At 40.3% G+C, this 133,700-nt stretch overlaps 6 protein-coding genes and 2 long non-coding RNA genes across 17 annotated transcripts; 1 reads left to right on the top strand and 7 right to left on the bottom strand.

Moving 5' to 3' along the window:
• Positions 1–4,597: 4,597 nt before the first annotated feature.
• Positions 4,598–23,650, bottom strand: LOC143887506 (uncharacterized). 10 transcript variants are annotated; one of them, XR_013254209.1, is made up of 6 exons: positions 23,304–23,648; positions 23,143–23,208; positions 23,000–23,042; positions 22,674–22,728; positions 5,350–5,555; positions 4,598–4,871 (listed from the first exon to the last, which is right to left on the bottom strand). XR_013254209.1 is itself a non-coding variant. In XM_077391580.1 (6 exons), exons 1-5 carry the CDS (start codon positions 23,442–23,444, stop codon positions 15,966–15,968), a joined length of 360 nt encoding a protein of 119 aa, XP_077247695.1. In that variant the 5' UTR covers positions 23,445–23,646; the 3' UTR covers positions 4,598–4,871; positions 15,953–15,965. The 10 variants fall into 10 exon arrangements, 7 of the variants coding, with proteins under 7 accessions (XP_077247695.1, XP_077247696.1, XP_077247691.1 ...); XR_013254210.1 differs by lacking the exon at positions 5,350–5,555 and adding an exon at positions 16,437–16,562 and having other exon boundaries at positions 23,304–23,642; XM_077391580.1 differs by lacking the exon at positions 5,350–5,555 and adding an exon at positions 15,953–16,020 and having other exon boundaries at positions 23,304–23,646.
• Positions 23,651–30,780: 7,130 nt separating this feature from the next.
• Positions 30,781–43,028, bottom strand: LOC143886999 (uncharacterized). Its single transcript, XR_013253973.1, has 2 exons — positions 42,899–43,028; positions 30,781–31,352 (listed from the first exon to the last, which is right to left on the bottom strand). It is a non-coding gene; the product is annotated as an uncharacterized LOC143886999 (long non-coding RNA).
• A 12,621-nt stretch (positions 43,029–55,649) lies between these two features.
• LOC143887505 (indole-3-acetaldehyde oxidase-like) lies at positions 55,650–88,087 on the bottom strand. The gene is made up of 12 exons (XM_077391574.1): positions 87,773–88,087; positions 84,032–85,864; positions 82,719–82,978; positions 82,104–82,313; positions 80,677–80,895; positions 78,461–79,426; positions 73,528–73,623; positions 73,370–73,457; positions 72,571–72,647; positions 72,335–72,433; positions 56,578–56,767; positions 55,650–56,014 (listed from the first exon to the last, which is right to left on the bottom strand). The coding sequence occupies exons 1-12, from the start codon at positions 87,909–87,911 to the stop codon at positions 55,797–55,799; spliced, it is 4,395 nt and encodes a 1,464-aa protein (XP_077247689.1). The 5' UTR covers positions 87,912–88,087; the 3' UTR covers positions 55,650–55,796.
• Positions 63,985–66,199, bottom strand: LOC143887215 (uncharacterized). Its single transcript, XM_077391323.1, has 3 exons — positions 65,221–66,199; positions 64,695–65,137; positions 63,985–64,605 (listed from the first exon to the last, which is right to left on the bottom strand). The coding sequence occupies exons 1-3, from the start codon at positions 66,197–66,199 to the stop codon at positions 64,141–64,143; spliced, it is 1,887 nt and encodes a 628-aa protein (XP_077247438.1). The 3' UTR covers positions 63,985–64,140.
• Positions 88,088–96,386: 8,299 nt separating the features above from the next.
• Positions 96,387–104,829, bottom strand: LOC143887502 (putative aldehyde oxidase 4). The gene is made up of 6 exons (XM_077391572.1): positions 104,505–104,829; positions 100,791–102,623; positions 99,478–99,737; positions 98,871–99,080; positions 97,444–97,662; positions 96,387–97,001 (listed from the first exon to the last, which is right to left on the bottom strand). The coding sequence occupies exons 1-6, from the start codon at positions 104,641–104,643 to the stop codon at positions 96,951–96,953; spliced, it is 2,712 nt and encodes a 903-aa protein (XP_077247687.1). The 5' UTR covers positions 104,644–104,829; the 3' UTR covers positions 96,387–96,950.
• A 7,766-nt stretch (positions 104,830–112,595) lies between these two features.
• LOC143887501 (C2 calcium/lipid-binding plant phosphoribosyltransferase family protein) lies at positions 112,596–115,932 on the top strand. Its single transcript, XM_077391571.1, has one exon. The coding sequence runs from the start codon at positions 112,778–112,780 to the stop codon at positions 115,901–115,903; it is 3,126 nt and encodes a 1,041-aa protein (XP_077247686.1). The 5' UTR covers positions 112,596–112,777; the 3' UTR covers positions 115,904–115,932.
• Positions 115,933–117,563: 1,631 nt separating this feature from the next.
• On the bottom strand, positions 117,564–122,564 carry LOC143887500 (uncharacterized). Its single transcript, XR_013254207.1, has 2 exons — positions 121,808–122,564; positions 117,564–117,925 (listed from the first exon to the last, which is right to left on the bottom strand). It is a non-coding gene; the product is annotated as an uncharacterized LOC143887500 (long non-coding RNA).
• Positions 122,565–124,705: 2,141 nt separating this feature from the next.
• On the bottom strand, positions 124,706–126,291 carry LOC143886997 (uncharacterized). The gene is made up of 2 exons (XM_077391129.1): positions 126,037–126,291; positions 124,706–125,475 (listed from the first exon to the last, which is right to left on the bottom strand). The coding sequence occupies exons 1-2, from the start codon at positions 126,143–126,145 to the stop codon at positions 124,799–124,801; spliced, it is 786 nt and encodes a 261-aa protein (XP_077247244.1). The 5' UTR covers positions 126,146–126,291; the 3' UTR covers positions 124,706–124,798.
• Positions 126,292–133,700: the final 7,409 nt, after the last annotated feature.

The following is a 133,700-nucleotide window of genomic DNA, read 5'->3' as shown; positions in this document are numbered from 1 at the left end:
CAGAAGAACCCATTGGAAAGTAAAAAGCAGCTGAATCAGTCGAACAAGCTCTTGGAGCCTGACGGAGTCCATATAGAGCACGTTTTAAGTGACAAACATCGTTGGGTCTAGATGGATCAAGAAAATCAGGAGGTTGTTCCATATAAACTGGTTCACTAAGTCAACCATGAAGAAATGCATTGTTCACATCGAGCTGGCGAATGTCCCAATGGTGTGCCAAAGCAAGTTATGGCCCACACCATAGGATTATCCAAACCGTCTATTGTGGACTGTGGAGACTATTTCAATGTTGAACCCGTCAGGTTCAGGTTGAACCTGACCCGCGTGGGAACATCCAAGTAACAACGATGGTTTCAAATTATATATAGTGCTAATGTCCTCACTACCATATTTTGTAATGGCACTACTAACCGTATTTTGATGATCGCACTCCTCACTTTATGAAAATGTACGGTATGGCCCGTACCATAGGATGATCCAAACCGTCCATTAGATGGGCCACTGCCTACATAGGTGGTGCCCGAAAAATAATTTTCATCGGTTGATCCGAACCCTCCGATCTATAGAGGGTATAGGTTGATCCAAACCGTCCATGTGATGGAACACAACATCAATTGGTTGTGCCCATAAAATCATTTTCATAGGTTGATCCTAGCCCTCCAATCGATAGAGGTTTCCATAATTGTTGTTCCTCTTAAGGTGGCCTGATTCCGTCAATATTTTGCAAGTGAGTAGCATGAATAATATCAGTGGTTCTTTCATCATTGTCATATGTCTCTACCTCTTCTTGGTACTTTATTTCCGTAATTGTCATAGACAGGTACCTTGTGTCGGTACTTTTCATATGTAGATTACGATTTTACCCTAAAGAAATTAGGTAATATCATAATGTCTTATTCAAGAGAATAGGCATAACACAAGTGGGATATAGATGGAATTTTTGGCAAAGGGTGGAAGAAAATGACGCAAGATTTTGCCTTTATATATGTAGATGTAGATTACGATTTTACCCTAATGAAAGTAGGTAATATCACAACGTCTTATTGAAGAGAATAGGCATAATACAACTGGGATATAGATGGACATTAACCCATCATTTTGCCTTTATATATAGTAGTTGAGAAAACGGTTCCTACACATATGTGTAGAGAGTTCTCTACACACTAGCTTAAAATACAGTGGGAGCCCACATTGTTTGGGTGATCCAAGCCATCCATTTTAAAGGCCCTCACATAGATAGGGTGTCTACAAAAAATCAGATCCATAGGATCATCCCAACCCTACGATTTGTGGAGGTAAAATGGATGTCTTTAAACCTTCACAAATTAGTCCATTTTTTGCCTCCACAGTTCGAATGGTTAGGATGATCCTATGGATCTGATTTTTTGTGGACACCCTATCTATGTGAGGGCCTTAAAAATGAATGGTTTGGATCACCCAAATAATGTGACCCCCACTGTATTTTAAGCTAGTGTGTAGATAACTTATCTACACATATGTGTAGGAACCGTTTTCTCATAGTAGTTAGATTTTATAACTTCTTTCATTGGGTGTTGGTAAAATACATAGAGGAGTGCCAATATTAAAACAAGGGAGTGAGGATTATCCGCTCCCTAATGAAAAATGTCTATAGTTTCAACTATGTCAAGTCAAAGCTTCAGTTCTTTATAATGTATGCCTACACATGCAAATGTTCTTAAAATTTTCTCGACTGCTGGAATACTAGAATCACTGGATAGATACTCCAATTTTGATTGCATATGCATTTATGATTACAGATTTGTTGGAGTTGCAACAGCTGCGTTTGCGCAGGCAATTCTTGGGGGAAGCACACAGCCTGGTGTTTGGTTTCCTGAGGAGGTAATTCAGTTGTTCGGGAAATTGAGATACCAAACAGTGAAAAATCTCGTCATTCAAAAAAAAAAAAAAAAAACAGTGAAAAATCTCTGGTCTGAACCCTGGTTTTTGCATTTACCACAGCCAGAAGGAATTGCAATTGAGGCAAGGGAAGTTCTTCTCAAACGTGCGGCACAAGGAACCATCAATTTTGTAATGAAGAAGTAAACTTCTAACTCAAAGTTCATATTTTACTTGGGGAAATGATATTGGCACAGCCATGCTTTAATAATTGCACAATTGCAGATTGTCTTTTCTCTTTTAATTGGTTTGTAAGAGCTTTTTGGGAACTCTAGTAACCCTTGACAGCTCTTTAAATAATAAAAGACAAGATGGATTAGTGCAATTATGAAAATATGGTTATGCTGATATCATTTCCTTTTACTTCTTCTTGTTTTCCCCGCTTCCAATCCATTGGATTTCTCTCTGATGGATGGTGGAGACTGATCCGAAAGAGTCTCAAGTACAGCTGAGTTTCTACTCTCGTGTCTGTTGTAATACAAGTGGTAAACCGTTGATTTTTCTGTCGAGGTTCCTTTGTTGAAGAGTGTTAGTGATTTTGGATTTTCAAAATCTTATATTTTGTCTGATTAAGTGTTTTTGGAAAATGTTTTTTTAATAGCGTTTCGGAAAAAGAAAATTTTTTCTTGGAAAGATTAGCTTTTTACAAAAGGATGTAGAAGTGTAGTTGAAAAGATAGTCCCGTACCGAATGAGAGAAAGGAAAGAGAAGGGCTTATAAAGCATTACACTTCTCTACTACTTGTTTGTTTGCACATTGGGTTGAACCCATGGTTGGACCCGCGGGACGGTGCAACGCGCGCGGCTTGGGCAATGTGCTTAGTGGCGCTTTATTGGCGCTTTAACGGTCGGCCAAGCGGGCCTAGTACTCCAACAGTCAAGAAGTGTGATCAAATGGGTTGTGTCCCTTCCCCCAACGGTCAAGAGCCAAGTAGGTGCGATCCGCACCATAGATAGTTGATCTAATGATGACGGGGTTGAAGAGAGGTTTTACTCAAACCAACAGTCACCTCTAAGAACGATCAGGACCGTTCAATATCAAATGGGTGCGATCTAACGGTCAGATTTCAGACATTCTGGAAAGGTGCCCTGTAGAGGTGTTTTTCACACAGAAAAGACACCAGGTGGTCTATGAAATGTGTAGAATTCGGTCATTTCAATGTAGAAAAAAGAATTGGCAATTCCATTGTGCAATTCTGACAAACTTTAAACACTCTTCTACATTCTTTCAAAATCCCCAAGGATTTCTTCTTACTGTTTTTCTTTTGTTTACTGTTCTAGATATTGTTCTTCTGCAGAAACAGTATCTGGAAATTTCTCTAAGGCTTGAAATTTCGGAAGGGCATTTCGGGTTTTATTCCGCTAATGCGAGGCGTCATCAAACATTAGTAGGACTTCCCTACTAGACTTCATTGTATCTTGGAGGCAATTCGCGGATCCCCTTTGCACACTACTGGTGGGGGCAAATCTTGTCTTAAGGAAAGTGATATCACACTTTGAAGCAACAAGTTTCTGTTTTCTATCACCAACAATATACCCTCAATTCTCCAACAAAGAGTAACTTTCTAGTATATATTTGAGTGTGAGATCAACACTTATTTTGATTAGTTGGATATTCATCTTTTCAGGTGTCGAAAGGAATGCGCAGATTGAAGGTTTAGACATTAACCATGTTCATTGGTTGTTCAGTTTGGATTGTAGAAAAACTGGGATATGGGTTATCTTGATTGGACAAGAATATCTTGTCCTACTCATGGATTATATCTAATTGTATTTGTAGCTGTATTGTATATCAATAAATCATTCATTTTTCAGCAACTGACCAATAAATCCATTGCCAGGTAACTCCCTGTGGAAAGTTGGTGAAATGCAACTGTTTAGAGTTGACAAATGCTGGAAAAGGCAATTTTCAGGGAATTTTTTTACCCTAGATCCAAAAAAACCTAAGTGAGCTTATAGGGAGAAGAGTTTACATATAATTTCACATATAAACAAGAACTTCCCTCACAGACCCACTCCATGCTACAGTAGACAGTGGTTGTTCTAGTGCTATTGGGTTTGTTTTCTTTTATTAAAGTTCGAGTAATACTAGACTGAAGGGAGCCCTTGCAAAAAATGAGCTGAAAGGGCTCTCCCATTGGCTGCACTTTACCAAAGTGCATTAACACTCGTTTACATTTTAGAGTGACGTGCAGCCAATGGGGAGCCCTTTCATCTCAATTTTGCAAGGGCTCCTTCAGTCTAGCATTCCTCTTAAAAATTTGATGTAGCTTTTGATTTATGATTTGTTTGCTTCTTTTGAAAGGTAAACTGGGATTGAACTAGGGAAAACAAATCAATGGGGCAGATTTTTTATTCGATTAAAAAATTCCATGGAAAATGAGTTGATAAATGCTGGAAAAGTCAATTCTCAGGGAATTTTTTTACCCAAGATCCAAAAACCCAAGCATGCTTCTAGGGAGAACAGTTTAAAGAGGATACAAACAAGAATTTCCCTCCAACAGACTGATTTTTCTTGGCATTGGCAATGAAAAACAAAAGGCAGAGCATGAACATGCAAATTTATTGTAATTCAATGATTTTGCATCTACTCAGGTTCTTGAATTCTCCCTATGGGCTGAAATACCAACTCGAATTCTTTGTGGGTTCTTTGTTTAGTCTATTCACCCAGTCCAGAAAAATTGACACAAGAATTTCTAACTATATTAAGCAATACAGAACTACAAGATCCTTTTACAAGCACACTTACCCAGATTAAAAATTGAATGAATTAACATATTACAACAGAATTCATTCCCCTGACTGATGCGGCTCTCTGGAGTATGCGATAGTCAAGGTTGTCTCAGAAGTGATGGCATATAGAAGCATGGCTGTGAGCCATTTCAATGCGATCACGAGGATCATTCATGGTTTCATCTCTTAATGCTTGAAGAATTGCCCCAAGTTGAAAGCTCCCTGTAAATCCAAATAAAATGAATCATTTTTTGTTTGTTTGAATGATTGGGTTTATTAATAAAAGAGAAACTACAGGCAAGATCTAGCTGGTCTCAAGGGAAAATACCAAAGTGAAACAACCAAACCATAAGAACACAGGAAAATAGGAATTTTGTAACGATCCAAAAACCCAAGTATGCTTCTAGGGAGAACAGTTCAAAGAGGATACAAACAAGAATTTCCCTCCAACAGACACTGATTTTTCTTGGCATTGGCAATGAAAAACAAAAGGCAGAGCATGAACATGCAAATTTCTTGTAATTCAATGATTTTGCATCTACCCAGGTTCTTGAATTCTCCCTATGGGCTGAAATACCAACTCGAATTCTTTGTGGGTTCTTTGTTTAGTCTATTCACGCAGTCCAGAAAAATTGACACAAGAATTTCTAACTATATTAAGCAATACAGAACTACAAGATCCTTTTACAAGCACACTTACTCAGATTAAAAATTGAATGAATTAACACATTACAACAGAATTCATTCCCCTGACTGATACTGCTCTCTGGAGTATGAGATAGTCAAGGTTGTCTCAGAAGTGATGGCATATAGAAAGCATGGCTGTGAGCCATTTCAATGCGCTCACGAGGATCATTCATGGTTTCATATCTTAATGCTTGAAGAATTGCCCCAGTTGAAAGCTCCCTGTAAATCCAAATCAAATGAATAATTTTTTGTTTGTTTGAATGATTGGGTTTATTAATAAAAGAGAAACTAGAGGCAAGATCTAGCTGTCTCAAGGGAAAATACCAAAGTGAAACAACCAAACCATAAGAACACAGGAAAATAGGAATTTTGTAACTGCTGGATCAAATGAATCAGGTTTAAAGTGTAGAAATCCAGTTAAACTGAAGGGTTTTCATTATACAATTAATACTACCGGTAAAAGTTGTCAGATAGATCTGATTAATCTGCTGTGTACTTGCAAACAGCAACAAATATCTCCAACTTTTTCAAAATATTGAGTTTTCTCGCGACATTTTGATGAACGACGAAATCCGGAAATAATCCCGAGATTGTAGAAAATACCACGATATTTTCATTTTTATCATTTACTGGGAAAAATGTCTCGATAATTTTATGGTTTTTTTTTTATGTTTTCTTTAATTATATATTTTAAAATATTCCATTTTCCAACTTTTTTCCAATATAAACCCAAAAGTAACAAAAAAGAATTTTAAATCTTCCAAGATATACACTTCCTGAGAAATTCCCAACGCAAATATTTATGACAATGATTGCAAGATAACTTATATCAGGCATACTAAGAGTTGAAACCATAGTTACAAAGTTCGAGTTCGGTAATTATTCAACGAGGCAAATGTTCAAAAACTTTGTAAAATGTTTGGGAACAGTAAAAATTTGGAAAAAAATGCATGTTTTTATTATTTACATCATGAATGCATATGCCCATTTTCATGATAAGAAACAGCAAGAAACATGGATGAATGGTGCAATGCATGTGTTTGCTAAATTAAGATGTGAATTCAATTTTCAATACAATGTCTTTTTCAATAATTTTGAATTTCTCACAAGATTTACACATAATATATGAGAAAGCGATGAATTATTGGTCAAATTCACATTTCATTAAGAAAATTTATGTTTAAATTGGAAAATCTGATTATGTAAGTAGAACAACCCGAATCAACCGACAGTGGTCATTCCTTTTGGTGTCCTATATATGATCATGTTCCTACACCCACATTTGTTATTTACACAATACATGGAATCTATGTTTGGTGTGGATTATGCCTATAGGGTCTGATGGTAGCCCACCAAATCAACAGCCGCAATCACCACACTTGTTACTGCACATCTTGTACAAATGGGTTGGTGAACCTCAACTCAATGATGCAAGATATGTAGATATGGGCATTTTGAAGCTCAACTTAGTGACGCAAGATAGGTAGATAACATGGATTTTCTTGTAATCAGCTGGTTAGGTTGTGATGATTTTTTGTTTCAAAATGAGATGGCAGACATAATTAACATCATGGGTTGTGAATGTCCCGTATATGGTCGTTGCCTAAATTGTTTGAACCTAATGAACTGGACTCTGTTGTGTTTGAACCTAAATTACCTTTAAAAAAACATTAAAATGAAATGCACATTAAATCAAACATGTCAAAAAGATAAAATGGGAATACCTTGCGCGCGATGACTATGATCTCCTTCCTGAAATCGTCAGAGGTTAGGGATAAGGAATGGGCGTTCCAGAGCCTCTTGCCTCAGTTAAGGAAAGAGGCGAAAGAGGCTTCGCCATCGGTGAGGGGTGAAAATGAGATCTCCGAAGTGTGGGAACCTGATGGGAATACAGAAATGGTGAAAATTGAGAGCACCATGATAGTTGATGTTGATTTCTCTTCAAGGTAGGCAACAAGAGCAGCAGTTTTTACTTCTTTTTTTTATGGGCAAGCTGGGGATTAGGCAGGACCCCCGACCATTTTTTTTCAAGGTTGTTAGGTGCAGCAGTTTTTATCGAGAAAGGGGGTGACAGTAGTTTTTACTGTTTTTTTTATGGGCAAGCTAGGGATTAGGCAGGACCCCCGACCATTTTTTTTCAAGGTTTTTAGGCGAAGCAGTGTTTACCGAGAAAGGGGGTGCGATTCATTTTTAGGGTTTTTTTCTTTTGTAAGGGCTTACAACAATAACGCCTTTGTACTATCTGATCCAACAAATGAACGGTTTAAGTCATCTTGTGGCCCAACTGTACTTTCTGAAAAATACTAGACTTTATGCACACGTAATGTGTAAATTGCCAATTTCTTATGGAGTTTTCTTTATCCATTTGGCCGAGTCTTGAGTGATAATTGCTCCCCTAGCAAGAACTTTTCCAAAAATTTTGCTCTGGCATTACTTGATTACCCATGAAAATAAGTAACTTGAACCATGGTAGTTCAAGTTTTATACAGAGATAGACCTTCATTTTATAATGATAGATTTTACATTGTGTGACCCTATGATCCAAACTGTCCATTTATTGGGCCACAATGTAAATAGGTTTTTCTAATAGCCCTAGGTTTTTTTTCTAATTCGTAGGCTGATAATGAAACAGCTATTTAACAACTTATTAGAAAAAAAAAGATGGGACTTAGAACCCAACCTAGGGCTGCAACAAGCAAAACCCTAGCCCCCCGCGCCCCGTGACTTGCAAAATTCCTTTAAAGCTGCATGGCTACAAATGCATGCTTAGGTGGTTTAGTGGCCATGGCACCCCCAATGACCAATGCAGGCAAGGGAAAATTAGTCTCCGTCCCCGGGCTCCACCTCTGACGTGCGGTCCCTTCATGGGAATGATTTCTTGAGCATAACCTATTTACATTGTGGCCCAACAAATGAACAGTTTGGATCATAGGGTCACACAATGTAAAATCTATCATTATAAAATGAAGGTCTATCTCTGTATAAAACTTAAACTGCCATGGTTCAAGTTACTTATTTTCATGGGTAATCAAGTAATGGCAGAGCAAAAATTTTGGACAAGTTCTTGCTAGGGGAGTAGTTATCACCCAAGACTTGGCCAAATGGATAAAGAAAACTCCATCAAAAATTGGTAATTTACACATTACGTGTGGATAAAGTATAGTATTTTTCAGAAAGTACAGTGGGGCCACAAGATGACTTAAACCGTTCATTTGTTGGATCAGATAGTACAAAGACGTTATTGTTGTAAGCCCCTACAAAAGAAAAAAACCCTAAAAATGAATCGCACCCCCTTTCTCGGTAAACACTGCTGCGCCTAAAAACCTTGAAAAAAAATGGTCGGGGGTCCTGCCTAATCCCTAGTTTGCCCATAAAAAAAAAAAGTAAAAACTGCTGTCACCCCCTTTCTCGGTAAAAACTGCTGCGCCTAAAAACCTTGAAAAAAATGGTCGGGGGTCCTGCCTAATCCCCAACTTGCCCATAAAAAAAAAAGTAAAAACTGTTGTCACCCCCTTTCTCGGTAAAAACTGCTGCGCCTAAAAACCTTGAAAAAAATGGTCGGGGGTCCTGCCTAATCCTCAGCTTGCCCATAAAAAAAAGAAGTAAAAACTGCTGCTCTTGTTGCCTACCTTGAAGAGATATCAACAGCAACTATCATAGTGCTCTCAATTTTCACCATCTCTGTATTCCCATCAGGTTCCCACACTTAGGAGATCTCCTTTTCACCCCTCACCGGTGGCGGAGCCTCTTTCGCCTCTTTCCTTAACTGAGGCAAGAGGCTCTGGAACGCCCATTCCTTATCCCTAACCTCTGGCGATTTCAGGAAGGAGATCATAGTCACCGCGCACAAGGTATTCCCATTAATTTTCCCATTTTATCTCTTTGACATGTTTGATATAATGTGCATTTCATTTTAATGTTTTTTTTAAAGGTAATTTAGGTTCAAACACAACAGAGTCCAGTTCATTAGGTTTAAACAATTTAGGCAACGACCATATACGGGACATTCACAACCCATGATGTTAATTATGTCTGCCATCTCATTTTGAAACAAAAAATCATCACAACCTAACCAGCTGATTACAAGAAAATCCATGTTATCTACCTATCTTGTGTCAGTAAGCTGAGTTTCAAAATGCCCATATCTACATATCTTGCATCATTGAGTTGAGGTTCACAAGCCCATTTGTACAAGATGTGCAGTAGCAAGTGTGGTGATTGCGATTGTTGATTTGGTGGGCTACCATCAGGCCCTATAGGCATAAGCCGCACCAAACAGAGATTCCATGTATTGTGTAAATAACAAATGTGGGTGTAGGAACATGATCATATATAGGACACCAAAAGGAATGACCACTGTCGGTTGATTCGGGTTGGTCTACTTACATAATCAGATATTCCCCAGCCCCGATGGAATCACACTATCCTGTTTGTTACCTATGCAACTTGGATATTACCAAATGGTGAATATATATTGTTATGTCTTTTGAGAAATGAAGCAAGCAGGGAGGCAAGTTTCCGGGTTGAGGAAAAGTAAGCAGGGAGGCAAGTTTGCTCGCAAGAACCAGTTCCCTTGGCAAGAGCAAAAAAACAAAAAAAAGAAAAGGATCGAGCGCATGGGGGAGAAGAGAAACCGTGAAAACCTTGGTGATTGGAAGTGTTGCCGTTGCGGTTTTCACAACTTCAGAAAACGAGTGGAGTGTTAGGGGTGTGGCAAAATTTGGTCTTCCAGGGATAAGAATTTTGAAAGATTGAGGGTGGAACCATCTGTAGAAAGTCAAAATATGCAAACGGATTCGAATCCTTTATCACAACTTATTGTTATGGGAGATCCTGATAGCCGGGATGTGGTGCCTCTCGCATCTATCAAAGGTGCTCTTGGAAGTTTGTGGGGAAAGATCAGAACGGGATGGTCAGGCGACATCCCAGCCCTAGAAGAGTGGCTTCGGAGAAGAAACGCTTCGGACGGTTTTGTTAAGGTCTTACAAAATAGATTTATTAGAAGTGATTATTGTCCAGGATCTGAAGGTGAATGTGGTTGAGTCTCAAATGGCTTGGGCTGCTGCGACTAATTCTCCGTTTGTGGAGATTTGTGCCTCGTCCAAGAAGTTCGCTTGTATGGAGTCAGAGGAATGGTGGAACATTTCAGGGATCCCTCCACAAGCCTGGTGTGTTGAAAACTTTACCAAGATTGGTCAGGTGGTATAGACTGATATGTCATGCAAGTCGGGTAGGGGCTACTCAAAGGCAAAGATCCAGATTGTCACTAGCGGAAACTGTCCGGTGGTAGTGGCTATCCCGGTGTGCATTGAGGGTGCAACTTTGTGGGCCAAGTGCGAGAAATGTGAATCCCCGACGGTTGGATCTCTTGGGGCTGGCCGGACGAATGATTCCATTAAATCGGAATCCTCGGAGGATGATCTGGTAGGCGATGGTTTCTCTGTGAGCACCGAGGGGCTTTCGAATCCGCAACTGGAGATGACGACCGTGCACGATAGAATTTTAGATGTTGGTGCATTTTTAGAGGCGCACGATAGAAACATGGTGCATGCTAGCAGCTTATTTGATTTTCAAATCCTCATTCACGTGTCGTCCAACCTATGGTGGAAGATGGGCGGTCTCTACCCTGCCAGCCAAGCGATTGTCATTTGGCCTTTCCCTCTTCTGACGCGTATGCTACCTCTTCAAATGACCGGTTATATCAAGCGGATGTTAATGCTATACCGACTATTCCCGGTAATGTAGATCCCTGTACCGATAGGCGTCAGTGGATAGGTTTTAGTGATTTCGATTGTGCGAGTAAATCTATGGATCAGGCCACTGGGCCGCTTGATGGGCTGAGGGGTCAGTTGCTTTATTTGGTCAATAACATTGTGGGCTTGATACAGAGGGCCTCTACTTTCCATGTTGGGCCCAACACCCCCACTTGCAATAATCAAAGGCGGCTTTCATAATCGGGTGCACACTCCTTCCTTTATCGAATTCTCTCCGTCTCTGAGGAGCGACACACTTCTGTTTGCCGAATAAGATTGCCACCAGGAATCAATAGTGCGGGTATTTCCCAACCAGATACCAAGTGAGGAGGTGGCTGAGATCCATGGATGCGATTTGGACTTAGCAAAAGGGGATGAGGCGGAAACACGAGAGCATGCCCAAGTGCAGGAGAACCTGTTTTACCCCATGGAGGCATCGATTTCCGAAAAGTGTCGATCTACTCGACAGTCAGAGAGCCCTGCCGAAATCATTTTTCAAAGATTAGGGGAATCATTATCTGGCTCTTCGTCAAAGACTTCTGGAATTCAGACCGGAAATAATCCTGGTGGGAGCCCCATATCAATGGTCAAGGAGCAGGTGTCTTTAATTCAACTTCTTATAAATCTCCAACTGGTTTGTATCATTCCTTTCCTGCTTTACAGGTTGCAGGTTGCAGGTTGCAGGTTGCAGATACTTCATACTTGTCTTCCAAATGATGAGCTACCCTCTATTACCCCCTCCATCGAGTTTCCAGATCCAGATCCTATGGTTTGTCAACACCAGAGCATTCGATATATTGACAGTTAGGGTGCAAATGGTCATTCTGAGAATGAATCCAGGGAGGAAGAGACAGAAATGCTGATGTCTGGTATCCAGAATAGGATGGAACTTGTTGTGCATGAGGCTGAAACAGTGGAGCCGTTAGTCAGTATTGGGGCATATGAAGATACTTTGGTGACTTTTGTTAGTCACGTCATGGAATCGAGCAAAGTATTGGGTTTATCATATTCGGGGTTAGTCTGCAGACTGGAAAATATGTTTCGGAAGGCCGAACTAAGAGAACTGACCATTCGTGATGCATGTGATTCGACTGCAAGGGAGGTGTCTAAGAAGGTAATGCGGGAACTTGCTAGGCTAAAATCTGATGTTAATTATGAAGCTTCTTCAAGGAGTGCTGCCAGGGGCAAGGGACATTGTGGAGACGGAAAGTGCTCTGTCAAGGGGTCAGGTAAAGGCCATTACCGTTCTCCATGAAGATTCTATCTTGGAACTGTAATGGGTTGGGCATGCATGATAAGCAGGCCCAAGTTAAAGAGCTACTAAAAAGCATAAACCTAACGTCCTTAGCATCCAAGAATCGAAATGGTCCAATGTTTGTAGAGCAGCCATCAAGGGGGATGGGGGTTCCGAGTCATTGGGACTTCATGTCTAGAGATGCAGTGGGGGCGTCAGGGGGGCTTATTGTTGCATGGGACGCAGCCCTCCTGGAGTTGGTTGACTCGTGGTGCGGGAGGTTTTCCATGTCTGTTGTTCTAATAGACTTGAATAAGAAGTTATGTTGGACTTTTTCCGGCATTTATGGACCGGTCTTATCGGCGGAGAAATATTTGTTATGAGAGGAATTGGAAGGGATAAGAGCAAAATGGTCCCACCCATGGTGCCTTGGTGGGGACTTTAATGAAACTAGTTTGGTGGAGGAAAGAAGGGGATGCACCAGATCCAGCCGTAATATGCGAGCCTTCGCGAATTTCATTGCTAGACATGAATTGATTGATATTCCATTGTTGGGGGCGCAATTCACATGGTCCAGAAACGAAAGCAAAAGCAGGTTAGATAGATTTCTTATATGCTCATCATGGATCAGTTGTTTTCCTAAAATATGACAGACTGCACTCCAACATACTACTTCTGATCATTGCCCGATTCTATTAGATCCAAGACTTGATTCTTGGGGTCCGTCACCTTTCAGATTTGAATTAGCTTGGTCGGAAAGTCCAAAGATGACAGACAAGATTGGTCAATGGTGGACTAAGCATGCGGTTTATGGTAAGGCAGACGTGGTGATCGGATCGAAACTCAGATACGTCAAGCAAAAACTCAAGGAGTGGAGTAAGGAGATGGACAAGGTGAAAAATGAAAGGAAAGTATGGTTATCATCCCGTATTCATGAGATTAAAGCTTCAGATGAGATGGGTCTGGCAAGTGAGGAGGAGATAGAAGAAAGTGGAAAGTTAAAGGAAGAACTCAATCAAATAATTTTGCAAGACGAAATTTCATGGCATAAAAAATCTAGAGTAAAATGGCTCAAAGAAGGGGACAAGAACACGTCATATTTCCATGCCATGGCTAACGTGAGAAGAAGAAGGAATCGTATTCAAATGCTCGAAGTTGATGGGGTGTTAACGGAAGATAAGGGTACTATCTCGAAAGAGATTGTGGATTTCTATAAAAATCTTTACTCTTCAGAAGCACCCCTGCATCCTCTTCCCGATGGAGTGTAGATTGGGCGCCTTGAACAACAGGATAGTGAAGCATTGGAGTCTCCTTTTTCTGAGGAAGAGATTCAGATGGGAGTTTTCTCTTTGGGCAAGGACAAAGCTCCAGGTCCCGATGGTTTTTGCCTCACTTTCTTTCAAAGATGCTGGGAGTATGTGGAGAGGTAATTGGTTTCTTTCATCAATTTTATGAAGGGATGGAGTTGGATAAAGGGACGGGGGCCACTTTCATTGCGCTCATTCCTAAAGTGAAGGGTGGGAATTGTGTGAAAGATTTCCGGCCTATTAGCTTGGTTGGTTGTTTGTACAAAGTATTAGCTAAAGTGTTGGCCGGTCGCATCAAGAAAGTTCTGCACAAGATCATTTCCCCTAACCAATGTGCTTTTGTTAGTGAGAGACAGATCCTCGATTGTTAACTTATTGCGAATGAGGCGATTGACTACTAAGGTAAAATGGGTTATAAGGGCATAGTATGCAAACTTGATATGGAAAAAGCATATGACCGGGTCGAATGGGATTGCCTAGACTACTTGCTCGGAAGAATGGGGTTTGGGGAGAAATGGCGCTCCTGGATTTCAAAATTCATTTCTTCTGCTTGGTTCTTTGTCCTCATCAATGGCTCTCCCTATGACTTCTTCAAATCCTTTAGGGGTCTATATCCGTATGCCCCAACCCACCCACCCACACTTAACATTTAAATAATGCTTGGGTTAAAAAACCCCACATTCTAAGTTCACTGTACTGTAACTCATGGCTCTTAGTCGCACAACCTGTGAAGCGTACACTTCCGACTTTAGTCATACTAAGGGGTACGCCTCAAAGCACCACGGTATGCATAGTGGCCTAAGGCATATGTATCAAAAGCATTTCACCTCTTCATCAAGGCCTTAGGGCATTTAGAGTGCACCTCGAGGCATGGGCCTCAAAAACCTTTGAAAACATTATCGGAGTCTTTCTTTCCAATGATGAGAAAATAAGGTGAAGTCCACTCACTTTCAGCCATCTCAATTCTGCTGATTTTCTCCCCTGCCCCTTGGCATCATACGACCATAAAAGAAAGGGTTCTTTTTCCTCACCCTACACAAACTCTTTGCCACTGTATTGACAAAGTCATAGGAGAAAATCAGCAGTGGACATTGTCTTTTACAAATCCTCCACAAACTCTTTGCCACCTGATAGACAAAGTCCACCTCCGATTTACACTAGAACAGCAGAAGCCATCTTCGACGGATACCCCCATTGACCCCTCCACACCATCTTGATCGCCTCAGCGAAGTACTTGAACTTAAGTCGTGATGGTGCAAATTTGACGACTATACACTGATGCAAATGATCTATCATCAAAGTTGTAGCCACAATGGGGAAAAACTGATGTTCTTGGCCATAATTTCCAAGGTCATAGGATGGGCATTAGAAAGCTACTATGGTCGAACGAGAACCTTCCCAAACCACCTCTGAAAATATTTACCCGAGGGTTGCATAGGAGATGGAAAGTCCGATTGAGGGGTAGTTAAAGCGTTTGGGGCCCCCATGATAGGGAACTCCAACCCAAGAAATTATGTCTTGAAAAACTACATCTTGCGAGTCGGGAAGAATTCACACAGAAACGGAGCTCGAATTCACGAACTAGTGAAACTCAATAACATTGACAATATCCGTGTTGAGGACATTCGGTCTATCGGACATTTGGTTTATCATTTGTATTTCTATCCATCTTCTATGGTATTCAAGTTATACACGAGTAGTTACTCAAGAAGATAAAGAGTCATTAGAAAATGGGAGGATAGCATCTGAGTTTATGTTAGGATCTTAATAAAAGCTAGAGCTAAGAAAGGCTCTTAAATGAAGTTAAGAGTCAGCCTCATGCCCACTTCTATTTGGTTGTATAAGTGGTTCCAAGTGGGTCAAGAAATTAGCTCTACTCCTATGTCTTACTGGTTAACAATTCAAGCATGGAAAGGGACAAAAAAGAAGGGAGCAATCCCCTCCATAGGGTTTGAAATAATCTAATTTTGCCACCAAGCCTTGGCACAGTTTTTTAGGCCCGAAATGGGGGAATTTACTAACAGTTTTAGAAAAAAAGATCACAGATCTTGAAACGCTGTTAAAAATGAGCAAGTATGGGGCCAAAATGGATACCTGGGCATCGACTTATGCCCTCCAGAAACATAAAAGCATTTTGGAAGGAAACCTCCATAATGAAACAAAAATGAGAGAAAGTTCTTGCGATTTATGATTTATCTGATTGGAATAAATGTGTACTCCCCTATCTCAGATTCCGTATAAAGAATATGAATAACATCCGAGTCCTTTTCCTTTAGAATTTTTCATTTCCGATAACAAAAAAATACAAGAAGAACCACCTACTCAGAATGAGCAACTAGACGTTGTCAATCCTTCCATGATGACCCAAAAACAGAGGCTGCAGGGATAGTCTACCAAAACAATTTCAATCATTAAACTAACATATCAAATAAAAAACAACAGATGTACAACACAATGAACCAAGGAAAATCAAGATCCAGGTATTTCCACATAGATATGATATAATGTTAAAAAAATTTAGTAACAGAAATAAGTACATAAACTATCACATAATATACGTCAACAATAGGATCATAGACACTGATAAAGGACAAGGAAAAGGAAAATCAGATCATACAAATATCTACAAAATTTGGAAATCAGATTTTCATGTCTAGGAATTTCAATACAGGTTCCATGTTACAAAAGTACATGGTGCAGTAATCAATAACATAACAAAACCTTGTTACTTCATAGCTACAAGCTGAATGTTGGGACCATTCAATATCTAGATCTAGCTAATGAAACTAGGGATGTTAACTCATACTTCACCCCCCTATGTTACATGGATTCTTCTGAATGGGCAAAGTACTCAAGGGCAACATATGTCTAACACTTGAAGTGTGATTGTAGGGAACTTCAAAGACCTGGGGAGTCATCTATATCCTCTGACCTACATGGAGACAGCATCACTGTGATTAAGATTACATTTAATCAAAATTTTCATGAGCTACACCAGACATTCTTATTAAGGGAACAAATGGCCATTTATTGAGCCACGGACACCAGTATAAGAGGAAGTGTTAGACAATGATGTATTATCCATATATATATTGGGGTAGTTTGTGTTTCTATACTTTGTGTACATACAATGTATCTGTACAGCAATTAGTGGTACAAACATCCCTTGTTCTCAATAAACATTTAAAGCAACTAAAATTTCAACAACCATCCCCAGTCGTCTTTAAAAATTTATACCAACAAATATTTCACATTTATTGAAGTTATATTTTTACACGGAATATGTGATTTAACCAATTTTTCAAAAACTTGTCCCAGCCTAACTCAAAAAACTGCACCAACTAGTTTTAAGTCGATTTTGAGCTTTAAAACACCGAAATGAAATGTGGATCCATTCCTGCATGAAAGTTGATGTTGTGATGCATGCATACAAATTTCAATTCCAAGAATCAAGCTAAGGTCCCGATAAAGCTGTTTGGGATATACTCAAATATAGATTGACAAAGAGAGCTGGTTGTACATGAGTTTCTTTATCTAATATGAAGGGAATAATTGGTTGCCTTGATCATGAAAGCCCTATTAGAGATAGTTTGAGTATCACTTGTCTTTATTTCCTTTTTGGATAGTTTCCACTAGATAGTTGGCTAATTAAGGGCACTTATGTAAATAAATAAATGACAAAGAAAACCTAATCTGGGGGAAAATAACTCATGATTCTTCTCCCCAACATGTTTACCGGCTTTTAACATGGTACCGAAGCGGGAAAGTTGAAACCCTAAATTTCTACAAGTTGTCCTTCTACTTCAATCTTATGTTAAGGTTCAATTGATCTCAAGAGCTTTTTCAAGGACTAAAATCAGATACTACTGGATCGAGGAGAGCCTCTGCAACGGCATCACCATACAGTCAACAGAGCCTACACTAGCAAGTCAGAAACACCATGATTTTCGCTTTTGGAAACGATAAAGTTGTACCCCTACAATAATACAGAAAAATTTCATCATTCTCGAACCCTTTCCTTTTGAATATTCCTGAGGAGTGTTTCACGTCAAATGTCATATAACGTTAGGTATATGCAATGGACAAAGCATGAGTCCAATATACATGTGTTCCCTTCTACAGCTTTGCAAAATCTGTTTATAGTTTGACTAATTACTAGTGACACCCTAAGCTGTGCACTTTTTCTCAGCTTCCTCAATCACCGTATCAAACCTTGTATAGGTACTCTGCATCTATCGTAGAATCTAATGTGTTTTATTAGCATATAATGCATTTTATTAGCATATATCCTGTATAGGCTCTGTACAGCCGCCTTATTTGAATATCTCACAGGGCTTGAAAATACCTTAATAAACTCTCTCCTGAAATTCCTTAAAACACCCCCAATGCCAACCATATTTGAATATTTCACACTGGCAGGGCTTGAAAATACCTTAATAAACTTTCTCCTGACATTCCTTAAAACAACCCCAATGCCAACTAATCCCGACTACCTCTAGGCCGTCCATCAAAGTTGAGCTTGATGTCTCCCACCAGTTGGAGGGGTTCACCGAGAAATGATTACTCTTTAATATATTCTTTTCCTATTAGCACTTGATAATTAAACTGTTTTTAGAAACAAAATCCTTATATGAAATTGACAAGTTTACATATGTTCTTCATTTGATGGCCATCGAGCCATAAAAAATATGTACAGCACAGAACTCCAAACTCTGTCCAGGGAAATTGACCAACTCTAACTACGCCCACCTCAACATTTAGAGACAGACTTGAAATCCCTTGCATTGTAGAAATTGAAATTGGTCCGTTAACTATGATCTTTGACTGCATTACAACAAAAAGACCTACGATATGCACTAGCATTAGATGAAATGGTGTAGAGACAGAATTTAGCAATAACTTGGCATAAAACCATAGCCAATGCCGACTTAGGTTAGGTTATCTATCTACAGTTATTTCTTAGAACATACGGTCAGGATAATACATAAGTGGTGTTCTTCCTTCTATATCCTTCCAACTAACCATTGGCTATAAGTGTAAATCGTGCTTCCAACATCTTTGTCAATTAGCAGATCGCTAATTAAAGAAACCTCATCAATTACCAAGAGAAATAATATCTCTTGTGTATAGGAGGTGGTACTCTACTCCAAGTCTGGCTTTTCACTATGTTGTCATGCATTGACTTAAAATATGTTGTTCTAAATAAAATGATTTGATGCCTAAGTTGTCAATTTCGTTCCGGTGACCATTTCATTTTGGTAACCGGGACGGTACATTTCGGTCATCTCAGTCATTCCATTCCAATTTCGTTTTAAACTTTCTGTTTCGCTAAAAACAATGGGAAATTTTTTTTCATAGTTAAAAATATGGAAAAACTCCAAAAGAAAAAAAAAAACAGAAATTGTTAGAAAAATATAAGAAAGAACTAAATGAACCAAATATGTAAAAGATCCAATATTTACTTAAAGAAAATCAATATTAGTCAGCAGAAATGACTGTGCTGACTGTTGACTAGTGTGTTCACGAGGCCTGACAAGACGAAAAAATTTTGGAGATCAAATTATGAGATTTTTTTACTTGACTTTTGGGATTTAATAATGTTTGGACATGCTAAAATTTATGAATTTTTCAAATCGGAAAAATACCCCACCGTTTGGAATTTAAGATTTTGACCCGACCCTTTTTCCGAATTTTGTAATAGAACTGGAAAGTTGACCTTTTATCGTTTTAGGTTTGGGTCTTGAAACTATTTAATTGACCCGATCCGTTATTTCCCAGTGAAGCGGCATATGATGTATCTGTACATCAATTAGTGGTACAAACATCACTAGTTCTCATTAAAAATTTAAAGCAACTAAAACTTCAACAAACGTCCCTAGTTGTCTTTAAAATTTTAAACCAACTAAAATTTCACATTATTGAAGTTATATTTTCCCACGGAATGTGTGATATAACCAATTTTTCAAAAACTTCTCCCAGCGTAACTCGAAAATCTGCACCAACTAGTTTTAAGTCAATTTCGAGTTTCAAAACACTGCCATTAAATATGTATTCATTCCCATTCCGGCATGAAAGTTGATGTTGTGATGCAAGAATCAAGCTAAGGCCCCTATAAAGTTGTTTGGGATATACACAAATCTAGATTGGGAAAGAGAGCTGGTACTACATGAGTTTCTTTACCTAATATAAAGGGAATAACCGGTTGGCTTGTTCATGACAGCTCTATTAGAGATGGTGTAAGTAGCATTTATCTTTACTTTCTTTTCCCATAGTTGCCACTTGATAGTTGGCTAATGTAAGTATCATCTGTGTTTAGTGTGTTCATATCCATTTCCCATAGTTGCCACTTGATAGTTGGCTAATTAAAGGCATTTATGTAAATTAATAATTCACGAAGAAAACCTAATCCTGAGAGTAAAATCATTCATGATTCTTCTCTCCGACATCTTTTCCGGCTTTTAACACCATACCAATGCAGGAAAGGTGAAACGCTAAATTCCTACAAGTTGACCTTCTACTTCGATCTTATCTTAATGTTCAATTGATCTCAAGAGCTTTTTCAAGGGCTAAAATAATATACGAGTGGACTCAGGAGTGAGGAGAGCCTCTGCAACACCATCATCCATACAGTTAGCAGAGCCTAGACTAGGCAGTCAGCAAACACCATAATTTTCGCCCTGGAAACGATAAAGTTTTTCCCCCACTTGAATACAGAAACATTTATCATTCTCGGACGCTTTTTTAATATTCCAGGAGAGTTTTTCACGTCCAATGTCTTATAACATTAGGCATATGCAATGGACAAAGCATGAGTCCAATATAGATGTGTTCTCTTCTGCAGTTTTACAAAATCTGTTTACAGTTTGACTAATGACTAGTGACAACCGAAGCTGTGCACTTTCTCTCAGCTTCCTCAATCACCATAGCAAACCTTGTAGAGATACTCTGCATCTATCTTAGAATCTAATGCGTTTTATTAGCATATAGTGCATTTTATAAGCATCTATCTTGTATAGGCTCTGTACAGCCGCCTTATTTGAAGCCTTATTTGAATATTTCACACTCACAGGGCTTGAAAATACTTAATAATCTCTCTCCAGCCATTCCTTAAGCACCACCAATGCCAACCAATCCCAGACTACCTCTAGACCTTCCATCAAAGCTAAGTTTGATGTCACCTGCCTGTTGGAGGGGTTCACCGAGAAATGATATCTCTTCAATATATTCTTTTCGTTTTAGCATCTAATGATTCAATTGTTTTTAGACACAGTTTAAATCGACCAACTCTAACTATGCCCACCTCATCATTTAGAGACAGACTTGAAATCCCTTACATTGTGGAAATTGAAATTGGTTCCCCAGTTTGATCTTTTACAGCGCTACAACACATAGACCTACAATATGCACTAACATTCGATGAAATGGCATAGAAACAGAATTTAGCAATGACTTGTGCGTAAAACCATAGCCAATGCCGCCTTTAGGTTAGGTTATCTAACTTCAGTTCTTTCATAGAAAATATGATCAGGATAGTACATAAAAAGTGTTCTTCCTTCTATATCCTTCCAACTAACCATTGGCCATAAGTGTAAATTGTAATTCCAACACCTATGTCTATGAATTAGTAGGTCTCTAACTAAAGAAATAATGTCTCTTTTTTGTAGGAAGTGGTACTCCAAGTCTGGCTTTTCACTATGTTGTCATACATTGACTTAAAATATGTTATTATAAATAAAATGATTTGACGCAGAAAGTACCAGATGAGCTCGAGATCCAAACCCTTTTGTCATCTCCCATCTTCCTTATATAGCAGGCTTCCAATAACTCAAATAACCTGGCTACCCTTTCTATCTGCCTTTCAAAGAAATTATGTCTAAATAGTATATTCCACGATATTCTCCCCTCTACCCATTCATAGCAATCTAATACAACCGCATTCTTGTCGACAGCCACCTTGTACGACTCTAAAAAAGGCCTCACTAAAGACAAAAACCCACACCATATCATGAAATAGTTTGGCAATGAACTTAGCAACCAATGTGAGCAAAACAACAATCAATGCTGCCCCTAGTTAAGGTTGTGTCTTCAATTGCTTTATACAACCAAGGATCATTTGTACGTCCAGGCAACACATTTGCAACACCTAGCAAAATCAAACTCAAAAGTACACTCTAGGTTATTGATATCACCTTTAATCCTGCATCCTATCATAATCTCCCTCGGCAAACTCATCTGTGCATTCTCTTTTCATTTGTTTTGTTTATATATGATTATGGATCTTGTTCTTCACTTCCTTGAGGATGTTAACACAATCAATCCCCTACATCTTTATCAGCTTAAACTTGGTGCAGTTTACTACCAAACATCTACCTGTTACAATGATTGGGTCCAACCTTACACCAATACCCTTCTAGCATATTTTGGTATTTCACCCAGAATCCATATCCTTGAGAAATATTTACATTGAAAGAAGGTTAAAAGAATGTTAATTGTAAAAAAAAAACACTAATATCCTATTCTAATTCCTTATAATGTTTAGCCCTTCTTAGTATAGTAGCCCTTTCGCGCCCTTCTTAGTATAGATTGTCGGGTGCGATGGTCAGCCATTCATAAAACTGAAAAGTAGATTGGATGCCCTTAGGACAATCTTGAGCTTCTAATATATCTGTTTAAGCTATTAAATGACTAATAAAGCAAAAATCTTGCAAAAGAGCATTGAACTAAGATTTGGCTTAGAAGGTAAGGTGGGATATTCACAGTGAACAATGACATCAGAAGGAACCAGTTAATAGTCTTAGAACATGTTGTTAGGACTTTTGACATATAATTTGATGACAATCTAATATCAATTTAAACATTATTTACCTATCATAAAAATGAAACGAATGGATTTCAGGATAAACTTGACAAATCATGGATGGCATCCAAACAAGGAAATAGATGTTAAGAGATTATATAGCAAACTATCACCCTATCTACTACTAATGGTGAGGACCAAAATTCGTCTTGTGATGGCTGTGGAAGTAAATACTATTTCACTTACTCAATCCCAATAGGTGCGCCCAAAACAATAGCTCCGAAGGCATTTAATAAAGCCCCTACAAGGTCCAAGTAGTATAAATTATGCAAGAAGACACTAAAAAAATAAACACCCAATACCGGAACCAAGCCTGAATTGTTTAAATTAGCTAAGACATTGAATCAGTGATGGACTTGGGCAATTTTTATTAAATTAGCGACTTTTTTGTAGAACTAATCCAAATTGAATTCAAAAATCAAACTCCCAATACACAAACTAGGCCTAAATTGTTTAAAATTCAAAACAAGAAGACACTAAAACTTCAAAAGATAAAAGAAATAGAGACCCACCTGCAAGAAGCCCTAATAATCCTCGTCCAACCGCCTTCAAATACTGTTAAAATGGATTCTATTAGAAACCTCATCAGTTTACAACAGAACAGAAAAGAAACAAAAAAATCAAAATAGAAAATTTAAACAGATTAAGGAATTACCGAGCAATGTTGGGGATTTTGTCGAACGAGACTAAAACCCAAAATTACTATAGGGCTTTGGATTACCTGCAGAAGAAAACGAGAATAAGATAAGGAATTAAAAAAAAAAAAAACAGAGGAAAATATGAGCTAGGGTTTGGAATTAGGGTTTAGGGTTTAACCCAAAGAAGACGGAGAGTCTGAACGGGATTAGATATGAGACTCGAAACATAGACTACGCGCGTAATCCAAAAGGCAACTGATAAACTGCACGCGCAGAGCAAATGCAAGGCAAAAGCTACGGAAGAGGAAACTTCAATCATCTCTCTACTATCAGATGGTCATGGGAAACTATGTGATAGGATCCTGATCCAAATGGAATCCAATCCTTGCTCAGATATGCACTAGCAATGCACCACTCGATGGCTAAGCAAGTTTTCATGGCAAAGAGCTTTATCAAACTTAGCTAAGAGTGCCCACCGTGCATGCACGGTTGGGGGCGCCGCACGGGTTATTCCGCTGCTCAATCATTAGGCTGTGACAAGGATGGTGTGTGTGAGTTTGATGTGTTATGTGCTCCATAAGAATTGTTTGGGACAAATCATGGGATATAGTGATTCATGGGCTTGATATCCAATAGTGTTTTTTTTTTACCCAAAAAGGCCCATCAAATGAATGGCTCAAAGGTGAGACCCACTATACTTCAGTGAATCGCACCCCTGACAAAGCAATCTTCATTGTCCGTAAAAACTTGTCCATAAAAAGCCTAAAGAGAAATGAACCTTACCCCCTCTTGATTTCTGAGCTGCTGCTCTTAGTTGTTTCCTAAAAACCCTGAAGAGAACTCACCAGCAACTCTAAAAAGACAAATAATGGTGCTCTCCATTTCCACTATCTCCGTATTCACATCGGGTTCCATCAGCCACACTTCAGAGATCTCATTTTCACCCCTCACCGGTGGCAGAGCCTCTTTCCTTAACGGAGGCAAGAGACTCTGGAACGCTCCTTCTGTATCCCTAACCTCTTGCGATTTTAGAAAGGAGACCATACACCCTTGCCCAATGTAGTCACCGCGCGCAAGGTATTCTCATTAATTTCCCCATTTTAGCTTAATGCACATTTTATTTTAATGTTTTTTTTGAAAGGTAACTATTTAATTTCATCTGTAAAATTTACATATTAACACACGGGAGAAGCTGTCCCCGTGGATGTACAAAAAGAAAATAAAGCATAATGGATCTATGTGATCCCCGAAGCGTTGTCAAAAGTTATCTCCATATTTGGTCGTCTTACACTCTCCTTTGCTAAGATATCTGCCATCGAGTTCGATGTTCGTCTTCTATGCCTTAAAGATGGGCGGATATCTCGTATAAGATCTCTAATCTCTTCAACTGAATTTGCTAGCCTTCAATTTCTAATTATGTACTTTCCTACTCACCCACGTTTCCCGTATCTATTGTAAGTCCCTACAATTACCTTAATCAGAAATTACATGGTGGATGAGGGTGCATGCACGTGCAACCCACACATTATTTTTGGATGGTACGAACCATTCAGTTCTTGGGCCCTGAAGTACATAGGGTGTACACAGAAAATCTTCTCAATTATGATCCTAACCCTCTGATTTGTGGAGGTTTAAACCTCGACAAATCGGAGGGTTAGGATCATCGTGCAGAGAAGATTTTTCTTGGCACAAGCTATCTACGTTAGGTCCCAAGAAATGAGCGGTTTGGAACACTTAAACAATGTTTGGACGCACCTCCATGAAAACATTGTGGCTAGAAACACTGGTTTATGACTTTGATACATCATCGAAATAAAAAAGAATTCGCAAAAATATTTCTTTTACTCTATTGCAGTATAACAAAAATTCAGCGTGATAGGATCACCCAATTCAGGTGGGTCATTGTGTTCGACTATCTGATGATCAACAGACCCAATCGCATCCTTGTGGCACAGGTTAGGCCCCAAAAAATTATCGTTAGGATAGGAATTTGCGTGCTGAACAGCCCTATTTGTCTTTCTTGAAAATGGTTTCATTTTCAGGAAAAGACAAACAAATGAATTGGAAATGCTGCTTAAAGGGTGGTGATACCTAATGGCTAATCTCATTAAATCTTATTAGGAGATTGTAAGTTATTTTGAAGGGGGGAGATCTTTGGATCTGAACCATCGGATTGAAATAAGGGAAATGATATATTAGCCTTTTTTTAAAAAAAAAATTGGACATCCCTATAGTGTAAAAAGTGTAGCGAGGATGTCCCATGAAAAAAAAGAAAAAGGGGGCAATATATCACTTACCCTGTTTGGATTGCAAGAAAAACATTTCTGATGGAAACAGTTTTCATGAGAAACTTTTTTCTTTTCTTTCCACGATTTAGGCCCTGTTCGTTTCAGATTGTCACAACAGATGGTGAGAGCCAATAATCGGCTATTGGCCCTCACCATCTGTTGTCACAATCTGAAACGAACAGGGCCTTAGAAGGAAATGATATGGTTATGGTAAATTTGGATGGATATTATTATAACTTGTAGTCCCTTTAAATAAAATTTGAATTGTCTTGGTTCCAATTATCTTTTTGATGTCTTCAAAAAGTAAGAAATTTTAGAAATATTTTTCCTTTCCAAACTTTACCACAAAATTATTGCCATCCAAAAATAAATTCCATTGTTTTATAGAATTAGCAAATGCAATTATTTCATGTAAGAGACAATTCAAAACATGACAATCTTCAATTGTTCGTCAAATTGAACATGAAAAAGTTATGGGAGATTGTATATATACAGAGAAACACCGCCAAATTCAAAGTAGAGGGTGTTTACATAACCAAACATGAGACAAGTTGACAGTGCACAGTTTTAGTATATCCTGACGGACAAAACAAATGGGATCATTAAAACAGCAAGATGGTACGAAGATTGGAAAGCGTAAATGTGGTACCAATAGAGAGCCTTTCTTTTGGGAATAGGAAGAAAGCTCCGGACAATGCATCAGACCACACTTGAAACAAGCATTTGAATTGTTTGGGGCGATTGTGATGATCTTCAACTTGATGTGTAGGGGCTGATTTTGTAGAATTTTTGTTGAAATATTTGGACCTTGACTTTGTACCTCCACCATGTGAAGATTCACCTTTAGAAGAAGGATAGAGACTACGAACATCCACATACTTTTTAGCACCACGACGAGAAAGCTTAGCCTCCACCTTCAAGGCTAGTTGATAAAGAAGAATGCTTTATCAGGGGTGCGATTCACTGAAGTATAGTGGGTCTAACCTTTGAGCAGTCAGGGGTGTGATTCACTGAAGTATAGTGGGTCTCACCTTTGAGCCATTCATTTGATTGGCCTTTTTGGGTAAAAAAAAAACACTATTGGATATCATACCCATGAATCACTATATCCCATGATTTCTCCCAAATAGTTCTTATGCAGCACATAACACATCAAACACACACACACACACACACCCATCCTAGTATCACGGGCCTAATGATTGAGCAGCGGAATAACCCGTGCGGCGCCCCAACATCCATGAATGCTAGGGCAGGCCTTCAATCACGCAAGGCTCTGAAGGCCCAACATGCCAACACCCCTTGATTCTTTGAATGCGCACACAGACTCTTGGGAGTAGATGTGCTGGACCTTGGAGGCTAGCAAATTCAGTTGAAGAGATTAGAGATCTTATACGAGATATCCGCCCATCATTAAGGCATAGAAGACGAACATCAAACTCGATGGCAGATATCTTAGCAAAGGAGAGTGTAAGACGACCAAATATGGAAATAACTTTTGACAACGCTTCGGGGATCACATAGATCCATTATGCTTTGTTTTCTTTTTGTACACCCACGGGGACAGCTTCTTCCGTGTGTTAATATGTAAATTTTACAGATGAAATTGAATAGTTACCTTTCAAAAAAAATATTAAAATGAAATGCGCATTAAGCTAAAATGGGGAAATTAATGGGAATACCTTGCGCGCGGTGACTACATTGGGCAAGGGTGCATGATCTCCTTTCTAAAATCGCAAGAGGTTAGGGATACAGAAGGAGCGTTCCAGAGCCTCTTGCCTTCGTTAAGGAAAGAGGCTCTGCCACCGGTGAGGGGTGAAAAGGAGATCTCTGAAGTGTGGCTGATGGAACCCCATGTGAATACGGAGATAGTGGAAATGGAGAGCACCATTATTTGTCTTTTTAGAGTTGCTGGTGAGTTCTCTTCAGGGTTTTTAGGAAACAACTAAGAACAGCAGCTCAGAAATCAAGAGGGGGTGCGATTCATTTCTCTTTAGGGTTTTTATGGACAAGTTTTTACGGACAAGGAAGATTGCTTTGTCAGGGGTGTGATTCACTGAAGTATAGTGGGTCTCACCTTTGAGCCATTCATTTGATGGGCCTTTTTGGGTAAAAAAAAACACTATTGGATATCAAGCCCATGAATCACTATATCCCATGATTTCTCCCAAATAGTTCTTATGGAGCACATAACACATCAAACTCACACACACACACACCCATCCTAGTGTCACGGGCCTAATGATTGAGCAGCGGAATAACCCGTGCGGCGCCCCAACCTGCACTAATGCTAAGGCAAGCCTTCATGTGTCTGAGTGTTGTAATCTATTTTAATTGAAGCATTTAGCCAAAAAAATTCCTCTGCTACCTGTTCCTTTCTTTTATTTACGAACCTCCATCGAAAAGCTTCTCTTCGCTCTCTACGAATCAATCTTTATAGTTTGTTCTTAGAGCCATAAAATGCATTTGGTGACTGTTGATTGTTTATTTAATTGAATATCCCTTTTTTAACTCATTTTGTATGTATGTAAACCTTCATTTTTATATATGTTGCATCCGTAAGTGTGTCTGTGTATCAAACATATGCCTCAATGATTTTTTTTTTTTTTTCAAATTTTAGTGTTCACTGCTCACTTCTGTTGAACTCTCAACTTCATTTCAGGTGTTGGGCAATGCAAAAGGTGCTGTGGCTGTTGTAATATCTGTATTCATCTTTCGAAATCCCGTTTCGTTTATTGGAATGGCGGGATATTCGATTACAGTTATCGAGGTTGTTATTTACGGCGAAACGAAAAGGCGGTGTAAGTGAGAAATTCAGGCACCTACTTGTTTGAAGATAGAGAGGATAATGCAAGAGTTATTGTCTCTGTTGTAGTAACACATAAAAAGATTCTGCTGATCATTAGAAAAGAGGAATTGATGGGTAATGAGAATGTATTGCACTGAAACTTCATTTATAGGAAAGTGATTTCCATGCTCCTACGCCCTGTTTGGATTGCAAGAAAAAAAAATTCTGATGGGGAAAATTTTCTTAGGAATTTTTTTTATTTCCACAATTTAGAGGGAACTGTTATGCTTATGGATAATTTGGACGGATATTATCTAAATAAAATTTGAATAGGGTTGGTTCAGATTATCTTTTTTGTGTGTTAAAAAAGTATGAAATTTTAGAAATATTTTTCCTTTCCAAACTTTTCCATAAAATTCTTGTCATCCGAAATAGAACAGTTCTCTGATTTGTCGCTAGTACCTTTTTGAGATTAATCGCATTAGTCTAAGGCCATGATTATCAACAATGAAAAATTATTCCAAGGAATATTGGTGTGCCCAATAGTCTGAGGGTCGGGTCTGCGGGCAAGGATGGTACTCTGGGATAGGCTTGAGTCTGAAGTAGGGGGTGTCAATGGATCCACTTCGGGTCGGATCCACCTATGTCATAGTCACGACCCATTCAAATTCCTTATCGGTCGGGTCGGAGTCAGATTGTTCTTTGGATCCTACTTTCCACGTCATGATCACGATCTATTTTAATTCAGACCGTTCATCGGAGTGTCCTATTATGTCCCACTAAGCTAAGTAAACAATTAATTTTTTAAAAAGAGATAGAATGGCAATCCACTATTAGTGTCTCTATGCATTTTCTTCAACTAAATTAAAAATTTATCTATGTTTAATCTATGTGTATAAATACCCTTCATAGAACGGTTAGCATTAACACAATTTAGAGGGTATTTTTGTAAACCGTTTCGGATCATGACTATCCAATGGGCATCTGTGGCGTGCCCATACACAATCCAAATTTTTTCAGATCCCAGATTTGATGATCCGAAATATGCCCATGGATCCTATTCATATGTTTAGATCCTATTCATTAACGTAAGGATTCGGACGATCCATCGGACCGTTTGGATCCATTGACACCCCTAGGCGGAAGTGGAGAGAGCATGAAAAATCCAGAAAAAAAATTACCTATTTAAAACTGGTTTTTGGTTTTCCTGGGAGTTGTGAGAACATCGTATCTCATAAAATGGTGAACAGGCACAAGCTCAAAACCGAACAACATCCAAAGCCGTATAAGATTGCATGGTTCAAGAAAGGATACGAGAGTAACTTTTTTCTTTCCAAGAATGAATTTGATCAAGAGATCAATGATAATGGTAAATTCGATGCTCTACTTCTTGTTGAAACTAACAAAGAGTACGAGGAACTTCAACGGCAATTCAATGAATTCATAACCAAAGAAATTGGATCTGATTGCATATTAGGTGAACCGATGGATATTGAATTGATGGGTGAATGAAAAAATATTACATTGATTTTTTCATCCAATTACATCGATCTATTTTTATTCGATCCTACATTGAAGCTCACAGTTGATATTTATATATTCAAACATGTTCAATATCTAGACAAATTATCACTTCTTCATGGAGATTATGAAGCGGAGTTTGATCTTGGGAAGTTTCAATTGATGATCATTCTTCGATACTTCAAGGTTCGAGGGCGAGTTTGCTTGAACCAAAGAAGTTTAGCAAATTTCAATATCATGTGGATGCCCCTTTTCAAGTGCTTAAGAAAATTGGGGATAATGCATTCAAGGTTGAGCTCCCTCCAAATATCAATAGTCACACAACTTCAATGTTAAAGACTTGACAACTTATCATGGAGAGCTTGATGAGAACTCGTGGGCGAGTTCTTTCTCACCCGGAGATAATGATACAGTGCCAACATGGCAGCCATGTCATGCCTAGGTGATTTTGGTGGAGTTCCAAGCTGTATTCCTATAGTAATGTTGCTGGCCCATTTTTGAACTTTTAAGTGGCAGAATTATGGAAAGTAGTAAACTACAAAGTTGTAAGTCTCTTTGAGATCTTTCCAACAAGTATTTGTGTTCGAAAATTGGACTAGAGGGGTAGAAAGTTATGGCAGTTTTTGTGGACAATGTCTGCGGGTTCCCAAAGCAGTCAAAGTTTGTGAGTTCACCACCAGTCTTTTATCTTCTTGTCCTACAACAGCAAGTATTGACAAAATGTAGCGAATAATTATATTTTTTATTAAAGAAATGCGATATGATGAGTACTAAAATTCAGACCATCTCGACGTTTCCATGGAAAAAAGTACCAGACTTCATTGAAGTATTGACAGCCACATCAATGAATAAGAAAAAAAATCTGGCAGCAAAGGACGGGCACGAAATGGCTTTCCGTGAAGGTGGCTAGCAAATCCCCAATAAAATATTACAACCCTCATAATATTTTCATGAATAATAGTATTGCTCGCATGTCTTGTTTTTAGAGCTGATGAATAATTCAGAGTAGGCCTTTTTCTTACATGCTTGCGATTAATTCATCAGTTTCTTATGCATAATTCACAGAACAAATTAAATAAGTTAGTTATGTAGACTTACAATTGCCTCACAGAAATATTCAAGAATCTAAAATTACATTATGATCAAAATACTACGTAGCAAACTAAGAATAGAGAAAGCTGATAATAATTAAATGGAATTCACTAACTCAAGTATGGAGCGACCCAAATGGGTGGCTCCGTAACCCAATGCAAAGTGTTTATAGGTGTTAAACTCCTATCCTCCAAGTTGAAGACGCCATTACCATAATTCCATTCTCGTCCATCATCTGTGAAGTAGATGCAGTTTCCCTTGCACTGGGGAAAGTCAAGAGCTGACAGAGACAATGAGCTACTGCATCCCAAGAACAATATTTGATCGCCTATGTTTTCAGTCTTGATCCACTTTCTTGTGTCTTCTTCCAATTCAAAAACATCGAACCACACTCTCCAAACAGGTTCAAATCGGTTTTCATCATCATCGTAGCCAAAAACAGGATACCACTCGTGTTGTCTTAAAACCTTCAACAACCTCCCGGAAGATTCCACTAGATACCTCTTATCAGCTCTTTCTCGACATGGATGTGTAATTACTGTAAACTTAGGAAAGTCATTGGAAGCTAAGTCACAAGTTACAACAGCATTGAAATTAGTGATTGCATAGAATTTGTCCTTGTAAAAAATGACATCTTCATAAGGCCCCCACCATTGATTCTCTAAAGTAGTCCATTTTTCATCCCCGGGTTTATAAAAGGACAATTTGTTTCTATTAGTGACAATGGTAACAAAGACATAGTCTGGTGTTGAAATGGGATTTGCAGATAAAAGAGTCTTCGTCATATACACAATTTCAGCTAATTAGTGAGTAGTGACAATGATAACAACAGTAGAGTATTGAAATAGAATTTGCCAATAAAAGAGTCTTGATGATGTATAGGTAGTTCCTTGTTTCTTCAGGATCGGTACTATTTTGGTCATCAGGAAATGTATCAAGCGACGGAAGCTGAATTTGGCCCCTAGTGAAGGGATTTAAGAGATGGATGTTAGAACTATCATCTACTGTGACCACCCATCCCTTGGAAGACCCACGACACCATTTTCCATGAAATTCTGGAAATTGAATATCGTAAAGCTTATTTTCAGTGATACTATAGAAGTTACGGGTTTCAGTACGCTCTTTGTTAGGGAGCATCATAAATGGAAGTTGGTCTTGAAAGTCCAACCAATGGCGATTTTCCTTGGTGACCTGATACCAGGATGGGCACACAGCACCAAACCGGATTTGATCGACGATGAGAGGTAGACGATTGAAGACCATCGCTAAGAGCTCATTTGGAACTTCGGACCACTCACCCATGTCACTGTTCATGTCTATCTTCTTACTACTGAACGGATTGGAAGCTAAAAAAGAGAAAATATAATTATGATGAGCAATCAGAGCAAATAATTAATATGCAAAGGAGAACCCCTTTTGATACTCCCTAAAATTTATTTCCTTATAATCAAATATGAATATAATCTAATAGTTCAACTATAATTCAAATAACTGATATAATAGTTGTATATCTATCACCAAATTATATGATTAATGTCTTCCAAGAGGATCTAATGTCCCATTTGCAAATAAGATTAACTTCCACTGATATCCAACTATGCTCATAGTCTCCTAATGTATAAATGCAATCCTATAAATAAATTAGTGATTAGTAAGAACTTATCCTAAATTAATCATATTTGCAAATGATTAATTAAGGTATCTTTTAGAGGTAGCCAAAGAGAAGAGAAAAATACAGCTACATAGTACATGTATGTCATAGTACTTGAATACACGCACACAATATATATATATAGGGGTTTGCTAGCGTCCATCGCAGAAGGCTTTTCGCGAATGGTTTGTTGCATGTGACAACAACCACCTCATGAATAAAGACAAAGTCTGCTGAAAAGTGAGCCTTCGTGGCTGCTGTCACATGCAACAGATCAAAAAGCCTTCTGCGATGGACGCTAGCAAATCCCATATATATATATATATATATGTTGTATTTATATATATGTTATATATATATGTTGTATTTATATATATGTTGTATTTATTTGGTCGACCTACCTGAAAGTTATCTGGTCTGCTGACCAAAAACTGAGTGGGGACCACATTGTTTGGTGATCCAAACCATTCATTTGATGGACCCTTACATATATAGGGTGTGCCCAAAAAATCATCTCCATAGGATCTTCCTAATGCTTCGATTTGTGGAGGTGCAAAATGGACAAATTTTATAGCCGTCCATTTTAAACCTCCACAAATCAAGGGTTAGGATGATACTATGGAGACAATTTTTTGGGCACACCCTATATATGTCAGGGCCCATCTCGACGAGATAAGTTACCTGGTCCGTCGACCATAAATAGAGCGGGGCCCACATTGTTTAGGTGATCCAAACCATTCATTTGATAGGCCCTTACATAGATAGGGTGTGCCCAAAAAATCATCCCGATCCTCCTAGCCCTTCGATTTATGGAGGTGCAAAATGGACAGATTTTACACCCTTTATGTCCATCCCTTCCTAAAATGGCTTGGTTTTGGAAAAACTAGAACAAAAGAGTTGTTTAATATAGCCATTTTTGAGAAACGAAAAATAGAAGTGATGAACATGCAGGGAAAGTGGTGAAAATGTCAGCTCACAAAAGCCTCTAAGTAGGCAAATAGCACAATAAAACTTACTACAAACTCTCTCTCAAAGATAAACAAGATATTCCAAAATCTAACACTTTGGATGAAGTCAATATCAAGGCACACGTGTTTTGGGAGAGGTTTGAAACCCAAAATGATAACCAAATAGATTTGAGGGTGTTAGGCTATTTCAAAATGTTTTCATCAAGTTAAAATGAAGCCTTTGAATGGATATAGCTGTTGGAGGGTAAAACCGTAAAAACTGGGTGCAAATTAAAGCTGTGCAAAAAACCAATGGCTACTTTTCCAGATAGGGGCGGTCGACCGGGGTGTCGCTGTCCCCCATGCCTCATCGGGTGCTCTTTGAAAAATTCAAATTCTTTATCGCCGCGGTCGACCGAGTCGATCGTGGTCGCCGGCGGACCATGTTCTGGTCAGATGTTAAAATGCCAATATATATATTGTGAAACTACCAGTTACTCCAAAAGTTTAAGCTGTTGGAAAAAGCGTTATCTAATCTTTCACACACACACACACAGATATATAAGTGGGATTATGAGTGGCCAGAATCAGAGCAGGTGTGTGAGTATAAGTGGCAATAGGAAGTAAAAATAAGTTCTTTATAAATCCAAGCATCTGATATTCAAAAGGTCTATGTCTGTGGATCCTAAGTAGAACTTAAGAACCATATGTAGAATTCACAATATTGAGGACAACACATTTAGGGTTTAGATGTGGTGTGATTAGAATCACATTCACCAATAAGCGATCACATCTATCTATTATAATATAGCATAATGGGGCTTTCACTGTTCACGCTGACGTGGAAAGTCCCCTATTGGGCTTTGAACCGATGTGGCACCTCCTTCAAAAAATGAAAAATTGTCACCTGGAAGATTCCCTCTTTCAACTATGTGTTTTCCCTACTCTTACCAGACTCTACTTGCTTTATTTTCGCCCCAGTAATCTCTTTCTCCTAAATCTCCTTGGTGGATCTCTCTCTCTCTCTCTCTTAACAACGATATGCTTTTCCATCTATCCCTTATAATCTCTAGTAAATTCGTCTAAAAATATCCATCTCTCTCTCAGCCAAAGATTTAGTTTTCTATCTTATCCCCTAAAATCTATCCAATCATGCTCATGTTCACCTGATTCTCCAACCCTAATTCAATTCCCTCTTTCTACTTCCACGATGTACCAGTTACCACAACCGACGGTGTCGGCGAGTTCTCATGTGTGGTGGGCCTACCGTTCGATTTATAGTGGTGTCATTGATGGAGAATGAGGTGTAGCATCTCCATATGTTGAAGTACTTCAACATATGGAGATGCTACACCTCAAAACCACTACAACTTGACAATCCTAATGTGAAATTACGGGTCGGGTTGTTTGAGTCCGGTCAGGTTCGTGTTGAAGGGCCGGGTTGACCCCACTCGCATAAAAACCCGACATTGTTAAATTTTTTTATAAAAACCTAAATGGGAAACCTGACCCAACCCGACCCAAATTGGGAAATCGGGTCGGGTTCAGGTCGGGTCGGGTCAGCTTTCATCGGGTTGAGAGTCGAGTCGGGTTCGGGTAAACGGTTTAGAGTTTTGGGCCAGGTTTGGGTTGGCTTCAACCCAACCCAAGTTGCACCCCATAGGTGGACTGCGTGTACACAACTTGGGGTGACCTGTTGGTTCCTCACAGATTTATAGATCAAAAGGCCGATGCATTTGAAACAATGGGTGTTTGAGAAGGTATCTCTATGGTCTCTAAGTAGTGGTGCATAGTTTTAATGCATAATTATAATTAGGGAAAAGTATCATCACATATTTGCCAGGCAAAAAAAAGGTGGGCGCAGAAACATACTTTTCAAGGTCTCGCAAGATATACAAGGTGTTTTGTGGTTTTTTTATTAGATTTTTGGAGTTTTTTTCCGGTCTAGACAATCCTTACTAAAATCCAACATTTACTTTAAAGTTACCGCATTTATTGTTCTTTCTCGGCTTTCTAAAATCTTTGAAAATCATCCCGTGCGATGGTTCTTATTTCTTATTAGATGATGAGTGTAAAACTCATATCATTGCTTGTTCTGTAACTATTTTTTATTTTTTCCAGATCTTAATTAGTTTCAAAACCGGGCATCGCACGGTTGATCCCGCTAGTGGACAAATAAATTTGAAGACAACCAAATGATTACTTAACTGAACTTGAAGACTTGAACACTCGAGATTATTTCCAATGGTAGATAGAAACTATCGGATTACCATACCAGCAATGCATTAATGTCCTTTAATAAGATGAAAGTACAAAATAGAAACCCAGACATTTTCCAGATAATGGTCACCCAGCTCCAATCGATTTCAACCAAATTGGAAGGAGATACAACTACAAAAGTAATCTTAAAATTCGGCAAGCTCCACAATTTAAATGCTACAATTATTGCATGCATATGCTATAAAAGAGTTTTAAGACCAACTTCGTCTGTTACCAAAATCATTAAATAAATGTGGGAAATATAACCTTGACTACTTAACCCCATGACCACTTGACTTTCTTGGAACTCACCACATGCATGGAGATTGCCATGCACCCATTGATGTTCCTACAATGGAACTCTACTACATTGGCAGCTTGCAACATTGACTTGACTACATTGGAGCTCACTCTTTTGAGAGTTAATGTTCTAGGGACTTAGTTTCTTATTTTAGAATTGTATTAGACATTTACTTTATTTTTTGTTAGTGTTAGTGGCAGCTTTGGGAAGCTAAATATAGTTAAGATATGTTAATCTCGGATTTGAAATGTAGCCTATGGTCCTGGTATCTTCTTTTTCTTTAGGCCATATTAATGAAATTTGAAGTATATCTTTGACTAGTGTAACAACTGTTAGTGATTTTGCATTTTCAAAATCATGTATATTACATGTTTTAGTGTTTTGGAAAATGTTTTATCAAAAGCGTTTGGAAAAAAGAAAATGTTTTCTTGGAAATATTTGCTTTTACAAAAGGATGTAGAAGTGTAGTTGAAAAGATAGTTCCACATCGGATGAGAGAAAAGAAAGAGAAGGGCTTATAAAGCACTACCTTTTCTAAATCTTGTTGATTGCACATTGGGTTGAACCCGCGGGACGGTGCAACGCACCGTTCGCACACGCGCACGCGCGCGCGCGGCGTGGGCAATGGGCGCATAGTGGCGCTTTATTGGCGCTTTTTTAGGCGCACTTTGCACTACGCAACGTCGCGAGGAGCGATTGGAGCCTTTAATTTTTCCAGATTTGATCTGCACCGTTGGATCAAGATGAAGGTGGACCGGTCAAATGGTTCGCAGGCCCATCAAGCAGAATGGTTCAGTTGGGTTGGGCATCGGTTCGGGCCTAACGGTCGGCCCAACGGGCCCATGACTCCAACGGTCAAAGGGTGTGATCAAATGGGTTGTGTCCCTTCCCCCAACGGTCATGTGCCAAGGGGGTGCGATCCACACCATAGATGGTTGATCTAACGATGACTGGGTTGGAGAGAGGTTTTACTCAAACCAACAGTCACCTCTAGAATCGATCAGGACCATTCAATATCAATGGGTGCGATCTAACGGTCAGATTTCAAACATTCTGGAAAGGTGTTTTTCACACTGAAAAGACACCAGATGGTCTATAAAATATGTGCAAACTTCAGTCATTTCATATAGAAATCGAATTGGCAATTCTGACTGATTTTACACTCTCTTCTACACTCCTACAAAAATCCCCAAGTATTTCTACATACTGTTTTTCTTTTGTTTACTGTTCTAGATACTGTTTTTCTGCAGAAGATTTCAAACATTCTGGAAAGGTGCCCTGTAGAGGTGTTTTTCATACTGAAAAGACACCAGATGGTCTATAAAATATGTGCAAACTTCAGTCATTTCATATAGAAATCGAATTGGCAATTCTGACTGATTTTACACTCTCTTCTACACTCCTACAAAAATCCCCAAGTATTTCTACATACTGTTTTTCTTTTGTTTACTGTTCTAGATACTGTTTTTCTGCAGAAACAGAATCTAGAGATTTCTCTAAGGCTTGAGATTTCGGAAGGGCATTTCGGGTTTGATTCCGCTAGTGCTACGCGTCATCAAACATTAGTAGGGCTTCCCTACTAGGCTTCATTGTATCTTGGAGGCAATTCGCGGATCCTCTTTGCACACTACTAGTGGGGGCGAATCTTGTCTTAAGGAAAGTGATATCACGCCTTGAAGCAACAAGTTTCTGTTTTCTATCATCAACAGTACCCTCAACAAATTTTCCAACACTTGGGCTTCACTGTGTGTCAGTGGCTTCAAAAGAAAGGACTGATATTTTCTTCTTTTTTGTAAGCCGATTAGTGAAAATTTAAGTCTCATTGACTAGTGTAACAACTTGGGCTTCAATCTTTGTGTGCGGCTTCAAGAGAACAATTTTCTCCCATTGAATCTCATCTTCTCCCTCCATCTAGTTGGTGTCATTCCATCAAAGTGGTATCAGAGCAACATTGAAGGTTAATCATGGCTTCCAACGAAATGTTGCAACCTCAACTTCCTCGATTCAACGACAAAAACTACAACCAATGGAGCATTCAAATGAAGGTGTATTATGGATCTCAAGATCTACGGGATATTGCTAAGATCTATAGGATATTGTTGGTAAGATTACAAACTCCTATGGCACTTTTGGCTACCATGAATTTATTTTCATGATAAATTAGCTTCTCTAAGTGGTGAGGGAGAGTAGGAGAGGAATAGATACAAGAGGGACTAAGTGATGGGAGGGAAAGAAAAGCCTCGAAAACCAAGAAGCAAAAAATCTCCCCCTAAAATATGATCGACTTTTTCCAAGTTTTTTAGCCACTTCCCACCCTCAACTCAGTCGTGCCCTCTCAATTATCTCCTTCTCCCAGCCGCACTACCCCTCTCACCACTTGGAGAAGCTAATTTATCATGGAAAAATTTCAAGGTTGCCAGACATGCCTTTAGATGTGAGTTTGATTTATTAAAGATCGCAGATTCAGAAACGGTTGAAGATTTTTTCAATCGGTTGTTTCCCTTGTGAATCAACCAAGAGTAAATGGTGAAGTTATTCAAGTTCAAAGGGTTGTAGAAAATATCCATAGAAGTTTGACTCAAAATTTTGAGTACATTGTTTGCAATTGAAGAATCTAAGAATTTGTCTTCTTTTTCCTTAAAAAGTTTGTTAGGACCACTCTCCAATCCCATGAACTTCGAATGTTGTTTGATTCTTCTCCTCTAGAATAAGCTTTTTGATTTGAGGAAGTTATTGCTGATTTAATAATATGGTATAGGTCAAGTGCAGGATTTCTATTTTAGGGTTAGTTTTGTCTAAGTTTTTAGGTTTTATTTAAGTTATTTTGGATGGATGGCTAATATTAGTTGCTTAGTTCTTAAGTTAACTTTTAGGGCTCCTTTTAACTTTAAATAGATGTTATAAGAGCATTGATAGGGACTTTTGATTAGTGTATGAAAATTTGCCTTCAGGCTTTTAAGTTCTTTGAGAACTTTTGAGAATTTTCTAGTTTCAAAAATTCGACTCTAAAAGGATCGAACCTAATCTCATCCCCTTAACGGTGATCGAAATATTATATTCCCTATGACGGTGATCAAGGCGTCCCTTGTTATTTTGTCTATTTTGCCTATGTTGTTACGTAACAAGGTAGTTCAGGGTTTTAGAACTGCATCAGTCGGTATCAGAGCAAATTCTTTCAAATTCTTTTCTTGGGTTAAAGAAGTTTGGTAGCGGCATTTGCATGGATTTGTGATGGCTATAGAGTACCTTCGATCACTTTAAAGGATAGTTGTTGAATGCCAAGACTAGGAGGTAACACCATACTTGAAATTATTTTATTATTACCTAGAGCAAGAAATCATAAATTGAGTGTCACCATCAACCTATGATGAATAGTCAGATGATGGAAATTAAATTATTACTAAAAGTTCAGATAATGGGTCCTTAGCTTTTGATGGTGACGAACTTATCAACTAATCACAACTTATTAACTAATCACTTGAAGGAATAATTGATATATGTTATGAAATAATGAATGGAGAACTAAAAGATTTTGGATTGGATAAAATATTAGGTGAACCAATAGAGATTGAAGAGATAGGTGAATGGGAAAAAATTAAATCAAATTTTCATCAATTTATATTGATCTGATTTTATTAAATCCTACATTGAAGAATACAGGCAATATTCATGACTTCAAGCATGTTCAAGAACATAATAGATTATCACTTCGTCTTGGAGATTATGACACAGGTTTGATCCTCAAGAGTTTCAGTTGATAACTATTCTTTGATTCTCTAAAACTTGAGGGCAAGTTTTTTTGAACCAGGGGAGTATGATGCGGACAAAAATCACCAAGAAAGTTCGGTTCTTGGCGTGAAAGAAGTCTCTTATTCTTTAACTTTTATTTTCGTCATTTTATTTGTAGACCCACTTCTCAGGGATCAAATCTTGTCCATTTGGCAAGATTTTGGTCTCATTAGAAAGGTTTTTCAATTACCTAGCAAATGAGACTAATATCACGCGATTTGGACATCATATGAGGAAGTTGTTTCCCATTTAATGACATGGTATGGGTCAATTACTGAATTTCTATTTTAGGGTTAGTTTTGTCCAAGTTTTAAGGTTTTATTTAAGTTATTTTAGATGGACGGATGATATTAGTTGCTTAGGTCTTAAGTTAGCTCTTAGCGTGTCCTAAATTAGCTTTTAGGGTTTCTTTTACTTATAAATAGATGTTATGAAAGCATTGTAAGGGACTTCTTTTGATTATTGAATGAAAATTTGCCTCTAAGCTTTTGAGAGACTTAGTTTCTTGTTTTGGAATTGTATTAGACATTTACTTTATATTTTAGTGTGATGGTGGTATCTCAGGGAAGCTAATTATAGTTAAGAAATGTTAATCTCGGATTTGAAATTTAGCCTATATATTGGGCATTGCATCTTCTTCTTTTGTAAGCCATTTAGTGAAATTTGAAGTCTTTTGACCAATGTAACAACTTGGGCTTCACTCTTTGTATGCTTGGCATCAAGAGAAGAATTTTCTTCTCTTGAATCTCATCTTCTCCCTCCATTAGGTTTCATTCCAACAATAAATCAATAAATTGGCATTTGAAGATTCAAAAGACAATACCAATTTGGAATTTTGCAGTTGCCCACACCCATGGGTAAAAATAGAAAATGTGACTAACAATACCAATTTGGAATTTTGCAGATGCCCCCACCCCAATGGGAAAAATAGAAAATTACAATTTCTCGAATTACGAAAACACGAAAATATGAAAGTACCAAATGAAAATGCGGTTATCTGTTCCAGATCTACTTTGCTGGCATCAAATCTAAAAAGCCAGTTCCAAAACAAAACAAAAAAAAAAACTCAACAGAAAAACAGAATTTGTACATAAAATCACAAAAAAGTTCATTCATCCCAAGAACGGAACTTCAACCAACAATATCAACTACCAAAATGATGATAAGAAAAAACAACACAGAACCAAAATAATGATAAGAAGAAAACAATATAGAGCACACAAACTGATATTGTTATACAAAGATCAGACTCATTACCATATATCTTCATGGAGTTTTAAGCAAATTTAACCAAAGCTTGAGAATACATCCTTTGAGATCTAAATTGGTCGGGCACAAAGGGAGGGGAGGGTTTCCATGATTACAAGCATGGCTCACAGGCTGACGGAGGGGTTTTCTTTTGTGCTCTTTTTTTTTGGTTTATCTCTTTTCCATAGACCTTGGTTTACAATTTCTCTTTTCAGGTAGAATCTTATGCAGTGATCTGTAGTCATCAACTAGTCCAAAAATATGATACTTGACCACGCTGTTAAAGTTTTCAATTCGTAAAATTCTTTAAAAGGGCCTTCTTTTCTTTATATAATAAGAAACCATGTACAGTTTATATTAGAAATATAACAATAAGCAAACTTTGTCCACCAAAATTATAATTTATACATATGGAACTAACATTAGGAATTATGTTGTTGTTTTATGAAAACATTATGGCTAGAAACAATGGTTTATGACTTTGCAGTCCACACCATAAACTATAGCTAGTGAAATCATCCAAATACTGTGCACAAGATCAACCAAGTGAAATAAAAGACACGCGTGAGAACGTCAAAGTAAACACTGAAACATAAAAAGACAACGGATTTTTCCTTTTATTTCTTTATGTCATAAAAATATTAAATAGGGTTGCAAGACGGGTCGGGTTTTCTAAAACCCTACACTACCCGGAAAATTATCTGGGGTCGGGTCTAATTTTTTATGGGAAAACCTATATTCATAAACTTGACCCTACCCGAGATAGTTTCCCGGGTCAGGTTGGGTCGGGTTTTTATTTTTTAGCAGAGAATAGTGACTAATTTCAAAGATTGTAGAAAACAGCAAGTCTTCACACCAAAAAATCTAGAACGTTATGTTGTCAAAACCATAAATTTAAGAAGGAAACTATATTTTCATATCACAAGCATTATCACCTCAATGAAAACAGTTATACTAACATAGTGGAAAATAATTCACCATGTTATTCAAGTGATATTTGAGAAAGTGATAGTACACCGATGAGTTGGTTCGGGTTTATTTCTTGAAACCCGACCCTGCCCAATAATGGGTCATGTTTTCCAACCTAAAACCCAACCCAACCCAGGACACAGGATTTCTAAACCCGAACCAGGCTATTTTCGGTTCAGGTTGATGCGGGTCAGGTAAAACCGGAACAAAGTTGCAACACTAATATTAAATAATAGCCGCAACCAGATTTATGGAAAAAAAATATACCCTCTAAAGAGAAAACAGAGATGGTAAAACACAACTAGGTTAACAGAGCATTATCGGAGATTACTAGCTTCTGCTCGCAACAATTCATTCATGTGAGAAATTTTTTTGAATCCATTAAGGCCCTGTTTGGATAGCTAAGGGAAAAACAAATTCATCAGAAAAAAAATTTCTTGTGAAATTTTTTTTTCTGGGCATGATTTAGAGGGGTATTATCATAAATTGAAGGTCCTTCTAAGTAAAAAATTCATGATTTAGTAGGGAATTTTATAAATATTTTTCCTTTCCAAAATTTTCTCAAAAAATTCATGCAATCCAAACAGGGCCTTAAAAAAAAGAAGAGAGTTTAACATATGCGAGAGTAACAGAGACTGAGAAGAGAGATTCTCGATAAACATCTACAAACAACCATTTTTACCTTTATTTCTTGTTTGATTGCTTTGATAATGGGGTTAAGCAAATAGGGTTAAGGTTTCAAGCAGGGCCTAAAAATAGAATAACAGAGCTTAATATACAGAGACTAACAAGAGAGATTTCTCAATAAGTATCTTCGAACAACCATATTTTTGTTCAACTGCTTTGGAAATAGAGTTGGGTTTCATGAGATATAAAATTAAATAGATAGCATTAAAACAAGAAGAAGAAACTGAACTCACCTTTGTCCAAGGAAGGAAGAAGAAGATAGAGAGCCACAGGAGTTGGTCAAAGATAGATGGTGATATAAGCTGTATCCCATCATCTTTCCTCTTTACTCCAATAATATATGCTGTGGATTTTAACTCGGACTTTCTAATTATGTACTTTCCTACTCAACCACGTTTCCCGTATCTATTGTAAGTCCCTACAAATCGGAGGGTTAGGATCATCCTATAGAGAAGATTTTTCTTGGCACAAGCTATCTACGTTAGGTCCCAAGAAATGCGCGGTTTGGAACACTTAAAACAATGTTGGCTCGTCCATGAAAACATTGTGGCTAGAAACACTGGTTTATGACTTTGATCCATCACCCAATTAAAAACAGAAGGGAAATGTTATCAGCACTACTGTATTTTGATGAGGGCACTCCTCACTTTATTAAAAGTACGGTATGACCCGCACCGTAGGATGATCCAAACCGTCCATGGGCCACAGTCTAAATAGGTTGTGCCTCAAAAATCATTTCCATAAGTTGAAAATGGTTTCATTTTCAAGAAAAGACAAACAAATGAATTGGAAATGCTGCTTAAAGGGTGGTGCTAATCTCATGTACATCTTATTAGGAGATTGTAAGTTGTTTTGAAGGGGGGAGATCTTTGGGTCTTAACCATCCGATTGCAATAAGGGAAATGATATATTAACTTTTTTTTTAAACTCTGGACATCCCTCTAGTGTAAAAAGGGTAGTCAGATGTCCCGAGAAAAAAAAAGGGGGGCAAAGATATCACTTCCCCTGTTTGGACTGCAACAAAAACATTTCTAGAAAAAGTTTTCTTGAGAAACTTTTTTTTCTTTCCACAATTTAAGCCCTGTTCGTTTCAGATTGTGACATCCGCTGGTGAGGCCCCAACCGATTATGGTGGCCAATAATCGCCAATAATCGGTTGGGGCCTCACCAGCGGATGTCACAATCTGAAACGAACAGGGCCTTCAAAGGAAATGATATGATTATGGTTAATTTAGACGGATATTATTATAGCTTGTAAGTCCCTCCAAATAAAAATTTGAATCGTGGTGGTTCCAACTGTCTTTTTCATGTGTTCAAAAAGTAGGAAATTTTAGAAATATTTTTCCTTTCAAAACATTACCACAAAATTATTTCCATCCAAAAATGAATTCCATTGCTTCAGAGAATTAGCAAATGCGATTATTTCATATAAGAGACAGTTAGTTACCAAGGGGTTTGAACAAAAAAGTACTGACTTTCTTGAGATTTTTGCATTAGTAGTCAAGTTAATTTGTATTCATCTTGTACTTGCACTAGCTGCTACGAATGATTTAGAGCTAGAGCAAATGGATGTGAAGATGACATTTTTTCACAACAATGTTGAGGAAGAGGTACGCAACAACCTCAAGGTTTTGTATCAAAAGGTAAGGATAACCTTGTGTGGAAACTTAGGCACAAGCAAACATCATCAAGTCAATGGTAGAAGAAGTTTGACTCTCATGAATACTAAATAAGTATGACAATTGTGTCTTTTGGATGGTACTACTTATTTTGATCTTAGTATTATATGCTGATGATGTGCTCTTGGTGGCCAAGGACAAGGCTAGAATTAATAAGCTTAAGGCACTTATAAGCAAGTATTTTGAGATATTGGACAGAATGTTAACCTTGGGATTGAATTTGAATGCGTAGGTGAAGTGGGACTTTGTCACTTTTGGAAAAGATAATAGTCGAGAAGTGTTAGACCGAGAATCGGTAACAGGTACGACAGTGACGTAAGAGCTGAGCTGGATGACCAGAGGAGCTGAGTCCTGAGGGACCGGAGTGAAGGGGAGCGAAGTGGCTGAGTCCTGCTATGAGGGCTGAGTCCTGCACAAAGGCAAGCGGCAACCCGGGTTTTACTCCGGACAGGCCCTTCGACACTCAAGTCAGTATGAGCAGGAGTGCAGAGCTAGTCTAAGAGTGAGGGTGGAGAGGGTTTTTCGTATTACCCGTTGGTTTGAGCTTTGAACCCCTATTTATAGGGGAAAACCTGGTGAGGTGTCCAGGACAGGTGGCGGTCTGTGAGAGGCTGGAGTTCACCTACTCTGGGACAGGTGGCGGCCTGTGAGAGGCTGGAGTTCACCTACCCCCAGGACAGGTGGCGGCCTGTGAGAGGCTGGAGTTCACCTACTCTGGGACAGGTGGCGGCCTGTGAGAGGCTGGAGTTCACCTACCCCCAGGACAGGTGGCGGCCTGTGAGAGGCCGGAGTTTTTACACCTCATCAGTTGCCCCCCAGTTTTCCAAGTCATTGAGTGATTTGGGAAAGTGTGGTTGATCGATTATCTGGACGGGCAGGCGCCGTGCGGAAGTGAATCGGAGGGTTCAGTCTGGAGGTCCAGTCCGGAGTCTGGCTGGCTTTGAGTCCGAAGGTCCAATCCGGAGTTGAGCCAGTCTGGCTGGAAACCAGTCTGGAAATCCAGTCCGGAGTTGAGCCAGTCCGGCTGGGGATGAGTGCGGAAATCCAGTCCGGAGTTGAGCCAGTCCGGCTGAAGATGAGTCCGGAGTTCGTCAGTCCGGCCTAGGCCGGACTGGCTTTTGTCGTTTAGCGAACGCGTCATATCCAGTCCGGCTTGGGCCGGACTGGTTTTTGTCGTTTTGTAGAAACGCGTTATATCCAGTCCGGCTTGGGCCGGACTGGTTTTTGTCGTCTTGCGTCCAGTCCGGCTTGGGCCGGACTTGTTTTTGTCGTCTTGCGTCCAGTCCGGCTTGGGCCGAACTGGTTTTTGTCGTTTTGTAGAAACACGGTTTTTGTCGTCTTGCGTCCAGTCTGGCTTGGGTCGGACTGGTTTTTGTCGTTTTGTAGAAACGCGTTATATCCAGTCCGGAGTGCGGAGATCCAGTCCGGAGTACGGACATCCAGTCCGGTTGTCCTTTGGAGATAGGCGAACATACGCGCGTATCCATACGCGCGTGCTCAATCACATCTTTGTCTGGGAGAATGTGTCCGTCATTAATAAGGGACACATGGCATCTTTTGAAGGCCCTCGAAACGCGTGCATCGCATTTAATGCCCCACCGCCTTCGAAAAGTTATAAAAGGAGGTTTTTACCTCTCATTCTTCACTTTTCACTTTTTATCTTCTCTCCTCCTCCTCTTCTCTTGCTCTGCGAGTTCGGCTTCGCAGTTCGACTTCGCAGTTCGTGGTTGGAGTTGCGTGTGGATCTAGGAGCTCTCTACTCATCGGTATTCTTCTCAGCCCCTCTTTTTTCTACATGTCTGATAGTAGTTCAAGTTCCGAGTCCGGTTCTGAGTCTTCCACCAGTAGTAGCTCAGAACTTAGGCCGCTTCAGAAGCCTGTAATGGCTAGTCCGGCCGTTAGAGTAGATATTATAGACAGCGACGACGGAGGGGACAAGGACGAAGTGATATTAGATCTGAACGCCACCCCACTCCCGACTGATAGTCTCCACCGAGTAGGGGGGAGTGGGGGTAGTGACGTTGCTGAGGCATCGACAACGTTCCTTCCTGGCTGGGCCGTGGAAGTCATCGCTAGAGCACGGATGGAGGCCAACCCTAAGTACAACATGCGGGCTCTAATTGAGGAAAATCACCTCACCGATTCCATGCTGAGGGACACTAGAGATAAATATTGTGTGCCCCCATCGTTCGAGCTGAGAGCGGCAATAGAGGGAGATAGGGCGTGTAACGAAAGCTCGGATCTCTACATTTATGAAGAGTCGTTGAGAGCAGGGCTTCGCTTTCCTTTGCACCCATTCTTTGTCGCGGTGCTCCGATATTATGGACTGGCTCCTGCCCAGGTGGCTCCGAACTCATGGAGGTTACTGACTGGGTTTTTGTACCTTGTTCATGGCCGGCTAGAGAGGGGCGTGTCCGTGCCTTTATTCCGTGCTTGTGCACATCTGAAGAGGCACAAGGAAGGGGGCTGGATTTATATTAGCCAGCGCCCTGATTTGAAAATCATTACTGGTATCCCTTCGTCGATACACTCGTGGAAGAATAGGTTCTTCTACGTCAAGGACACGGAGTCCAGCGAAGCCTGGCCAGTTCCTCTAGTGTGGGATACTCCGAATACTACCGGGCTGAGCTGCAAGCCGCTTCTTGAGGGCGACGATAGGAGGACGTTCGCCCTGATGCGGGAGGAGGTGGAGCGAACAGGTCACATTCACTGTTCGGACTTCTTAGGAGAAGATATTCTGGTCGGACTTGGTATAAGTACCGCGACTCCGACACGTATGTAGCTAGACTCTTAAAACTGCTGTTTTTCCTTTTATTTGCTTCTGACTGCTTGCTTACTTGCAGAAATGACGAAACAATCAACAGTCGAGAGGATAAGGCAAGGAGCCCAGCCAAGGGCGCAGGAAGGGGCTCAACAGGCAATCCAAGAGCGCCAAAAGAGAAAGGCGCATGAGCTGGCGAGTCCGGCCCCGTCACGAGACACTGCGCCACTCTGCTCCTTTGCTCAGGGAGGTGGTTCTTCTAAATCTGGTGGTACATCCACTGGAATTGGAGCTGGAGCCCGTCCTCCCGTGAGGTTGAGTGACAATGTTTTTCGGCCCAATTGGGCCGTTCAGAAGGACGATACTGCCCTGGGCGAGAGCCGAGTAGCAGCTGAGATCGTGAGCAAGTGTCTCCTTTGGAAGGACAAGCAACAGATCGTCCACGAGCCGCCGGCTACTGGCGAAGAGGCGGTGTTCTCTTCACTTTATCAGGTAATGAATTTGCTTACTTTCTGTCCATCTTTTGCTTTCTTCCTATACTGATACTTGTTTCTGTCTGTAGATTGGAATATACTTCAACGATCTCAAGGAGAAGAGCAAGAAGTTCTCCGAAGCCATCACCAAATCTGAAGAGGTGAGCGGGAAGCTGGCCACTGAGGTCAAGGAGCTCCAAACGAGCATCGGACGGGTGGAGGCTGAAAAGAAGCTGCTGGCGGAGGATTTGGCCCTCGAAAGGCAGAAGCTGGAAAAGGCTGCCGAAGCCATGAACGCCCAGAGGAAGAGAGCCAAAGAGAGGCAAAGGATCGCGGTGAAGGAGGCTGCAGAGAAGAAAGAGGCCGAACTCTTCAGTCTGTCCAGCGAGGCCTATAGTCTTGGGTATTATGATTGCCTTGAGCAACTCAAAGCATGCAACCCAAACTTGGTGATGACAGATATGACTCCTCCTGCCAGGCCGACAATTGTCGATGAGGATCTGGAGGTCCCTGCTGATACCACTGCTGATGCCACTGTCGATACTGCCTCTGTCCCAGATGTCTCTTAGTATTTTCTGTTTCTTTTTGTAATGGTCCTTGAGACCCCAGAATCTCCCTTTTTTTTTTTGACAGCCTTTTTAAGGCTAATTCTGTAATGGCCCTCGAGGCCCCCACATTTTGATCAATGAAATTATACTTGTCCATATCTGTGCTCCTCTGTCCTCCTCCGTTTCTGATAGGCTCTAGCTGAGTGACTTGCCCGGCTTGCCCCTAGTTTTAATAACCTGGGATTGTAGACGATTGATAGCACCCAAGTTTTTATGAACTGGGTTTTCAGAGAGTACCCAAGTTTTATGAACTGGGTTTCCAGAGAGTACCCAAGTTTTATGAACTGGGTTTCCAGAGAGTACCCAAGCTTTATGAACTGGGTTTCCAAAGAGTACCCAAGTTTTATGAACTGGGTTTTCAATTATAAGAGGAAAACTTGAATCTGCAAAAAGAATTATTTATTCATATTATCATAAACATAATTTACAAAGTCACCTCTCACACCGGACGATGTGCCTACTGATAATATTTCCTGAGGTTTTTGGAATTCCATGCGTGGGGTAATAGATGCTCCTCCAGTGTCTCTAGCTTGTAGTTACCTGGGCAGATAGCTTCTTTCACTCGATATGGCCCCTCCCAAGTCGGGGAGAGTTTCCCGACTTTCATTGGTTGGGAGACGGGTGCTCTCCTCAGGACTAAATCTTCTGTCCGGAATTCTCTGGGACGTATCTTGGAGTCATGATAGTTGGATACTCTCTGCTTGTAGGTGGCGACTCGGATTCGAGATTCTTCCCGGATCTCCTCTAGTAAGTCGAGATTGGCGCGGAGCCCGTCACTGTTAAGCTGCTCGTTGAACCTGGTGACCCTGGGAGACAGAGTGCCTATATCGACCGGTATCACAGCCTCTGTTCCAAAGGAGAGGTTGAATGGCGATTCACCAGTTGGCGTGCGAGGAGTAGTGCGGTATGCCCATAGAACGTGATAAAGCTCGTCTGCCCAGCGGCCAGCTTTTTCATCAAGTCTTTTCTTTATTCCCTGAAGCAGGATCCTATTAGTCACTTCTGTTTGCCCGTTGGTCTGGGGGTGAGCTACTGAAGTGAACCTCTGTTCAATCTTTAGATCAGAGCAGAACTTCCGAAAGTTCCGGCAATCGAACTGTTTGCCGTTGTCCGTTATCAAGGCACGAGGAATCCCAAATCTGCAAACTACTGATTTCCAGAAGAAGTTCTGCACATTTTGCTCTGTGATCTGCGCTAGAGGTTCTGCCTCCACCCACTTAGTAAAATAGTCGATCGCTACTACCACGAACATGCGCTTTCCGGAGGCCGGTGGGAAGGGGCCTAGGATGTCCATTCCCCATACTGCGAAGGGGAGTGGACTAATAATTGGAGCCATCGCCATGGCGGGCTGGTGGATGGTGGGAGAGAATTTCTGACACCTCTCACACCTTTTAACCAGATTCAGCGCATCCTGCCTTATGGTGGGCCAATACAGACCTCTGAGCAGCACTTTTATTGCCAGGGCTTTGCCCCCCAGATGTTCTCCACAAATTCCTTCGTGCGTCTCCTGGAGTGTTTATGCGGCGTCGTCCGGCCTAAGGCACTTCAGGTATGGGAGAGTATAGGATCTCTTATACAAGATGTCACTGCTGAGGGAGAATCGGGCAGCTCTCTGTATCACCTTGCGGGCTTCCTTTTTAACCTCAGGGAGTTTACCATCGCGCAGATAACTGATGATCTTGTCCATCCAGCACGGCTCATTCTCTACCTGCATTGTTTCCGCGGCTTTACTTTCGATGCTGGATCTTTGCAGGAACTCCATGCGTATGCTCCCAAGGGTGGTATATCCGGAGGCAGCCAGTTTTGAGAGCACATCTGCCTTGGCATTTTCTGTTCTAGGGACTCTGATGACCTCAAAACTTTCGAACTTGCTGGCGAGTTGGTGGACCTTGGCGAGGTACTTGATCATACGCTCGTCTCGAGCTTCGTAGACCCCCTCAATCTGGTTTGCAACCAGCTGAGAGTCACAGTATGCTTTTAAGTTTCGGGCGCCGGCTTGGATTGCGAGGCTCATTCCGGCGAGGAGAGCTTCATATTCTGCCTCGTTGTTGGATGCGCGGAATCCAAACCTCAGGGCATAATCTGCAGTGAAGTCATCAGGCCCGGTGAGGACGAGGCCGGCTCCACAGCCACTTTTATTCGAAGACCCGTCGACATGTACTTCCCAGATTAGTGAGCTGGTTGTGGAGTTCTGCTTGGCTAGCAGATGAACGATTTCTGTTTCAGCTCCCTCTGCTATACATTCTTTAGGAGCTGCTTTCTCCGCAACTGGGAGCTGCACAGCTTCAGAATCGACGAACTGCTGGGGGATGGTGCACTCAGCCACGAAGTCGGCCAGTACTTGAGCCTTGATGGCTGGCCTAGGTGCGTACTGGATATCGAACTCGCTTAGCTCCACGGCCCATTTCACAAGTCGTCCGGAGATATCTGGTCGATGGAGTACTTGCCGGAGTGGCTGATCAGTCAAGACTTTTATGGTGTGGGCTTGAAAGTACGGCCTTAACTTCCTGGCCGCCATTACCAGCACGTAAGCCAATTTCTCGACCTGCTGGTACCTTATTTCTGCGTCGTGAAAAACCTTGCTGACATAATAGATAGGTTTTTGCTGGCTGTGCTCTTCGCAGACGAGGACAGCTGCCAGAGCCATGGAGCTAATGGAGAGATACAGAAATAGCTCCTCGCCCGGCTCCGGCTTTGTTAATAGTGGTGGGGAGGACAGGTATTTCTTTAACTCCTCGAATGCGGTCTGGCATTCCTCCGTCCAGGGCGCAGCCTTTGCCTGCCCTTTGACCGCGCTAAAGAAGGGCAGGCACCTCTCCGCTGACTTCGAGATGAAGCGCCCCAGTGCGGCTAGCATTCCCGTGAGCCGCTGAACTTCTCTGATAGTTTTTGGAGCGGTGAGCTCCATCACAGCTTTAATCTTCTCCGGATTTGCTTCTATCCCGCGTTGGCTTACCATGAACCCTAAAAATTTCCCTGAACTGACACCAAAGGTGCACTTGGTGGAGTTAAGCTTCATGCTGTGCTTTTTCAGGACCTGTAATGTTTCTCTGAGATCAGACACATGATTCTGCGCACTCCGGCTCTTGACCAGCATATCGTCCACGTATACTTCCATGTTGCAACCGATCTGGTTCTGGAAAAGTCGGTTCACTAGCCTTTGGTAAGTAGCTCCGGCGTTTTTGAGGCCGAAGGGCATAACACGGTAGCAATAAGTCCCTTGATCTGTGACGAAAGAGGTCTTTGGTATATCTGATTCGTACATCCTGATCTGGTTGTATCCGGAGAAGGCGTCCATGAAGCTCAACAATTCATGACCCGCAGTGGCGTCGATAAGTTGACCGATCCTTGGGAGCGGATAACTGTCCTTAGGGCAAGCCTTATTCAGATCGGTGAAATCGACGCAAGTCCTCCATTTTCCATTTGTCTTTTTGACTAGGACTACGTTTGCCAACCAGTCCGGGTATCGAATCTCGCGAATGAAGTCAGCTTTCAGAAGCCTCTCCACTTCTTCTTTTATTGCCTGTCGCCTTTCAAAAGCGAAATGCCTCCTCTTCTGCTTAACCGGTCTACAGGTTGAATCAACACCAAGCCTGTGCGTACTGATCTCTGGATCAATGCCGGGCATATCAGCGGGAACCCATGCAAAGACATCTGCATTGTCTTGGAGAAACTCAGTGAGCTGGTGCTGAATGCTGCTGCTGAGAGAGGAACCGATCAGAGCGACTTTCTCACTATCTTCTGGGCATAGTGGGATGGAGATGAGGTCTTCAGCGGGTTGCGTCCCCCTGAGCTCGTCCCTTACATCGAGCAGTTCGATTGGCAGTGATTCCGCTGCATTTTTGCCTTTGAGTGCCATCGCATAGCACTCCCTGGATTGAGGTTGATCTCCTCGAACTTCCCCCACGCCATTGGGCGTTATGAACTTCATCTTTTGGTGGTAGGCCGAAGTCACTGCACGAATCAGGTTCTGGCCAGGCCGTCCCAGGATAGCATTATAGACCGAAGTGGCCCTTACTACCAGGAAGTTGACCATGTCGAACGCTTGGCAAGGTGGCTCTCCGACAAGGACTGGGAGCTCAATCTGCCCCTCTACTTTCACAACCTCTCCGGAGAAGCCAAACAGGTCTGAACTTGCCGGTTTCAGGCGGTCGTCACCTATCATCTTCTTCTGAAAGGCGTGATAGTATAAGATATCAGCCGAACTCCCATTGTCCACGAGGATTTTCTTTACTTCCCAGTTGGCGACCAGCATGGTTACCACCAGTGCATCGTCGTGAGGCAGTATGAGGTTGTCCAAATCTGCATTTGAGAAGGAGATCTCATTCTCTATTCTAGTCTTCTTGCTGGTCGTGTGCACGGCGTTGATCCGTCGTGCATACGCTTTGCGAGCAGCGGAGGACGTGCCCCCAGCGGCAGGTTCACCCATGATTGTACCAATGACCCCCCTTGGCTGAGATCGTGGTGCCTCTGGCTGCGTACTGGCCGGCTGAGGGGTTTTGTTCCGAGCAGGGGCCGGCTGTGATCTTCGAGGGCTGCGGCCTTGGGGGCTCTTTTCCTTGCGCTCTTGCTTGCGGCCGTCAGTTCGGATATACTTTTTCAAATAACCCCGGCCGATCAGCTGTTCAATTTCCTCTTTGAGCTGCCAACACTCATCTGTGTCGTGACCGTGGTCCTTATGGAACCGACAGTATTTTAATGGATCTCTCCTGTTTCCTTTGGAGATCATTCTAGCAGGCCACTTCACGAATTCCTCTTCGCTGATCGCAGCCAATATATGTTTTCTGGAGGTGTTGAGAGGTGTGAAGTTCTCTTCTCTTCTTTGCGGAAGTGGGGACTTCTCTCTTCTTGGAGGTTTATCCTCCTTGCGCTGCTTGGGGGGATTTTTCTCTTCAGAGGTTATCCTCCGATTTGAATTAAGAGCTGCCAGTGTTTCTTCCACCGTTATATACTCCTCTGCCCCGGCCATGAGGTCTGCCAGTGAGTGCGGATTTTGTCGAGCTACAGTCCGACGAAAATCATTAGACCTGGCACCCGCGATGAGCGCATTCATAGCTGCTGAGGGATCTAGATTTGGCACCTGAAGTGCCTCCCTGTTGAAGCGGCGGACGAATACTTTCAGGGGCTCATTGTGGTCCTGCCGCAAGGCCATCAGGGATGCTGTTGTTTTCCTCGGCCTGCGGCTACTCATGAAGTGACAGACCAGATCCTCTCCGAAATCATCGAAGTTACTGATAGAGTTCGGTTTGATTCTGGAGTACCAGTCTCTTGCCGCACCAGTTAGCGTCGTTGGAAATGCTCTGCAAATGAAGCCGTCGGAGGCGCCGTGGAGGAGCATCATTGTTCTGAATGTCTCCAAATGGTCCACGGGGTCAGTAGTCCCGTCGTACTGCGGGAAGGCGGGCATTTTAAACCCTCTGGGTGCTAAGGCACCCAGGACATCATCAGTGAACGACGTTCTGCTTGAGAACGCCCTGGAGGCGGGCCGGCTCTGATCCTTTGCCAATTCCTCTATTCGGTGGTCCATTTCCTCCATTCTCTGTAGATGCAGATCCGTTCTATGTTCCAAGGACCTGATTCTTCCCACAGATTGGCTCGCCGCGGAGCCGGACTGACTCTCCGGACTCCTACGACGAGGCCGGGACTTCACTGGTGGTGCACGATCTTCATGAGCTCGGCGCCTTTGTGCGGAGCGGGACCGCGACCTTTGACGGCGGTGAGGCTCTGTTTGGGCATGCCTCGCTGTGGGGTGATGGACTTGTCTGGTGGAGTGGTGAGTTCGATCCTCACCATGGCGCGATGACTCTCCCCTGTGGATGTCTGGCCTTTCTTGGACAGATCGCGGAGCTTCTGGAGGAGGTTATGGAGGTGTCTGAAGTAGTTGCTGGTACTTCCCAACGAGAGCTGTCATTTGTTGAAAAAGAGCTTGAACTTGCTCCGGAGTGGGCAGGGGATTCAGGTGTTCTGAGCGAGCAAGGCTCTGCTCGGCTGTAGCAGAAGCTGCTACTACCAGCGAGGCGATTCGCTCGCTCCGGGTCCTACGAGGCAGCACGGTTTGGGTAGTCCGTGCAGTAGGTATCCGCGCACTCTTGCGCCCTGCCATTTTTGTGAGATGTCTGAGAACGGCTTTTAGTTCTGAGGTCCCACGGATGGCGCCAATTTGTTAGACCGAGAATCGGTAACAGGTATGACAGTGACGTAAGAGCTGAGCTGGATGACCAGAGGAGCTGAGTCCTGAGGGACCGGAGTGAAGGGGAGCGAAGTGGCTGAGTCCTGCACAAAGGCAAGCGAGGTCAGAAGACCAACCCGGGTTTTACTCCGGACAGGCCCTTCGACACTCAAGTCAGTATGAGCAGGAGTGCAGAGCTAGTCTAAGAGTGAGGGTGGAGAGGGTTTTTCGTATTACCCGTTGGTTTGAGCTTTGAACCCCTATTTATAGGGGAAAATCTGGTGAGGTGTCCAGGATAGGTGGCGGCCTGTGAGAGGCTGGAGTTCACCTACTCTGGGACAGGTGGCGGCCTGTAAGAGGCTGGAGTTCACCTACCCCCAGGACAGGTGGCGGCCTGTGAGAGGCTGGAGTTCACCTACCCCCAGGACAGGTGGCGGCCTGTGAGAGGCCGGAGTTTTTACACCTCATCAAGAAGGTACTCACAAAGTTTGGCACGATGAATGCATAGGAAAAACTCCTCTAGCTCCTCAGACCAAGTTGTCTTCTGAACAATGTCCCAAGTCAAAAGAAGAAATAAGATGATGGCTTAGGTACCTTGTGCAAGTGTTGTGGAAGTTTGATGATAGTCATGGTATGCACTAATTCGGTTGGTGTTCTATGATGGTTTATGGAGAATCTGAAAAAGTTCATTGGAAGACAACTAGGTGTATGCTTCGATATTTGAAGGGAACATGGAGCAGTCAATCACATATGAAAAAAGTTCAAAACGCATTCATGGTTTTTTTTATGCAAATTTTGCATGTGACTTGGAAAAAGGAAGTCAACTACGAGTGATGTATATCATTTGGAAAATGGACTAATATCTTGGATGACAAGGCTTCCACCAATAGTAGAATTGTCGACGAACAAGGCCGAGTACCGGCGCAACAGAAGGAAGCAAAGAAAGCGCCTTGGCTTCGAGGCATTACGGGTGCGATCGGTATTGACTCTAAACCCATGTAAAATTATGACAACATGAGTACTAATTACTTGGTGAAAAATCTGGTTTATTACGGAAGGATTTGGAAGAGACGGTTCTTGGTGGATTTTCACCGAGTTATGTGAAGATATATGCTACTCCCTATATCGCATTTGTCATTTTGTGTAGTAGATTTCTCTTGTCGGATTTCCTGTGGATGTAGCTATAGTGAAGGTGAACCACATAAATCACTTATGGTGTGGTTTGTATGTTTTGTGCCTATTATTATTCTTCATATTTCTTCTATTACTTGCCCAACAGGATAGATGTCCAAAATAGCTGAAATGATCTCTACATGATTTGGTAACAAAACCATGTGTCATCGTATATTATTGACAAGCTTTCATTCTTCTCAAGCTTATGATAGTTCTTTATGAGGATTCAGTTTATACAATACGTGTATAAAGAGCCTAAAAGAAAATTTCATTGATGGGGAAGCAACTTTTCTAAGTACCTCTCCACATTGTCCAGCCCACATAGCTCTTTGATCACAGGCATGGTCGCAGGGACATCCATTTGGAATATTGGGGAAGACCCATCAAGGCCATTGCAAGAAAAATGCTCTTTTCTAGCTTCTTTAATAGCTTCTCTTGTTGCACAGTAAACTGAGACCGCTAGAAGCAATGGTGGCTCTCCAGAAGCTGCACAAGACAATCATAATACCATAAACAATGGAAGCTGAAAACTAAGTTCTGTCATAAAGCAGAGTGGACTTGCATCCGACCGTGGCTCCAACACATGTTCGCAATATTTTACCAACAGTTTTATGTACCATATCTTTGATGGTTAGTTTTCCATTAAAAAAAAAAAAATTATGGTTAGAAATTATTTACATAACAAAGAAGATCCACTGTTTAAGAAACAATCACAGCATGTACATGCTTCCAATGCCACTATGAATTTTGGTATCATTTATCGGGAAATTATAGGGTATGAAATGCCAATAGCTTAAGTTTGATGGTTTGAATCTTCAAGATCTGCCCATGATGGGAAGTATGCATCTTCTCGCTTTTCATACAGTCAAACTTACATGAACTAATAGTCACACGATATTATATCTCCCAGTATTATCATATGGAAAGACCTTGTGTCCATGTTTGACACCAACAAGTATCTATGAGGTATTGACTGTATGGTTATACCGTTATTTTATATGCAAACCAGAAAAGAAAGTAAGCATAAGAGGTGGAGAGGAAGACTATACCTTTGGATGAGAGAACACGTTTTTGGTGATGGCCACTGTTAAGAACCTCAACATTGAACTGTTTGGGGATGGTGTCAACAGTTGGGACCTTGTATGTCCATGTTCCTTCTGAAACCACCAATCCATCTGAGTTTGTTGCATACTCTTCTAGCATGAAAAATCCAAGTCCTTGGACAAAAGCTCCTTCAATCTTTAAGAAAGTAAACTCAAATGTGAGTTGTCTAGCCACACTAAGAAAATTCACAGATGAATTTCCATAAAGAAACTTTCCCATATAAAAGGAATCCGTGCATTAATAAATGACAAGAGTGTTAAAGTACACAAGATTAAATAACGCCGTTCTCCAAAAACTTAAGCTTTTGGAGTAACCGGTAGTTTTCACACAGTATAATTTATTTTCACAGTATAGTTTATTTGCATGACATACTAATCTATAACATATTTGATTAGTGATGGGGTGTGAAAACACCAGCCTCTCACAGGCTGCCACCTGTCCCAGAGTAGGTGAGACTCAGCCTCTCACAGGCTGCCACCTGTCCCAGAGTAGGTGAGACTCAGCCTCTCACAGACTGCCACCTGTTCAGAGTAGGTGAGATCCAGCCTCTCACAGGCTGCCACCTGTCCCAAAGTAGGTGAGACCCAGCCTCTCACAGGCTGCCACCTGTCCCAGAGTAGGTGAGACTCAGCCTCTCACAGGCTGCCACCTGTTCAGAGTAGGTGAGATCCAGCCTCTCACAGGCCGCCACCTGTCCTGGACACCTGTCCAGGACACCTCAACAGATTTTCCCTATAAATAGGGGACTAAAGCTCAGACTGATGGGTAATGCGAAAATCCCTTCTCTCCCTAAACTCTTAAGACATCTCCCCTTCACTCCTGCTCATACTGACTTGAGTGTCGAAGGGCCTGTCCGGAGTAAAACCCGGTCTGGTCTTCTGACCTCGCTTGCCTTGTGCAGGACTAAGCACTCACCGCAGGACTCATACTCAACCTCCCTCGTCGCTCGCTCTCAGCTCTTACGCCACTGCTGTACCTGTTACCGATTTTTGGTCTAACAGATTGGCGCCATCCGTGGGACCAAGAACTAAAAGCTGTTCTTACATCTCACTTACAAAATGGCAGGGCGCAAGAGTGCGCGATTAGCTTCTGCGCAGAACGACCAAGCCGCGCTACCTCGCAGGACCCGGAGTGGTCGAATCGCCTCGATGGTAGTGGCAGCTTCTGCCGACCAAAGCCTTTCTCGCTCGGAGCATCACAATCCCGTGCCCACCTCGGAGCAAGTCCAAGCCCTCTTCCAGCAGATGACGGCCCTTGTTGGTCAGTACCAACAACTACTTCAAGCACCCCCTCCACCTCTTCCAGAGGCCCCGCGATCTGCCCAAGGAGTCCACAGGGGAGAGTCATCACGTCACGGGGAGGGCAGAACTCATCACTCCGCTAGACAAGTTTATCGCCCCATAGTGAGGCACGCCCAGACAGAACCTCATCACCGCGAAAGATCGCGGTCTCGCTCCACGCAGAGGCGCCGGCCTCACGAAGATCGTTTGCCACCGGCAAAATCTCGACCTCGTCGTAGGAGTCCGGAAAGTCAGTCCGGTTCTGCGGCAAGCCCATTTGTGGGAAGAATCAGGTCCCCAGACCGCAGAACGGATCCGCTGCTACAGAGAATGGAGGAGATGAACCACCGGATAGAGGAATTGGCGAAGGATCAGAGCCGGCCCGCCTCTAGAGCGTTCTCAAGCAGAACGCCATTCACTAAGGATGTCCTGAGTGCTCCAGCACCCAGAGGATTTAAGATGCCTGCCGTCCCTCAGTACGACGGCACTACCGATCCCGTGGATCATCTAGAAACATTTAGAACAATGATGCTCCTCCACGGCGCCTCCGACGGCTTCATCTGCAGAGCCTTCCCAACGACGCTCACTGGCGCGGCAAGAGACTGGTACTCCAGGATCAAACCAAACTCCATCAACAATTTCGACGATTTTGGAGAGGACCTCGTCCGCCACTTCATGAGCAGCCGCAGGCCAAAGAAAACAACAGCCTCCCTGATGGCCTTGCGACAGGAAGACAATGAGCCCCTGAAGGTGTTCGTCCGCCGCTTCAACAGGGAGGCACTACAGGTGCCCAATTTAGATCCCTCAGCGGCTATGAACGCACTCCTCACCGGTGCAAGATCTGATGATTTCCGACGAGCGGTGGCTCGGCAAAATCCGCACTCACTGGCGGATCTCATGGCCGGGGCAGAAGAGTACATAACAGTGGAAGAAACACTGGCAGCTCTTAATTCAAACCGGAGGATAACCTCTGAAGAGAAGAATCTGCCTAAACAGCGTAGGGAGGATAAACCTCCCAGGAAAGAGAAGTCTCCACCCCCTCAGAGAAGAGAAGAGAACTTCACACCTCTCAATACCTCTAGAAAGCACATACTGGCAGCGATCAGTGAGGAGGAGTTTGTGAAGTGGCCGCCCAGAATGATCTCCAAAGGAAACAGAAGAGATCCTTCAAAGTACTGTCGGTTCCACAAGGACCACGGCCATGACACAGAGGATTGCTGGCAGCTCAAGGGAGAAATTGAGCAGCTGATCAGCCGGGGTTATTTGAAAAAATACATCCAGAATGACGGCCGCACCCAAGGGCGCAAAGGAAAGAGTCCCCAGGGCCGTAGCCCTCGAAGATCACCGCAGCCCCCTCCTCAGGATAAGACTTCTCAGGTCACCGACGCGCAGCCTGAGGCACCCCGATCTCAACCAAGGGGGGTTATCAATACAATCATGGGAGGACCAGCCGCCGGGGGCACCTCCTCTGCTGCTCGAAAAGCATATGCACGGCAAGTTAACGCCGTTCACACAACCAGCAAAAAGTCAAGAACGGAGAATGAGATCTCCTTCTCGGACGCAGATCTGGACAGCCTTATTTTGCCCCACGACGATGCATTGGTGTTAACCATGCTCGTTGCCAACTGGGAGGTAAAGAAAATTCTTGTGGACAACGGGAGCTCAGCGGATATTCTATACTACCATGCCTTCGAGAAAATGATGATAGGCGACGACCGTCTAAGGCCGGCGAACTCAGATTTGTTCGGCTTCTCTGGAGAGGTCGTGAAAGTAGTGGGGCAGATTGAGCTCCCCGTTCTTGTCGGAGACCCACCTCGTCAAGCATTCGCCATGGTTAACTTCCTGGTAGTGAAGGCCACCTCGGTCTATAATGCTATCTTGGGACGGCCTGGCCAGAATCTGATCCGAGCAGTCGCCTCAGCCTACCACCAAAAAATGAAATTCATAACCCCTAATGGTGTGGGGGAAGTTCGCGGAGATCAGCCTCAATCAAGGGAGTGCTATGCAATGGCACTGAAAGGTAAAAACGCAGTGGAATCACTGCCAATCGAACTGCTTGATGTAAGGGACGAACTCAGGGGTACTCAGCCCGCTAAGGACCTACTCTCCATCCCACTGTGCCCGGAGGACGGTGAGAAAGTCGCTCTGATCGGTCCCTCCCTTAGTAGTAGCATTCAACATCAACTCACCGAGTTTCTCCAGGGCAATGCAGATGTCTTTGCATGGGTTCCTGCCGATATGCCCGGCATCGATCCAGAGATCAGCACTCATAGGCTTGGTGTCGATTCAACCTGCAGACCGGTGAAACAGAAAAGGAGACACTTTGCTTTTGAAAGGCGACAGGCAATAAAAGAAGAAGTGGAGAGGCTTCTGAAGGCTGACTTCATTCGCGAGATTCGATATCCGGACTGGCTAGCAAATGTAGTCCTAGTCAAGAAGACTAATGGAAAGTGGAGAACCTGCGTCGATTTTACTGATCTGAATAAGGCTTGTCCCAAGGACAGTTATCCGCTCCCGAAGATCGATCAGCTCATCGACGCCACAGCGGGTCATGAACTGTTGAGCTTCATGGACGCCTTCTCCGGATATAACCAGATCAGGATGTACGAATCGGATATACCAAAGACCTCATTCGTCACAGATCAAGGGACTTACTGCTACCGAGTCATGCCCTTCGGCCTCAAAAACGCCGGAGCTACTTATCAAAGGCTGGTGAACAGACTTTTTCAGAACCAGATCGGCCGAAATATGGAAGTGTATGTGGATGATATGCTGGTCAAAAGTCGAAGCGCACAGGACCACGTGTCTGATCTCAGAGAAACATTTCAGGTCCTCAAGAAGCACAACATGAAACTCAACCCCACCAAGTGCACCTTTGGTGTCAGTTCGGGGAAGTTCTTGGGATTCATGGTGAGTCAGCGAGGGATAGAAGCAAATCCCGAGAAGATCAGAGCTGTGATAGAGCTTACCGCCCCAAGAACCATCAGAGAAGTTCAGCGGCTCACGGGAATGATAGCGGCGCTGGGTCGCTTCATCTCCAAATCGGCGGAGAGATGCCTGCCTTTTTTCAGTGCGGTTAAGGGCCTCAAAACTGCGCCCTGGACGGAAGAATGCCAGATTGCCTTCGACGAGCTGAAAAGGTATCTGTCCTCCCCGCCATTATTATCAAAGCCGGAGCCAGGTGAGGAGTTATTTCTATATCTCTCCGTTAGCTCCACGGCACTGGCAGCTGTCCTCGTCCGCGAGGAGCACCGCCAGCAAAAACCAATCTATTATGTCAGCAAGGTTCTTCACGACGCAGAAACAAGGTACCAGCGGGTCGAGAAATTGGCTTACGCGCTGGTAATGGCTGCAAGAAAATTAAGACCGTACTTTCAAGCTCATACTGTAAAGGTCTTGACTGACCAGCCGCTCCGGCAAGTACTCCATCGACCAGATATCTCCGGACGACTTGTGAAATGGGCCGTAGAGCTGAGCGAGTTCGACATCCAGTACGCTCCAAGGCCAGCCATCAAGGCCCAAGTACTGGCAGATTTCGTAGCGGAGTGCACCATCCCCCAGCAAGTCGCCGACCCTGAAACGGTACAACTCCCAGTTGCAGAGAAAGCGGTTCCTGACGAATGCATAGCAGAAACTCAGACAGAAATCTTGCAACCCCTGGCAGAGCAGGACTCCATGACCAGCACACCAACTTGGGAAGTATATGTCGACGGTTCTTCAAATAAAAACGGCTGTGGAGCAGGCCTCATCCTCACTGGGCCTGAGGAGTTCACTGCGGATTATGCTCTGAGATTCGGATTCCGTGCGTCCAACAATGAGGCAGAATATGAAGCCCTCCTTGCCGGAATGAACCTAGCAATTCAGACCGGCGCCCGGAAATTAAAAGCATACTGCGACTCACAGCTGGTAGCAAATCAGATCCAAGGGGTCTACGAAGCCCGAGATGAGCGTATGGTTAAGTATCTTGCTAAGGTTCATCAACTCTCCAGCCGGTTTGCCAGTTTCGAGGTCATCAGAATACCGCGGACAGAAAATGCCAAAGCAGATGTACTGTCGAAGCTGGCTGCTTCTGGATACACCACTCTTGGAAGCATACGTATGGAATTTCTACAAAGATCTAGCATCGAAAGGGAAGCCGCAGATATAATGCAGGTGGAGAACGAGCCGTGCTGGATGGATGAGATCATTCATTACTTACGGGACGCAAAACTTCCCGAAGATAAGAAGGAAGCCCGTAAGGTGATACAGAGAGCCGCCCGATTCTCCCTCAGCGGTGACATTTTGTATAAAAGGTCCTACACTCTCCCGTACCTGAAGTGTCTGGGACCAAGTAACGCCGCGTACGCATTGCAAGAGACTCATGAAGGAATCTGTGGAGAACATCTGGGGGGCAAAGCCCTGGCGATCAAGGTACTCCTCAGAGGATTGTATTGGCCCACCATACGACAAGACGCGCTGAATCTGGTTAAAAAGTGCGAGAGGTGCCAGAAATTCTCCCCCACCATCCACCAGCCTGCTGTGGCGATGGCCCCAATTATCAGTCCACTCCCTTTTGCAGTATGGGGGATGGACATTCTTGGTCCTTTTCCACCGGCTTCCGGAAAGCGCATATTCGTAGTAGTGGCAATCGACTACTTCACCAAGTGGGTGGAGGCAGAACCTCTAGCCCAGATCACTGAGCAGAATATACAGAATTTCTTCTGGAAGGCAGTGGTCTGCAGATTTGGGATTCCCCGTGCCTTAATCACAGATAACGGCAAACAGTTCGACTGCCGGAACTTTCGGAAGTTCTGCTCTGACCTAAAGATTGAACAGAGATTCACTTCGGTTGCTCACCCCCAGACCAATGGGCAAACGGAAGTAACCAATAGGATCTTGCTTCAAGGGATAAAGAAAAGGCTGGATGAAAAGGCTGGCCGATGGGCAGATGAGCTCTACCATGTTCTGTGGGCTTACCGCACCACTCCTCGCACGACGACTGGTGAATCACCATTCAACCTCTCTTTTGGAACTGAAGCCGTGATACCTGTTGATATAGGCACCCCATCTCCCAGAGTCATCAGTTTCCATGAGCAACTGAACAGCGACGGACTCCGCGCCAACCTCGACTTATTAGAAGAAATCCGGGAGGAATCTCGAATCCGGGTCGCCGCTTATAAGCAGAAGGTGTCGAATTATCACGACTCCAAAATCCGCCCCAGAGAATTCAGGACAGGGGATCTGGTCCTGAGAAAGGCAGCCGTCTCCCAGCCGACGAAAGTAGGGAAACTTTCCCCAACTTGGGAGGGACCCTATCGAGTGAAGGAAGTTATCCGGCCAGGAAGCTACAGGCTAGAGACACTGGAGGAGCACCTATTACCTCATGCATGGAACTCCAAAAACCTCAGGAAATATTATCAGTAGTCGAATTATCCGGCGTGAAAAGGTGATCTTGTAAATTTGTATATTTGTTGTTATGAATAAATAATCTTCTTGCAAATTCAGTGTCACTTTTATATCTGGAAACCCAGTTCTTAAACTTGGGTACGCACTGGAAACCCAGTTCACAAAACTTGGGTACTCACTGGAAACCCAGTTCTTAAACTCGGGTACGCACTGGAAACCCAGTTCACAAAACTTGGGTACGCACTGGAAACCCAGTTCACAAAACTTGGGTACTCACTGGAAACCCAGTTCTTAAACTCGGGTACGCACTGGAAACCCAGTTCTTAAACTCGGGTACGCACTGGAAACCCAGTTCTTAAACTTGGGTACGCACTGGAAACCCAGTTCTTAAACTTGGGTACGCACTGGAAACCCAGTTCACAAAACTTGGGTACGCACTGGAAACCCAGTTCTTAAACTCGGGTACGCACTGGAAACCCAGTTCTTAAACTCGGGTACGCACTGGAAACCCAGTTCTCAAACTCGGGTACGCACTGGAAACCCAGTTCTTAAACTTGGGTACGCACTGGAAACCCAGTTCACAAAACTTGGGTACTTGTTAAAAGACCAGTTTGTCGCAATTCGACCATCAACGGCCTCACTCACAGGTTATCAAAATAAAAGACAAAGTCAAGCAAATTACTCAGCTGAGAAGTATCAGAGACAGACAAATTTCATTGATCAGGATATGTGGGGCCTCGAGGGCCATTACAAAATTCACTTTAAACATGCTGGTAAGAGCTGTAGGGTCTCAAGGACCATTACAAAAAGAGGTCACAACAAAACAAAAAAGAAAAATAAAATCTAAGCATCTGGAAGAGAGGGGATGTCAGCAGGAGTATCAGCAGGAGTATCTGGCTCCTCATCAGTAATCTTCGGCCTGGCAGGGAGAGTCATGTTCTGCATCAACAGATTTGGATTGCAGGCCTGGAGCTCCTGGAGGCAGTCGTAGTATCCAAGACTGTAAGCCTCGCTCGACAGGCTGAAAAGTTCAGCCTCCTTTGCCTCTGTGGCCTCTTTTACTGCCTTCTCCTGTCTGTCAGTGGCCCTTCCTCTTTGAGCCTCCATGGCTTCAGCAGCCTTGGCCAGTTTCCTCTTCTCTGCGGCCAGATCTTCTTTTAACAACTTCCTCTCCTCCTCTATTCGCCCGATGCTCGTTTGAAGCTCCTGCACCTCAACGGCCAACTTTCCGTTCACCTCTTCAGATGAAGTAATGGCTTGAGAGAAGCTCTTACTCTTCTCCTTGAGGTCATTATAGTATAGCAAGATCTGAAGAAAGAACAGAAAGAAACAGGCATCAGTATGGTGAAAGAAAGAAATGAGCAGAAAGTTAGCAAATCGAAGCACTACTTCCTTACCTGGTAAGCGGAGGACAACACGGCCTCCTCTCCTGTAGCTGGCGGCTCGTAAAGGACCTGTTGCTTGTCCTTCTGCAGCAAACACTTGCTCATAAGCTCTGCTGCTACCCGGCTCTCGCCTAAGGCAGTGTCATCCTTCAGAACGGCCCAGTTGGGTCGAAAGACTCGCTCACTAATCCCCGCAGGAGGGCGAGCCCCAGAACCGGCTCCGGTAGAAGCACCACCGGACTTAGAAGAGCCACCGCCCTGAGCAAAGGGGCCTACTAGCTTCACCTTAGTCTTGGGCCTCTGGGATGGGGGAGGAATGTCCTGTGACGGGGCCGGACTCCCCAGCACAGTCGCTTTTCTCTTCTGGCGCTCCTGCTGCGCCTGTTGAGCACCTTCTTGTGCCCGCGGTTGAGCTCCCTGCCTGATTTTCTCGACGGTTGATTGTTTCTTCATCTCTGCAAGACAAATGAGCAGCCAACGGTCAGAAGCAAGTATATAAAAAAATAAACAGATTGCATAGACAAGTCTAGCTACATACGTTCTGGAGTCGCGGCACTCACGCCCAGCCCGACCAGAATCGCCTCTTCAGAAAACTCCTTACAACGGATGAGGCCCGATTGCTCAATCTCCTTCCGCATCAAGGCGAATGTTATACTGTCCTCACCTTCGAGGAGCGGCTTTCGACTCAGTTTTGAGGTATCTGGAGTGTCCCACACTAGAGGGACGGACCAGGGCTCACTGGCCTCCTGATCCACAACATAGAAGAATCTGTTCTTCCACGAGTGAATCGACGAAGGAATGCCAGTGATTATCTTTCGTTCAGGGCGCTGGCTAATGTAGATCCAGCCCCCTTCTTTATGCTTCTTCAGGTGTGCACAAGCACGGAACAGTGACAAAGTCACGCTCCTCTCTAACCGACCGTGGACGAGGTATAAAAACCCAACTAATAATCTCCATGAGTTCGGAGCTACCTGGGCCGGGGCTAGTCCGTAGTATCGCAGCACCGCTGAGAAAAAGGGGTGCAACGGAAATCGGAGTCCTGCCCTCAGTGACTCCTCATAAATACAGAGATCCTGGCTCTCGTTGCAGGCTCTGTCTCCCTCTATAGCTGCCCTCAGCTCAAATCTCGGGGGCACACAGTATTTATCCCTGATATCTCCCAGCATAGACCTGGTGAGGTAGTTCTCCTCGACTAGAGCTCGCAAGTTGTATTTTGGATCGGCATCCATCCGCGCTCTAGCGATCACCTCCACGGCCCGGCCAGGAAGGAATGTTGTGGACGCTTCAGCAACGTCGCTCTCAACACTCCCTCCTGCTCGCGGGAGACTGCCAGTCAAGGGTGGAGTGGCATTCAGATCTAAGATCACTTCATCCCTATCCCTTCCGTCGTCACTATCTACAAGGTCTATCCTATCAGACGGACTAGCCAAAAAAGGCTCCTGAGGCATCCTAAACTCCGAAATACTGCTAGTGGAGGACCCCGTACCGGACTCGGAATCGGAAGTACTATCAGACATAGTAAAAGGAAGGGCTGAGAGGAATACCGGTGAGTGGAGCTCTTAAAAGATCTTGGAACGCGACTGCGAGCTACGGGCTGCGAACTGCGATCTGCGATCTGCGATCTGCGGACTGCGAGCTGCGAACTGAGAAGTGGAAACTCCCAGAGCAAGAAGAGAAAAAAGATGAAAGGTAAAAAGTAAAAAATGAAGGGGGGTAAACCTCCTTATATAGTTTTTCAGAGGCGGTGGGGTAATAAATGCGATGCACGCATCTCGAGGCCATCCGGATCGCGCCACGTGTCCCACCATCAATACGATCAAGCACGCGCGTAAACATTCACGTCCCAAAGATGGATCTCCGCACTCCGCACTCCGCACTCCGCACTCGGCATTCAGTCCGGAAAAAACCGTACTGGATATAACGCGTTCTCACAAGACGACAAAAATCAGTCCGGTCCGCACCGAACTGGCCGCTAGAAGACAAAATTCAGTCCGGAAAAAACCGTACTGGATATAACGCGTTCTCACAAGACGACAAAAATCAGTCCGGTCCGCACCGAACTGGCCGCTAAAAGACAAAATTCAGTCCGGAAAAAACCGTACTGGATATAACGCGTTCTCACAAGACGACAAAAATCAGTCCGGTCCGCACCGAACTGGCCGCTAGAAGACAAAATTCAGTCCGGAAAAAACTGTACTGGATATAACGCGTTCTCACAAGACGACAAAAATCAGTCCGGTCCGCACCGAACTGGCCGCTAGAAGACAAAATTCAGTCCGGAAAAAACCGTACTGGATATAACGCGTTCTATGAAGCATTAGGAGCCAGTCCGGTTGAAGCCGTACTCCGGACTGCGAACTCCCAACTCCGGACTCCGGACTGCGAACTCCGGACTGGATATTTGACTCTGTGTTGCGCCAGGAGCCAGTCCGGTTGAAGCCGTACTCCGGACTGCGAACTCCCAACTCCGGACTCCGGACTGCGAACTCCGGACTGGATATTTGACTCTGTGAAGCATTAGGAGCCAGTCCGGTTGAAGCCGTACTCCGGACTGCGAACTCCCAACTCCGGACTCCGGACTGCGAACTCCGGACTGGATATTTGACTCTGTGATGCGCCAGAAGCCAGTCCGGTTGAAGCCGTACTCCGGACACCGGACTGCGAACTCCGGACTCCGTGCTAAATTCTTCGATTCACCCCCGAACAACGTCTCCCCATCCAGAAAAACGAGTGATCACACTTTCCCAAGTCCTTCAATGACTTGGAAAACTGGGGGGCAACTGATGGGGTGTGAAAACACCAGCCTCTCACAGGCTGCCACCTGTCCCAGAGTAGGTGAGACTCAGCCTCTCACAGGCTGCCACCTGTCCCAGAGTAGGTGAGACTCAGCCTCTCACAGACTGCCACCTGTTCAGAGTAGGTGAGATCCAGCCTCTCACAGGCTGCCACCTGTCCCAAAGTAGGTGAGACCCAGCCTCTCACAGGCTGCCACCTGTCCCAGAGTAGGTGAGACTCAGCCTCTCACAGGCTGCCACCTGTTCAGAGTAGGTGAGATCCAGCCTCTCACAGGCCGCCACCTGTCCTGGACACCTGTCCAGGACACCTCAACAGATTTTCCCTATAAATAGGGGACTAAAGCTCAGACTGATGGGTAATGCGAAAATCCCTTCTCTCCCTAAACTCTTAAGACATCTCCCCTTCACTCCTGCTCATACTGACTTGAGTGTCGAAGGGCCTGTCCGGAGTAAAACCCGGTCTGGTCTTCTGACCTCGCTTGCCTTGTGCAGGACTAAGCACTCACCGCAGGACTCATACTCAACCTCCCTCGTCGCTCGCTCTCAGCTCTTACGCCACTGCTGTACCTGTTACCGATTTTTGGTCTAACAATTAGCAACAATTTGGGTGCTTTTGTTCAACTCAACAGTTTGAAAAAACTCAACATGCCCGCTGTCAGTTTTCTTATGTAAGAAGAATTGATAACCCCGCAATTAATCAACCCACTTTCTCTTAACCCTCGACCTTGGAGAAAAATTTGTGGCAAAAGGGTGTGTCACTAGGTACATATAGAGACAATTGTGTCTTTTCAACATGGCCAAGTGACCATACGAAAATGTAATCATTATGTGGTCTTTACTTCCCAATTTAAGGTTCTATTGGAAACATTATAAACCCAAGACCTATTGGTTATTATAAAAGACATTAAAAAGAAATCATTGCTTTATATAAAATATTTTTCAAAACAACCTTATTCATTAACGACAAGCTAAGTTTCTTTTCTTCCTGAAGTTCGGAATATGTAATGCATTGTTGGTTACTTAGGCCCACTAGTGCATTATATTTTTGTGTGGTAATCTATCAAAGGAATCTTTATTTTCTAAAGAATTCCTAGCTACAGGAATGAGTTTCTTGAGAGTCTCCAACATACTATATTGTATATAAATCGAACTAATGAATTACACTATCTTATGAAAACCAAGAATCCTAAGGAAATGAGTATAAGTTTGCACTCATTATGCCGTCACCACAAGATGACTAAGTAAACATGGAAGGACCTCCTAACAATAAAGATAACAGGGTATTCTCTCCATGGATGAATCCTTCGGTTATCTAGGTGATCAGCGCCACACACAAACCCCCCCCCCCCCCCCACGCGCGCTCCTCCTCCTCCTCCTCTTTCCCTTTGAATAGCATCAAATTCATTGTGCACCATAGCAAGTACAAATCAAAATCTCATCCAGTTGATCAGGCCAAATACTAAAAATACAAACGTTAAAGCAAAGAAGCAACCAGCACAGGGACAAACCTAAACTAAACCAACAGAAGCCTATACTAGTCAGGCATATGATCACTAATGATATGCTATCACTAAGCACTCTTTCTGTCCTTCATTTGTTAACCTATTATCAGCCTCTGCGGTGGTTGTTCATCGCACATGACAGAAACGAATAAAATGACCCTCTTGTCTTTCTCATATCTCATAAAAAAAATCCACAGGTTTCCACGAGAAATCCCATCCCCTCTCTGCTCAATCTAATTACAATTTAGGAATCGCCTTCAATAAAAGATTCACAACTAAGAAATGGGATCAGCAGTCACCCACCGTGTCTTCGAGCCAAACCTTCCGCTTCGATAGAATTTTTTTCTCCCACCATGCCAATAAAGGTGAGTCCAACCACAATGTTGAGAAATCCAACAGACAAAATTCGATCCGATCGGGCGCAAAGAAACAGAACGGTAGAAATAAACAAACCAAAAGATGCACACATTGCGTTTTTACGTGGCTCGGCCAATATTCCTACATCCACAGGTGAGATCACGATCTCCACTATGAGAACAGAATATGAGGATTACAATGGATTAACCTGAAAACCCGCAAACCACAACCTTTTCCTTGTCCTCTCAACCAAGATATTACAAAGGAGCAACCCAAGAAAAACCAAGATGAAACTCTCTCTCTCTCTCTCTCTCTCTCTCTCTCTCTCTCTCTCTCTCTCTCTCTCTCTCTCTCTCTCTCTCCCCACACTTAGTCATGGATGAATATTGAGCCTTTTATTTCGTAGGTTCACAAAAACCTAAAGGTGCTTCCATTTATAATTTTGCCTTGACACCACAACTAGGTAACCTAATTATTTTTGGGAATAGATAGTGGGAATCAAGGCAACTATCCCAATAATCTCCACCTTGGATTGTTTCCCAGTCACTTGAAGATTTTCCATTGATGTCACTAGTCCATTGCCTCCGCAATCCACCATTGGCCTTCTGAAGTACCAGCTACACACCATTGAATCATCCTAATTCTAACTCCACTTGACTTTATCACCGTGGCCAATGCATAGGTGTAGCTGCCAACCAATTGACTCACCAATCAACCCTGAGTGGGGATCTCTATCCATCATCATCATCACAAGTACTACCATTACACCGTACCCTATCTACACCATGAAAACTATCAACATGAGCCTCTGCACTAGCTCAAAACGAGGTCCGACGCAGGTAATTGCCACCAGCATGTTGTATGCCCACCCAGCCAATACAATTCACAAACGATTGTCATAGCAAGGTTTTCCTATGGGTTTCAAGATGGGTTTCAAAGAGGGTTTCATTGGGAGGTTAGTGAAAAAGGGTTTGAGTTTAATCCAATTGGGGTTGCAAGGTGCTGTTGGAACTTTCAAAGTGCTGTTGGGAATAGCTTTTATGATATTGGGGTTAAATTTGGATTGAGAAGATGGGTTTTGAGCAAGGGATTAATGGAATATGGGGTATGAAATATTAACTGTGGGTGAGAAGTTAACAAAAATAAAGAGATATGGAAGGATTTTGGAAGAAAACCACTTACTTGAGGAAGAAGAAGGAGGTTGTAGATTGAAGTGGATGAAAGAGCCTCTCTTCCCTTTCCTTCTCTTTTCTCTTATCTCTTATTATTTTTTTTTTTGAAACTACTGTTGCCGTGTAATTTTTGGGCGTGAAAGCCTAAGCGATGGAGGTTTACCCTATTAGCTTGGAGGTTTCCTAATTAACTAGGTTTCTTTGCTAGTTCACTAGTGCCTAAGCAAACCCAAGAAAATATGTTCTTTTGATATTGGCACTCCATACAGGGCTCACCCATGGCTTGCGCACACTCCTATTCATAGGACGTGCGTACGGCCACAAAACTCTGGAAAGATTTTGTCTCCCTTTATTTTATGTAAATTTTTATTTTATTTCTTCTATTTGCATATTACTTAAATACCCCTTCTCACATTACTTCTATAGGGTTCTAATTGAAGTAGTTTCCAAGATGGTCTCAATCGGATATTGCCTGATTTATTTATCTATTTTTTTTTATTATAATACTTAAGATTATTAATGAAGACTCAAGGGTGGTCATTACATCTTCTATGCCTCAACTTGACCTACTTCCAATTCTCTCCCATCTGCCTTTCCTGCTTAGAGCTCATTTTTTCCTACTTGCTCCTCCTCCTCTCCTACTCAGTGTCCTCTTCTCTACCCTACCTCTCATCTCTCCAATGAATTGCATGCCAACCATCCAAGCAACAACAAAAAAAAAGAAAAAGAGGATGGATTTCATTTCAGCCCCTACAAGTGATCAATCCTTCTGGCAGTCGAGAAGCATACCTAAAAGAAAATTCTATCAAATATCACTTCCTATTAACAGATTAGGAAACCACCACCCTCAGTTACGCGATCATCAAAATCAATGCTCTGCTCCACAGAATATATCGGACCTTCAAGACTACAATCAGTCACAAACCTGAGAGGACTATTCCCTCACAAAATACAAGGTCGAAGGATTCTATCACCTCTATCGTTAGGGCAATTAACCTTACTCTACACGAGGTGATTCAGCTTATCATGCATTAACAAGAGTGAGAACAGTCCATCCATAAGGATGGTCCATCTTAGGATAAACTTAGCAAGTACAGAGTCACTCTCATTGATGTGCATAAAATATCCATGCATGTGCATACATGTCGATGCATTAGATATGAGTAATTAGTCATGGAACTATTTATTAAATAAACATAAATATAGTGGAGATGATTTCTTGTCAAACCATACTAGAACCATTTGTATTTTTATCATGCACACCAAAACAACTTACATTAATAGTACCTCCAAATGTGTTTGCATGCTTGTATGGGGGAATGCACACAGGCACATGTGCTGTAGATGAACTACTGTTTAAAAACTTCATATATGTCAATAATTGACACGAGTCGACTGGATTTGGCCGTATTGAGTGAGCCAAAAGATCCTTTGACTCACCCGAGTCAACTTAGTTTTACATAGGCGAGTTAGCATTTGTGTCAAACCTTTTAAGCACTGACATGAACTGTACGTGCATCTCCAAGCACGGATACATGTGAGGCCACATTTTTTGACACATCGTTGAGTACAAAAGCTTTTATCTTGTGCCCTTCACGGCTTCAACACACCATGATGGTCCAACCATTCACACCACCTCCAAATGAAGACATGCATGTATCCACTATAGAGGGATGGGCACGCACACAAACATATCACATTTATACTCTACAGTGCATAAACTCAAACAGAACATAGCTTAAGATGTTGCAGCTCAAAAATGAAACCCAGAGAATTAAACATAATATGTAGAAGGAATTTGTAAACAGTAGGTGAATTGAGTTGACCTGCCCCAAATCCACAGCAGGGTTTAGGCTTTGCCCGCAATCATACGTAATATCTGTTTGCAGAATTGTAGGAGCACCTGTAAGAAGATCTACCTCCACCTAGGACACCAATTAGGCTATACTTAGCATTTGAAACATGACTTCAAACATGTGAAGCTACTATTAGAGCCAGTATCTAAAAAGAAAGATTTTTCCTACAATGATTAGCATAGTACGCTGCAACTTGTCATACCCACCATATTGATTCTTGTCCATTGATTTGGTAAGCTACCATATGGATGGCCATGCCTCAAAATTGTCGTGATCAAACCATCTGAGACGTATGATGCCCAGATTGTACATGAACAGTTAAAATAGTTCTGCAAAAATAATGAGCAGCTATATACATTTGATGGAAAAAGTTATATCGGTCAGACAACTATAATCTTTTGCCCACTCCACTTTTGGGTTATGGCCCATCCATGCGGTGGTTCACTAGATCAATGGTCTCACATGCGCGCTACAGGCATTCAGTGGGGACGACAAGTCATGGTGCACTATAACTAACTTGAATCAAAATTTCGGTCAAAACGAGAACATAGAAAGAGAAAATAAACAAGTTGAGATTATGTATTACTTCAATGAAAAATTGAAAGAGATGGATCAGGTGCATTTGGAAGGTTGCATAGGTTACGATTTTGAAGAACTTGAACTTTTGCCTTTGATGACTTCAAGTGGATAACATTGAGGTTAGGGGTTTATTCTTCCCTTACCTATGGAAAAAAAATGAAGTAGACAAGTAAATCGTTTTATGATATTTTGGATAAATAGGGTTGATTGTCAAGCTCATGGAGACAGCAGTTCTGAAGGAAGATTTTAAATGGATACCCGAAAAAAAATTTAAAATTAAGAACAAATATTGAGTGTGAAGCCGAAAAGAATCTTTAATATTCCACCACTCATAACCTCTGCCAAGTTTATGAAAATCAGTAAGTTAATCGTTGACTTGTCAATATTATTATGAACTTGGCAAGTAAATTTTCTGTCTTGTCTTACCTTTTGCTTCTTTTAAACGCTTGTATTGGCTGTTTTGGGAGGAATGGTGCTCAGTGGTGCTCAGTGGTGCCCAGTGAAACAAATTAAACTGCCCAAGTACACTAGAGTAACTGAAAGATTTTAAATGTTGGTAAAAATGTGATGAGTCATGAACTTACCTCGCTTACTGCAGCACCAAAATTTAGATATTGCATGGAACTATAGTCAGGGACCCAGTAAGCACTTGCTGATAAGTTCACTGCTTGCAAATTTGCCTGCAAAATAGAAAGAGATGGGAGCGACAGAGTGAGGGAAAGAGAGGCGCAGTGAGAGAAAGTAGTGATTACAGGCAAGGTTTAAAATTTCAGGTTTCGGCCAAATTTTGGTAATAAAAAAATCGGCCCTGTTCCGAAATTTCAGAAATTTCGGCCAAGATCTGAGCCACCACCGAAGTAATGTACTTTCGGTGTCGGCGCTGGCCGAAATCCGAAATTTTGGCCTGAAATTTCAGAATACGGACAAAATTTTAAACCATGATTACAAGCAGCTGTATCATGTTCCAAAGAAAGATTGTAGTTAGGGTCAACAACTTAATTTAAATCATGGATAAGCAAGAAATGGGTTTTAAGTAATACAAATGAAAATTAGTAAAGCCCATAACTCTATTGGCATGTTAAGAAACACTAACATTTTATATCTAATGTTAACAATCTACACCAAACTAATAAAATCTTAATTTGGTTGGCTCTTGAGCCAATCCCAGACATCTTCGCCTTCTTGAGGGCATAACTTTGTGACCGAACATCCATTTAACACAATTTGTATCATATTTTTGAAGATATTCTCGAGATCTATGATGATTGTTTCTGTGAATTTTTTTGAGATGTCAATGGACCCAACCCAATTCATGACTCGTAGTTCAGTGTTGAGATTAAGAGAAGAATATGGTAAAAATATGGTATGTCAACAGATTGACACATGGTGGTTCCTCCGGTTAGACATTATATATGGCCAAATTTTTTGAATTATTATAATTACAGTATGTTTCTGGAATTTGAAGATAGATGGACTTCTAGAAATGGTCAAGTTCAAGCAAGTTTAGTTTAGAAAGCAATCATGTTTGGGTTTTAAATTCAGCATGTTTACTGATTTAGAAGGTTGCATTTGGGATGCAATTTTATCTAAAAATAGTAGGAATCTGAAGGCTTAGATTAGGGTTTTATTGACGTCACTGTTCGCTGTAGGAGTTTCTGTTTTTTTTTTTTTTTTTTTTTTTTTGCAGCTAAAGCCAATATGAACAGCTCCAGTGTTAATTTCATCAAAATTTCCCTAATTTCTATGTTTCCTTATTAAATTTATGATATTCACTATTGTGCTACATCAAATTTTATGAGAGCATCCCTTTGTGATTCAACCAATTTATCATGGCTGGTTATGGGAGAGGAGATAACCGAGGTGATCCAGTAAGGAATCACAATGAATAGTTGAAGATCTTGTTGGAGAGGAGACTAAAGGGAAATGGCGAGGATGCAATAATCAGCACACAACCACCTCAAAGTCAGCAACCAACTCAAATTCCTATTATGCAACCTAACAACCAAACTCAAGTTCCGTCTGAGTTGTGATCATAGGAGGGCCTAATTGGGTGCTGAATTTTCCCATTGTACAGCTTATAAACATAGATTGATTCCAATAAGAGCCCCATATATAGGAGGGTACATTTTTTTCCGAAAGGTAACAAAATTTATTCAATTCATATGAGGGTACAATTGTGGGCAGCATCATGAAGTTATTTTTTTAATAATTGTATCGTGGAGTCAATGTTGATCAACCCAACTAGTTTGGGACAAAGGCTTAGTTGAGTTGTATCGTATAGTCGATGTTGATCAACCCATATGCTAATATCTAGGCGTGAAAACGGATCGAATTCGAAGCGGATATGACTATATCCGAATTCGATTACAGTATACACTATCCGAATTCGGATTCGGATTTGAATTCTACAGATATTTAATATCTATTACCGAATTCGTATCCGTCGGATATTGTTCAAATTCGGATATTATCCGTATCCGTTTATCCGGTAAATTCGAACATTTTATTGCAGCAATTTATCTCCTTCTCCTTCTTACTCCTCGAATGAATTTTCCAAACCTTAAAACCAGACCTCTACCTTCTCTTCACAAAATTAACTCTCAAACCCTAAAATATATGAGATCCACTTCTTCCTTTTAAAACAAAGGCAGAGAGAGAGAGAGAGAGAGAGAGAGAGAGAGAGGGGAATGGGAATAGATGATGGTGTTGGTAGTGGTCTTTGGGTTTTTTCTTTTTGTGTATATGATCGAATGGGTTTGGGCTATTTTGAACAAGAGAAGTGGGAGTGCTGATGGTGGAAGATGAAGAGAAATGGGGATGGAGATGGAATTGGGTTAAAGATGGAGGTGACTGGCGGTGATGGAGGTGGCTATGAGAAGGTGGAGAGGGGCGGCGGTAGATTTTGGTGGGGTTGGAGGCACCAAGGAATGCCGAAGATGGTGTCTCAACCTCCTCCTTTCTCCTCTCTTCTCTTTGCAAACCTTAGAAGTCCCCTCTTTCAATTGCATTTTGGGTTTTTATATAACCCTAAGTTGAAAAATTGATCTGAGCCGTCCATATACCATCAATGACCTAGATGACCTTTTTGTTTTAGAATTCTCTAGAAGCTATGCCATCTTCTTTCAATCACCATCATCCATTTGTCTCTTTCATCCTACAGCCCACATTTGTTGCTTCATAAAGAAGCCGTGTCAAACTCCAAGAATGCCCTTAAAATGAGAGATTACTTCATTTCCCACCCAAAACATTTTTCGTTTTTGTTTTTTTTTCTAAAAAGAAAATTCACTTTTCTTTTAGAAACAAAAGATAGTGTGTCATTACTAAAAGTAAATTTTAATGATATTATTAATAATAAATAAAAAGGATTTACTTCTCGGATTCGGATGTTAAACGGATCGGATATACCATTTACCAGATTCGCATCCGCTAAGAGCCGGATATCTCATAAACGGATTCGGATAATATCCACTTGAAACGGATTCGGATAATAATCGCTTTAAACGGATTCGGATGCGGACTGTAATCGAATTTTCGAATATCCATTTACACCCCTACTAATATCATCATGATGTTACAAAGACATCATACTTCCACCAGCAGAGGACCAACTTGTGGTGGGTTACAACAAAATTTTGGGATTCTTATAATTTTGAACTCATAAATTATTTGATTCTTCAAGGGAAGCTAGTTTGAAGAGTCCAAGTTTAGGTCTGAAGCGGGGCTATTTTTCGTTTTTGTTCATGTTTGATTAGTCTACAAAATAGATTATCGAGTTTAGGAAGTTGTGTTGGACAGCGAATTGTTTCTAAAGTTATAAGTATTTCCAACAAGGTTTGAGTAAATATTGTTTTTCATGGACTTTAGGGACTGGTTACAATTCACATCATTATTCGCATACTGTTGACATGAGAAATGTACATCTAATTGCTGTATGAACCAATTCATATAACTTTTCATTCAGATTTTCTTTACTATGATTGATTCTTTTTCAGTTAGTTTCTTTAAGTTCAGTTAGTGGTACATCAAGTTGCATCTAACTAGCAGGGAATTATGTTCAGGGACAAACAAGAAAGGAATTATGTTCAGGTTTCCAGTTTAGAAAGATTAATGTTCTCGGAGGTCGTACTGGGCAGTTATTTTGGTCAGCGGAGGCAAACTAGACAAAATAAACAAGAAAAGGAGCCCTTCGATCACGGACATAGGGAATATAATACTCCGATCACCGTCGAAGGGGATTATTTTTACTTTGATCCCGTGGAAGTTGAGTTTCTCATAGCGAAATTGAAAATACTCCTGCAGGGGCTACTCCTAGCAAACCAAAAGTTCTCAAAAACCTAAAGACCAAATTTCATTTAATAATTCAAAAAGTCTATTACAATGCTTTCATAATATGTATTTATAAGAAAATAAACGCTAAAAGCTAACTTAAGGAATAAGCAACTAATCTCAGCCATCCATCTAAAATAACTTAAATAAAGGGAAATGATTTCAGCACAAACATGTTTTGATAACATGCGCTCATGTATCTTGTCTTTTAGTATTTAAAGCGGCTCCCAAAAAGCACCTAAGAGACAATTAAATACTAAAAGACAACATACATGAGCGCATGTATCAAAATATAGTTGTGCTGAAATCATTTCCCTAAATAAAACCTAAAAACTTGACTAAAATAACCCTAAAATAAAAATCCCATAATAGACATGTACCAACTTCATCAAATTATATCCAAATCGAGTGATTTTGGGCTCATTTGATAGGTAATAAAAAAACCTTTCTAATGATACCAAAATCAAGCAAAAAAAGACAATATTGATGCCTGAAAATTAGGCTACAAATAAGATGATGAAAATAGAAGTTGAAGTATAAGGAATTTGTTCCAAGCCGCACGTTCTTGATTGTTTTCATCCAAATCAAGAAGGGTGATGGTGACTGTTCATTTTAATATTCCATGAAGGGTTTTTATAAGTTTTGCAACCAAAAACTGTACAACAAACAGCTCAAGTGGTCTCTAACTTAATCAACTTACAGACTGATCCAACAAACAGCTCCAGTGGTCCCTAATTTATGTTTTTTCTTAGATACCAGTTATTCTAGTCGTAAGCTACATTTAAAACTTAACCCACTTACAAACAGACCAGACATTAATCAACATGTCCTTGTTTCAACATAACACCCATTTATGCTTCCACTTCATGTTTTATCAATGTCCATGCAAGCAACTAGTTGCCAAATGAGTCAAAGATGAAATATCAATTGCTCCATGCATAGAACTGCATCATCAGAAGAATATATCATAGCCCTTTATTGAATGAACATGAATAGCGAGGCTTTAAATAGTATTTAAACTGGATACTAACATGTTGGGGATGCATATGGCAGAAACTTAGAGATAAGTTTAAAAAAAAGGTAAATATTTTGGTCATTTCATGATTTGAATGACTAACTGGGATTTATATGATAATTCTCAATTAGACCAATCCAAATGTTGGATATAATTTAAAATTTTCAAATCATCACCTGCAGGACTAAAGTATCCCATGAAAGTGCGTCCATTTGTTCTTGTAAACGTTCTTTGAGTGGTAAAAGCCTTTCAACCAAAACATTGCAGGCAAGCCGAACCGCTTCACAACTTGATTCGGATGTAGTGCTCCCTGCAGTGAATCCTCCTTGCACTAGACTCAAAGTATCCGCCTGAATCACTCGTATTCTATGCAGAATGTCTTGAGAACCACCACTCCATAGCCGACTGAGAGCAAATGCCGTCATTTGTTTCACTTTTGTCCAGAGTCCCTGTCCTAGCTCGATCCCTCCAACTTCAACAACAATAGAACCATCATTCAAAACACTCACTTTCCCCGGAGTTGGTCTCAGTGTCACCTCATGCACAATGGGTACGCAAGAAATTCCCCGTTTTTTCCATTTGTTACAATTATTAAATTGTTTGATTATCTCATTCCTGTGGTGCAAGCTTGAAGATTTTGCTAATTTATCCAAAACCAAAGGTAAAGTATACTCGACCGGTTCTCCGGCGCTACCCTCATAAAACAAGTTAAGGCTTTGGAAAGTGTGCAAATTCTTTCTCCTCACAAAATCGGCCTCGATAGAAAGGGTTGATGCAACATGCTCGACTATGGCTTCAGCAATAAAAGATGCTTGAACCTCTCCGGGAGCTCTCATAGCTGACTTACTTGAATGATTTGTCTTGCAAACCTTAAAGTCTACAGAAAAAGCTCCCCAATTGTACTTCTTCAATGCTCCCACCATGTTCCATGGCATGATTGGGCTTATATCTTCCGAGATCCCTGCATTGATTAACAGGTCAATATGTAGAGCAGTAATCTTACCGTCAGATTTGAAACCCACGGTATAGTTTATTTTCATTGGATGTCGCCCTCCTGCCATTATCATATCGGTCTTGCGATCAAGGTAAACTCGAACAGGACGGCGTAACTTGTACGCTGCAAGTGCACATGCAGTCGCAACCTAAACATCACATAAATGATAAATCCAAGGTTCATTTATAACTTAAATGAGACCACTTCACAAGCAATTGAAATCTATAGAATCTTTTTTATCAAATAAATCACGAATTTGAATGTTACTAGAAGAGTATTAAACATCTCATTAAGAAAAACTTACAGTAGCTTTCCAAACAAGGTTTAACAGTAAAAAGAGCACAGGTACGATTGGTATCACAAAATCTGATATGATAGTGAGGTTATGCAAGCCATGGTTCATAAATTAAATGAGACCACTTCATATATATTGAGAATGCTACTACAATGGGATTCAACTGGTTTTTGGCCCCTAAACTGCTTGAATGAAGCATCCAATCAGGTGGGGAAGAAATTATGGAAAAATAAAATCAAGTACTTGTCCACAATGCTGTTAAATCAGGATATTCTTTACATTTTGCAGAAAAGACTAATAATTTTCTAAGTACGGAAACAATGAAGATGGGCACCTTGTCTTATTCATACCAATGGTGACAAACTCGTGTTCAAGTGGAAGATCAGTCTTTCAGTTTTTGAATTTGAATTGAAGAAATCAGCGAAATGCCGATTTCATATAAAATTATCTGTATTGATCATTATCTTTCTGAGTACATCTGGCCCTCCCCAGACCCCGCAATGGCGGGAGCCTCATGCACTGGCCCGCCCTATTGATCATCATCTTCATCGACTTTTCATCAAGATTTGATTGTTCTCGTAGCCCAGCAAAACCAAGCTGACTTAGCTCATCAATAAGCTTTTGAACATGGTTTGATACAGAACAAGGTGGTTACGATTTTCTGAAACAAATCATGACATTTTAGTGTCTTCTAAGAATATCAGGGAATTTTTCTATTTTCTAATGTCCCAGCTACTAAATCAAGAAGAGCAATTTGGCAAATAACATCTAGATTTATGTAAATAAATAGTCAAAAGAATTTCTATGTTTCTGGAAAATACAATGTCATTAACTCATTTCCAAAGGATAAAGGCATTCTGTGTTGGGTTAATTATAAAACGCTAAAAATTCCAGGTCATTTAGCAAAAACTCATGCAATATCCTCTTCTATCACTTATGGAAAATCATGTTTATTGACATGAATCCTCAAGACATAAAGAATAATTTTGAAAAAACAAATAATAGGGGTTTGTCTTTGTGAAGAAAAAGGAGTAATTTTCCTCAAAACATGTAGTTCTTCAATACATCATGGCTAATGTAAATGATACAACTTAAATACTCACAGGCAATGACCTTAAAGCCTTTCCTCCAAATCCTCCTCCAACCCTTCTTGTAATGACACGAACATTGTGGTCAGGAATACCAAGGCATTTTGCAATTACCCTTTGTGCGCTCGCAGGACATTGAGTCGAACTGTAAACTACCATGCAATTATCTTCATCCGGTATGGCCATTGCTGTCTGCGTCTCCATATAGAAATAGTATTGAGACCCAAGTTTAATCTGATAAAAATTACAACATTAGTAGGCCTCCAGTAACATGTTTTTATACAAGTAAATACATGTTCAATTAATAATTCTGGGGAAAATGTAAACTCGACATGTGGACTTGATTAGATTTTTTTAACTAGAGTTAAGGGGAGGACTGTTCTTTAGAAAAACAGGACGAAACTTGATTGCTTATTCACAAGACTCGGGTAACAACTCAAAAATGTTGTAAGTCAAAAATACAACATGAAATTTTAAGTCAGAAAACTTGATTGTGTACATGACTGAGTTTGAGTTCAGTGCATACTTAGATCTTCATTGAGTTGGAGTCAAATTTTAAGTTCTCAAACTGTAGTTAACATTTAAGGTTCTTCTGGTCATTACATCTGCTTCCAATAAAATTATAACTGTACCTATTTCTCTGTTCCTAAAAAAAATTCAGAAAAATAGACAACTTCTTATTTTATAGGAAATCAACATTGTTCTTTAAATTTACAACCCTCTATTCTTTTATGGTTTCTCTACGTAAATTGTGCTTGTAGAATGACAGTGTTAGTAAAAGGTTATATAACTTCCATTTCTTTTACAATTAATGGCTTGATTCTTGAATCTTGTTTTCCATCTTCCAAAAGTATGCAAAACAAAATTATCTTGATTTTCTTACTAAAAATATTACTTATAAATATTATACGAGCATGAATTTGATAAAGTGACCGAGAAGCCTTAGATTGTAGAAATAGAACAAACACAATTACATCCATCTTTATTATATATGATTGTGTAGGTATTATGCACGTTTTTTAGTGGTGGTATGCATGGTTTGAAATTTCGGACTGAAATTTCGGTCAACACCGACACCGAAATCCGAAATTTCTGAAACGTACAAAATTTTGGTCGAAATTTCGGTGAAATTTTAAACAAAATAGTAATTTTTTATTCCTTCACAAAATTTCAGCCGAAATTACCTAAATTTCGGCCCAAAAAAAAGACATTTCCCATCTTTACCAAATTTCAGCCGAAATTTCAGGATTTCAGCTGAAATTTCGGTTTCGTCTAGGTCTGAAATTTATGCCGAAACCGAAATTTCAAACCATGGTGGCATGTAGGGAATTATGTTTTTTTTAATGACAGCAGGTAATTATGTTTTATTTTAAAAAATGACTTAAAATTTAAAATGTATCAAACAATGGTAGTGAAGAGAAACAATAGTTTATGAGAAGTACCTCGGCTGAGAGAATCTTGTGATCAGCTTCTGCCATTCCTTTTGAGAGATCCCCAACATGTTTAGGGCTAAGGAAAGAAGGGACCTCAAAAAAACTGGACCTTTCAACTGCCTCTTCTACTGTTAGAATGGGTGGTTCAAGATTTTCTGTGTCGTAATCAACTGTTGCAAGATTAGCAACCATGTTGGCATATCTCTGTGTTTCTGCAATCTGAAAGAGACACTACATTAATTGCAATTATGATAATGAAAAAAAAAATACAGACAACAAAAAGAAAAGCTACGTCACAAATAATTTTCAAAATATTGCATTTTTATCGCGACATTTTGATAAAATGACAAAATCCCGAAATAATCCCGAGAGCCGAGATTTTAAAAATATCGCAATATTTTCATTTTATATATTTTTTTCTTAAATTTTATATATATATATATATATATATATATATTTCCCTTGCTGAGAAATTCCCGAAAATGATATTTGTGGCATAGAAGAAAAGTCCTACTTACGCATTACAAATTTGTCCAAGATCACCAAAAAACAAAACCCATATCATATGTAATTTGCGAACTAGCATTAAAAGTAAAGAAATTGGGAGAAGAAAGATTGAATTACCACGAAACCAAGAGGTTGACCTGCGAACTGTGCAAGATCATCGGCAAATAGAGGTTCGGTACCAAATATGCTTTGAGATCCAATGTTCTCCCCTCCTCTTGGAATGTCTTTAGCAGAAATGAGGGTAACAATTCTTTGAGATGCTAATGAAGTTTTGAATTCAATACCTTTTACACGAGCTAAAGGCCTTGTGCTGCAAATGAATGCTCCATGTAGACAGTCCTTGGGAGAAGGAATGTCGTCCACAAATACTGCTTCACCTACATGATTTTATCAAAATCAAATCAAATTTTGCTTTGAATTCTCTGGGCATGCATTTTTTTCTTTGAGCAAACTCTTGTAAAGTATTAGATAGAGACTTATATTTGCTAATGGGTACAATTGCAATTAAACAAATTCAAAGGTAAAACTGAATGATTCAATTAAGAACATGTATGAGCTTAAAGAGGAGATAGCTGCACAACAACAAGTTCTTAAAAATGAACATGGTATGAACTTAAAGAGTAGATAGACACATATTTGCATGCACCCACATGGATAGTCATCATCTTTCAGAACATGTAATATATCTATGTTTCGAATGAACCTTATTGTTCCAAACATGCAGGACAGCACATGTCACTTGGTGCTCGATCTTGTTAAACCATTATGGATGGTTGTCTTGCTGATGTGATGGTTTCTAAGTTTGTATTTGCAATTGTTCTACCATTTCCTGAAGTTCATCTTAAATCTTCATCTTTTCCATAGACTTTCGTGCATTTACATTATTTTTACAAGATTTCCATGGACTTTCCATAAACTTCCACAAATTTTGATTCCTCGTATGAAATGATGCTTTATATGACACGTTGGAACCAAACTTAGTTGCATATCAACTATGTAATTTTGACAAGGACGCATGAATTTGTTAGAAATGAATGAGGTATCGCAAAGACACCACGAAAAAACCCAACAAGCCAAAAAGTGTGTAGCATATTGTCTATGTAAATTAGAAAAGGACGCATGTAATTGTTAGAAGTGGACGAGAGGTCAGAAAGAAGCGCATGAAAAACCCAACATACTAACTTGCTACGACTTTGGATGATTACCTGATAGGATTGAAACTTATAATATTAAATAAGTGGCAGTCCATGAAAGCATGTGACATACTGACAGAGCATTCTAACCATATTAAGATAAATAAACTACAGCTAAAAAAACAGTATAAAGTATAAACAAAAGAAAGAAACAGAATAAATAGTATACAAATAATATAAATAAAACAAAGCAACAGAAACTAAAGTAATTTTCCTAATAGGCCTCTCAAAACCTACCAGAAGCTTGAAGTTCTGCTCCTGCTTTCTTAATAGGCTCGCCAACTGGATAATACTCCGTGCTCACTTCCACCACTTGTTTTGCAGATAGGATCGGACCCAGTCTCACCAAATTGTCATATTGAACATAACAATTACCATTTTCGGGAAACATATCTGCCACGCCATTAATAGATCTATTGAGTCCGCCATTGGGAGTTTTAGCACTTGCAACAACATCGGATATCTGCAAATGTTTTTCAGTATCCGTCAAGCCTTTAACAAATGGGCGAAGAAAGTCAAAGAAAAACCCAACTGCCAAACTTGATCTGTAGGCCGGACTTAAAGTTCCTTCTTTTGGTATTATGATTGCTCGAAGCATTGTGATTGCCTCAAGCAGAACAGCTACAGTAATAGGTTTCCCGGCTAAAAATTCCTCAACTGACCTTGCCCTAATTGCATGTTCAGTCCCATAGGCGCCAAAAGCCAATTGTAGACTTTCCAAAACAGAATCTTCTGATTTTCTATTGGTAGAAACCCAAGCTAAGATCCCAGCATTGAGATAAGATACTGCATTTCCAAGGGGACGTGGCGCAGCTCTGTAGGTCTCAAACAGTAATATGGTTCCGTTTATGGGATTGTTATCGATAGAACCATTAAATTCGGATGAAAAGTTTCTTAACCGATCCCAGCTTGGGATTCGAATGCTTAAGAGTAATGTTTTAGAATTGCAGGGAGGCCTCTCCAAGAACTGCTCCAGAGTAAGCATTACTATTTCTGAACCAGTATGGATATTAACAGATGAACCAGCAGCAAGAAGAATAGTGGCAATATCTGAGGGAAATGGATTGCGTTGTGCCATTATTAAATTGCCTCCCAAACTTGCAGTATTTCGGACAAATTCTGATGCAACCTGACTCATATGGTCAGCAATTTTCGTGAATACCAGACCTTTTTCTCCCCTCAAAGCTTTGATAGACTTAGAAATTGTCACTGCAGCTCCAATTTCAATGCCCGAGCTATCTCTTCTAATTACTGAAAGTTCGGGAATATGACTTATGTCAATGTATGTGTCGTAGTGGTCTAGTTCCTTATAAATACCAGCACCTGTATTACCAACAATTAATTTTATCCTGTTTTCTTCTTCAGTTTTTTTGTACTTAAATAGCTTTTGAAGCTCCTCAATAGTAATGGGACTGTACCAGTGACGCTCTCGAGAACGTATACTTACACTATTAGAATTGAAAGTGAGACCCAACTTGGAAATCCTAACATTATCTGAATTCTTCATATACAGGTTGGAAAAGCATTGCTTGGGTGATTTGAGTTCATTTATCAAAAAGTCAGGGAATGTACAGACCCCATTGGGACTATAAAAGGGAAATTTATCTATATTTATATCTGCTTTCTCGCCCTTTCTCCAAAATGAATTGAGTCCTAAATCCTCCATATCAACATCTGATGCAAAACTTTTGCACACATCAACAATGGGTCGATAACCGGTGCACCGACACAAATTGCCTGAAATAGCTTTCTCACCTTCAGAGACTTTAAGCTTGGAAAACCCGGCAGGGGGATTGGGCCTTTGGGTTTTCTCAGCATTAACAAGAGCTGAAAAAAGAGACATGCAAAAGCCAGGAGTACAAAAACCACACTGAGAAGCATGGAAACCTGAAAACCTCTGGTGAATTGGATGGAACCCATCTTTACTGTTTCCAAGGCCTTCGGTTGTTGTAATAGAGCAGCCATGTATACTACAAAGAAGAGTTAGGCATGAGCTCACTGTAAACTCTTCAATTTGATCATTTATAGGATCATACTTTGACAGAAGAACTACACAAGCTCCGCAACCACCTGCAACAGAAAAACTAATGCTGAAATTTCAAATGCAAAATCATAATATTCAGAACCTATTAGACATTTACTCTATTGCTATCTCTCAGAAACTACCTATTAGACATTTACTCTGTTGCTATCTCTCAGAAACTATATATTGCAAGGACGAAAATATCAACTAATCAGAGGCCATACACACCAACCCCTTCAGCATAAACTACACCAAAGTGTTAAACGACTGTCATCTTTGATAAATAAAAATTTAGTGAAAATGCAGAAATTTTAAACCCAGGGCCAAACAATATAGAAGGATCAATAAAATCACACCTTCTTATAAAAGCAGATGGTGAGAACAATATTATTAGAGACACCATCATTACTTCAAAGGCCATTCCGAGACAAACATTCGAAGAAAAATTCAGAAAACAAGTTAACAAAATCACACCAGTCAAATAATTAACATAGCACACCACCATGCTCCTTGAACATAAACCCTACCAAAATCCCACTCAAAATTCTTTCATAAACAATAGTACTCCATAACTTGTTTAAATTACCCAAACCAAAATATCAAAACAAAATAGTCTCAACCCAACCAATATAACAGTGAGAGAACCTTCTTCTAGAAAAAAATATCAGTAGGGACCATATTAAATCAAAAGCACCCATATATATATATATATATATATATATATATATATATATAGAGAGAGAGAGAGAGAGAGAGAGAGAGAGAGAGAGAGAGAGAGAGAAAAGTGTAGCTACACACAATCAAAAAATATAAAGACTCGGCCCCAATTCAGATCAATTATAAACATAAGTGAAAGGGTAACAAGAAACCAATCAAAATCCAAAACAAACCATTTGAAAATCCTACTGGTTTAGCCCAAATACATACAGTTGCAGAAAGCCTATTACTCAAAACCAACCATACCCATCAAATCAAATTCAGATAAATCCATAAATCAGACAAGAGACCATTAAACAAGCAAAATCCAGAACAGCCCATCTGACAGACCTTGCCTCCATAACAAACTTAGATTTAAAACAAACCCTTCCTTCCTAACAACCCCACCATTCCAAACACATCAAAATTGCCCTAAGAATGAAGGAAAGCTGACTCCATTTTTCTTTCGGCCAATGCTAAAATAGTCTCCATAACTTATTTAAATTACATAAAGGCTCCATTTCTTTCGATGTAAAAATGGACGTAAATTTGTTTTATGTTGTAAAAATGAACATAAAACAAATTTTACATCCATTTTTACGTCGAAAAGAAAAGGAGCCTAGCTAAAAGATCAAAACAAAAATAGTTCCAACCCAACCAATAGAACAGTGAGAGAAACTTCTTCTAGAAAACAATATCAATAGGGACCATATTACATCAAACGCCCCCATATTAAAAAAATAATAATAATAAAAGCAATCAAAATGTATATAGACTCTGCCCCAATTCAGGTCAATTATAAACATAAGTGAAAGGGAAACTACTGTTTGTAACATGAAAATAATCAAAATCCAAAACAACCAATTTGAAAACCCTACTTTTTTCTTTTTTTTTTTTTGAAAAACCCTACTTATTTAGCCAAAGACATACAGTTTCAGAAAGCTTATTCCTAAAAACCTACCATACCCATCAAATCAAATTCAGATAAATCCACAAACTACACAAGAGACCATTAAACAAGCAAAATCCATAACAACTCATCTCACACACCTTGCATCCATAACAAGCCTAGATTTAAAACAAACCCTTTCTCCCTAACAACCCCACAAGCCCAAACACATCAAAATGCAAAATCCAACCATGAAATTCAGGAAAAAAAAATCACAATAACCCACAACAGTATACAAAAAACTAAAATCCAAAATAACCCATAAAAAAAAACTTGATATAGTAAGTGAAAAAGAAAGAAAGATAAATACCTTCTCCACAACCAAGCTTCACTCCTTTGTACTGTGTTTCACTTCTGAGAAACTCCAACAGAGTAATAGAAGGGTCAACACTGTACAACTCATATCTCTCTCCATTAACAGCAAAAAGGAGTTTCTGATCTTCTTCCATAACTGATAATCACATGAGAATAAAATGGATTGTTATTGATAAATAAAACAAAAACATGTACAGAACACTTTAGTTTAGCCAAGCAAATCGAATGCATGGTCTCAAAGAGTGCGCAGTGCCCACTTCCTCAGGAAAGGACAAAAGAAAGTGTTGGAATCTGTTAATTTTATATTGTACAGTGCGTCAGTGCAAGAGTGAAACGTGAATGCCGTCTCTTATGCAGACAGAGAGTCATATCGAGGCTTGTTTTTATGTGGGAAAGTGATGTTATATTCTTCCACATTTTCTTCCCTGGGCCCCACCCTCTAAGTGTATTTAACTATTTAAGTACAAGGAAAAAAAGGGGGTGAATATATCATTTCTCTTTTTATAAATAATAAGAAAATTAGGCTGATGATTTTTTCGCCCACTGTAGGATAATGCGCCCCACTTCCTTTTGATGCCAAAAAGCGTCATCGGCCCACAATTCACGTTAAAAGGAGGGCTCAATATCCTTAAGGGGGCAAAAAAATTATCTCCCTCGCCTCAACTCAACACAACTCAACTCAGATCAGCTCAGCTCAGCTAGCCTTTGTCCCAAACTAGTTGGGTCGGCTAATCACGAAGAAGGTGAAAGAATCTGACTAACACAAATTCACTAAGTCTAATCCCAACACTAGTTGGGTTTGTCTGCATGGATCATTTTCTTCCATTCTCTCCTATCTAAGGTCATGCTCCTAGCCATCAAGTCTTTCCTCACTGTTTCTACCTAAGATGTTTTCAGTCTGCTCCTACTTCTTTTTACTCCATCAACTTGGCACGAGTCACTTCTTCTCACTAGAGCATCCAAAGGCCTACGTTGGATATGCCTAAACTATCTTAAGCGGAGCACTCTCTCATCTTCTCATCAATTAGTACCACCCCCACGTTTTACGGATGTCTTCATTTTTAATTCTATCTAAACGTGTGTGGCCGCACATCCATCTAAGCATTCGCATCACCGCTACACTCATCTTATGCACATTCTTGTCAACGTTATTATTATCAGTATAATATATTTTTGGCGAGCCTAAGTTTGGGGATGTAGGACCTAATTGAAGGATGGAGGCAAGGTGGGGCCATTAGGGAGGATGCCACACAAATAGGGGTGTAAACGAGCCGAGCCGAGCTTGGCCAGGCTCGGCTCAGCTCGTTAAGCTCACAAGTGAGGCTTGGCTCGGGCTCGAACCAGGCTCGGCTTAGCTCGGCTAGGTCAGGCTGGGCCAGGCTCACGAGCGGCTCGCAAGCCTTACTGAGCTTGGTTTATATTATGTTCACACCCCCACATCTTCCCTGGACAGCCCTACTAGTGTAATTTGACTACTTTTTTTACACTATGGGGGGTGGTCCTAGTAACAAATGGGGTTCCAAAAATGAAGTGACATATTTTGCCCCCCCCCCCTCACTCCATGGACAACCCTTTTAATGTATATATTAATATATAATATATATATTTAAATATATTAAATTCTTAACGAGCTTTAACGAGCCGGTCTGGCCTAACTCGGGCTCGGCTCGTTAAGCTTAACGAGCTGGCTCGGCTCGGCTCGTTAAGCTTAACGAGCTGGCTCGGCTCGGCTCGTTAAGCTTAACGAGCTGGCTCGGCTCGGCTCGTTAAGGATTCGAGCCGAGCTCGAGCGAGCCTCCGAGCCCGAGCCAAAATTGACACCCTTACACACAAATGATGGGATTGTCAACGTTGAACATAACATTTGCCTAAATCATTCGCTTTGGTGGAACTCAATTTTGAATGCCCCTAGATAAAACTCCTTTGAATGAGGGAGCTAAATGGGGGTGGCCTGCAAAGTCTGTTGGGGCAGTTACAAATAGATGATATAAAGGCCATTTGTGCAAAATCCCATTTGTTTTGTGAGGGATCGGGAATGATCTCTAGTAATTATAATTCACAAAATTTGGATACAATGATTTTACGACCTATGTATTGTAAAATCCTGGATTTTACTAGTAAAAAGCTGGATTTTATAAGCTAAAACCTTGGTTGTGCATTTTCATGATTGAAAAATATGGGCTTTAGCTTGTAAAATCCTGGATTAAAAAAACCCATGTATCCAAACTTCCCTTTATCAAAACAAAGGAGTGTTGACATCATTTTGGGGAAAACTTTATGTTTTTGTATGTAAGGACATGGCCTTCCTTCATGGGAGGGGTCCCCCATCTCTAACCAAACCTGAGTCCACCATTTTAGCCCTGATTGTATTGATGAGGTGGGTGCGTCACCATCTTTACCCAAACATATGCATTAGGGCGGGGCCCTTCATTTTACACTGTGGCCGGAAAACTAGTTATCATTTCCAAATCTAAGGTTGGATCAACTTGTAGCAAAATAAACTTTGGAAACCAATCAAAAAAAAAAGAAGATAAACTTTGTAAAGAGCCTATGACAAGACACAATGGAACTTCACTGAAGCAGACTAGGCCAAACTAGGGTTCAACCAACATCGACCAATAAAAGAGAATCCAACACAATTTTCTTAGAAGCACAAGCAAAATGAGGAAGGCCTTCACCCGATCAATTGGAACACCACATGCCTACCAACCTGGGTTGGTGTTGTTATAAAAAAATCTCAGCCACATGAGCAATACCCTAATAGAGAAAGGTAAGCTGGAAGGGCGCACTCAGCCTCCTACCTCATGTTAGTGTTGTATGCTCTAAGAAGCTAATTTCAGTTCTGACTCTGTACATTCTTATTTTTGGATTGAATCTTTTCCTCATCATGATTGTTATGTCACATATAATATTGGCATAAAGGTTCCTGATGTAACATTGGCTGATCATAATGCATCAGATTAAGAAATCAAAGGGAGGAGATATTATGTTCTAATTTCAGGTGGACCTAAAACTATTCACAAATGAGGATAAGGAATGGGCATGTCATTCTGGTACAATCGACACATGTTATGTTACTCTCAGAATCAAAGAGATAGTGACTTTAGTTGTGAATAAGGTGGAGACTCTAAGTAGATATGTAAGTGTATAAAATAAATTTATACATTGAACATGATCATTGATTGTGGAACACCTGGTGGATTTATCATTATCTTATGACTCTGATGATTCTATCTGTAGAATACAGTTAATCCCTAGACCTGAAAAGCCCTCATCATTCTACATATTTTTTTCGTGTGAGTTTTCCATTACCAAACGATGATATCTAATGGAAGACAATTTACTGGTTTGTTGCGTCCCACACACAGAATGTGTGATATGTGGATGATCAACAAAGAATCCAACAGGCTAATAAGATAAAATAATCAAGATAATTTTTCCATATATCTTGTCCTTAACAAATCTGGTACTAGTGAAGCTTGATATAAAAGTATTCTACAATTATTTTACCAAACAAAATTTATGTGGTAAATATGTTATTTTGAAAATAAAATTTTTAAAAGAATTTCGAGAGTTCAAGTAACTAATGGAACTGTGTACAGAATTCGTAGGCCATGGGTCAAAAAGGCTGTATGGAATTTTTGTCCAGCGGAGAGATAAACTATTAATTATGCAGAAAAGGGTTTACATGTAATTTTTAAACTTGGACATTGTGTTGATGGACATTGTTATTGGTGAAGCCTGATCTCAGTCTAATCTGGGAAGTACTGTACACTTTACCTTGACTGTGGCGGTCACGCTCGCCGCTGAGTTGGCCGGGGGGTTGCAGGAGGGGCGAGAGCCCCCCTGCCCCCGACCCGAATTTTTTAAGGTATTTTTATACTGGGGGTAGTTTTGTACTTTCATGAATTAGGATTTTTTATTTATTGTAACGCGTTTCTGAATGCCATATAAAAGGGATGTGATATCAGGAGACGTTACGGAGAGGCGTGAGTGTTTATAATCTTTTCTTCAGAATAGTGGAATCGTTGGCTTGTTGCTCTGCCGTGGACGTAGCCCATACCAAACTGGTTGGGTGAACCACGTAAATCTGTGTGTTCTGTGTGAATCTTTCGTTTATCTTTGCATCGTTATTCTGCTGCGTTATTAATTCCTAACTGACATTAATTTTGATAGATAGAAATTCAATAATATTATTTCATAAATCAAATAATTTTTGGGCACAAATTTATGGGAATGAGATTGTGAGACAGATTTAAGTATTCAATTGGAACCATATAACTAGATTCTTGGAGTCCTTGGAGATCTCCCCATAAGTATATAAGATACTTTAGTGATCACTAAATTCACAACAGCACAGCCATCATCTCAAGAACTTTCATGGAACTTAATCTGAGAATGAGAGTTGGAAAGGTAAGGATGAAGAGGCATGACACTTGGACTACTTGTAGGTAATCCTAATTTTTTTATGAATTTAATTTCTAAGAATATTTGAAAACTATGAGCTTTGAGATATGAGATTAGATAAATAATATAATTAATTAAATTCAATACAATATTAAAAATAATCAATGTGTGACTTCATAAATCCCAAACTCGATAGTAAAAGGGAATAAAGTAAGGACACTCCTTAAACACCTAATGGGACCTTCCAAGCCCATTCCATCTGCAGGTTCTAAATTTGCTACACTCCTGGTGAACTTAAGAACAGATTAATTTACACTCGATCTACTTCTTTTCCTCTGTTCTTTGATGTAATGTGATTTAACACCTATTTTTCTACTTAAAATTTAGCATAATGCAACTTTAATGCTTAAAACAATTTTTAAGCCCATATTCCACTTAAAAATACAAAACGTGATTTGTTTTAAGCCCATTTTATGTAGAAAGAAACAGGGCTTCACATTGATAAAGGGAAATGATATCACCACAACCATATTTTCATGATCACACTCGTCATTAGGGCTGCAAATGAACCGAGCCGGATTACGAACATGTTTGGGTTCGGCTCATTGAAAGCTCGGCTTGGGCTCGTTCGTTTACTAAACGAGCTGAACCCGAGCCTAAAAATTAGGCTCGTCAAATAAACGAGCCAAACTCGAGCTTTGTCTAGTTCGGCTTGGACAAGCTCGTGAACTTTTAAGGCTAGGTTCATAAAGCCGAGCCAAGCTTTAAAGCTCAGATTATGTTCGTTATATTACTACACACCCCCGAACCCCCCCACCCCGACACACACACAGACACACACACACACAGATATATATATATATATATATATATATATATATATATATATATATATATATATATATATATATATATATGAGGAAAGTGTTTCTGCGCACGTGCGCAGGGAGGCACAAGTGGGTTAAAAAGCCACTGATTGGTTCGTATGGCAGGTCCACCTCTGCGGGGTCCACAAAAAGCGACCAATCGGTGGCTTTTTAAGCCACTTGTGCACAAGGAGCTCCCTGTGCACGTGCGCAGAAACACTTCTCTCTCTCTCTCTCTCTCTCTCTCTCTATATATATATATATATATATATATATATATATATATATATGTTACTTAATGGTATTTATTTGATGTGTTTACTAAACGAGCTGAACCCCAAACGCAACCAAGCGCGAGCCTGCCTCGGCTCGGGCTTGTTTTTTTTACTAAACGAGCCGAGCCGAGCTCGAGCTTTGTTGAATTTTAGCGAGCCGAACATGAGCCCAAATAAAAAAGCTCATCACTAACACGAGCCGAGCCTCAAACTAAGTGAGCTGAACATGAACACCCCAATGTTCGGCTCAGCTTGTTTGCAGCCCTACTAGTCCTCACTTTATTAAAAAGTACGGTATGGACTGCACCATAGGATGATCCAAACCATCCATTAGATGGGCCACAGCCTAAGTAGGTTGTGCCCCAAAAATCATTTCCATAGGTTGATCCTAACCCTCCGATCTATAGAGGGTATCATTTCCATAGGCTGATCCTAACCCTTCTATCTATAGAAGGATCAACCTATAGAAATGATTTTTAGGCGATCCATAGAAGGATCAACCTATAGAAATGGTTTTTGGGGTTAGGATCAACCTATCATTTCCATAGGTTGATCCTATCCCTCTATAGATGGGAGGGTTAGGATCAACCTATAGAAATGATTTTTGGGGCACAACCTATTTAGGCTGTGGCCTTAATAGAGTGAGGAGTGCGATCATCAAAAACGGTAGTGGAGATATCATTTCCCTTGCTAATTAGTTGGCAAAATCACATTTGTATTCCTCCAACAGATGACAACGGGGTTTAATTAATCGTCAAGCATAACTCATGGCATTCTCTCATTGGATCATTTCTAAAATCAATCACCTAAGAAAACTCGTACTGTGATGGTCGTAACACGTAGATGGTGCACTAGTGACACGTGGCTGCACGTGCTTTACATTAGCCAGGTCACGTGCCATTCAGGTGAGATGAAGGGGTGTAGCCTGAGGGTGAGTGGAAGCTGTCAATTTTCTTCTTGTTCTTTCTTCTTTCTTCTTTAAAAAAGAAGTTTGATAAGAAAACAGGGTCGGTGAGAAAAAGGTGGAAATATTGCAGTACTTTGCAATATTTAAATTTGATTTGAGGAGATGGGCTCTTTACTTTTACAAATGAGGGATTGAGGAGGGAGTAGAGATTAGGAATCTTTATGCAAAAAGAGAGAAGGAGGTGCAGCTAAAGCCTGCTTGCACATCAAGTTACGAATCTCTATGATCTTTTCCTTCCTCTTTACAACTAAAATAACACCACTACTCCTCATCCTGTTCCCATAAATCTCTCTCTCTCTCTCTCTCTCTCTCTCTCTCTCTCTCTCTCTCAGTTCTCCACTTTGCTTTGTTTGCAAAAAATAGTCTTCTAGTTTGACAATTTATAAATTTTCACCACATTTGAGTGAATTTTTCAAATCAATTGTTACCATCAATTTGTGACAAAAATACCCATGTGAGATTTTTTTTCACTGATAAGAAGACCAAAACTAAGGTCCATATATGTGAAAAGACGAAAATTACTTTTAAGAAGACCAAAATTCCCATGATATCCAATGATATGTTTTGATCGTGTGGGTCCCACCAATTAAATTCAAACTCGCGCATAAGATGGGGCACACCATTTTACCTCAGGTTATGGTGGATGGATCAGGTCCCACGATCTCCAACCAAGCTCATGTATAGGATGGGGCCATCATTTTACACCTTGTGTTTTGATAGGGTGGGGCCCATTTTTTTACACCCATGAGTAGCATGGGCCAAGAACGCTAGTTTACATAGAAAGACTACTGCTAGGGAAATCAGTTTTACCACTTAGGAGGAAACTTAACAAATCAATTGTTGCACACAATTGTCACTTGTTATAGGAAACTCATAAAAAAACACATAGCTTTTTCTGATGGTTGATTTCTCCCATCGGTCTTACTATCTACTATCGGAGTTAGTAACCATATCCTTTTTGATATAGAAATGATATTCTCACACCCTTGATTCGAAATGCATCACTGAGTGTCACGGGTATTTTGGATTTTAATTGATGAAACCAAAGCAGGAGTAAATGCTAAGTTGGAGTTAAGGAGAACTACTTTGGAATCCAAAGGTTTCAGACTAAGTAAGACTAAAATAGAATATATGAATTGCAACTTTAGTAATGTAAGGAGGCGGGACGAGGATGTAATAAATATGACCGAACATGACAGTTGTTTCGAAATAGTGAGGAAAGACTTGAGGGTTAGGAACATAACAAAGAACATATTCTTGGATAGGATAAAATGAAAGAAAATGATACATGTAGATGAACCCAACTAGTATTAAGAGTAGACTTAGTCATTTTGAGCCAAGTAGATCCTTTCACCTTCTTCATGAAATTTTCTAAAGGGTCCATTAGCCAACCCCAACTAGTTTGGGACAAAGGCTTAGTTGAGTTGAGTACACAATGTTATTATCGTCTTTTCACATATAAGGACATTTTTGACTTTTTATGAGTGAAAACAAAACTACATGAGGGCATTTTAGTCACAAATGGATGGAATGATGTGATTTGAAAATTCACTTAAAGTGATGCTCTATTTGTAAATTCTCAAACTAGAAGACTATTTTTGTAACTAATATAAAGTAGAAGACTTCTTTTGCAAAATACCCCATCTTTAAATCATAGTCTCTCCTCTACAATTTAAACAATCTTCTCTGTACTCTCCTTTCCTCTTCTCTCAATCTCTCTCCCTCTTCAAATCATCTCTTCCTAACTCCACTCCCTTCTCTTTCTAAACAACCCATGTAATGTATAACCCAAAGTCTTTTCTGATCGTAGCATTATAGCAAAGCTCCCAAAATGGCAACTGTAAGGAAACTGATAGTAGAAGTGGCTGACGCACGTGATCTCCTCCCAAAAGATGGGACCGGGACATCAAGCCCATACGTAGTTGTAGACTTTGACGGGCAACGTAAACGAGACCACTTCACAAGCAATTGAAATCTATAGAATCTTTTTTATCAAATAAATCACGAATTTGAATGTTACTAGAAGAGTATTAAACATCTCATTAAGAAAAACTTACAGTAGCTTTCCAAACAAGGTTTAATAGTAAAAAGAGCACAGGTACGATTGGTATCACAAAATCTGATATGATAGTGAGGTTATGCAAGCCATGGTTCATAAATTAAATGAGACCACTTCATATATATTGAGAATGCTACTACAATGGGATTCAACTGGTTTTTGGCCCCTAAACTGCTTGTATGAAGCATCCAATCAGGTGGGGAAGAAATTATGGAAAAATAAAATCAAGTACTTGTCCACAATGCTGTTAAATCAGGATATTCTTTACATTTTGCAGAAAAGACTAATAATTTTCTAAGTACGGAAACAATGAAGATGGGCACCTTGTCTTATTCATACCAATGGTGACAAACTCGTGTTCAAGTGGAAGATCAGTCTTTCAGTTTTTGAATTTGAATTGAAGAAATCAGCGAAATGCCGATTTCATATAAAATTATCTGTATTGATCATTATCTTTCTGAGTACATCTGGCCCTCCCCAGACCCCGCAATGGCGGGAGCCTCATGCACTGGCCCGCCCTATTGATCATCATCTTCATCGACTTTTCATCAAGATTTGATTGTTCTCGTAGCCCAGCAAAACCAAGCTGACTTAGCTCATCAATAAGCTTTTGAACATGGTTTGATACAGAACAAGGTGGTTACGATTTTCTGAAACAAATCATGACATTTTAGTGTCTTCTAAGAATATCAGGGAATTTTTCTATTTTCTAATGTCCCAGCTACTAAATCAAGAAGAGCAATTTGGCAAATAACATCTAGATTTATGTAAATAAATAGTCAAAAGAATTTCTATGTTTCTGGAAAATACAATGTCATTAACTCATTTCCAAAGGATAAAGGCATTCTGTGTTGGGTTAATTATAAAACGCTAAAAATTCCAGGTCATTTAGCAAAAACTCATGCAATATCCTCTTCTATCACTTATGGAAAATCATGTTTATTGACATGAATCCTCAAGACATAAAGAATAATTTTGAAAAAACAAATAATAGGGGTTTGTCTTTGTGAAGAAAAAGGAGTAATTTTCCTCAAAACATGTAGTTCTTCAATACATCATGGCTAATGTAAATGATACAACTTAAATACTCACAGGCAATGACCTTAAAGCCTTTCCTCCAAATCCTCCTCCAACCCTTCTTGTAATGACACGAACATTGTGGTCAGGAATACCAAGGCATTTTGCAATTACCCTTTGTGCGCTCGCAGGACATTGAGTCGAACTGTAAACTACCATGCAATTATCTTCATCCGGTATGGCCATTGCTGTCTGCGTCTCCATATAGAAATAGTATTGAGACCCAAGTTTAATCTGATAAAAATTACAACATTAGTAGGCCTCCAGTAACATGTTTTTATACAAGTAAATACATGTTCAATTAATAATTCTGGGGAAAATGTAAACTCGACATGTGGACTTGATTAGATTTTTTTAACTAGAGTTAAGGGGAGGACTGTTCTTTAGAAAAACAGGACGAAACTTGATTGCTTATTCACAAGACTCGGGTAACAACTCAAAAATGTTGTAAGTCAAAAATACAACATGAAATTTTAAGTCAGAAAACTTGATTGTGTACATGACTGAGTTTGAGTTCAGTGCATACTTAGATCTTCATTGAGTTGGAGTCAAATTTTAAGTTCTCAAACTGTAGTTAACATTTAAGGTTCTTCTGGTCATTACATCTGCTTCCAATAAAATTATAACTGTACCTATTTCTCTGTTCCTAAAAAAAATTCAGAAAAATAGACAACTTCTTATTTTATAGGAAATCAACATTGTTCTTTAAATTTACAACCCTCTATTCTTTTATGGTTTCTCTACGTAAATTGTGCTTGTAGAATGACAGTGTTAGTAAAAGGTTATATAACTTCCATTTCTTTTACAATTAATGGCTTGATTCTTGAATCTTGTTTTCCATCTTCCAAAAGTATGCAAAACAAAATTATCTTGATTTTCTTACTAAAAATATTACTTATAAATATTATACGAGCATGAATTTGATAAAGTGACCGAGAAGCCTTAGATTGTAGAAATAGAACAAACACAATTACATCCATCTTTATTATATATGATTGTGTAGGTATTATGCACGTTTTTTAGTGGTGGTATGCATGGTTTGAAATTTCGGACTGAAATTTCGGTCAACACCGACACCGAAATCCGAAATTTCTGAAACGTACAAAATTTTGGTCGAAATTTCGGTGAAATTTTAAACAAAATAGTAATTTTTTATTCCTTCACAAAATTTCAGCCGAAATTACCTAAATTTCGGCCCAAAAAAAAGACATTTCCCATCTTTACCAAATTTCAGCCGAAATTTCAGGATTTCAGCTGAAATTTCGGTTTCGTCTAGGTCTGAAATTTATGCCGAAACCGAAATTTCAAACCATGGTGGCATGTAGGGAATTATGTTTTTTTTAATGACAGCAGGTAATTATGTTTTATTTTAAAAAATGACTTAAAATTTAAAATGTATCAAACAATGGTAGTGAAGAGAAACAATAGTTTATGAGAAGTACCTCGGCTGAGAGAATCTTGTGATCAGCTTCTGCCATTCCTTCTGAGAGATCCCCAACATGTTTAGGGCTAAGGAAAGAAGGGACCTCAAAAAAACTGGACCTTTCAACTGCCTCTTCTACTGTTAGAATGGGTGGTTCAAGATTTTCTGTGTCGTAATCAACTGTTGCAAGATTAGCAACCATGTTGGCATATCTCTGTGTTTCTGCAATCTGAAAGAGACACTACATTAATTGCAATTATGATAATGAAAAAAAAAATACAGACAACAAAAAGAAAAGCTACGTCACAAATAATTTTCAAAATATTGCATTTTTATCGCGACATTTTGATAAAATGACAAAATCCCGAAATAATCCCGAGAGCCGAGATTTTAAAAATATCGCAATATTTTCATTTTATATATTTTTTTCTTAAATTTTATATATATATATATATATATTTCCCTTGCTGAGAAATTCCCGAAAATGATATTTGTAGCATAGAAGAAAAGTCCTACTTACGCATTACAAATTTGTCCAAGATCACCAAAAAACAAAACCCATATCATATGTAATTTGCGAACTAGCATTAAAAGTAAAGAAATTGGGAGAAGAAAGATTGAATTACCACGAAACCAAGAGGTTGACCTGCGAACTGTGCAAGATCATCGGCAAATAGAGGTTCGGTACCAAATATGCTTTGAGATCCAATGTTCTCCCCTCCTCTTGGAATGTCTTTAGCAGAAATGAGGGTAACAATTCTTTGAGATGCTAATGAAGTTTTGAATTCAATACCTTTTACACGAGCTAAAGGCCTTGTGCTGCAAATGAATGCTCCATGTAGACAGTCCTTGGGAGAAGGAATGTCGTCCACAAATACTGCTTCACCTACATGATTTTATCAAAATCAAATCAAATTTTGCTTTGAATTCTCTGGGCATGCATTTTTTTCTTTGAGCAAACTCTTGTAAAGTATTAGATAGAGACTTATATTTGCTAATGGGTACAATTGCAATTAAACAAATTCAAAGGTAAAACTGAATGATTCAATTAAGAACATGTATGAGCTTAAAGAGGAGATAGCTGCACAACAACAAGTTCTTAAAAATGAACATGGTATGAACTTAAAGAGTAGATAGACACATATTTGCATGCACCCACATGGATAGTCATCATCTTTCAGAACATGTAATATATCTATGTTTCGAATGAACCTTATTGTTCCAAACATGCAGGACAGCACATGTCACTTGGTGCTCGATCTTGTTAAACCATTATGGATGGTTGTCTTGCTGATGTGATGGTTTCTAAGTTTGTATTTGCAATTGTTCTACCATTTCCTGAAGTTCATCTTAAATCTTCATCTTTTCCATAGACTTTCGTGCATTTACATTATTTTTACAAGATTTCCATGGACTTTCCATAAACTTCCACAAATTTTGATTCCTCGTATGAAATGATGCTTTATATGACACGTTGGAACCAAACTTAGTTGCATATCAACTATGTAATTTTGACAAGGACGCATGAATTTGTTAGAAATGAATGAGGTATCGCAAAGACACCACGAAAAAACCCAACAAGCCAAAAAGTGTGTAGCATATTGTCTATGTAAATTAGAAAAGGACGCATGTAATTGTTAGAAGTGGACGAGAGGTCAGAAAGAAGCGCATGAAAAACCCAACATACTAACTTGCTACGACTTTGGATGATTACCTGATAGGATTGAAACTTATAATATTAAATAAGTGGCAGTCCATGAAAGCATGTGACATACTGACAGAGCATTCTAACCATATTAAGATAAATAAACTACAGCTAAAAAAACAGTATAAAGTATAAACAAAAGAAAGAAACAGAATAAATAGTATACAAATAATATAAATAAAACAAAGCAACAGAAACTAAAGTAATTTTCCTAATAGGCCTCTCAAAACCTACCAGAAGCTTGAAGTTCTGCTCCTGCTTTCTTAATAGGCTCGCCAACTGGATAATACTCCGTGCTCACTTCCACCACTTGTTTTGCAGATAGGATCGGACCCAGTCTCGCCAAATTGTCATGTTGAACATAACAATTACCATTTTCGGGAAACATATCTGCCACGCCATTAATAGATCTATTGAGTCCGCCATTGGGAGTTTTAGCACTTGCAACAACATCGGATATCTGCAAATGTTTTTCAGTATCCGTCAAGCCTTTAACAAATGGGCGAAGAAAGTCAAAGAAAAACCCAACTGCCAAACTTGATCTGTAGGCCGGACTTAAAGTTCCTTCTTTTGGTATTATGATTGCTCGAAGCATTGTGATTGCCTCAAGCAGAACAGCTACAGTAATAGGTTTCCCGGCTAAAAATTCCTCAACTGACCTTGCCCTAATTGCATGTTCAGTCCCATAGGCGCCAAAAGCCAATTGTAGACTTTCCAAAACAGAATCTTCTGATTTTCTATTGGTAGAAACCCAAGCTAAGATCCCAGCATTGAGATAAGATACTGCATTTCCAAGGGGACGTGGCGCAGCTCTGTAGGTCTCAAACAGTAATATGGTTCCGTTTATGGGATTGTTATCGATAGAACCATTAAATTCGGATGAAAAGTTTCTTAACCGATCCCAGCTTGGGATTCGAATGCTTAAGAGTAATGTTTTAGAATTGCAGGGAGGCCTCTCCAAGAACTGCTCCAGAGTAAGCATTACTATTTCTGAACCAGTATGGATATTAACAGATGAACCAGCAGCAAGAAGAATAGTGGCAATATCTGAGGGAAATGGATTGCGTTGTGCCATTATTAAATTGCCTCCCAAACTTGCAGTATTTCGGACAAATTCTGATGCAACCTGACTCATATGGTCAGCAATTTTCGTGAATACCAGACCTTTTTCTCCCCTCAAAGCTTTGATAGACTTAGAAATTGTCACTGCAGCTCCAATTTCAATGCCCGAGCTATCTCTTCTAATTACTGAAAGTTCGGGAATATGACTTATGTCAATGTATGTGTCGTAGTGGTCTAGTTCCTTATAAATACCAGCACCTGTATTACCAACAATTAATTTTATCCTGTTTTCTTCTTCAGTTTTTTTGTACTTAAATAGCTTTTGAAGCTCCTCAATAGTAATGGGACTGTACCAGTGACGCTCTCGAGAACGTATACTTACACTATTAGAATTGAAAGTGAGACCCAACTTGGAAATCCTAACATTATCTGAATTCTTCATATACAGGTTGGAAAAGCATTGCTTGGGTGATTTGAGTTCATTTATCAAAAAGTCAGGGAATGTACAGACCCCATTGGGACTATAAAAGGGAAATTTATCTATATTTATATCTGCTTTCTCGCCCTTTCTCCAAAATGAATTGAGTCCTAAATCCTCCATATCAACATCTGATGCAAAACTTTTGCACACATCAACAATGGGTCGATAACCGGTGCACCGACACAAATTGCCTGAAATAGCTTTCTCACCTTCAGAGACTTTAAGCTTGGAAAACCCGGCAGGGGGATTGGGCCTTTGGGTTTTCTCAGCATTAACAAGAGCTGAAAAAAGAGACATGCAAAAGCCAGGAGTACAAAAACCACACTGAGAAGCATGGAAACCTGAAAACCTCTGGTGAATTGGATGGAACCCATCTTTACTGTTTCCAAGGCCTTCGGTTGTTGTAATAGAGCAGCCATGTATACTACAAAGAAGAGTTAGGCATGAGCTCACTGTAAACTCTTCAATTTGATCATTTATAGGATCATACTTTGACAGAAGAACTACACAAGCTCCGCAACCACCTGCAACAGAAAAACTAATGCTGAAATTTCAAATGCAAAATCATAATATTCAGAACCTATTAGACATTTACTCTATTGCTATCTCTCAGAAACTACCTATTAGACATTTACTCTGTTGCTATCTCTCAGAAACTATATATTGCAAGGACGAAAATATCAACTAATCAGAGGCCATACACACCAACCCCTTCAGCATAAACTACACCAAAGTGTTAAACGACTGTCATCTTTGATAAATAAAAATTTAGTGAAAATGCAGAAATTTTAAACCCAGGGCCAAACAATATAGAAGGATCAATAAAATCACACCTTCTTATAAAAGCAGATGGTGAGAACAATATTATTAGAGACACCATCATTACTTCAAAGGCCATTCCGAGACAAACATTCGAAGAAAAATTCAGAAAACAAGTTAACAAAATCACACCAGTCAAATAATTAACATAGCACACCACCATGCTCCTTGAACATAAACCCTACCAAAATCCCACTCAAAATTCTTTCATAAACAATAGTACTCCATAACTTGTTTAAATTACCCAAACCAAAATATCAAAACAAAATAGTCTCAACCCAACCAATATAACAGTGAGAGAACCTTCTTCTAGAAAAAAATATCAGTAGGGACCATATTAAATCAAAAGCACCCATATATATATATATATATATATATATATATAGAGAGAGAGAGAGAGAGAGAGAGAGAGAAAAGTGTAGCTACACACAATCAAAATATAAAGACTCGGCCCCAATTCAGATCAATTATAAACATAAGTGAAAGGGTAACAAGAAACCAATCAAAATCCAAAACAAACCATTTGAAAATCCTACTGGTTTAGCCCAAATACATACAGTTGCAGAAAGCCTATTACTCAAAACCAACCATACCCATCAAATCAAATTCAGATAAATCCATAAATCAGACAAGAGACCATTAAACAAGCAAAATCCAGAACAGCCCATCTAACAGACCTTGCCTCCATAACAAACTTAGATTTAAAACAAACCCTTCCTTCCTAACAACCCCACCATTCCAAACACATCAAAATTGCCCTAAGAATGAAGGAAAGCTGACTCCATTTTTCTTTCGGCCAATGCTAAAATAGTCTCCATAACTTATTTAAATTACATAAAGGCTCCATTTCTTTCGATGTAAAAATGGACGTAAATTTGTTTTATGTTGTAAAAATGAACATAAAACAAATTTTACATCCATTTTTACGTCGAAAAGAAAAGGAGCGTAGCCAAAAGATCAAAACAAAAATAGTTCCAACCCAACCAATAGAACAGTGAGAGAAACTTCTTCTAGAAAACAATATCAATAGGGACCATATTACATCAAACGCCCCCATATTAAAAAAATAATAATAATAAAAGCAATCAAAATGTATATAGACTCTGCCCCAATTCAGGTCAATTATAAACATAAGTGAAAGGGAAACTACTGTTTGTAACATGAAAATAATCAAAATCCAAAACAACCAATTTGAAAACCCTACTTTTTTCTTTTTTCTTTTTTGAAAAACCCTACTTATTTAGCCAAAGACATACAGTTTCAGAAAGCTTATTCCTAAAAACCTACCATACCCATCAAATCAAATTCAGATAAATCCACAAACTACACAAGAGACCATTAAACAAGCAAAATCCATAACAACTCATCTCACACACCTTGCATCCATAACAAGCCTAGATTTAAAACAAACCCTTTCTCCCTAACAACCCCACAAGCCCAAACACATCAAAATTGCAAAATCCAACCATGAAATTCAGGAAAAAAAAATCACAATAACCCACGACAGTATACAAAAAACTAAAATCCAAAATAACCCATAAAAAAAAACTTGATATAGTAAGTGAAAAAGAAAGAAAGATAAATACCTTCTCCACAACCAAGCTTCACTCCTTTGTACTGTGTTTCACTTCTGAGAAACTCCAACAGAGTAATAGAAGGGTCAACACTGTACAACTCATATCTCTCTCCATTAACAGCAAAAAGGAGTTTCTGATCTTCTTCCATAACTGATAATCACATGAGAATAAAATGGATTGTTATTGATAAATAAAACAAAAACATGTACAGAACACTTTAGTTTAGCCAAGCAAATCGAATGCATGGTCTCAAAGAGTGCGCAGTGCCCACTTCCTCAGGAAAGGACAAAAGAAAGTGTTGGAATCTGTTAATTTTATATTGTACAGTGCGTCAGTGCAAGAGTGAAACGTGAATGCCGTCTCTTATGCAGACAGAGAGTCATATCGAGGCCTGTTTTTATGTGGGAAAGTGATGTTATATTCTTCCACATTTTCTTCCCTGGGCCCCACCCTCTAAGTGTATTTAACTATTTAAGTACAAGGAAAAAAAGGGGGTGAATATATCATTTCTCTTTTTATAAATAATAAGAAAATTAGGCTGATGATTTTTTCGCCCACTGTAGGATAATGCGCCCCACTTCCTTTTGATGCCAAAAAGCGTCATCGGCCCACAATTCACGTTAAAAGGAGGGCTCAATATCCTTAAGGGGGCAAAAAAATTATCTCCCTCGCCTCAACTCAACACAACTCAACTCAGATCAGCTCAGCTCAGCTAGCCTTTGTCCCAAACTAGTTGGGTCGGCTAATCACGAAGAAGGTGAAAGAATCTGACCGACACAAATTCACTAAGTCTAATCCCGACACTAGTTGGGTTTGTCTGCATGGATCATTTTCTTACATTCTCTCCTATCTAAGGTCATGTTCCTAGCCATCAAGTCTTTCCTCACTGTTTCTACCTAAGATGTTTTCAGTCTGCTCCTACTTCTTTTTACTCCATCAACTTGGCACGAGTCACTTCTTCTCACTAGAGCATCCAAAGGCCTACGTTGGATATGCCTAAACTATCTTAAGCGGAGCACTCTCTCATCTTCTCATCAATGTATCACCCCCACATTTTACGGATGTCTTCATTTTTAATTCTATCTAAACGTGTGTGGCCGCACATCCATCTAAGCATTCGCATCACCGCTACACTCATCTTATGCACATGCTTGTCAACGTTATTATTATCAGTATAATATATTTTTGGCGAGCCTAAGTTTGGGGATGTAGGACCTAATTGAAGGATGGAGGCAAGGTGGGGCCATTAGGGAGGATGCCACACAAATAGGGGTGTAAACGAGCCGAGCCGAGCTTGGCCAGGCTCGGCTCAGCTCGTTAAGCTCACAAGTGAGGCTTGGCTCGGGCTCGGGCTCGAACCAGGCTCGGCTTAGCTCGGCTAGGTCAGGCTGGGCCAGGCTCACGAGCGGCTCGCGAGCCTTACTGAGCTTGGTTTATATTATGTTCACACCCCCACATCTTCCCTGGAGAGCCCTACTAGTGTAATTTGACTACTTTTTTTACACTATGGGGGGTGGTCCTAGTAACAAATGGGGTTCCAAAAATGAAGTGACATATTTTGCCCCCCCCCCCCTTTCACTCCATGGACAACCCTTTTAATGTATATATTAATATATTATATATATATATATATATATATATATATATATATATATATATATATATTTAAATATATTAAATTCTTAACGAGCTTTAACGAGCCGGTCTGGCCTAACTCGGGCTCGGCTCGTTAAGCTTAACGAGCTGGCTCGGCTCGGCTCGTTAAGGATTCGAGCCGAGCTCGAGCGAGCCTCCGAGCCCGAGCCAAAATTGACACCCTTACACACAAATGATGGGATTGTCAACGTTGAACATAACATTTGCCTAAATCATTCGCTTTGGTGGAACTCAATTTTGAATGCCCCTAGATAAAACTCCTTTGAATGAGGGAGCTAAATGGGGGTGGCCTGCAAAGTCTGTTGGGGCAGTTACAAATAGATGATATAAAGGCCATTTGTGCAAAATCCCATTTGTTTTGTGAGGGATCGGGAATGATCTCTAGTAATTATAATTCACAAAATTTGGATACAATGATTTTACGACCTATGTACTGTAAAATCCTGGATTTTACTAGTAAAAAGCTGGATTTTATAAGCTAAAACCTTGGTTGTGCATTTTCATGATTGAAAAATATGGGCTTTAGCTTGTAAAATCCTGGATTAAAAAAACCCATGTATCCAAACTTCCCTTTATCAAAACAAAGGAGTGTTGACATCATTTTGGGGAAAACTTTATGTTTTTGTATGTAAGGACATGGCCTTCCTTCATGGGAGGGGTCCCCCATCTCTAACCAAACCTGAGTCCACCATTTTAGCCCTGATTGTATTGATGAGGTGGGTGGGTCACCATCTTTACCCAAACATATGCATTAGGGCGGGGCCCTTCATTTTACACTGTGGCCGGAAAACTAGTTATCATTTCCAAATCTAAGGTTGGATCAACTTGTAGCAAAATAAACTTTGGAAACCAATCAAAAAAAAAAAAGATAAACTTTGTAAAGAGCCTATGACAAGACACAATGGAACTTCACTGAAGCAGACTAGGCCAAACTAGGGTTCAACCAACATTGACCAATAAAAGAGAATCCAACACAATTTTCTTAGAAGCACAAGCAAAATGAGGAAGGCCTTCACCCGATCAATTGGAACACCACATGCCTACCAACCTGGGTTGGTGTTGTTATAAAAAAATCTCAGCCACATGAGCAATACCCTAATAGAGAAAGGTAAGCTGGAAGGGCGCACTCAGCCTCCTACCTCATGTTAGTGTTGTATGCTCTAAGAAGCTAATTTCAGTTCTGACTCTGTACATTCTTATTTTTGGATTGAATCTTTTCCTCATCATGATTGTTATGTCACATATAATGTTGGCATAAAGGTTCCTGATGTAACATTGGCTGATCATAATGCATCAGATTAAGAAATCAAAAGGAGGAGATATTATGTTCTAATTTCAGGTGGACCTAAAACTATTCACAAATGAGAATAAGGAATGGGCATGTCATTCTGGTACAATGGACACATGTTATGTTACTCTCAGACTCAAAGAGATAGTGACTTTAGTTGTGAATAAGGTGGAGACTCTAAGTAGATATGTAAGTGTATAAAATAAATTTATACATTGAACATGATCATTGATTGTGGAACACCTGGTGGATTTATCATTATCTTATGACTCTGATGATTCTATCTGTAGAATACAGTTAATCCCTAGACCTGAAAAGCCCTCATCATTCTACATATTGTTTCGTGTGAGTTTTCCATTACCAAACGATGATATCTAATGGAAGACAATTTACTGGTATGTTGCGTCCCATACACAGAATGTGTGATATGTGGATGATCAACAAAGAATCCAACAGGCTAATAAGATAAAATAATCAAGATAATTTTTCCATATATCTTGTCCTTAACAAATCTGGTACTAGTGAAGCTTGATATAAAAGTATTCTACAATTATTTTACCAAACAAAATATATGTGGTAAATATGTTATTTTGAAAATAAAATTTTTAAAAGAATTTCTAGAGTTCAAATAACTAATGGAACTGTGTACAGAATTCGTAGGCCATGGGTCACAAAGGCTGTATGGAATTTTTGTCCAGCGGAGAGATAAACTATTAATTATGCAGAAAAGGGTTTACATGTAATTTTTTAAACTTGGACATTGTGTTGATGGACATTGTTATTGGTGAAGCCTGATCTCAGTCTAATCTGGGAAGTACTGTACACTTTACCTTGACTGTGACGGTCCCGCTCGCCGCTGAGTGGGCCGGGGGGTTGCAGGAGGGGCGAGAGCCCCCTTGCCCCCGACCTGAATTTTTTAAGGTATTTTTATACTGGGGGTAGTTTTGTACTTTCATGAATTAGGATTTTTTCTTTATTGTAACGCGTTTCTGAATGCCATATAAAAGGGATGTGATATCAGGAGACGCTACGGAGAGGCGTGAGTGTTTATAATCTTTTCTTCAGAATAGTGGAATCGTTGGCTTGTTGCTCTGCCGTGGACGTAGCCCATACCAAACTGGTTGGGTGAACCACGTAAATCTGTGTGTTCTGTGTGAATCTTTCGTTTATCTTTGCATCGTTATTCTGCTGCGTTATTAATTCCTAACTGACATTAATTTTGATAGATAGAAATTCAATAATATTATTTCATAAATCAAATAATTTTTGGGCACAAATTTATGGGAATGAGATTGTGAGACAGATTTAAGTATTCAATTGGAACCATATAACTAGATTCTTGGAGTCCTTGGAGATCTCCCCATAAGTATATAAGATACTTTAGTGATCACTAAATTCACAACAGCACAGCCATCATCTCAAGAACTTTCATGGAACTTAATCTGAGAATGAGAGTTGGAAAGGTAAGGATGAAGAGGCATGACACTTGGACTACTTGTAGGTAATCCTAATTTTTTTATGAATTTAATTTCTAAGAATATTTGAAAACTATGAGCTTTGAGATATGAGATTAGATAAATAATATAATTAATTAAATTCAATACAATATTAAAAATAATCAATGTGTGACTTCATAAATCCCAAACTCGATAGTAAAAGGGAATAAAGTAAGGACACTCCTTAAACACCTAATGGGACCTTCCAAGCCCATTCCATCTGCAGGTTCTAAATTTGCTACACTCCTGGTGAACTTAAGAACATATTAATTTACACTCGATCTACTTCTTTTCCTCTGTTCTTTGATGTAATGTGATTTAACACTTATTTTTCTAATTAAAATTTAGCATAATGCAACTTTAATGCTTAAAACAATTTTTAAGCCCATGTTCCACTTAAAAATACAAAACGTGATTTGTTTTAAGCCCATTTTATGTAGAAAGAAACAGAGCTTCACATTGATAAAGGGAAATGATATCACCACAACCATATTTTCATGATCACACTCATCATTAGGGCTGCAAATGAACCGAGCCGGATTACGAACATGTTTGGGTTCGGCTCATTGAAAGCTTGGCTTGGGCTCGTTTGTTTACTAAACGAGCTGAACCCGAGCCTAAAAATTAGGCTCGTCAAATAAACGAGCCAAACTCGAGCTTTGTCTAGTTCGGCTTGGACAAGTTCGTGAACTTTTAAGGCTAGGTTCATAAAGCCGAGCCAAGCTTTAAAGCTCAGATTATGTTCGTTATATTACTACACACACCCACGAACCCCTCCCCCCCCGCCCCAACCCACCCCGACACACACACACACACACACACACACACACACACACACACACATATATATATATATATATGAGGAAAGTGTTTCTGCGCACGTGCGCAGGGAGGCACAAGTGGGTTAAAAAGCCACTGATTGGTTCGTATGGCAGGTCCACCTCTGCGGGGTCCACAAAAAGCGACCAATCGGTGGTTTTTTAAGCCACTTGTGCACAGGGAGCTCCCTGTGCACGTGTGCAGAAACACTTCTCTCTCTCTCTCTCTCTATATATATATATATATATATATATATATATATATATATATATATATATATATATGTTACTTAATGGTATTTATTTGATGTGTTTACTAAACGAGCTGAACCCCAAACGCAACCAAGCGCGAGCCTGGCTCGGCTCGGGCTTGTTCTTTTACTAAACGAGCCGAGCCGAGCTCGAGCTTTGTTGAATTTTAGCGAGCCGAACATGAGCCCAAATAAAAAAGCTCATCACTAACACGAGCCTCGCCTCAAACTAAGTGAGCTGAACATGAACACCCCAATGTTCGGCTCGGCTTGTTTGCAGCCCTACTAGTCCTCACTTTATTAAAAAGTACGGTATGGACTGCACCATAGGATGATCCAAACCATCCATTAGATGGGCCACAGCCTAAGTAGGTTGTGCCCCAAAAATCATTTCCATAGGTTGATCCTAACCCTCCGATCTATAGAGGGTATCATTTCCATAGGTTGATCCTAACCCTTCTATCTATAGAAGGATCAACCTATAGAAATGATTTTTAGGCGATCTATAGAAGGATCAACCTATAGAAATGGTTTTTGGGGTTAGGATCAACCTATCATTTCGATAGGTTGATCCTATCCCTCTATAGATCGGAGGGTTAGGATCAACCTATAGAAATGATTTTTGGGGCAGAACCTATTTAGGCTGTGGCCTTAATAAAGTGAGGAGTGCGATCATCAAAAACGGTAGTGGAGATATCATTTCCCTTGCTAATTAGTTTGCAAAATCACATTTGTATTCCTCCAACAGATGACAACGGGGATTAATTAATCGTTAAGCATAACACATGGCATTCTCTCATTCGATCATTTCTAAAATCAATCACCTAAAAAACTCGTACTGTGATGGTCGTAACACGTAGATGGTGCACTAGTGACACGTGGCTGCAAGTGCTTTACACTAGCCAGGTCACGTCCCATTCAGGTGAGATGAGGGGTGTAGCCTGAGGGTGAGTGGAAGCTGTCAATTTTCTTCTTGTTTTTTCTTCCATCTTCTTTCTTCTTTCTTCTTTAAAAAAGAAGGTTTGACAAGAAAACAGGGTCGGTGAGAAAAAAGGTGGAAATATTGCAGTACTTTGCAATATTTAAATTTGATTTGAGGAGATGGGCTCTTTACTTTTACAAATGAGGGAGTGAGGAGGGAGAAGAGATTAGGAATCTTTATGCAAAAAGAGAGAAGGAGGTGCAGCTAAAGCCTGCTTGCACGTCAAGTTAGGAATCTCTATTATCTTATCCTTCCTCTTTACAACTAAAATAACACCACTACTCCTCATCCTGTTCCCATAAATCTCTCTCTCTCTCTCTCTGCCTAAGTTCTCCACTTTGCTTTATTTGCAAAAAATAGTCTTCTAGTTTGACAATTTATAAATTTTCACCACATTTGAGTGAATTTTTCAAATCAATTGTTACCATCAATTTGTGACAAAAATACCCATGTGAGATTTTTTTTCACTGATAAGAAGACCAAAACTAAGGTCCATATATGTGAAAAGACGAAAATTACTTGTAAGAAGACCAAAATTCCCATGATATCCAATGATATGTTTTGATCGTGTGGGTCCCACCAATTAAATTCAAACTCGCGCATAAGATGGGGCCCACCATTTTACCTCAGGTTATGGTGGATGGATCAGGTCCCACGATCTCCAACCAAGCTCATGTATAGGATGGGGCCATCATTTTACACCTTGTGTTTTGATGGGGTGGGGCCTATTTTTTTACACCCATGAGTAGGCATGGCCCAAGAACGCTAGTTTACATAGAAAGACTAATGCTAGGGAAATCAGTTTTACCACTTAGGAGGAAACTTAACAAATCAATTGTTGCACACAATTGTCACTTGTTATAGGAAACTCATAAAAAAAACACATAGCTTTTTCTGATCGTTGATTTCTCCCATCGGTCTTACTATCTACTATCGGAGTTAGTAACCATATCCTTTTTGATATAGAAACGAAATGCATCACTGAGTGTCGCGGGTATTTTGGATTTTAATTGACGAAATCAAAGCAGGAGTAAATGCTAAGTTGGAGTTAAGGAGAACTACTTTGGAATCCAAAGGTTTCAGATTGAGTAGGACTAAAATAGAATATATGAAGTACAACTTTAGTAACATAAGGAGGCGGGATGGGAATGTAATAAATATGACCGAACATGACAGTTGTTTCGAAATAGTGAGGAAAGACTTGAGGGCTAGGAATATAACAAAGAACATATTCTTGGATAGGATACAATGAAAGAAAATAATACATGTAGATGAACCCAACTAGTATTAAGAGTAGACTTAGATCCTTTCACCTTCGTCATGAAATTTTCTAAAGAGTTCATTAGCCAAACCCCAACTAGTTTGGGACAAAGGCTTAGTTGAGTTGAGTACACAATGTTATTATCGTCTTTTCACATATAAGGACATTTTTGACTTTTTATGAGTGAAAACAAAACTACATGAGGGCATTTTAGTCACAAATGGATGGAATGATGTGATTTGAAAATTCACTTAAAGTGATGCCCTATTTGTAAATTCTCAAACTAGAAGACTATTTTTGTAACTAATATAAAGTAGAAGACTTCTTTTGCAAAAAACCCCATCTTTAAATCATAGTCTCTCCTCTACAATTTAAACAATCTTCTCTGTACTCTCCTTTCCTCTTCTCTCAATCTCTCTCCCTCTTCAAATCATCTCTTCCTAACTCCACTCCCTTCTCTTTCTAAACAACCCATGTAATGTATAACCCAAAGTCTTTTCTGATCGTAGCATTATAGCAAAGCTCCCAAAATGGCAACTGTAAGGAAACTGATAGTAGAAGTGGCTGACGCACGTGATCTCCTCCCAAAAGATGGGACCGGGACATCAAGCCCATACGTAGTTGTAGACTTTGACGGGCAACGTAAACGGACCCTGACGGTCCACCGGGACTTGAATCCGGTTTGGAATGAGGTTCTCCAATTCTCGGTCCAAGGCTTTTGTAGCGAACTCTTGGAGGTCGATGTTCTACATGATCGCCGGGTCGGACCTAGCCGGAGGAACAATTTCCTAGGTCGGGTTCGATTAGACTCCGCCCAATTTGTTAGAAAAGGTGAGGATGCACTTATCTATTTCCCATTAGAGAAGAAAAGCTTCTTTAGTTGGATTAGGGGCGAAATCGGACTCAAAATCTACTACGTTGATGAAGTCCCACCTCCTCCTCCTCTGGCCCCGGCCCCACCGCCGGAGGAAGCCGGAAAATCTAACCCACCGTTAAATGATGCCGGAAAGTCTGACACACCAAAAGCTGACCCAACTCCGGACTCCACAAAGCCCGACCCACCAGCTTCCGGACCCAATCCGGACCCTCCTGCCCAGACAGACCCTGTTGCCGGACCTAATCCGGACCCACCTGCTCAGCCAACCCCGACTCCCGGACCCAATCCGGACCCACCTGTCGACCCAGCGCCACCCGCCGGAAAACCGGACGAGCCGGTCACTCCACCACCAGCCGAAGCTGGAGGAGAGTCCCCGCCAAAGCCGCCGGAAAATGCAGCAGAGGCCGGAAAGTCGCCGGAGCAGGACCCACAACCACCACCACCACCACCACCAATGGACACAGAAGCAATTCCAAAGTGGGACCCACCTCCCGAAATGATGTTTCAACGATCATCAAGACAAGAAGCAGAACCCAAAATCGCCGGATTTAACACCGGCCGGCAAAGAACGTCGGAGATTTACGCCGGAGAACACCGAATTGAAAAAGAGCGATGTTCATACGACCTAGTCGAGAAAATGCACTATCTATTCGTCAAAATCGTCAAAGCCCGTGCCCTCAACGGAAATAAACCGTTCATCAAAATAGCAGTATCCGGGTCCCACATCAGAACAAAATCTTCACCCTCCTACGAGTGGGACCAGACCTTCGCCTTCGGCCATGAAACCCTCGAATCAGCCTCCACATTAGAAGTCTCAGTGTGGGACCCACAAGAAAATTTCCTCGGCGGTATTTGCTTCGACGTGTCAGAGATTCCAACCCGGGACCCACCAGACAGCCAGCTGGCACCCCAATGGTACAGACTAGAAGGTGGTGGGGCCCACAGAGGTGATCTCATGTTAGCCACGTGGATCGGCACTCAAGCTGACGAATCATTCTCCGACGCGTGGAAAACTGACACGACAACCTCAGTTGCGTCCCGTTCCAAAGTCTACCTTTCTCCAAAGCTATGGTACTTGCGTGCCACCATAATAGAAGCTCAAGACGTCATTCTGTCACCGTCTTTAGAAACAGCCTTCTCGGTGAAAGCCAAGGTTGGGTCACAAATACTTAAAACGCGCATTTCTGTAACGCGTAACGGTTCACCGTCCTGGAACGAAGACCTTATTTTTGTAGCAGCAGAGCCATTTGGGGACCACCAACTACTCCTCTCATTAGAAAACCGCTATGGCAAGGAAACCGCTGTTTTGGGTCTCGCCGGAATACCGCTTTCTACCATAGAACGACGTGTCGATGATCGGAAAGTGGTTTCCCGGTGGTTCGATCTCGAAGAACCCTCATCTAAGTCTTCTACTTATAAGGGTCGTCGTTTGCACGTGCGACTTTGTTTTGATGGTGGGTATCACGTGATGGATGAGCCTGCTCACGTGAGCAGTGATTTTCGACCCACTGCTAGGCAACTTTGGAAGCCACCGATCGGAACCCTAGAACTCGGGATCGTCGGCTGCCGGAATCTACTTCCGGTCAAAACCGTCGCCGGAAAAGGCTCTACCGATGCTTATGCTGTTGCAAAATATGGAGACAAGTGGGTCAGGTCTCGGACTGTTGTGGACAGTTTGGATCCGAAATGGAACGAACAGTACACGTGGCAGGTTTATGATCCTTGTACGGTTCTTACAGTTGGAGTGTTTGATAACTGGGCCCACAGGAGTGAGGATATACGGCCTGATATACGTATTGGGAAGGTAAGGATACGTATATCTACGTTGGAGAATGGGAAGGTGTATAAGAATACGTATCCGCTTTTGGTTTTGGTTTCAAGTGGGGTTAAGAAGATGGGAGAGATAGATCTGGCCGTTCGATTTATACGTGCGATTTCACCGTTGGATGTGCTCCACGTGTATGCCCAGCCACTATTGCCACGAATGCACTATCTAAAGCCGATTGGGGTACTACAACAGGAGGCATTGAGGGGTACCACGGCGCGAATCGTGGCCGTACACTTGTCGCGATCTGAGCCACCACTTGGACGGGAGGTGGTACTCTACATGTTGGATGCTGAGTCACATGGGTGGTTTGGGATGAGGAAGGTCCGGGCCCACTGGGCCAGGATTGCTAATGTGGCAGCGGGGCCCGTCCACTTGGTGCAACGTTTAGAAGATACACGTGGATGGAGGAACCCTACCACTACTCTCCTGGCCCACGCCTTATTGGTCCTTTTGGTGTGGCACCCGGACTTAATTATCCCTACACTAGCATTATACGTGTTTGGTGCCGGGGCTTGGAACTATAGGACCCGGCCCCGTGGGCCTGGGGCCCACTCGATCTCATGGATGACGCAACAGGGAGAAACCGAGGGCTTGGATGAATTGGATGAGGAATTGGACGGTGTGCCGAGCTCGAGGCCCGCGGAGACTGTGCGGGCCCGGTATGATAAGTTGCGCGCCCTGGGGGCAAGGGTGCAGAGAGTATTGGGCGATGTTGCGACCCAAGGGGAGCGGGTCCAGGCATTGGTGACGTGGCAAGATCCAAGGGCGACTGGGATATTTGTAGGGTTGTGTTTGGGAGTGGCAGTAGTATTGTATGTGGTCCCATCTAAAATGGTAGCAATTGTAGGGGGGTTTTATTACTTGAGGCACCCCATGTTTAGAGACCGTATGCCTCCTCCTGCTTTCAATTTCTTCAGGAGGTTACCATCACTCTCTGATCGTATTTTGTAGGTCTTAAATAAAATTATATTTTGTCTCTATATGGCCCATGTAGCTAATGAAACATCTCTCATATTTCTAGAATTTCAACAGATAACTACAGTATTATAATTGGAAGATGATATTGCAACTCTTCCCTTGTTTTCATTCTGAATCTTTGCATTATCAAGTTGTTTTAGGTGTTGGATTTTCTCAAAAGCTAACAACAACGAATGCTTTGGATCATTCATGGCCCAAAAATAAAGTAAATCATCCAATTGTAACACCAAACAATGAGTATTTTTATTTACATTCAACAGCTTAAAATATATTATCTGGGGATCGATTAGATGAGAATAAAATTTCCGGCACTTTTGTAGCCGTCCCACGCTCTTTTCCATGATTTGTTCCATGCTGCTTTTAAAGGGAATGATATCTGCACGTCCATATTTTATAGTGTTTAAAAACTCCTTGACTCAACAAGGGACTCGCCTAAGTAGACTCCTCTTTGCCGTGGATGCATTCCGCGTTGCACCATATCCTCGAATCAAGCTCATGGATTTACCTAGGTCGGTTTGTGGCCCAGTAGAAGAATCAAGCTCATGGATTTACCTAGGTCGGTTTGTGGCCCAGTAGAAACGAAGTATCTTCGAAACCCATTGGAGCAATGGACAAGGGAGGAATCGTCCATAGATGATTGAACCATCGTATGCCCGAGCTGCATTAGGGCTACTTTCCCTAGTTTATAGGTTAAGGGGATTCAAGAGAGGAAGCTACTCCTTTTCCAATTGAATCATTAATAATTTAAAGCAGGTAGATGGATCCAGAAACAAATTCAATTTATTTGGTTTCATGAAACTTCTTGACTCGACAAGGAACTCACCCGAGTCGACTCATTTTTGCCTTGGCCGTGTTCCGCATTGCACCATATCTGCGTTCCGCATTTTGTCATAGAGAGTCAATAAACTCCTTTGACTCTCCTGAGTTATAACTGCGTCAATCGCATCAACCGTGTTTTTGCCCGCATCCCCGCCAAGTCGACAAGGATTTTTCTTGGCCGTGTTCCGCGCCACATCCGCGTTTTTAAACACTGATATTTTAATAATTATATTGCTCACTTTGTTTTACAATTTTCTGATTGGCTGTTCATAGCATCTTGACTACTGTAACAGCCAAAAGCTAATTAAAACAATGAAAAATGTAGCATTACCAAAATATGATAGTGCCGATATCAGTCCCCCTTTTTAAATGACAGTCCATAGAAAAAAAAAAAAAAATAGAGAGAAAAAAGAGGCTTTCCTTCTTCTCTTCGGCAAATACTAGAGGCGAATGAGCTTAATTTTGTAAGTTCTGGACTGCAGCTAAAACAACTGTTATTAGCCACCTTTTCTCAAAGTCTCTCAGAATACCAAGCATTTGAAACGTTTAAGAAAAGACCAAGGCCCTGTTCGTCTTAGATTGTGACATTAATGTCACTCAGGGACCTTTAAACTCTTCCTAAAACATCCATTCATGTGCACAATAACAATGATAGAGCATCAGATAAATCAAATTTTAGACATAATAAATCATGATCACATAACCTAGTAAAAGCCCACACTATTCAAAATAAATAAACGTTTTTACTTATCACATGAGTGCAACATGCTCCTTAAAGAGCTTATAGGTGCATGGTAAACCTTAGGTCACGAAGTCTGCCAACAAAAGTTTCGTGTTTATGTGCTCTATAGACAGTCTTTTTCTGAATCCTTTGTTGTTCTTGGAACATAAAATGACATTGGAATTGTCTTAATAAATTTTCACCAATTTGTTGCTAATATCAATATCCTAATACTAGAGAAAAAATTCCACAACCACAAGGCATAACATAAGGTCTTAAAACATACAATGCGGGTCTCCCACCCGCAGGGCTATTAGCTTGGTGGTAGAGCGCGCGTCCTTGATAACTACGTCGTTGTGCCTGGACTGTGAGGGCTCTCAGCCAAACTTTGCTTATATGGTGGAAGTGGTCGGTAGTGTCTGTTTGACACCCTTCTGCACGCAGCATGGAACCTCCTATACAAACATGAAAACATATTCTGAATTGGAGTGGCCAATCCCCCTCCAAGAATCCACTAATTGACCCTTCGAACGTACAGTGTAATTTTAAGATATGTATGTATAGAATTGAAGACATAAGCATTAAACAAATTTTAATAGCATGCAATGGCCTATTTGAAAAGTATAAATCAAAGAAACAAGCGAGTATCACTTCCCTCTTGAAATTTATATTAAATTTCACATGTTTGCATACATTCCAAGACACATGTTGGTTTAAATTATAGCATGCTCAAAATGCCTCTATGAACTTGTCACTACAAAAATAAAATAAAATAATAATTATGATAAGGGAAGTGATATTATGTATCATTTTGCAGCATTTCCATCTCCTTTTGTTTGTAGATTCCTAAGAATGACTGAATTTCTCCTCCTTTTGTTAGTCTTTTTGGCAACAAATTTTATGCCTATTTCCCCCTTAAAAATGAGCATAAAATTTGTTTTACGCCAAGTTTACGTCGAAAGAAACATAGCCTCAATGAAAATAGCTACTTCAGTGAAAGTGAAATAAAAGAGTTGGAAATGATGACAGGAGGGCAATAAATCATTTCCCTACTATAAATAATAAATCTTCAATTATTTTGTATTCAAACATAATAGCTAAGCAAAATGTAGAAAATACGGGTGCAACTTGGGGCAACTCAGGTCGTGTTGGGCCGGGTTGAGGCCAACCCGACCCAAACCGAGGAACTCATTTTTCCAACCCAAACCGAGTTCCAACCCTACGGGGTTCAACCTGACCCAACCCGAGGAACAATTTCCTCAACCCGACCTGATTTTCATGTTGAATCATATTTAGACCATCTAAATATGTTGGACCCACTTGTACTTCTACTGCCAATATTTTTCCTTAGAAAATATGCACGGATGTCATATAATTCATCTAATTAAGACACTAATGGATCCAATATTGAAAGTCAGAAATGAAGCATCAATGATATAGTGATGCACTAGTTTCTAGTTAAGACACTAATGGGCCCAATACAGAAAGTCAGAAATTAGGTGCATAAATGTAGATTGAACACTAGTGAGAGTGCAAGTGCCAAGTGGCATTCTATAATTTAAAATTTTAGAAACATAACACAGATTAGTGTGTGTATAAATATATAATGCACCGAGTATCAACCATTATGAAGATTACTCGTCCAACTTGCATCCCCTTCTCAATATCAACAATCTTAACTATTAAAAGTCCAACAGTCAAAGACTAAAAGTCTAAAACCGTAAATATTACTAAAATTTGAAAGAAAATAATAAAAACTTAGCATGAAATGGTCGGGTTACAATTTGGGTTGGGTTGCCCGATACCCCAATTCGACCCAGCCCGATTTTCAATCGGGTTATAAATTCCCAACCCACAACCCAGACCAACCTGAAAAATTCAATCCAACCCAACCAAAAATGAGTTGCAACCTAGAAAAATAAGATACAACACATGTCTCTTAGTGACAGATCAGAGATGTGACCACAATTATGCTTGCCATCTTAAAAGTAAACAACTACATATCCATTTGTCTTCACTTGGATGGTTGATTCGTTTGCATCGCAATTGAACTAGAGTTTTGCAAAAATTTAAGCAGCGTAATGATGGAGCATAGCTCCACAGAAATGCTACAGAGTCTCACTTTTCAACAGATTTTGTCTTATTCATTAAATTAATCTGAGGTGGCTGTTATCTCATGCAAAAGTCAGCCGCTAAATGGCTTTCCCCAAAATTGCCTAGCCAATTACCTAACAATGGGAAATAATAATTGACTGTCAATGCAAGATTACATGGGAATATTGAGAAATAATTACGCCTAATTATCAACAAAATCGGAAAAATATATAAGCAAATAGTCCTACCTTGGCCCACATTGGACTCACGCCCATTGGCTTTGGACGCCCAACTCCTCATTATTTCCCCACTTAGAGATTTTCTACAAAACTGGTTTTAGAGATAAATCCCAATAAATATTCTCTACGTAAATAAAAAGCTAGAAAATAACAGTGGTGCAATTAGGACTTTTGGTTCTAATCTTTAGAGATTCGTTTATACATCTCTCCTTGGGTTGGCGTGTCGCGGGGGGGGGGGGGGGAGACTCCTTTGAATTCCTACATATATAGATGAGTGGTATATGTAGTCAATAGGGAGACAATCATTTGATTTACCTAGGATTTACCTTGCATAATAGTGATAAGTAGTACTGTTTGGTTGCCAACCACGTAGAGCAGTGGGAGGGGGTGTCATTACCAGCATAGAAAGAAAAGAAAGTAAGAGAGAGAGAGAGAGAGAGAGAGAGAGAGAGAGAGAGAGAGAGAGAGAGAGAGCAGAATTTTCCAAGCCAAAATCCCTTTTTTTGAGAAATTTGGCTAGAAAGTATATGGAGGGGACATTAATGCCACATCACCAGACATATAATTATTATCCCTAAAACTTATCTAGTGGTCTTTAGTGATTTGGATGTTAAATTGGCAACCAAGCACTGTAAAGTTACCAAAAAGTGCATTCTTTTGCTTGGGAAATCCTTGAGGATGCCGGGCATAACCTAGGATCTATGCAAGAGGTAAGGTTCTCTGTAAAATTATGTTAACAATGGTAACTGAGTATATAATTTGCTTGCTATAAACCCGACAAACTAAGTGTTACATGTATGGAAAATCAGGGGAAATGACATTCCCCCCCCCAAAAAAAAGTTTCTGTGAGTGGTTCTGCTTGAGGATAAATTCACCCCCTTTAACGTTTGTGTTTGCCTTTAAAACTTATCGGATAACGTTAAAGGGGGGGATTTTATCCGTCAGAGGGGGGGAGGGGGATATCATTTCCCAAAATCACCAAGGGAAGTGTCTGTCAATCCATGGTGATATCGTGGCAATAACTGATTTGCTTAGCTTCCCACCAGGTAAGACTGGTTCCCCCAGCATTGCTTATAATTAAATGATGTGAACTCCTGAACCTTTCTACCGCATAAACTGAATTTTTGTCATCCTCTACTCAAGGACATTACTAGTGTCACATTTGTAACCATAAAACCCTAAGTTTACTTGGAGCTAGTTTCAGATTGGAAATGTACACAAAGATTGCATCCACAAGTCAATTATGTTTCACACCTTAACTAGCCCATCATAACATTAAAAGTCTGCAAACTGTACATTAATAAAAGCTAACAAACAGCCGAGACCATTAGAACAAATCAAATGGAAAAAAAAAATCTGCTACTAGATTTCGCATGGGATTTTTGAACTGAGATTAGAAAGAAAATGATTGAAAAGTAGATAATCGTTTAACTTCCTCTCTGAGATCAAAACAACATAGGGACATTAATCAATTAAGAGACCAAAAAAGTTCTTTAAATATTGTATGAACTTCCAAAGAAAAAGGACATGGCATGGAAATTTGACACAGTCCCAAAGTGCCCATTGAAATTAAAAGGTAGATAAATATTTCATTTAAGTACTGAAGATCAGAACAATATGTAAACTATTCCTCTTTTGAATATTAAGGCTTTATTGTACGATTATTGAAACGCTAACAAAACCAAGTTTACTTCTCATAACCATTGATTCCCAATTTTTATATTTTTTAAAACACTAAAGCCTAGGTTTCTTCATGGGCTTCTTGTTCATCATTATAGGTATGCTAGTGTGATTGTTTGAACCCTAAATCTAATTAGTTTACCTCACAACAATAAAGGTCCTAAGTAGTAATTAACAACACTTAAAAACATAAAAAACAGTTATATAACCAACAAAATACAAAAATAAAAGGCATGTGAGTAAATTTTCATATGGGATTTCAACAAAATTCTCAAAAAGAAAGATTGATAAGTAGATAAATAGTGATCATAGAAGAAAACTAACATTTAAGCTGTTTCTCCATTGGCTTAGAGTTGAAAAAAGGCCTGTGCAGTACCTTTCCTTTTTGGGCTGGAAAGAGAGATGTGAGGAATGAAGCTTGGTCCGAGATCTAACCTTGAAGGTAGGAAGAACAAAGAAATGAAAATCCAAAAAATAAAACAGACAATAGGAGATCTTGGATCAAACCTCATTCCAAACACCCACTGTCCTTCTTCTTCAAGTCTCTCTCTGTCATGATTCCTCAATCAAAGGCAAATGATGTCTAATGGGTTTGATGAGATTAGATTGGGGGAGGAGAAGCAATAATTATGTAGAAAAGAATATGGACAGATCATTTGGGTGATAAAATAATGAAAAGCTGTTAGATTTTGGGAATGGTGTTGTCTTCTTCTTCAAGGGATTTTCTATGGGAGAGTGGGTCAGCTTTTACAGGCTATGTCTAAGGAAAAGAGCACTGAAAATAATGAGGAAAACTAAGGAAGCATGGGGTGGAATTTAATATGGTAAAGTTGAGGTAGAAAAGCTAACAACAAGGAGGATTTCTATATGGAGAGAAGAAAAGGGTCCACCGTCTTTGTCTTTTATCATGTGCAGAAGAGAAGAGAGAGAGAGAGAGAGAGAGAGAGAGAGAGAGCAAAATGAAATTAAGAAAACATTGCAAGAGGAGATACTTGCCTGTGTTTGGTTGCACAAAAGTGCGGATGGCTTAAGGTGGTGGCCAACAGGTTTACCATACCCTAGCTTTGATATCACTTGTTGGGACCCGGGTAGAACTCACCCTCAAAAGCTAGCCGTTAAAGGGAGGGTGCCCGAATCCTTTTAAGCCCATCCACATCCCCTCACTTATCCGATGTGGGATTAATTGCTTTCACGTGGAACCCCCCAACACATTTCACCCCTCCTTTTTGCTGTGGAATTAGAGGATCTATGGCTCCATCTGCCTAGCAATTTCTTGTTGTTCTTCCCTCCCTACCATCACTTTTTTTCAAGTATTGGAAACATACTCGATTGGTTCTATGTGGGTCCCACCTATCGCATCAGTTCTCTGACCTGACACGTGTACGCATCCATTTCGTAGATGGATCTTGCAAAATTAGACCAAATGGGGCCACGGTGGAAGTCCACGGTCCTATTCTTCCTTTTGAGTTACTGGAATCATTGCTTTTCTTAAGCTTTTATAAAATGGACAAGAAAAGAATTCAGTGAATTGATATTGGCCCCTACAAAATTAGTCATTTTGCACCATCTAAGTTTGATTTAGTTGATGAGATCAACGGATGAGATGATCTCCAATGACTCAATGAGTACATGCTTAGAGATAGTGACCGTTGATATGAGAGCAAATACTAGGCAAAGCAATCCATGTGTACGTCCAATTTGAACAGAGATCTCATTCATAAGATTGAGGTATTTGAAAATCAATAGGTTGAAGATATCTTAAAGGACTCCTTTTTCATCGGATCAAAGCTCCAAAATCTGATTAAACCTTAAAATCAGAGTTTAGATTAAACCTAAAACAATAGAGTAAAATCCAGGTAAGGCTGATTGGACACGGATACATCCGATCCGATGGATCAGAGATCTGTTCGGACTTACCTCTGTGACGATTATTGGTTTCCCACCAAACATTACTGTTTAGAAAAGTATATTATTGGTATTGTCCCATCATTGAAGAAGCATTGCTATTCTTTTGAAAATTATCTATTTCATTAGGGATTTGCTAGGGACCATCGCATAAGGCATTTCGCAGCTCAGCTGTTACATGTGAGAGCAGCCAGCTCAGATGAATTAAATGCTATAATTTTTGGACACGGACAAAAGTGTCGCGTGTGGATACGGATACGGAGTGTCGGACACGGCAACTCCCAAAATTTAGAAATGGGGACACTGCTAAAATATAAGGCATATATAATCATAGTTTGTCGACATGGATTTGTTTGTTGAGTTTCGACGCGGATATGAGTTTTGACATAGCAACATAAAAAAATCTAAATATGGTGGTGACACATACATACACATAAAATTATTGATTATTTCTCAAATATGTGTCCACACACCAACAATAACTCTAATACTTCTAGCAATACATTTAGAAGTGTCCAAATGAGTGTCGACACGTGTGGACACGCGTGTCGTGTCGTGTCGGACACGGCAGGACACATGTGTAAACAATAAATTCAAAGTGTCGGCTAAATCATCAATGACAAAAATCTGAGCCCAACCGCAAAATGCCTTCTGCGATGGTCCCTAGCAAATCCCCTCTCATTCAGGTTATCTTAGTCGTTTCCTTAAAATGGCATTCAACTCATAAGGTTAGTTGCTTCTTTTCTCTTCCCTTGGACTTGTGTCACATGCTAACTATTTCATTTTTAACATTTTTGTTTTCCTGCGCTACCAATTTTATAAGTAAAATGATAAACTGAAGGGCGCCGTAAAAACCAAATACAAGGGCGCTCACATTGGGCAATTTCATCAGAGGGCAGTTATAATGGCACAGAAAAGTACGTCATTAATGGAATAATAAATGCACCCTTTTAAGATGGTTCAATGGGGGAGCCCTTGTAGTTGGCTTTTTTGCAAGGGTGGCCTTCTGTCTATATATCATTCCTCATTTTATAAATAAGAGTTAAAAATGAATGTTAAAATATATAAGACCCATTAATCCATTATATGACAGAGATGGACTGTGGAGATTATCTGTTTTGATTAACGAAGACAACCATGATTTGCTAGAGAATTTTGTGGAAAGGCATTTTGCGGCTGGCTTTTGCATGAGAGAAGAGCCACCTCATATGAATTAAATGAATAAGACAAAATCTGCAGCTGCCGGGAAATTCCCTAGCAAATCCCTTTTCTTTATATGACAATCAAATCAAATTACTATGTTCTATAATATGAGAGTAGTAAAATGTATAGTTGTTCTTATTGGATGTCAGGACTTACATTTGTAAGTGAAACAAGTGAAATAAAATGATTCAAAGCATCTTCCTCCTCTTACTCATATCCTTTCCTTGAGAACCCAATCTTAAATATTACATAAATCACCAGTGCAATCACCAACACGCTAGAGACCACCACATTCACAATCAACTGTTTGGGATCAGCTAAATCCGTAACTAACCTATCTTCTCCATGCTTCTTACCTCTGCGGTCTCGCATCTGCGTACCGGGGATTGCATCAGTTTTCTTCCCCTCCACCATTTTCCCACCATCAATAACCTCACTTCTCTTCTCCTCTTCGTTTAACATCTCACTTCCTAGAGCCTTTCCAACATCTTTTGTAGACCCATCACTTTGATCTTTCTTATTCCCTTCCGTTTTTTCTATAGTCTGCTTATCATTAACACTCTTATTACTCTTCTCGGTTCTTTCTTCGGTCTCACCATGATCTCTTACGGATTTTCGATCCTTTGCGACCTCTTGAATCTCTTGAGATTCCTTTATTGATGTGGGTTGAGCCTTCGTGTCAATTCGACTGATTGTTTTTGGCATTATCACGAAAAGAGTCCCATTTTCGAATTTTGCATGGATCTCGTTCATGTTACAATTATCTGGGACACGAAATTCCTTACGGAAGCGGCTCCATTTGTTACCACCAAGCGGGCGTTCTCCGGTGAGTATTATGTTTCCAGAACTGTCCAGTTGAACTCTAAGTTGGTTCCTCGCGAAGCCTGCAATGAATGAATGAAGAAGAAGTAAATTATTATTATGGCACAAAACATGTACACTCTCTAAGAGCTATGATCTTGATATTGAAGGAGAAAAAAGAAAGATGCAATGGCTCTTTTTCTCATCCAACACTTGGGACACCACAATCCTAAGACCCACACGAATCAATGAACCCCAACATGAATTGCTCAAAATCTAAACATCTCATGATCGGCGAGATCTTAGCCGTTCGATCAATGGATAAGAATTGGTAGTCACTGATATTCAATACCCTTGATTGGATATGAGGTGACTCACTAATTGGTGGCATTTTTGGGTCATGGGCCATTTATGAAGATCCCATCTAGTGATGTGGGTCCTACATTCCATACGCATGCCACATGTATTATGGTGGTGCCCGGGTGTTAATAGGTCGGACTTGGGCCAAAAAAAATGAAGAGCCCAAATTAGGATCTGATCCAGTAGTAAGATGAATTTTGGATCCGATTAGTCACTGGATTCGGGCCAAGCAAAATAGCATGACAAATTGTAATATATAAAATGAGTAATTAAGAGAAAAATACCTGGAAGATCGAATAAGTGAGTATTGTATCCTTCATCTTCTACCCAAAAGGATGAGGGTACGAAATCTTCATATGAACTAGATTGGACAGCTTGAGATCTGGTGTCCATGACTCTCTTTCTTTCTCTTCTTTTTATCTCTCAGTGAAGAAAAAAGTGAAAAAGTAGTGAATGAATATGGAATTCTTGCATGGGTTTATGTATATAGTTATAGAGGGGGGCTGGGAATGTTTTTACTTTTGAGTTTTCTTGCAAAGGGAAATGATCCCTTTTCTATTTCGTAGGGATTGAGCAGTTTTACTGCTTCAGTTATTCTTTAGTCGTGTGGAGTTGATCACCTCTCTCATGGGCAAGGTGTAGGTTCTTTATTTTATTTGCACTCTTTTGAAAAAAGGCAGTAGGGGGGATCTCTATAGGAGATTTGAAAGGGGTGAATATATGACTGGCTTACTTTCCGACACTAAGGTCCCTTTAACTCAAAGAAACCTCTCTCTCTCTCTCTCTCTCTCACCCGGAAGGGTGTGGCTCTTTGACGTAAAGTCATGGGTTTGCTCCCAACGATGAGTGTAGGCGCGTGGTTTCCGGGTGATTGTGCGCATCCGTAGGGAAATAGTCCTACCCCCGAAAGGGGGTGGGGACACCCTTCATTACCAAAAAAAAAAAAACCTCTCTCTCTCTCTAAGAAAGTTGTTTGAAATGTGATTAGGCAATTGAACTTGGGAAATGATATTTACAACCCCTTTTTCATCACTAAACTCCCTTTTGTTTGTATTTAATAAAAAGTATCCATTAGTCATCAATAAGACCCACTTTGGATTGGAAGAAAAAAAATTCTTGTGGAAATTTTTTTTTCATTTCCACAATTTAGAGAAAAATGACATAGCAATGTCTTATTTAATTGGAAGGATACCATTATAAATTGAACGTCCAACTAAATAAAAATTGAATGGGTGTGTTTAATGTTACTTTATTTGATTTGTGATCGAAAATTAAGAAATTTTGGAGACATTTTTCTATACCAAACTTTTCCGAAAAAAAATATTTCTTGCAACCCAAACAAGGCATAATCATGATTTATTAAAAAAATTTAAGTTTTTTAAAAATATTTCCAGTGACAGCCCCTTTAGATGGGTGGGTCCTACCATCTAAACCCAAACCTTTGCATTAGGGTGGGCCCCCACCATTTTGTACAAATCTTTTGAGGCGGTGGAGCCCACCATATCCACCCAAATCATTGGGCCCACAATTTCATTGTTTTTTGTTTTGGACCGTTGGAGACACCATTTCAAACCTCATGTTTTGATAGGTGGGTCCCACCATCTCCACCCAAACCACTACAAGAAAGAAGGCTATTACCGGCGTTATAGTGCTGGCGCTCAAGAAAAGCGACCCTAAAACAATATATGCACCGGCATTCACAAATTAGAACGACGGTGAAAATTACCCCCCCCCCCCGCAAGCCAGTAACTGGTCCCACCCAAAAATTCGCCCTTTTCATTTTCCCTCGGTCAATGGGTGCCCCTAAAACTTAACAATTACAGACGTAAATATTATAAACGTCTTTAATTAGGATTATAAGTGTTGTTGATATTCATCTATGTTTCTTGAACGTAGTTAAAAATACCCTTTAATAAAGTTGTATTTGGCTCTTCGAAGAAACCCCGCGGAAATTTTCTTTCGACTCTGTCTTTTCGACTCCAGATGCCACCGAAACCCTCACCCTCTCCCTCCAACCGGTGACTACTCAATAAAACAATGGCAATTCTTATACCCACGCTGAACTAAACATCGGTAATTCTGATAAGTACAACCCTTATGGTTCTCTTACCGACGGTCGTGGCCGTCGGTAATTATACGCCGACATTTTTTCTTATATTCTCCGATGGTCACGAAACGTCGGTAAATATGCACACACCAACGGTTCACTTAAAACGTCGGTGATAAGCTAAACACCAACATTTTGTTTTTATTTTTTAATGACGTTCATGAATGCCGGCATAAACAAGAACACCGACGATTTCCAGGAAACGTCGGAGAATACTTTTAGGCACGGTAGCATCACTGATGATCACTAAAAGCGTCGGTGTAAGATACACCAATGTTCATTGGCATATACACCGACGGTCATGACCGTGGGTGAATGTCATTTTTCTTGTAGTGAGCCCATGCATAGGGCGGGGCATACATTTTCCACGTCATATTTTGATGGGTGAACCCATCATTATACACCCATGCAAGCATGGACCAAGAGTACTAGCATCTATCTATCATGTTTATTTCCATGGGAAATTTTTATGGAAAAAGTTTTACTGAAAGTTTTCTAAGATTATTTTTTCACACCACATGCATAGTCTGGGTGGGGCTATCTATTTAAAACACTTGTTTTGGCAAGGTAAAGCCCATTATTTTACACCCATACATATGGTGGGGGCCACTATTTACACCCATGAATAGGCCTACCATCTCCACCCAAATCCATGCATAAGGTGGGGTCGGCCATTTTATTTACACCATGTTAATTTTGATAAGGTGGGTCCAACAACTCAATTGAAAGTTGAAACCCATGCATCGGATGGGCCCCGCCATTTTACCTCATTTTTTGATGGGGTGGGTCCCACGATCTCACTAATCCCATTCATAGGGCGAGGTCACTATTTTATAACTCTATGTTTTGATGGTGTCGGGCCCATTAGCTTGCACCCTAAAAATCAAGATTTTTTTCCCCGATTCTCTCATAAGTCATAATAATCTACCCGATTTTCCGTTCTCCCCTCACATATACAGAACCCTTTGGGTTTTTTTTTTGCAAAAAGAGTAAGTTACTATGGGTTATTTGCAAAAAAGAGTAAGGTAGTTTGTTAATTTGCAAATAGAGTAAGGGCCCGTTTGGATGCCTCATGTTTTGTATTTGGATTTGGAATTGAGTTTTGAATACAAAATGAATAGATCCACCAGCGCATCTTGAGGGAGACATTGTCTTCTTTTTATGTTTTGATGTTTACTTTGACATTCTTACGTGTTTCTAATTTTATTTCACCTAGTTGATCTTCTGCGCACTATTTAAATGTAGTTTGTAACACGATGACAAAATCATAAACCCTATAGACAATATTCAAAACATTGTTTCTACCCACAATGTTAGTTTGTAATTCCTAATGTTAGTTCCATAAGTATAAATAGAGGTTTTGTGGACAAGTTTTCTTATTCTTATAATGCTAATATAAAGAATAAATAGTTGCTTATTACATATAGAAAATATCTCAATTTTCCATCCTTTTGAATAACACTTGGTCCTAAACACTGAGAATTTTACCAAATTAAAACTTTAACAGTGTGTTCCATTATGATATATTTGAGTCTAGTTGACGACTGCACATCACGGCATAAGATGCTACTTTATAAGAGAAATTGTAAACTATGGTCTTTGGAAAAGAGATCCATCGTAGAAAATAACACAAAAGTAAGCTTCTCTGCAAGCCTGTGAGTCGTGACTTCTTCCCTATAGCTAGTAATTAACTTCTAGTTGTAATCCTTAAGATCTTTATCTTCCTCCTTCCTGATTTGCTTACTATTATTTTCAATGATTGTAATGGTGTGGTTTATACAAGATTGTAATTCTTCATAAATCTTTAACATATTTGGTCGGAATCCTACATATTCCTAATTTACCCAAAAAGAGTTTAATTGTTTAAATATATCCAAATCAATACTCTACATGTGTCAACAAAATCTACCACAAAGAATATTACTTTGTTGGAAACGTTTTCCATTATGTGGATTACATTCCAACCTGGATTATCTTAGTGATCAACCTTGGTGTTGCACATGGAACAACTACTAGAGAACTTTGGATCATTAATCTGGGGATAGTAAGCCAAGATATATTGGTGCAATCCTAAGGCTCGTGGGTCCTTTACTGAGAATTTTAGAGTTGAAATTGTCTAAAGGTTCAATTAAATTCAGTACTATCAACCCCAAATCAGATTAACATTCAGAAACTTAATCAAGTTTTAACTAGGCTGTTCACATACTTTTTACCCTTAAGGATAAGTCACCATCAAACTTACCAAGTAGTCGCAAGAGAAAAAGGCATGAGTAATAATCACTGAATCAGTGTTGAATTTATATTTCACTAAACACTTACAAATTCATTATAAAAAAACAAGGTAGTATTTTTTTGAATGGTCGGAAATTTCATTAAAAGAAAATAAAGACCGAGATGGTCAAATACAAGAAAAATACAACAGCAAAACTCAAGATATTGCCATGCAAAACCAAGTAAAGGACTTAAGGCGGCAGGAATACATATTGTTCCAGAGCCTCCAACTGGACCCCCCTCTTTTTCTTTTTCTTTTTAAAGGTAAAACTGGACCCCTCTCTTGCTAGTCTATCTGCTTCCCCATTAGATGATCTTCTGACTCGAATCCCTACTATATCATGAATTTCGTCGAAGAACTATGCAAATATCCAAGGGAAAACTTGAGAGGCCACTCAACCACCGGATCAAATTCAGGGAGTCCCCTTCAACCACCACTTTATCCGTATCTTCTCCCTCCACAAATTTTATGCCTCGGCGTACCTCCGTCTCACTAGAGTCAGCTACTCCAAAGAGACCTATGAACACCCACCTCACTAATCTCATTTCATCTCTTATGACTCCCCCAAATCCCTCCTGGTCTTGGGTTTACAAAGTTGGACCCAACAAAGTTAAGCTTCAAGAAGCCTTCGGCCGGAGGCTCTCAATCTTGCATAATCGAGGGGCGCAATTCTGAACTGTAGCAAACCCAAATTTGAAACTTGGGATAGTCTTTACCCAAGATATAGTCAAAGCAATCACCTTGAACTCTTGGCATGTCTCTTAAATACCTGAGCATCTCTCCTTCCAAAGAACCCATATAACTGCAAGGAAGGATACATTCCACAAAATTTGTCCTTTCTTTCTCCATGGGACCAACTCCCAACGATCCAATAAGTCAATGAGATGCGTTGGAAACACCCACTCACCACTCTCCCATTCTTTAGGTTTCTTTTTAACATAGCACAGCTTTGACCCAATGACTACATCTGCCGGCCCTTCCACTTTGCATTCCGCCCACCACTCTCCCATTTTTTCCTCCATTTTGGGAAGCTCTAACCATGCAATCTCAAGTCTAAATGGAACTCCCCATGATTTCAACCTTGGATCCTTTTTTCTCTCTAATTACCGCTCCTTACACTCCTGTGAAAGTCCATGTTGATTTGTCACTCAGATTTTTCACCACCACGAAGACAGAAAATTTGCCTTAATTAATCATTTGCAAATATGATTAATGTAGGATAAGTTCTTATTAATCACTAATTTGTTTATAGGATTGCATTTATACACATGAAAGAACCAGTTACTCCAAAAGCTTAAGCTGTTTGAGAAGGGCATTAGTTATTCTTTTATACTTTAACACTCCCCTTCACGTGTGGCCCCTTTTTCTTTGGGTTGGCCTACACGTGGCACATGTGGCCCCACTTTTGAGATTGGCCATTGCATGTGGATTTTGCTATCAAGGAGGTTTGAACCCAAGCATTTGCTCTAATACCATGTGAAACAACCAGTTACTCCAAAAGTTTAAGCTGTTGGAGAAGGGCATTATTTATTCTTTTATACTTCAATAGATTAGGAGACTATGAATGAGCATAATTGGATATCAGTGGAAGTTAATCTTATTTGCAAATGGGATATTAAATCCTATTGGAAGACATTAATCATATGATTCGGTGATAGATATACAACTATTATATCATCAGTTATTTGAATTATATTTGAACTATTATATTATATGCAAATTAGAATATATTCATATTTGATTATAAGGACAAAAATTTTAGGGACTATCAAAAGGGGTTCTAAATCTCCTTTGCATATTTACATAATATTGCCACAGTTACATACATTAATTATTTGCTCTGATTGTTTATCATAATTCTTTTTCCTCTTTTTTAGCTTCCAATCCGATCAATAGTAAGAAGATTCACATGAACAGTGAAATCGGTGAGTGGTCCGAAGTTCCAAATGAGCTCTTAGCAATGGTCTTAGATCATCTACCTCTCATTGATCATATCCGGTTTGGTTTTGTCTGCTCGTCTTGGTATCAGGTCACCAAGGAAAATTGCCATCGGTTGGATTTTCAAGACCAACTTCCACTTATGATGCTCCCTGATAAAGAGCGTACCGAAACTCGTCACTTCTATAATATCACTAAAAAAAAGCTTTATGATATTCAATTTCCACAATTTCATGGAAAATGGTGTCGTGGGTCTTCCAAGGGATGGGTGGTCACTATAGATGATAGTTCTAACATCCATCTCTTAAATCCCTTCACAAGTACCCAAATTCAGCTTCCCTCGCTTAATAAATTTCCAGATGACCAAAATAGTACTGATCCTGAAGAACCAAGGAACTACAGGTATATCGTCAAGACTCTTTTATTGGCAAATTCTATTTCAATACTCTACTATTGTTATCATTGTCACTAATTAGCTGAAATTGTCCTTGCACATATATGATCAAGACTCTTATATCTGCAATTCCCATTTCAACACCAGACTATGTCTTTGTTACCATTGTCACTAATTTGAAGAAATTGTCCTTTTATAAACCTAGGGATGAAAAATGGACTTCTTTAGAGAATCAATGGGGTCCTTATGAAGATGTCATAAACAAGGACAAATTCTATGCAATCACTAATCACAATGCTGTTGTAACTAGGGGTGTAAACGAGCCGAGCCGAGCCGAGCTTGGCCAGGCTCGGCTCGGCTCGTTAAGCTCAAAGGCTCGGCTTGGGCTCGAACCAGGCTCGGGCTCGGCTCGGCTCGGTCAGGCTCGGCCAGGCTCGCGAGCTGCTTGCTAGCCTTATCGAGCTTGGGTTATATTAAATTCATTACAATATTTTTGAAAAAATTCTGGAATATACGTGACCTATCAAATGGACGGTTTGGATTATCCCAGTGAGAGTGTCCTCTAAGAAAACAGTAGTGTTAATAATATTTCCTTCTTTTTTTATAGGAATTTACTAGCAAACTTCTCCTATGCCACTTCTCGGCATGTGACTATCCTTGGTGCAAAGATTCGCACATGGCAAAGGTCGCTAGCAAAAGCAAGAAAAAAAAAGTAATCATTAAAAAAAAGTAATCATTAAAATAGCTGAAGTTATAAAGTTTTAAATGAAAAATTACAGACAAAAGGTAGAAAGTTATGACAATTACAAAAAAATACCAACAAAAGGTAGAAAGTTATGACAATTACGGAAAAAATTAATTTCTACCTTTGATACGCACTGCCCTCAATACACGTTTTTGTGGGCATTCTGAGAAAGACAAAACCTCGTGATATTGACAAAACAGATGTTGACAAGTGACAAAACCAACCTCATGATGAAATCTTTATGCCTCCAGCTGTTTCCCTTATTTTTTTTCTTTTCTTGGGACAGCCTACTGTATTATATTTAGGAATATTCTTTTATACAAAAGTGGGTTTTCTTAACGAGCCTTAACGAGCCGAGCTCGAGCGAGCTTCCGAGCCCGAGCCAAAATTGACACCCTTAGTTGTAACTTGTGACTTAGCTTCCAATGATTTTTATAAGTTTACAGTAATTACACGTCCATTTCGAGAAAAAGCCTGTAACAGGTATCTAGT

Source organism: Tasmannia lanceolata, unplaced genomic scaffold, assembly GCF_043159265.1.
Source record: "Tasmannia lanceolata isolate RefF3 unplaced genomic scaffold, GAP_Taslan_0.1 ptg000012l, whole genome shotgun sequence".
Classification (NCBI taxonomy): domain Eukaryota; kingdom Viridiplantae; phylum Streptophyta; class Magnoliopsida; order Canellales; family Winteraceae; genus Tasmannia; species Tasmannia lanceolata.
The sequence above is the reverse complement of the archived record's forward strand: the minus strand, read 5'-3'. Positions and strand labels throughout refer to the sequence as shown.

Excerpts from the sequence above, each read along its gene's own strand:
- LOC143887506 (XM_077391575.1), bottom strand. The coding sequence starts at position 23,444 with ATGATTGAAGTTTCCTCTTCCGTAGCTTTTGCCTTGCATTTGCTCTGC. Across the intron at positions 23,209-23,303 it reads AGACTCTCCGTCTTCTTTGG|GTAATCCAAAGCCCTATAGT; the intron begins GTTAAACCCTAA and ends TTTCTTCTGCAG. Across the intron at positions 23,043-23,142 it reads AAAATCCCCAACATTGCTCG|TATTTGAAGGCGGTTGGACG; the intron begins GTAATTCCTTAA and ends CCATTTTAACAG.
- LOC143887215 (XM_077391323.1), bottom strand. The coding sequence starts at position 66,199 with ATGTCTGATAGTACTTCCGATTCCGAGTCCGGTACGGGGTCCTCCACT. Across the intron at positions 65,138-65,220 it reads GAGTGCCGCGACTCCAGAAC|AGATGAAGAAACAATCAACC; the intron begins GTATGTAGCTAG and ends TTTGTCTTGCAG. Across the intron at positions 64,606-64,694 it reads TGTTGTCCTCCGCTTACCAG|ATCTTGCTATACTATAATGA; the intron begins GTAAGGAAGTAG and ends TTCTTTCTTCAG.
- LOC143887505 (XM_077391574.1), bottom strand. The coding sequence starts at position 87,911 with ATGGAAGAAGATCAGAAACTCCTTTTTGCTGTTAATGGAGAGAGATAT. Across the intron at positions 85,865-87,772 it reads GAAGCTTGGTTGTGGAGAAG|GTGGTTGCGGAGCTTGTGTA; the intron begins GTATTTATCTTT and ends TTTCTGTTGCAG. Across the intron at positions 80,896-82,103 it reads ACAAGATTCTCTCAGCCGAG|ATTAAACTTGGGTCTCAATA; the intron begins GTACTTCTCATA and ends AATTTTTATCAG.
- LOC143887502 (XM_077391572.1), bottom strand. The coding sequence starts at position 104,643 with ATGGAAGAAGATCAGAAACTCCTTTTTGCTGTTAATGGAGAGAGATAT. Across the intron at positions 102,624-104,504 it reads GAAGCTTGGTTGTGGAGAAG|GTGGTTGCGGAGCTTGTGTA; the intron begins GTATTTATCTTT and ends TTTCTGTTGCAG. Across the intron at positions 99,081-99,477 it reads GTCAACCTCTTGGTTTCGTG|ATTGCAGAAACACAGAGATA; the intron begins GTAATTCAATCT and ends TGTCTCTTTCAG.
- LOC143887501 (XM_077391571.1), top strand. The coding sequence starts at position 112,778 with ATGGCAACTGTAAGGAAACTGATAGTAGAAGTGGCTGACGCACGTGAT.
- LOC143886997 (XM_077391129.1), bottom strand. The coding sequence starts at position 126,145 with ATGGACACCAGATCTCAAGCTGTCCAATCTAGTTCATATGAAGATTTC. Across the intron at positions 125,476-126,036 it reads TCACTTATTCGATCTTCCAG|GCTTCGCGAGGAACCAACTT; the intron begins GTATTTTTCTCT and ends CATTCATTGCAG.